We start from the raw sequence: 135,000 nt of genomic DNA on the forward strand, positions 1-135,000 counted from the left end.
GTCGTTGGCCGACACGTTCAGGATGATCTTCCTGGGCGGGGGCCGCCGGGCCGCTCCCCCCATGTTCATCATCTGGGAGAGAGGTAGAGAGAGAGAAGGAGGGAGGGGGAGAGGGTAGAGAGAGAGAGAAGGAGGGAGGGGGGGTGGGGGTGGAGGGAGTAGAGAGGGGGGAGGGAGGGAGAGGGTAGAGAGATAGACAGAGAGAAGGGAGGGAGAGGGGGGAGGGGGTAGAGGGGGGAGGGAGGGAGAGGAAGGGGTAGAGAGGGGGGAGGGAGGGAGAGGGTAGAGAGATAGAGAGGGGGGAGGGAGGGAGAGGGTAGAGAGATAGAGAGTGAGGGAGGGAGGGGGTAGAGAGGGGGAGGGAGGGAGAAGGGAGAGGGAGGGAGAGAGGGAGAAGAGGGTAGGGAGAGAGAAAGAGTGAGAGAGCAAGTAAGATTGAGAGAGAGAGAGTGAGAGACACACAAACAAACAAACACATACCCACATCAACATCTGCATGGCATCCCTTCCCGCAAAGGCCCAAAAAAATCCCTGAATCTCCTCAAATTAGAGCTTTGATTTGACGATTTTTCATTCTCTTTTAGATTTAATCTATGCCCTTTTAAAATGTGGCCGACACCAAAAAACCACAACTTCTCCTCACGGCACGACCGCACGTTCACCATCACTTATCTCCCCGGTCGGAACCCAAGAATGTCTTTTCTTTCTTGTTTTTCTCTATTTTTTAAAAATTGATTTACTACAACATCAGAAGGCTGAGATTCAACAGAGAGAGAGAGAGAGAGAGAGAGAGAGAGAGAGAGAGAGAGAGAGAGAGAAAGAAGGGAAAGATATAGAAAAAAATAAAGATAAAGTATAATTACATGAGCGTGGATGTGTGCGTGACTCACGGCGGCGCCGCGGCCTCCGACCAGCTGCCTGCCGCCAAAGTCTGCGAAGGCCGGGGTGAAGTCGGGACCCCGAGAGATCACCCTGGAGTCCACGGACCCCCGCACCGGCACCTTGTTCTGGTTTATCTGGGGGGGGAGAGAGGGGGAGGGAGGGAGGGAGGGAGGGAGGGAGAGGGAGAGAGGGAGGGAGAGAGGGAGGGAGAGAAGGAGAGAGAGGGAGGGAGGGGGGGAGGGAGGGAGAGAGACAGAGAGACACAATGAACAGGCCAGCAGGGGGAGCAGTGAGAAGACAGCAGTGAACCTCTACTCTGAGCCGGGGGGGGGGGGGCGGGACCGGCCAGACCCTCCCCTTCCTCCCCCCTCCTCATCCTCCTCAACCCCCTCCCCCCCTCTCATTAGGATCTAACCCACTGGTGCTCTAAACGCTAACATGTCATACACATTAGATACTGTAAATAAACTACCTCACTGTACTCATAACTGTATGTGTGTGTGTATAGACAAACTCATTACTCTGGAGGGGCTGCTGAGAAAAAATCTATCTACATTTTTATTGACTGAATAAGCCAGACTCATGGAGTAGTTTGCTCCTTACAAACAAAGAGTTCCCCTCTGAGGGAGGAAGAAGACAGCTTCCATTGCTCCCATATTCCACATGTCTCAGTTTTTAGAGCTCAATATTGACTGAGCCATATTGGTAGAGGGTTCAGGGCCTTCCTCACTGCTCTGGCTGACATACAAACACACACACTGTCTAAAACACACTCACATATACACACACACAGACACACACACACACACACACACACACCTTGTCTAGCACTACGTCACTGATCTGAGGCAGTCCCTCTGGCTTCTGCACGCAGGCGGGCGTGAACTGGAAGCCCAGCAGGAAGTCCCGGTTGTACTGGCGCTTCCCATTGGCCTCGGCCAGATCTAGACCAATCAGGGAGTGAGGGAGAGGGAGAGGGAGAGAGAGAGAGAGAGAGAGAGAGAGAGAGAGAGAGAGAGAGAGAGAGAGAGAGAGAGGGAGAGAGAGGGGGAGAGGGAGACAGAGAGAGGGAGAGGGCAAGAGGGAGAGAAAGAGAGGGAGAGAGATAGGGAGAAAAAGAAGGAGAGGTGAGGTGAGGAAAACTAGTTAGGTACAGAATGATAGAAGTCTAACTCTAAATTAAGACATTCATTCAAATCAGTACAAACAAAACAATTCCACAACCTTCACAGTGATCAAGGTCATGTGGAAACAGTAGGGGAGGGGCGAGGAGTTTACGCTCATGCCAATAGCTGTATAATCTGTATAATTAACCCGTCTCATTAACCCTTTTAGACCTAATTATATATTCATATTTTCATATCTGCATTTGATTGGCTATTATTAAATGATAGCATAATGTATCACAACGGCCAACATCACAATTACAATCTGACAAACAACAATTTCAGGCTGTCCACTTAAAATTGTACAATACTGTTCCTATAGACCATCTTAAAAGTCATACTACTAAAACTATTAAAACAACCTCTCGACTAAGACTCCATTAAAAAGAACTTTCAACAACCCTTCCCTCCCTCCTTCCCTCCTCCCTCCTTCCCTCCCTCCCTCCATCCCTCCCTCCCTCCATCCACCCATCCCTCACTCCCTCCACCCCTCCTTCCCTCCATCCTCCCATCCATCCCTCCTTCCCTCCCTCCCTCCCTCCCTCCCTCCATACCTGTAGTGGGACTCTTCCTGGAGAGGCTGTGTGTCTGGAGCTCGGGGGGGCTCTTGCCCTCGGTTGAGACGGGCGCCTCCGGCCCCGCTCTGAGGGGGGCCTCTTTAGTGTCTGAGGGCCCTGCTGTAGCACTTTCCTTAGATATACAATCCAGAGCTGTGATTTGCTTCTGCAGGTCTGCAGACAAACGCTCAACGTCCTGCTTGGAGGAGTCAAGTTCAGCAGAAAGAGACTGAGGGAAAAAAGTTGAAAGAAAAAGGGGAAAGGTGAAGTGAACACAACCAAAAATGAAGTAAAGCAAATGAACAAAAGTAATAAAATGCAACTGGAAGGGTTAAGCTGGTGCAAGCATAAACATTATGGGGGAAAAGATACCACAGCAGACACCACCCTGAACTTACAACAAATACATTGAAAACAGGGGTACAGCAATCAAACATTTTCAATTGAGAGTATGGGTTTGTGTGTGAATTATAATTGTGATGGCAACTCTTTTTAGGTCTATGTTAGTGATTTCTCAAGGACCAAAGTGTCTACTTTTCCATTACTTACATTTTGCATGTACGTAAAACAGGATAAACTGACTAAACCAGGAGAGCAGTTCATGGGTTGAAATATCAATTAGCCTTTTCATATGGCATAATGCATACTGCATCCAAAACACTATGCTAAATGATCAGAGCAGTTCCATTCAATCAATCAAGATTCTTAAGAAGTTGAGGTACAATTACAAAACAAACTCACAAGTCACACATACGTTTATCAAACTCCATCTATAAGAGCAAGGTGGTAAACTAAAACCACCACCAAGCATCAGTTTATAGTACCCCTGCTTTCAAAGTAGCCCATTAAAAAAAAAAACATAGCCACACAGAAAATGCTGAAATGAAGATGAATATTAGGACCATAATTTGCTGGTTGTTAATTGTAACATAAACATGAACATTTATGATTACGGTACTGCTAGGGCATTTGAAGGGACGAGCTGGGTTCCAACATTCATAAACATTTTCTCACACCCATCCTGACCAAAGGCACATTTTCTTACACACATCCAAAATATGTAGTAGAAGGAAGCAGGGTGAGCAACCTTAATAAAATATGTGCAATGACATTTGTAGTATAAAGTGTATATACAGTGCCTATAGAAAGGCTACACCCTCTTTGAACATTTTCATCTTTTTTTGCCCCAGCGGCTGGAATCGAAATACATTAAATTAGGATTTCTTTCACACTGATCTACACAGCCTACTGGACACTTACAAAGTGAAGTAAAGACCTGTTTGCAAAGGTCTACACCCCCCTTGCTGTGGCGCTCCTAAAATTAGCTAAAATGCAAACATTTATTCAACAATTTATTCAGATGAATTGAGTCCATCTGAGTGCAAGGATAATAGTTCATGTGATATCGGAATGAATATCATTGTCCTTGTAGGGTCCCCGATTTTAATAGAAAACAATTACACACTGTGTAGATTAGGATGTCACTACCAACTCAGCAAATTTCTCAACTTTCTCTTGACCCCTGATCAAGTGACAAGCACACCCATAACATGATGCAGCTACCACTATTCTTCACATGGGACAAGGTGCACCAGTGTGCTGGGTTTGCAATAAACGTAATGCTTTGTAGTAAAGCCAAAGAAACACATTTCTAGCATCACTTGAATTCATTGTTGCAAACACAATTATTGATTTGCATTTGAGCCACAGCGAGGGGGGTCTTTTACAAACAGGTATTTTTTTAATTTTATTTTATAAATTACTACTACAAATATTTAGAATTTGTATTTCTGTATTGCTGTCTAGATCAGTGAAACAAAGACAATAAAATCAGATTCCAGGCTCTGAGGCAACAACATGTGAACATCCTGTATGTCTATAGCCACTACATGTGGGAATCACAGTTTGCATTACAACAATCAAACATTACTTAACAGCACAAAACATGGCCATTGCAGTGTTTCCTCGAGGATTTTTCATATTAGTGGCGGAGCTCTAATTTTTCGCTCGCGGTGCGCACTGGCGCTCAAAACAAAGACGTAATTTCACCAAAAACTAGAGGGTGGCAACAATTATAATTTCTTAAATAGCGGTTAAGTCATTAAAGCCGAGCAGGTGATTTTATATAGAAGGTGATCAAATACCAATATATCCTACAGCTGCAGCGGAACATGCGGAAGGCGCATTACACACACACACACATAGAGAAAGATCAATACGAACAGGGGCGGCGCTAAGGGGTGGCTACTTGGGCTCAAGCCCCGGATGTTTTCTGAAAAGCCCCGAATGTTTTACTTAAAAAAAAAAAAAAAAAAACTCTCGTGAGTAACGTGCAGTACCGGAGTCCAACAGAGAGGCAGCAGCTGCGCGACATTAGCCTGCGTACTGCGTAGCCTGCCCTGCCCTGAAGAAGAAGTGATCTCAATCAGTTTTCAATTGTAAGGATGGATATCCGAAAGTTTTTTTCAACAAAACAAGCGCCAAGAACTGTTGCAGCAGCAGTATCAGCAGCTGACTACAATGACATCACCAGCAGTGATGACATAGATGATGTTTCAGGTTTGTGAATCTTATTAGAAAGGTGACTGACTCACTGACACTACTTTTCCGGTTTGCTAATGCTAGCTGGCTATCATAACATAACGTTATGTTATAATGAAAATGAAACATAGCAAGGTACTGTTACGGTACATGGTAAGAAATCAAACAAAGGATAATACTTATACAAATAAAGTGAATAACAGGCTGATAGTCTTTGATATCTGCACTCTGGTTGACTGAGTAACAAGTGAAAAAGAATGATGTAACGTTAATGTTACAGCTAGTAAACATGGAGTAACCACATTAAGTATGCCCTTATGGTAGTATGTATGTATACAGAACATGACTCAAATCTATCCTAAGATGTAACGCTAACTAACTAAGTTTGTTTAATGTCCCAGGGGGGATTTTATTTCACAGTACTATACACAGGCCAACAATACATGTAATATATCGTCATATAACACAGGACAAGACTCTAAATACAATATAAGTGGTGAGCACAGAGTCTGCCCTGATATACATACTGTAACATAACTAGCCTCAGCCCATCAATTCTGTAATTCTATACAAATATAAATGATGGTGACTGACGTGTGTGTGTGTGTGTGTGTGTGTGTGTGTGTGTGTGTGTGTGTGTGTTTACTGTCTATTTTGTAATACAGCCTTTTGTCCGCTTTAAGGTGGTGGTAAGTTGAAGGTTGAAGGCAAATTTTTCCGGCGCGCTCCGCGCGCACATTATATTCTCCCTCTGGGCTAAGCCCCGGATCTCCTACAATCCTAAATCCGCCTCTGAATACGAAGTAGGCCTACATGAGAGTACACGCACAAAACCGGCTAACGTTACTCATTAACTGTTTACACAAGTAAAATCACAGTGTGACAGTCAGATGGAGCATTCGGTAAACAACAACAGCAAGGTAATGCTATCAGTTGAGTTAAAGAAAACCAACTCTTACCTTTGAGGAAGCCCTGCTTACCCTGCTTACCCGTACCTCCGCCGTTCTGTTCGTGGTGATTTTAGAGGCAATAGATTATTTTTGCCCCGCGCATATTGCTATGAATAGTTCGAAGCTAGGTGCTTGCACGTTAGGTGCGAGAATGCTCGGTTAACACATTAGCGGGAACATTATTTGTTTCACAAAATAGGCTGATTTAGTTGACCATGAACATCAGAGACATACATTACGAATGTTCATTTAAAATACTCTATACTGAGCACTGGTATAAGAACATGAACCAGAGAACAGCAGTAAATGCAATAACCCACAGTCGTCGCTGATGATGTTGCATTTTCGATTAGGATACGGGATTAAAGGCACCGGCGACGGGCTAAAAGAGAAATCCAAATGTCCCGCTAAATTCGGACCAATCACAAAACTGTTTTGAAAGCGCGTCGCCTCGCGCCGCGCGCCTGTTGAGAGCGATTCAGTCTCGATTGCAGTGCGAACACAAACGACGAGGTTAATTGCAACATTGTAACATATTGTAACTAACTACGCCCTAAATCGTAACGAAATGTAGGTCTGGAAGCGGCCTAAATCTAGCTTCAATCTGCTTTTTTTCTGTTCTCCGGTCATAATAACTCGCTGCCTTTCTGCGCAGCCTGAATCAAAGTGGACTGTCTGAATCAATTAGTGGCGGAGGAAATTCATTCGGCCCGCCACGAATAAATGCATATAGAGGAAACACTGCATTGGTGGATATTTGGTACTAAAAGGCAGCACCTCCACAGAATCTGTGATTCTAATACACTGGAGACAAACAATATGATGCTATGATAAGTTGGTGCTTACCCGGGCCTTCTCCTTATAAGATTGCAAGTCAGATACCAGCCTCTCCAGCTCCTGGGTTTTCTCCCTGGAGATGCTCAGTTCCTGCCTCGCCTTGTTAGCCTGACCCTGAAGCTCCTGTGCATGGCACTCTGAGGCCTCAGACAGGGCCTTCTCCCGAGAGGCCTCAAGCTCCTTGGCCTGGGTCTCACACTGCTGCACATGCTTTTCCTATACAATGCATAAGAAGAGAGACATTTTAACTAATTACATCACCAATTGTTAGGAAAGGGACAGGTAGGGAGAGAATGATCAGGAAAAGGTCTGGTCAAGTCCCTATAATTTATGTGTTATAGGTTAATATGTGGCAGCACTCAAGAAAAGGCATTTCTAATAACATTCAAAGCCATTTCGGTAGTCTTCACCAACCTCTTATTGTCCCTGACTTTCAATGTTTTATCCAGATCATCACTCACCAGGTCAACAATTTTCTTCTGCAGGCTGTTTAGCTGACCCTGATGTTTGTCTGTGATCTCCTTCAGCTCCTGGTCCTTCTGGCCCAGTTCCTGCTGTTGTTGCTCTTCAGAACGTGCCATCCGTTCCTTCTCCTCTGCCAGTTGGGTCTGTAACTCCTCTAACTGCCTAGGAAAAGGAGGGGGAGAGGGGGATAACTAAACTACTACTACAAACTAGAGGCTCATTCTATGGAACAGTTTTAAAGAATGATAGACTGAATATTGATCATATCGATGGCCGAAACGCAAAACCTCCTATCTGCAAAATGTTCTGATTTGCGGTTTTCACTTTAAATTAAAGTAAAGGCCGATTTAAAGTTCTGCGTCGAATTTACGTGCGTAGCTTACGTAATCTACGTAAGGGGTCTCGCACTTTACACTTCTGCGTAGGCCGCGCTGCAATTACACCGTCACATCGCTAGGTGGCAGTGTGTTTTCTATGCCCCTGTGCTGTGCATCTTCCGGTTAGGAACTCAACGGAGCTCAAAGCTCAAAGCGGCATAATAGCGATCTTTTTGTTGTTATGCTTGTTGTAAATAAAAGTTCTATGATGCATTGAAATGACACTAAACTAAGATAATACGATGGTTATCATAATTTTTCAAATCTTTATTAATGAGTAATTACAGAAAAAGTAAATGACATTTCTGTCATGGCTTCCGCATTTTGGCCGACGAGAGAGTCGGAATCATGTGCTACCAAGCGGACCAATCACAGAGCTTATGGTTGCGTAGAAACTGACGCGTTCTTACATTTTTGGAGATGTGCGCGTCAAGCCTCTCCGTAGGCAAGGCGGGCCCACGCGGGCCGACGCAAGGCTACGGCGTCGATTTTACGCAGAAGTTTAAATCGGCCTTCAGGCTGCACATGATAAGTCTGTCTGTGAAAAAGTGAATTTTGCAGATAGGAGGTCTGAAGTGTTGAAAAACCCACTCAATATAACAAATAACAGTTTTAGAATCACTAAATACTTATAATTTGTGAATTGGATTCACTGTATCGCCAGCCGTCCTGTTCCTAGGCTACTGGGTTAGAGATACATGGCTTTTAAACAAACATGTTTTAAAATGTTCATGTTCAAAAGCAAGGACTGTGTGATCATCTAATTATGTGTAGTTATGTTGATGTTCTATCAGCGTGTTCTGATGTGCTAAACATGCAGTTACATGTCAGTATAGCGATGTTTTCTTTTTAGCTGCTAGGTAGCTCAACGAGATGATACCAACATTCAAATAAGCAAATCTTCTTCAACTATTTTTCAATGTATGACACATCCTTTGAAAGCTTACAATCTGCACTTTCATAATCTCTGAACTGAAAAATTACCTTGCCCTACTTGGGGACTTTTTCACCAGACCATGTCACATATGGAGACAAAATTAACCTCAGTAAGACCTGATAAACCAAGATAGAAATATGGTGAGACCTACTTTAATATAGCAACTATCACATGCTTTATGAGCAACATCTTACTATTTGAGATGAGCATTAAAACTACAGTACAAGTACAAGATGAGTAATTTGTGAATATTTTGTATTCTGTTCAGCAAGCAATGTAAAGACACTTCAACATCACCCAAGATTATACAACTGTAATTTCTTAAATAACACTAAAGGCAAGTCAGGTATCAACATTTGTAAGATAAAAATTAACGTTTCATTGTTCTACAACAGAGCAAATAACATTTGGATTGGCATGTTTGAGGACACACCTCTGCTGAAAATGCAATGTACGAGAGACTTCATCAGAAAATTTTTGGGCTGTTAAAGGCATGTACCTTTCTTTTTGAGTGAGGTCTTCATTCATTTTGGTGAGCTGTTCTGAGCGATCACCTGTTGACTTCATCATGTCTGAGATGTCACTTTTGAGTTGGGCCTTGTCCTTTGTGATCTGATCAAGTTTCTCATCCCCAGCCTTTAGCTTCCTCTCCAGGCCTGAATGTGAGAAACACAATTAAATCTACTAGTCAGTCCCTGAACAAGAACACACGCCGTTTTGTTACAACATACGCATATTTCCCACACAATGGACATGTCAGTAAAGACAACTTTCCCACACAATGGACATAAACACAACTTTATCACCAAGGAGAGCAATAATGGTGATATTTTGTGATTTTTTTTTATCATCACGTGTCCCCTTTTTAACCAGGCATATTCACACTTACACCGGTGTTTTATGGAATGAAAAATAACCCATAAGGAAGACAATTCATTGGAATTTACTCACACTTTACTCAACTAGAACAAAAAAACAATGTCACATAAATGGTGACTTGTACTGTGTGTGTGCTGTACGTTAAACACCACAATTCTGGCCAAAGCTCTGACCTGCAAGTTGGCTCCTTAGAGCCTCTGATTCATCGGAGAGAGATGTGCATTGCTCCTCCTTTTTGCCAAGCTTCTCAAGCAACTCTGAAAGAAGGAGTTGAATTCAGATTACTTCATGTATCTACAAGTAAGATCTGTCAAACAAAAAGGGTATGAAAGATCAACCCAAGTAAATACATTTACCTTGCATAGTTTGTGTTGATTTAATCTTCTCATCTGTGCTTTCTTCCAGTTTTTGTTTCTGAGGAAATAAAAAAAGTTATTAGTATGTGTGTGCATGCTGGAATGTGTTGTTCCAAGACACACCTCAAAATTACTCACAATTCATAATGAGACATCCAAGTTATGCTTATACTAAAGACTGAAATTATGGTTTATCCATGATGATATAATAAGTCAAAACCTCTATAGGCATCTAGCCTCTTGAAGAATCGTGTCACCACCATGTGATGAATCTTTGTAGCACAACATTGCATTCTTTGTAGCATTCACTAGCATGCTGATGATGCTATGCTCTTCCTTACCTGAGCTTACCTTAAGTCCTATCCCAACAGTCATGCCACGCATGCCCAACCCCTGGCTCCTCACCACCCTTCTGTAGGCCCCATAACTCACCAGCTCCTGCTCCAAGGAGCTCTTTTCCTGCTGAACAGAGGTCAGGCTGTGCTGCACAGAGAGAAGCTTCTGCTGCTGTCCTTCCAACTCAGAGCTTAACTCGTTGAACTATAGCACAGGCCAGATGGTGACACCATGCATGGACATGGAGGACATTTTGAAGAAAACAAAATGACAATAAGTAAACAAAATAAATATGGAGGAAAGGGTAATAATGAATAAAAATAAATTCAAGTAAGGAATTTGATGAAAGGGATAAGCTATAACAGATAGTATCATACAGATGTATTCCATGATCAATTGGCAAATGTGTTAGTTATAACATATGGGATTGGATATACATTTGGAGATTGAAATGGTGATTGACAATGGGAAGATGGATGTAGGCCCACCTTGACGCCCTGTGAGCGGGCCTGGCTCTGGGCCTCCTCCAGCGGGGTCCTCAGGCTCTGGAGCTCTAAGTTACCTTGAGGTTCTTGGGAATTCAGGGCCTCCATAGCTGCCACCTGCTCTTGGGCCTCTCTGGCTCTGTCCTGGACCTGCTGGACTAACTTTGCTTCGTTGTCTTCCAGCTCCTTTACCTTCATCTCAGCAGCATGCAGTTTGCCCAGCACATCCTCCATCTCCACCAGGTGCTGCTCCTCAGCACTCTCCACACTGGTCCGCAGAGACTCATCCAGATGCTCCTTCTCTTCTGACACAATCAGCAGCTGTGATTTTAGCTCCTCTGTCTCCTGTGCCAAGACTGCAGCCCCTGCCCTGTGCCTGGCCCCTGCCTCCTCCAGCGCTAACTTGTGGTCCACCTTCAGCCTCTCCAAGGCACTCTTGGTCTCTACTAGCTCTGTCGCCTGGGCACCTTCCCCTTTGCTGAAGGACACCTTCAACCCCTCCATTGCTTGTTGGTGAGAGGCAATGGCAGATTCCAGCTTAGAGCGCCACAACTCTATGATGTCTGCATTTTCCTTCCCACCTTGGCTCAGGCGCATTCGCAACTGCTCGTTGTCACCGGAGAGCCTCCCGGATGAAGCCTGAAGCTGGGCCAGTGCTTCACGGTGGGCTTTCTCTTCAGCCCCCATCCTCTCCTTTAGCTCAGTCAGCTCACCCTGTTGATTGGCTTCCTGAGAGGCCAGCTGAGCTCTTAGTGTGATCACCTCCTCAAGAAGAGGTGAGGCAGTGGAGTCAGCACCCTCAGAGACCTGTTGGGACTCCAGACGCAACCGCAAGTCGGCCACTTCCCTTGTCCGCAGAGAGAGGTCCCTCTCCAGCTCCATGATGCGGGACTTCTCGGACACCGTGGCAACCTATAGGACAGGACAACTCTGGCTCAAAAAGAGTGTGTTCTGTATACACTTGCAAGACAAGGTAACTGCTAAATATCCCTGGCATCGCGCAAGTCTTTGAGGAAGGGTCTGTATTGAGTTTAAATAGGGCCCTATACAAACACGTGGCAGAGAGGTCCATCATAGCAGTAGTATAAGTACATCAAATGACACTCTAATCCCACATTTGTAATAGGATGCCTGTTCCTAATGTATTGTGCTGCCCTCTAGTGGATATAGTTTGGTGGTACCAAAGTTCAAAACACCAGAGGTGTGCTGTGTGAGAACTGATATTATCAGTTCTCACACAGCACACCTCTGGTGTTTTGAACTTCACCCCCCAGGAGCTGCAGTGTCTCCTGGTTTTCATACTTCGAATTAGATCTGGAAACCCAGACGTGTACACTCTCAGTGATTCATTACATCAATTGAAAAAAGAAAACCAGCAGAGACTGTGGCCCTTAAGGATTGCAGTTGAATGCCCTTACCATATTGGTTGTGATACACCTAAGGGAGGAACACATTGGCTAGGAATAGGAGCAGGAGAAAGACTTGCAAGAGATGGGGAACCCCAGATAAGCAGGCTGGGAGGGTCAGGTGTCTGAGACACAGGATAACTGGGAACAAGGGGGGGTTGGGGATAGGGAAACTGACTGGCTACTCAGCAGCACCAGCATCAGGGCTTAAAGTGGGGGAAAATGCTGCGCCTGAAACTTTTTCTTGGGGAGGGGGGTCACAGTTTGAGATATTGGGAGAGCGGGTACAGAAGACAGCTTCTTGTCTCAATGTTTAAATGCATTAATACTATTTTATAGTCAATACAAAATATATGTCTCAATGTTAAAATGCATTAATACTGTTTTATACTCAATACAAAATAAACGTAATGCTTTGTACTACTAACATACATACACCTAGACTAGAGACTGTCATCATTCTCTCCTAGTGGGAGATCTTACCTCACAGATGAGGACAGTGGGTGAGTCTTCGTCTGGTTGACCGAGGTCTGGGTTTCCCACAGGGTGGGTCAGGACACACGCCTCAGTCACTGGCAGATCCTCCACGGTCAGGACTAGTAATATCAAACATGATTATATTTATTGGTAGGGTTTCTAGAATGTTCTACAGGCTATATAGGTGGTTCACAACAACACACACGTGTAATAATTTCTGAACTAATAAATGCACTCTATTATAGTGGGTTGATGTTATGTACTGTAATGTGATTTGTAAAATTCGAGCCATGCTTGCCGTAGCTAAATTACCGTCCAACTTTGTCCACTCGGTGGACTAGAAGGAATAATGACATTGACATTTCATGAGCTTAGAATGATAAGGTTCTATCCAGTGGCGTACCGAAAATCCCGGGGGCCCCCCGCAAGGTGGCGGCGGGGGCCCTTTCGCAACGGAGGTTTAAAAAAAACGTGCGTTTTTTAGAGTCCGATGCGTTATTGACGTTGTGAAATTTCGCAATATGCACTCTACATTCTAAATGCTTGACTTAGCAAAAGGTACAAGTGAGAGCAATAGCCTATGACTAAAACCAAATGGTAGACCACATCAGTATCATAACATAAGTATCATCATCAGTAACATCAGTAGCTGAATGATGTACCTGTATGATGCACTGGCAGTCTGTGACTGTGAACCTGGCCGGACCCTGCCCTTCTGCCTGAGTTTGAGTATGATGCTGCCCAAATAAATGTTATTGTTTAGTGCTGTACGCTTTCGTGGTATTATATTGTGTGAATTATCATCTGTATGTTGTTTTTAGAGAATCTACCACCACCTAAAGAATGCTTATTGTACTTGTATCCATGTTGAGAGTGAATGACACAGGGACAGACAATCAGGCAGCAAGGTGCACCGAAGCGAACTGACGCTGAACCCCTCATATAGGGCTTTCACACCGGCAAAGAACCGTGCCGGTTCGCGTTCGCATGCCAGCTGCAGTAACACTGGCCTCCACAGTGGTGCTGCTAGCAACAGGTGCATCAACGACGTTTGTCCCTGACCCAGTGCAAATCGCATCCCTACCCGTTAGTCTCAGAAGCTGCATTGGGTAAAAGAAAAGATGACATTTTTCGAAGTTTAAAAAAAAAACAAAAAAAAACATTTTTCGAAGTTTCGAAAAAAAATAACTTACCTTCCTCCTCAGTGATAACAGGGGCCTCTTGAGAGCCCCAGGTCTTACAGATGTAGTAGGAGCCAGCAGCGGCTCCTACCAGGCCAGCCGCGATGACAAATTCGCGTCTTCTCAGCTGGTTTAGAACAAAACTCATCTTTTAATTAATCGTCTCTTGTCTAGCTACTTCTTACATCTCCTACTGTCAGAAGGCTACTGAAGTGAAAGACTGTCTGAAACGGCTTTGCTATATGTCACCTATGATGTCACAATGTACAGATCTATGTTAGAATTATAAGGTTCTATCTCCATTTTTGGTCATTATTTTTATTTTTTTACATAATCTGATCCATTAGGTGTTTATTAATGCCTGTGTGGTGTTATTTTTAAAATGTTTATTTTTTTGGGTTAGTAATTAATAAAATACAAAGGTTCCATCTCACAAAACATAAACCGACTTGGAGTTATAAGGTTCTATCTCCAGTAGATTCAGTAGTGTTTGACAGCTCTCTCTCTAAGAGAAACTAAATCATACATCTTTGGGGGTCGCTAATAATACATTACCACAACCATTATTTGATCAAAAATGTCAATGTAATGAGTATTATTTATATTTATTTATATGATAAATATTCTAAAATAAACACGTTATCCAAAACAACGACTTGCACCATTAATCTCCTGTGAATGACAGTAGGCCTGTAAGGGTCTCTCTCTCTCTCTCTCTCTCTCTCTCTCTCTCTCTCTCTCTCTCTCTCTCTCTCTCTCTCTCTCTCTCTCTCTCTCTCTCTCTCTCTCTCTCTCTCTCTCTCTCTCTCTCTCTCTCTCTCTCTCTCTCTCTCTCTCTCTCTCTCTCTCACACTGCGTCTCCGTGCGGCTAGGTGGTGGGCCGAATGCGTTTATCGCGAAGTTTATCTTTTTCCATCTACAGAGTAAACGATCTCTTACATATGATATTAAGTAATTGATTTATTTGTTTGCAGCTGATTTTCACAAACTTATTTTTTAATAGTCTGTCTGCTCAGGCACATCGCTGGTCGCTCTAGTTGATAAACCAATCAGAATTCGAGTACGGCTTCATTAGGACCCCGAAATGTAAACACTGGCTGTTAACCCTAGCAACTGACTGGATGTTAACCCTAGCAACCGCGGGGAAATAAAGAGATGTGATGAATTATGGAGTGTTGTATGCATTTCACAAACCGAACGGACAATATTATTATTATTATTATTATTATTATTATTATTATTATTATTATTTGTACATTGTTCTCTACAGTGGGTGATTCTTCACACTGCAGAAAGCCAAATTACCAAGTTACATTCCAGATGTGCCAGCTAATATTGGCTACCATAGACATAATAATAATAATAATAATAATAACTTTATTTGTATAGCGCTTTTCCTGCAAACGTTGCAGCTCAAAGTGCTTTAATCATTATATAATCTTAATTTAATTATTTTGTAACTTAAATGCAATATTAAAAGCATGGGTTTTTATAATCTTAATTTAATGATTTAGTAAAGATGGGTTTTTAGTCTTGACTTGAACATATTATCTGAGGTTGCATCCCTAATGTATATGCAGTATGCCAACATACGAAACATTGAAAGAGCCCACAAGAGAAGGGAAAAATCAGTACAGGAGGCTGCAGGTTTTTTATAGCAATATAAGTTATTTATAAGAACAAGATGATATAAACAAGCTAAGATATGACGTGAACATTATTAACAATATGATATAAACAAGCTAAGATATGACATGAACAAGATGTGAACAAGGCATCAATGGGTCAGGTTCAGCCCTGCCAGGTCAGGTCCAGAAGATGTGCAGTGCAGTCCAGGGCTGAGCATCTGGGGTTACCTGGGTAAACAGATTAGGAGAGTTTTAAATAAACTAGGCTATAACTTTGGAAGCATTACTACTTTTACTATTGTTGTGGGAACAGTGAGGAAGATAGACATTGGGGAAATGCTGGTCTACAGTCTGGGACCCTTTCCTGCAGCAATTGCGAACATAGATGGCTCTCTTGTGAAAACTGACAAAGCCAAATTAATGCACTTTCTAGAAGGATCAGTAAATCCACCAGCCACAGTTGAAATCCCTGATGGCTCAACCTGGGTGTGGGATGCAATGGCACTAGTACAGGCTATGAAACCTCAAGATACATTTGGAAGATTTGCCAACAGTGCACTAATGTACCTGATCAACACAGCCAAAGTGAGTAAATCTAAAGTGGTGCATTTTGTCCCTGACACCTACAAAACACTGAGTATAAAGAACGCAGAACGATGTCCTCAGAACCCTTTCATTCACTGTCACGCTGTCATACATTCAAACTGTCCTCTTTTCTGTCAAATTATTTGCTCTATCTCTGTCTCTTTCCTTCTTTCTCTCCCTCTCCCTGCCACCTTCACCCATCTACAGATATGTCTGCCCTGATCTCCCTGAGGAAGAGAGCCCAAGGAGAGAAACCTCTGGCTGGGGCTAAGATAGTGGGTTGCACCCACATCACAGCTCAGACAGCAGTACGTCTTCTTGCTCTTGCTACTTATAAACCCTTTATAAAGAACAGAAAGGCAACCTTATTCTAAAGTGTTACAGAGGATCAGGATGTCAGTCAGTCTGTATGTATGTGTATGTGTGTCGCCATGTGCATCTCTTTATAACTGTGTGTGTGTGTGTGTGTGTGTGTGTATTGTTTCCCTCAGGTCCTGATTGAGACTCTGGTAGCTCTGGGTGCCCAGTGCCGTTGGACTGCCTGTAACATCTATTCCACTCAGAATGAGGTGGCTGCGGCCCTGGCAGAGATCGGTGAGACCCCAGAAATGCCATAGTCTTTAATGGACATTAAGTACACATCCTCTCTCTCTCTCTCTCTCTCTCTCTCTCTCTCTCTCTCTCTCTCTCTCTCTCTCTCTCTCTCTCTCTCTCTCTCTCTCTCTCTCTCTCAGTAAGTGTAAGCATCATTATTTTGCTTCGGCCCACAGGAGTGTCTGTGTTTGCATGGAAGGGCGAGTCGGAGGATGACTTCTGGTGGTGCATCGACCGCTGTGTCAACACTGAGGGCTGGCAGGCTAACATGGTAGACAACCTCTTAATGCACTTGGACACTCATCATGTAGTAATACTCCATTGAGGAGGTTCATTTTGATGCTGCCCAAAACTATGTGTGCTGGGTGGTGTTTCCACTAGATACTGGATGATGGAGGGGACCTGACCCACTGGGTGTACAAGAAGTACCCCAGTGTCTTTAAGAAGACTCAAGGCATCGTGGAAGAGAGCGTCACTGGAGTGCACAGGTTAGATGAGTGGAGCTAGGTGACGGAGATACAGGTCACAGGAACTGTCCAAGTAAAACCCTCAGGGGAGGCAATTACCTAGTCTAAAGAGGTGCCAATTAGCCTGGGACGTTAGATCTCACATAATAATTACTTTTTTCCCCTCAATATTATTGGAATGCTATGCTATGCTAATACCAATCCTACAGAGCTCAGTGGTATGAGTCGTCCTCTCAGGTTGTACCAGTTATCCAAGGCTGGCAAGTTGTGTGTCCCTGCCATGAATGTGAATGACTCTGTCACCAAGCAGAAGTTTGACAACCTCTACTGCTGCCGCGAGTCCATCCTGGACGGGTGAGGGCGAGTTCTGATTAGCCATGATGTAACACAATACTTATGTTGAGTGTATTACATACATTAATAATGTTTCGGATGTTGATCATGCCTTCTTCCCATGTCTGCTTTAGATTGAAGAGGACCACTGATGTGATGTTTGGCGGAAAACAAGTTGTGGTGTGTGGTTACGGCGAGGTGAGTCCTAGGTTCTATACAGTTTATGAATAGCATTTGGAAATGCAGTGCCCAGCATAAGTAAAGGGCAGTGGGGGGCCGGCTAGCAATCGGAAGGTCGCTGGTTCGATCCCTGCCTCAGGAGGGAGCTGCATGTGAGTTGGTGATTGGAGGGTTGCTGGCATCATATCTAAGGTGCCTACCACTGCCGTTGTGCCAATGAGCAAGGCACTTAACCCCTAATTGCTCCAGGGGCGCCGACTATGGCTGACCCTGTGCCTAGAGCAAAAAATACTACATTCCAACAATTGATTGACAAGTTGATTGCATGGTAAATAAAACATTTATTTCTTTATTATTTTTATGTGAAGCATTTCTTCTTTTGTCTGTAAGTGACTATCGTCTTTGAGGATGACCAGTGGTTTGCACCTTGCAATGAAGCATTTGTAGTTTGGCTGGGGATGTATTCTGCGGATGGTAGTCTCAGGCATATTCACGCCTATCTCCTGGAGAGTGTTCCTGATCAGTGGGACAGTTGTTATGTGTTTTTCCTAATTATGGTGAGCATTCTTCGGTCACCCACTGTAGCAGTCTGCCTTGGCCTAACAGGCCGTTTACGATTGCCGAGGTCACCTTTTTTTCCCTTCTTTTTATTGATGTTCCAAACTGTTGTTTTGGCTATGTTTCAGATTTTTCAGCCTAATAAAGGCTTCATTGACACTGGTTTGGTCCTCATGTTGACCGACACCAATAGCAGGCAAACACAAAATCTAGAATCAATACTAAACATTGACAGCCATCTTATGCTTGCACAAATGATGGAACGGAACACACTTGACTTACCAGAAACAGCTGTGAAGCCAATTGTGCCATTACTTTTGGGTATCCTGAAATAGGGGGACTATTCATAAAATGTGTTGACATTTCTGAATGGGGAAACCTATATGTACACAAATATCATAAAATAAAACCTGAGAATCTCTACTTTAACCTCAACATGATTGTTTGATTTAAAATCCAAACTTTTGGAGTGTAGAGCCAAACGAACAGAAAATGTTTAACTGTAGGGCACTGTATATTATCTTATTGTGGTAGGTACATAGTTCTGTGGGATCAGTTTTAGTTCCTGTTGAGTGTACTGGGGTCTCCTCTGTACATGTAGGTGGGGAAGGGTTGCTGCACCGCTCTGAAGGCCTTGGGAGCCATTGTGTGCATCACAGAGATCGACCCCATTTGTGCCCTGCAGGGCTGGTGAGTGGCTGTCCATTCAAATGTAATGTCAGTGTAATGTATTGTTTTATTTTATTTTATTTATTTATCATATTTACCTACTAAAGCTCACCATGTTGTGTCCATACAGCATGGATGGGTTCAGAGTGGTCAAGCTGAATGAGGTCATTCGCCAAATGGACTTGGTGATAACTTGCACTGGTAAGCTATTGTACATTGTTATATGCAGTCCCACCCTTATTATTTAACTTTGCTAACCATACAATTTAAGCATGAAATGTATTTAAATATCCCACCAGACCTTGTTTATGATTCAGATTTATTCACTAGGCACCAAGCTAAGGGTCACTTGTTTCAACCAGTACTTGTGACTCTTTAGTTGGTGAATCAGTTACTCTATTCTTAGCTTTGCGGATAATTTTGATATTCAACTACATGTTAATGGGATCTCTACTTAGATGAATGAGGAATCGCTGTATTGTGTTTTCCCGATTCTACTCAGGTAATAAAAACGTTGTGTCCAGAGAACAGCTGGACCGTATGAAGAATGGCTGCATAGTGTGCAATATGGGTCACTCCAATACAGAGATTGATGTGGTGAGTTGTTTTAGGAATTTTTTTAGGAGGTTTACACATGAACTGTATGTAGGGTTTATATGTGGATGTGTTTTAGTGGTACAGTATTTCACTGGCACTGCTCATGTGGTCTTGGTTCTGTCTCCAGGCGAGTATGCGGAGCCCTGAGCTCACCTGGGAGAGGGTGCGTTCTCAGGTGGACCACGTCATCTGGCCTGATGGCAAGAGGGTTGTACTGCTGGCGGAGGTACTTAGCTTCCACCCCGTCTTTGTCTTTGTACAGACAGTCTTTGTAATTGTAGGCACTCCTAAACTATGTGGTGTATCCTTGTAACAGGAGGTTTTGTTCCCCTACTGTTTACTCCTGTTGCATGCTCAGTGGTCTTCTTTCATAGCTTAGCATGGTATTCTTGAATGTTATTAGTATCACAACTATTTCTGTAATTTTATGTTACTCTGTTACAAATTATGACCAATAACTGATCAGTTGACTGATTTCCTGTGTGTGTTGATTTATAGGGTCGTCTTTTGAATCTGAGCTGTTCCACAGTACCTACATTTGTACTGTCAATCACTGCCACAACTCAGGTAGCGTAGCAGAACAATGATGTCCCCCGAATGTCCTGTTGTTCAGATGTTACCTGAGCCTTGTGAGAATGTAATTAGTTGGCAGCGTCTTTACACTGTGGTCTGTGTGTCTCTTCAGGCCCTGGCCTTGATTGAGTTGTTCAATGCTCCGGAGGGACGCTACAAACAGGATGTTTACCTGTTGCCCAAGAAAATGGGTAAGATGGACAACATCAATACTGTTAAACAGTACACAATGTACATTAAGATCTAATTTGCTCTATTACTTGGTTCATTTCATTAGATTGAATGTTTCCAAATTTTGCTCAGTTGCACATGTCTCATTACTGCCACCTAGTGATTTTACAATAATACTGCATTTTCCAAACACAGGTGAAGAAGCGACATAATACAAATAAATCTATGTCTTTACAACATACATAATCTATACGATATAAACAGTATACACCCTCTTTCTCGTAGATGAATATGTGGCCACCTTGCACCTGCCCAACTTTGACGCCCACCTGACAGAGTTGTCTGATGAGCAGGCCAAGTACATGGGCCTGAACAAGAACGGCCCCTTCAAACCCAACTACTACAGGTACACAAAGCACTGAGAGATTCTACTATATGGGTCTCTAGTACACATTTTCTATTAATCTATTCATTTTCATTATCATATGTCATCCTCTAGTGCAGGGGTTCCCAACCCCATTTTACTTTATTAAATTTGCATCCCTCAATTGAAGAAAAATACTGTCACTGTCTCAAGGTTTTTGGTCTCCTGGTATCATTTTGTTCAGCTTTGCACATCATTAGCCTGTTTTATTTATTTATTTATTTCTCTGTAAATAACACACTCTGGCCAGGTCCTGGAATAATAATGTACCGTAGTTATTTGTTGAATATATGCATTTTTTGTATAATGCTTCAAATCTATTAAGGCCTCACGCACCCTCTAGTGGCAAACTAGATATTATGCACCACTATCCTGTTCTGATAATAATGTTCTAATGTGTGTGATTCCATTACATTATTGTTCTAATTAAATAATATCTACTGTCTATGTTCAAAGGTATTAATGGGAGTGGATGATGCTCTGACCTGCAACAGACAACGCATGGGATAGACAGAGATATCTCTATGTTATTTAGCAAGTTGTTACAAAAGGGAATAACCTATGCTGAACGTAACTCTTTATTATTAGCACATATCAGGCATTGAAATAACAACATCCTAATTGTCTGTTAGATACAATGATTGATACACAACAAACTAATGAGAACAGTGACCAAGTAACTATCACAATGTCTGTCACTAATTTAAAGAAAAAAGTCGTCTTGCATGCTTTCATCTCTATGTATGTATTTAGTTGCTAATTCTAATGTTACTAAATCATGATTTTGTCTGTCAAGTCTATTTGCTATAAAGAAAATCATATAGGGTGCCGAGGGTAATCATTAAGGCCACATGACTGAAGAGGATATATTTCTGTTTGGTTTCATATAAAGTACATTCCATGAACCAGGACTCGGTCTGACCCAAAATGGACTATTTTTATGTGTGATAGTTTGATAAGTGTTTCATAAATCATGTAAAGTATTGATAATACACATGGACTGGTTGCTGCATACTTACCATTAGGGTTATGGTATGAATGTGCCTTCTGAGCCACTTGCTTTTCAGTCACCCTCAATATTCAGTTAATTATTGGGTATATCTTGTATACCCAGGTTTAGAATCCTAGGAGCATTGTGGTTTGTCCTTGATCTATCTGTACAGTACTGCTTTACACTTTCCTCTGCTTTTATTATATTGAGGTTAAAGCCATATGTTAGGCTATCATATGAGATTTCTTGTTTGCTAATTTGTCATTTAATTTTCTTACTTCTATGCTATGAGATCAACTTCATGAGTTATACCTTGCTTGTGATTAAAATAGGCTACATATGTGTCTGTCTATGTTAATAAATGTATATACCAGCAATAAACTCATCCCAATTAATAAAAACAAATATGGAATTGATTTGGTTAGAGTTAGTGTGTGTGTGTATATGTATGTGTGTGTGTGTGCATGTGTGCATCTTCCTGAATCCCCGGCACTGTTCATTTCAGCGTGTACCCCCATGCCGCAAATTCATATATATACAGTATATATATATATATAAGTGTTGGTGCCAGACGGGTATGAGTATTTCAGAAAGTGCTGATCTACAGGGATTTTCCCGCACAACCATCTTTATGGGTAACAGAGAATGGTAAGAAAAACAGAAAATATCCAGTGATCGGCAGTTCTCTGGGCGAAAATGGTGGTGGTTGTGTAATGGTGTGGGGGATATTTTCTTGGCACAAATCATCAGCAACTGCGTAATATTATAATGTCAACATGGACCAAAATCTCGAAGGAATGTTTCCAGCACCTTGTTGAATCTATGCCACAAAGAATTAAGACAGTTCTGAAGGCAAAAGAGGGGGTCCAACCCAGTACTAGCAAGGCCTAATAAAGTGGCCGGTGAGTGTATACGTCCACTTGTTTGAATTAATCAAGATTATCAATGTGGAAAAGAGGCCTCATGGTCAAATTAAAATGGGCAATCTTTTTTTATGTGTATATTGTACATTGTCTTTACCTCCTGGTACAGACAATGCTCCCAGGTACAGACAATATTCCTCTAGGAATAATCAAGATCTTCAGCAAAGGGAGTTGTAATATTTAACACACGACACAATCGTAGCATCAACTCAACATGCATTTACTTTTTTCAAATCAATTGACAGAACAGAGCAATATATCACACATCATCGCTTAGGCCTAACACCACAATAGCAGAACAATCGAACAGTCATATTGGAACTCTGATACATCACTGCTAACCCAGTGTGCAGACATAACATCTCCCCCCCCGGGCAGGAGTTCAAACATGAAATGTTGAGACAAAGTCCTCTAGGTGGCCAGGGCGTGAACGTGTGCGAGCATGAATGTGAAACCAAACAGAACTTCAAACTAAAGAACATTAAGCATGCAGTAATGCTGAAATTAGGCACAAATCACAAATTCAAACTCCTCTTTGAAACAAAACTACGCCCACACCCATGGGACTCAGTGGCTGAAGCTGTCGACCAGGTGTTTGGAGTCCCAGGGTCCTGCGCCATTGGAGAGGAACTGGTGTTTGACAACCATCTTGGCATTCTGATAGAGACTGGCTTCCAACTGAAACAAGAAGGAACACATCACACAAAATTCACATTCATGCTGTCAACACAATCTTGGCCAGATGATATTCGGTAGCACATGATATGGCTACGATGTCGCCTATATGCAGTGCAGACAAATACAGGTCCAAGGGTGCCAGGATATCTACTGATTCATGGCTCAACAACTCACCTTGGCACTGTGATAGGTTTGGAGGTTTGGAGGTTCAGTAGAGAACATTGCCCACTCAGCTTTGCAATTTTGCAGAAGTAACAGTAGAGGGCTCTCTTGCACAGTCTGCTGGAGAAGCCAGGCCCACTCACAGCTGGGGAGCTAAGGGGCCAGAGAGAGCATTACGCCTACATAGAAAGCTCCCTCCACAATGAAATTATACATTTACATAATTTGTTTTTAAATGTTTGACATTTACCAGACGCTTTTATCCAAAGCAACTTACAAACGTGTCTAACAAGTAAGTGAATCACATCAGTCATCATAAGAACAAATCTATGCTAGGAGCAGGTGCTATTGGCAGTCACAATGCTAGAAGAAGGAAGGATCTTTTTTATATATACAGTAGAGCAGGGGTGCTCACACTTTTTAGGCTTGTGAGCTACTTTTCAAATGACCAGCTCAACAAGATCTACCAACCAAATAAAACATATTGCCATTGCTGCGAACACAAAAATGTACTGTAATAATAACAAATTAAGGCCACGCTACACTGTTTCAAAACCAAAGAAGAGATTTATTAAACTATATAACAAATATTCACACTGGTAGTCCATTAACATTAACATTAACTCAGGAGCTCTGAGTGGTTTACACCAGACTGGCCAGTGCCAAGCCAGGTGCCATCGACGTCTCCGGGCGGCGGAGTGTGTGTGTGTGTGTGTGTGTGTGTGTGTGTGTCTGTCTGTCTGTCTGTCTGTCTGTCTGTCTGTGTGTGTGTGTGTGTGTCTGTCTGTCTGTCTGTCTGTGTGTGCATGTGTGTGTGTGTGTGTGTGTGTGCGTTGTGAGGCGGCGCGGGGCTGAGTGACGCCCTCTCCTGTGTGGTCCAGATGGGAGGAGTCCCCGGCTACTTAAAAAAAAAACAAAAACAAAATGTGACAAAAAACAACTTTTTTTTTCCTTTTTTTTTTTCAATGCCGTGTGATCTACCCACACTACCTTCGCGATCGACGTAATGAGCACCCCTGCAGTAGAGGAACTGTACAGGGTAGTGGGGAGTGAAGAGGTCTTTACAGTCAAGATGGACAGGCAAGATGTAGTCTGAAGAGATGGGTCTTCAGTACCCATCAGACTTCATTGTAATGGTAGTATACCAAGTACGGTAAGTATGAAAGTAGTCATCGAGATCATCTATGTTTCATCAAAAATACTTAAATTGTTCCCATGTTACGAGCATCGTCTACCAGTAGCACCATTGACTTACCCATCGACAACAAAGCCTGTTGTGCTGTCCAGCACCTCGATGCTCAGGTCCCCGAGGCACCAGTTGATGCTGAGGTCTTTGCTTTGTTGAGGCGCCACCCCGTCACAACCGAGGAAGAATATCCTCTGTTTCCTAAAGGGTGGGACCAGCTGCTCCTCCCAGTCATCCCCCAGGCGATTGTTGATTGCGTCCGACACGTTGTCCAAGTTATAGCTGGAGTCACCTGAACGGACCAGTAAACCAGAACCAAGTTCTCAAAATTCCTTCTTAACCAGTTAAGGCCCCAATACAATTCTAGAACACTGCTGTAGATTGCTGAGAATTGTCAAGATAAAGATAAAATATTAGAACAAGCCTGAGAAAAGTATCACACACCAGTATTACACAGCACATTATTCAGGGAAAACAGACTAGATTGAGAAAGATTCGGTGACTATTTCAAAATGTACCAAAAGTCAGCATTAAGATTCTGGTTGTTGTGTTTGTATTATGGTTTGAAAACCAAAGCCGTCAACGGCTACTTACCGTAGAACATAGAACAGCCATTCCTGGCCGGGGGACGGGGGGGACTAGAGGCTTAATACCTCCCAGTGTCACTGGGGCACTGTCCGTCAGTCCTACAAGGGAGGGCGGCCTATGCTACTGTGATTGTAATGCATCCTTGGTTACTTACCTAGGACCACATTGATGATGTAGAGTGGCTCAATGAAGTGGCTCAGCAGCGCCCCCTGGACCCCGGTGACGGCCCAGCGGCAAAGTTTGTCACTGTCGGACATGCAGCAGACCCGGGCGCCCCACACACCCGGATGGAGGAGAGACACAGGGATCAGAGAGCCCTTAGCATGGTACTGCAGCATCAGGGAACTGTAGAGATTCTGGGACTTCCTATGGGGACAGAGGATGCACACAATCACTCTCACTGGGTCACTCAATTAGATCACTAAATTAGTGAAAAGTAAACTGCCCCAAAATGTAATTCCCATCCAATTCTTACACTTCTGAGTGGATGCAAGCAATTAAGATTTCCGCATTGGACACTCAAGCGCAGCCAGTATGAAAATGCACACACTCACTAGGGATGCTCCGATCTGGATTTTTGGGGCCGATACCGATCACCGATTTTTTTCCTCAAGATCAACCGATACCGATTTTTTTTAAATACATAACTGTAGGCCTACTGACTGGATAGCCTACATATTTTTTGCTTTTTAGACAAAAGTTTTGATCCATTAGGCACCAAGCAAACGCAGACCCATTTTTATGGCATAGTAAAAGTCTGGCCTATCACCCAGTTAGGGCCTGAAGCCCAAGTCAGTGATATGGCTGTATAAAAGACATCATAAACGTGGCCTTCATGGTTTACATACTGTTACATTCCCTAGGAAAAAAAAAAAAAAACGTTTTTTGCGATCGGCCATTTTTGCCGATCACTGATCGAGTCATTTGGAGTGAAATCGGCCGATTTAAATCAGTGGCCGATAAATCGGAGCATCCCTAACACTCACATGTAACCGCACTGTGCTGCCCCTCTTGGGGTCTGGTTGGTGTAGAGGTGAAGGTAGGTTTTGGGCTTGAGCTGGAGCAGGTGGCTGTCTGAGTTTCCCTCATAGATGGAGCGCTCCTTGCACTTTGGGTCATGGCTGAAGAACAGCAGAAGCTGCTTGTACAAGAACCTGAATAGAAATACAGGATCGGACACATCATTTGCTAGTCTCCAGTATTAATAGCTAAACAAACCAAACAAGTGAGTGAAGTGAGTAAGTAAGTCCAGACGATCCAACAAAACTCCTGTCAGGCTGATGTACCTTTGGAGAGCCCGTTTGGCGATGACCATGGCATGGCAGTCATGCACCATGGTGCCACTGAAGCAGAGCCAGTCACTGCAGCTTGACTCGCCTGTGCCCAACGCCACAACGTTGTAGCGCACATAGGACTGGCCCCAAGTGTCACACAGCTCTGGAGAGGGAATAATGTGGGAGAATCACATCCATAAACTATTCACAATCTATAGACACATATATATATATATATATATATAACACATGGACGACACATAAACTGTGTGTGCGTACATTAGACATGCTCATCAAAAATAGGTGTCATTTACAGTCGTTAACATATTTTTGTAGTGTATTATTATTGAATAGATTCCAGGGACGGAGTTGAAAAGGTGAGAAGGTCAACGAGAGTTGTGGAAACAGACCTTCTTGGGGGGTTCGGATGCATACAAATAAAAAAAGACGTGATTTTGGATTAAAAATGGAAAAGGTGACTAGTTTGCATCCCTGAGATTCCCCAGTGAGCAGAGAGAAGACCTCACCTCTCTCCAGGACGAAGGCAGCCAGGCTGCTCTTGCAGCTGTGGAACTGGGCACACTCCCCCAGGAGGTCGTCAAACACGTTACTGGACACTGCTGCCATCCGATGCATGTGCCAGTCAGTGTAACCCACTAGAAAAGCAGATGCTTTCAGAGTCAGAAGAAGAGATGTACTAACCCTGACTCTTGGCAGATCATGCAGTATGTAGGCTACAGTATGGAAGACTATTCAATCAAACTGTTAGAAAAGGCAAACAGGTTTATGCCCCATGTTATAATCCTCAAGCCTAGCTGTGAATGTTTCCACTGACTTCCATCACAAAATAACCTGTTCCCTTCTAAATACACTCACAAGTTGTTTAATATGAATTCAATATCAGTTTGATCATCAAGTGAGAGCACCTGGCCCCTAACCTTCACTCTTGGGGCTGCTCTGCAGGTTGTTTGACTGGTCCTGGAGCCCCAATTTCAGGAAGCTGTTGTCCAACTTGGGTGGGGATGTGCCAAGGAGGGAGAGGCCATCACTGTCGTCATCATCAGAGTCGTCCTCCTTCTCCTTCTCCTTCTCCTTCTCCTCCAGCATTGGGTCAGGCAGTATAAGGCTATGCAGGGGTTTGGCGAGGGAAGACCTCATGGGCCTATAGTCCTCTGGTAGAAGAGCCCCAAAAACGTCTGGGTTACTGGAATCAGTGTCACCACTTACACAGAAATGTCCTCCAAAAGCGCCGCTGCTGCTGCCCCTGTGCATAAGAGAGGCCGCCGTTCTAGGCAGCCGGCTACTTACAACATCTTCGTCCACCATGATTAGTACCTGCAGTGAAAACAGAACACATGGGAATTCATTTAACACATGCATCAGTTGTTAGAAAGAGATGCCATTCGTAAACTAAAGTAAAGGCTAAAGGATACATCTGAACGGTAGGCCATTGTGATGGTAGTCCGTGTTAAGACCTAGCATTGTAGTACCACTGCACTGGACTGGCATCTTATGAGATGCTTTCGTGGATTTTTTCATAAAAACATGTTCTGATACAACAACACTAGAACCGTGTGTATGATTATCTGCAAATGTCTCCCTCACATTAAAATGCTGCTGGCATCCCGAACGACATCTGTGGTTGAAGTATGGTGGAAGAAAAAAAAAAAGCGCACGTGCAGTTTTGGCTAAACTAATTAGCTATAGGTAGCTAGCAGGTGGCGCGGTGCAGACTCAATTACTGTATGAGTTAAGTTCATTCATTTACTGTATGAGTGAAGTTACGGAGCTAATATATAGCATTACTCTGTGTTGTAAGAATGATCTCTGTGAGAGATATTTATCGTTTTATCTTACCTGGCTTGTTGATACCGGGCTCATGATATGACAACGCAGGGATAGATGTGACTGAACATAAGTTATACTGCACATACAGGGGCGCCGCTAGGGGGTGGTAAGTTAGGACGATTCTAAGCGCCCAGCACTGACAGGGGCGCATGATAATCATTTTTTAAAAATACATTATATTTATAAATAATAATATTATTATTATTATCATAAGGACGTTAATGTAGCCGACTTCAAATTATAATTCTATGTATTAAAAAAACTCACAAAAGAAACAAACTGGAGTTTTGTTTCTCTGTTTAACAAAATTGAGCCTTATTATTTACCCCTCTATTTATTCATTGCATGGTTCAGTCCACCGCGCGCGAGCTGCTACCAGCACACCTGATTCAACTAAACCATAATTGCTTTGTACTTGATTAGTTGAATCAGGTGTGCTGGTGGTGGAACAGATCAAATATATGGTGCGGCTGGGGTGCCCCGAGGAGAGGGTTGGGAAACGTTACCGCAAATAGTCTGACAAGGAGAGAGAGGATGTCGTGAAAGCCAAAGCCAAAGTCAGGGTCTCAAAAGAGAAAAGTAAAAGTAAAGAACGAGGAGAGTGACAAAAAAGGGCGACAGCTAGTCACAAAGTAAAAAAAAGAAGAAGAAGGGTATTCATTCACAGACCTTCTTTTGGGGCCCATAACATGTAGGCTATCAAGACCAGTGTTTCTCAACCCTCTCCTCGGGGCGCCCCAGCCGCTCCACATATTTGATCTGTTCCACCACCAGCACACCTGATTCAACTAATCAAGTCCAAATCATAATTGCTTTGGACTTGATTAGTTGAATCAGGTGTGCTGGTGGTGGAACAGATCAAATATGTGGAGCGGCTGGGGCGCCCCGAGGAGAGGGTTGAGAAACACTGATCTAGACAACAGTGGTTTAGTGATCTAATCACTGCGTGGATGATCTAGTTAGCTCGCTATAGCTATATATATATATATATATATATATATATATATATATATATATATATATATATATATAGCTATAGCTTCAAGTAAAGTTAACTTACAGTGCACTGTGTGAACACGACGGGACATTATTTTGTCACATACGAACCGACAGAGAATACCGGTAAGTAAATTACAGTGTGGGGAGCATGGCGCGTTCTGGCCTGCAGAGGGAGCCAGACTGCGGTTGTGGGGGGAATAATGAGCCGATTACGGACAGGTGTCAGTGATCAGACTCGTTATCCCACTGGTCTATTTAACCTGTGTGTGTTTGTTCCCTCGGGAGATGAGGGGGCAGGAAGTACCTGCCGCACGGAGACGCACTGTGGGAGACAGAGAGAGAGAGAGAGAGAGAGCCGGGGCGAGGACGCACGAGATCCCGAAAGGGGGTGTGGTGCGGGGAACCGGGCGAACGGAGCGGGTCCCGAAAGGGAAGCAGCGGGGAGAGAACGAGGGCTCGGCCGGGGAGCGAACGGGTCCCGAGAGGGAAGCAGAGGGGGGAAAGACTCGCTCAGCTGTGCGGGACTTAAATAAATACCTATTCTGCACCTGTTCCTCTGTGTCGACCTCCCTCTGTGCATAGAGACCCTTACATACAGACAATTATACAATCGGGCCTATACAATTGAACATGTTAATAAATGAGGCGTACTGTCTAAAACAGGGTGGTTGCCCAAAGAAGAAAACATTATGATGCATTTGTCCTGCTTAGATTGCAATTGTGCTACTTAGTTTTAGGATGACTGGGATGCATTTATCGAATTTCATTCAATGTGCGCATGAAAGGAATGCAAACTGGTGGGAGGAGGGATAGGGTTATCTTTCCTTCTACAACTTTATCACACTGGGTCTTTTATAATTTCAGCCTCAAAACCTAAGGAACAACCATAAACAAATAGTTTGTTAACATACACCTGGAATGTGGTAGGTATGCAGATAGTGTTTATTTATTTTACCATTGTGTTATTGTTATTAGGTAATTGATCCTAACTGACTTGAATGAAACATTCAGAATTAGTTTTGAGCCTTACTCAATCATGAGAAATCAGGCAATCATGAGAGATCAGTCAAAAATACTTTGAACATACAGGTTGAACATTTTCAATTTCTTATTTCCATACCTTGTGACTCTTGCTGTGAAATTTCTGAGGCTCTGAATAATCTCTCTCAATTGTGCTTGCTAATTTGCATTCTCTGATGAAGCTTCCACTCTGATGAAACTTCCACTGCACTGCACTGAACATTTACATGAGTCCTCTGAACCAACCAAAATCCCTTTTAAAATACCTCATCAGCGTTTAACCATGGCAGGTATTGTACAATTTTGACATGACAATTGTATAATATATACTGTATTGTGTATATATGTTACGGTACATGTGGGAATACGGTACATGTGGGAAAAATAGGGTTATGGTTAGGTGCTACGTCGACTTAGTACATGCTGGCATGTCTAACCCTAATCCTACCCCTACCCCTAACCCTAACTCTAGCACCCTAGCACCTAACCCTAGTTTTCCCACATGTACCGTACCATATATACTGTATTGTTTCACGTAGTATTGCTATAAATCATGATCATGATTTAGATGTTGATTAACATGTGTTGATTCAAAACAAAAAAGACAAAACAAGACAAAAAAGAACACAATTAATACTTCCAACATTTATTCAACACATCTACCAAACATAAAACACAGAGTGAATAGTACAGTATCAAAAAAGTTTTGTTCTTTTAACTTCAAACTAAATCTTCAGACTTTTCTGTTTTTATTTTGCACATTATTGAACATGAACATGAATGTGAAACCAAACAGAACTTCAAACTAAAGAACATTAAGCATGCAGTAATGCTGAAATTAGGCACAAATCACAAATTCAAACTCCTCTTTGAAACAAAACTACGCCCACACCCATGGGACTCAGTGGCTGAAGCTGTCGACCAGGTGTTTGGAGTCCCAGGGTCCTGCGCCATTGGAGAGGAACTGGTGTTTGACAACCATCTTGGCATTCTGATAGAGACTGGCTTCCAACTGAAACAAGAAGGAACACATCACACAAAATTCACATTCATGCTGTCAACACAATCTTGGCCAGATGATATTCAGTAGCACATGATATGGCTACGATGTCGCCTATATGCAGTGCAGACAAATACAGGTCCACGGGTGCCAGGATATCTACTGATTCATGGCTCAACAACTCACCTTGGCACTGTGATAGGTTTGGAGGTTCAGTAGAGAACTTTGCCCACTCAGCTTTGCAATTTTGCAGAAGTAACAGTAGAGGGCTCTCTTGCACAGTCTGCTGGAGAAGCCAGGCCCACTCACAGTTGGGGAGCTAAGGGGCCGGAGAGAGCATTACGCCTACATAGAAAGCTCCCTCCACAATGAAATTATACATTTACATAATTTGTTTTTAAATGTTTGACATTTACCAGACGCTTTTATCCAAAGCAACTTACAAACGTGTCTAAAGTGAATCACATCAGTCATCATAAGAACAAATCTATGCTAGGAGCAGGTGCTATTGGCAGTCACAATGCTAGAAGGAAGGATCTTTTTTATATATACAGTAGAGGAACTGTACAGGGTAGTGGGGAGTGAAGAGGTCTTTACAGTCAAGATGGACAGGCAAGATGTAGTCTGAAGAGATGGGTCTTCAGTACCCATCAGACTTCATTGTAATGGTAGTATACCAAGTACGGTAAGTATGAAAGTAGTCATCGAGATCATCTATGTTTCATCAAAAATACTTAAATTGTTCCCATGTTACGAGCATCGTCTACCAGTAGCACCATTGACTTACCCATCGACAACAAAGCCTGTTGTGCTGTCCAGCACCTCGATGCTCAGGTCCCCGAGGCACCAGTTGATGCTGAGGTCTTTGCCGTGGCGAGAGCTGTGTTGAGGCGCCACCCCGTCACAACCGAGGAAGAATATCCTCTGTTTCCTAAAGGGTGGGACCAGCTGCTCCTCCCAGTCATCCCCCAGGCGATTGTTGATTGCGTCCGACACGTTGTCCAAGTTATAGCTGGAGTCACCTGAACGGACCAGTAAACCAGAACCAAGTTCTCAAAATTCCTTCTTAACCAGTTAAGGCCCCAATACAATTCTAGAACACTGCTGTAGATTGCTGAGAATTGTCAAGATAAAGATAAAATATTAGAACAAGCCTGAGAAAAGTATCACACACCAGTATTACACAGCACATTATTCAGGGAAAACAGACTAGATTGAGAAAGATTCGGTGACTATTTCAAAATGTACCAAAAGTCAGCATTAAGAAGATTCTGGTTGTTGTGTTTGTATTATGGTTTGAAAACCAAAGCCGTCAACGGCTACTTACCGTAGAACATAGAACAGCCATTCCTGGCCGGGGGACGGGGGGGACTAGAGGCTTAATACCTCCCAGTGTCACTGGGGCACTGTCCGTCAGTCCTACAAGGGAGGGCGGCCTATGCTACTGTGATTGTAATGCATCCTTGGTTACTTACCTAGGACCACATTGATGATGTAGAGTGGCTCAATGAAGTGGCTCAGCAGCGCCCCCTGGACCCCGGTGACGGCCCAGCGGCAAAGTTTGTCACTGTCGGACATGCAGCAGACCCGGGCGCCCCACACACCCGGATGGAGGAGAGACACAGGGATCAGAGAGCCCTTAGCATGGTAATGCAGCATCAGGGAACTGTAGAGATTCTGGGACTTCCTATGGGGACAGAGGATGCACACAATCACTCTCACTGGGTCACTCAATTAGATCACTAAATTAGTGAAATGTAAACTGCCCCAAAATGTAATTCCCATCCAATTCTTACACTTCTGAGTGGATGCAAGCAATTAAGATTTCCGAATTGGACACTCAAGCGCAGCCAGTATGAAAATGCACACACTCACTAGGGATGCTCCGATCTGGATTTTTGGGGCCGATACCGATCACCGATTTTTTTCCTCAAGATCAACCGATACCGATTTTTTTTAAATACATAACTGTAGGCCTACTGACTGGATAGCCTACATATTTTTTGCTTTTTAGACAAAAGTTTTGATCCATTAGGCACCAAGCAAACGCAGACCCATTTTTATGGCATAGTAAAAGTCTGGCCTATCACCCAGTTAGGGCCTGAAGCCCAAGTCAGTGATATGGCTGTATAAAAGACATCATAAACGTGGCCTTCATGGTTTACATACTGTTACATCCTCCTATGTTTTCTGTTCAGTTATCTGTCTTCCCCAGGGGAAAAAAATAAAAAAAAACAAAAAAAAAACGGTTTTTGCGATCGGCCATTTGGAGTGAAATCGGCCGATTTAAATCGGTGGCCGATAAATCGGAGCATCCCTAACACTCACATGTAACCGCACTGTGCTGCCCCTCTTGGGGTCTGGTTGGTGTAGAGGTGAAGGTAGGTTTTGGGCTTGAGCTGGAGCAGGTGGCTGTCTGAGTTTCCCTCATAGATGGAGCGCTCCTTGCACTTTGGGTCATGGCTGAAGAACAGCAGAAGCTGCTTGTACAAGAACCTGAATAGAAATACAGGATCGGACATCATTTGCTAGTCTCCAGTATTAATAGCTAAACAAACCAAACAAGTGAGTGAAGTGAGTAAGTAAGTCCAGACGATCCAACAAAACTCCTGTCAGGCTGATGTACCTTTGGAGAGCCCGTTTGGCGATGACCATGGCATGGCAGTCATGCACCATGGTGCCACTGAAGCAGAGCCAGTCACTGCAGCTTGACTCGCCCGTGCCCAACGCCACAACGTTGTAGCGCACATAGGACTGGCCCCAAGTGTCACACAGCTCTGGAGAGGGAATAATGTGGGAGAATCACATCCATAAACTATTCACAATCTATAGACACATATATATATATATATAACACACATGGACGACACATAAACTGTGTGTGCGTACATTAGACATGCTCATCAAAAATAGGTGTCATTTACAGTCGTTAACATATTTTTGTAGTGTATTATTATTGAATAGATTCCAGGGACGGAGTTGAAAAGGTGAGAAGGTCAACGAGAGTTGTGGAAACAGACCTTCTTGGGGGGTTCGGATGCATAAAAATAAAAAAAGACGTGATTTTGGATTAAAAATGGAAAAGGTGACTAGTTTGCATCCCTGAGATTCCCCAGTGAGCAGAGAGAAGACCTCACCTCTCTCCAGGACGAAGGCAGCCAGGCTGCTCTTGCAGCTGTGGAACTGGGCACACTCCCCCAGGAGGTCGTCAAACACGTTACTGGACACTGCTGCCATCCGATGCATGTGCCAGTCAGTGTAACCCACTAGAAAAGCAGATGCTTTCAGAGTCAGAAGAAGAGATGTACTAACCCTGACTCTTGGCAGATCATGCAGTATGTAGGCTACAGTATGGAAGACTATTCAATCAAACTGTTAGAAAAGGCAAACAGGTTTATGCCCCATGTTATAATCCTCAAGCCTAGCTGTGAATGTTTCCACTGACTTCCATCACAAAATAACCTGTTCCCTTCTAAATACACTCACAAGTTGTTTAATATGAATTCAATATCAGTTTGATCATCAAGTGAGAGCACCTGGCCCCTAACCTTCACTCTTGGGGCTGCTCTGCAGGTTGTTTGACTGGTCCTGGAGCCCCAATTTTAGGAAGCTGTTGTCCAACTTGGGTGGGGATGTGCCAAGGAGGGAGAGGCCATCACTGTCGTCGCTTTCACTGTCGTCATCATCAGAGTCGTCCTCCTTCTCCAGCATTGGGTCAGGCAGTATAAGGCTATGCAGGGGTTTGGCGAGGGAAGACCTCATGGGCCTATAGTCCTCTGGTAGCAGAGCCCCAAAAACGTCTGGGTTACTGGAATCAGGGTCACCACTTACACAGAAATGTCCTCCAAAAGCGCCGCTGCTGCTGCCCCTGTGCATAAGAGAGGCCGCCGTTCTAGGCAGCCGGCTACTTACAACATCTTCGTCCACCATGATTAGTGCCTGCAGTGAACACAGAACACATGGGAATTCATGTAACACATACATCAGTTGTTAGAAAGAGATGCCATTCGTAAACTAAAGTAAAGGCTAAAGGATACATCTGAACGGTAGGCCATTGTGATGGTAGTCCGTGTTAAGACCTAGCATTGTAGTACCACTGCACTGGACTGGCATCTTATGAGATGCTTTCGTGGATTTTTTCATAAAAACATTTTCTGATACAACAACACTAGAACCGTGTGTATGATTATCTGCAAATGTCTCCCTCACATTAAAATGCTGCTGGCATCCCGAACGACATCTGTGGTTGAAGTATGGTGGAAGAAGAAAAAAAAGCGCACGTGCCGTTTTGGCTAAACTAATTAGCTATAGGTAGCTAGCAGGTGGCGCTGTGCAGACTCAATTACTGTATGAGTTAAGTTCATTCATTTACTGTATGAGTGAAGTTAAGGAGCTAATATATAGCATTACTCTGTGTTGTAAGAATGATCTCTGTAAGAGATATTTATCGTTTTATCTTACCTGGCTTGTTGATACCGGGCTCATGATATGACAACGCAGGGATAGATGTGACTGAACATAAGTTATACTGCACATACAGGGGCGCCGCTAGGGGGTGGTAAGTTAGGACGATTCTAAGCGCCCAGCACTGACAGGGGCGCATGATAATCATTTTTAAAAAATACATTATATTTATAAATAATATTATTATTATTATAATAAGGACGTTAATGTAGCCGACTTCAAATTATAATTCTATGTATTAAAAAAACTCACAAAAGAAACAAACTGGAGTTTTGTTTCTCTATGTTTAACAAAATTGAGCCTTATTATTTACCCCTCTATTTATTCATTGCATGGTTCAGTCCACCGCGGGCGAGCTGCTACCAGCACACCTGATTCAACTAAACCATAATTGCTTTGTACTTGATTAGTTGAATCAGGTGTGCTGCAGTGGCGTGCAGTCAGGTGAGGCAGGGTAGGCAGTGCCTCACCCAGGCATTTAAGAAAGAAAAAGAATATCAGTCTTTTTAAAATATTTTTTTATTATTTTTTTATCTCAAAATTATATTTTTAATTTATTTTACTCATTATTCTTAACTTTAATGTGTTAATATGTTGTTAAAATAAAAATAAATGATGTAAAATGTGTTGTTATAAAAATATAATGCATGCCCTGGCACCAGGAGAGTTTGCTCCCAGAGGCTGAGGCAGACTGTGCTTGTGCTTCTGTGCTATGCGAAGTGACAGACCAACGGTTTCGTAGGTTTGCGCATGCGTAGTCTGTTCTCACATTGTCTTCATTGGAGGACGTTGAGGCACTGTGCCACGCTGCTTCTGACAGCATGATTGACAGTTTGCGTTTGGCTTGCCGTAGCGGCATCCTCTGCTGTTCGCGCCGCGGTTCTAGGTGAATGTTGGCAATGCCATACAGGCTGTTGCGCTACGCTATGTGTAGTTATGAGATAACAATACATTTGACATTTTTGACCAGCTATTTGATAGTATAGTATATATGGGCTATGTGATTGACTTTAGTATAGTATATTAGCCTACATTACAGTCATTTAGCCGACGCTTTTATTCAAAGCGACTTACAATAATTGCATTTAACGTAGGAGTGTACTGCTTTTTTAAGGCAAAATGAAGAATAGCAAACTAAAAATACAGTATAGCAATATAGCAATAGCAATAGCATAGAGAAGAATAGCAAACTAACAATACAATAGGTGCAGGGAGGATTCTGGTAGTAGACCTACTTCTTGAAGAAGTGAGTTTTGAGCCTGCGTTAAAAGATATAAGGGCTATTGATTGCCTTTATAGTATGCGCTATGCCATTTGAAGTCTGGCTGCTGCGTTAATCGCATGATTTTTTTTTAATAGCTCACTGCCTACCCAGCCAATGACCTCACTGCACGTTACTGGTGTGCTGGTGGTGGAACAGATCAAATATGTGGTGCGGCTGGGGTGCCCCGAGGAGAGGGTTGGGAAACGTTACCGCAAATAGTCTGACAAGGAGAGAGACGATGTCGTGAAAGCCAAAGCCAAAGTCAGGGTCTCAAAAGAGAAAAGTCAAAGTAAAGAACGAGGAGAGTGACAAAAAAGGGCGACAGCTAGTCACAAAGTAAAAAAAAGAAGAAGAAGGGTATTCATTCACAGACCTTCTTTTGGGGCCCATAACATGTAGGCTATCTAGACAACAGTGGTTTAGTGATCTAATCACTGCGTGGATGATCTAGTTAGCTCGCTATAGCTAATTAACATTAACTTCAAGTAAAGTTAACTTACAGTGCACTGTGTGAACACGACGGGACATTATTTTGTCACATACGAACCGACAGAGAATACCGGTAAGTAAATTACAGTGTGGGGAGCATGGCGCGTTGTGGCCTGCAGAGGGAGCCAGACTGCAGTTGTGGGGGGAATAATGAACCGATTACGGACAGGTGTCAGTGATCAGACTCGTTATCCCACTGGTCTATTTAACCTGTGTGTGTTTGTTCCCTCGGGAGATGAGAGGGGCAGGAAGTACCTGCCGCACGGAGACGCACTGTGGGAGACAGAGAGAGAGAGAGCCGCGGCGAGGACGCACGAGATCCCGAAAGGGGGTGTGGTGCGGGGAACCGGGCGAACGGAGCGGGTCCCGAAAGGGAAGCAGCGGGGAGAGAGCGAGGGCTCGGCCGGGGAGCGAACGGGTCCCGAGAGGGAAGCAGAGGGGGGAAAGACTCGCTCAGCTGTGCGGGACTTAAATAAATACCTATTCTGCACCTGTTCCTCTGTGTCGACCTCCCTCTGTGCATAGAGACCCTTACATACAGACAATTATACAATCGGGCCTATACAATTGAACATGTTAATAAATGAGGCGTACTAAACATAAACAACTGTCTAAAACAGGGTGGTTGCCCAAAGAAGAAAACATTATGATGCATTTGTCCTGCTTAGATTGCAATTGTGCTACTTAGTTTTAGGATGACTGGGATGAATTTATCGAATTTCATTCAATGTGCGTATGAAAGGAATGCAAACTGGTGGGAGGAGGGATAGGGTTATCTTTCCTTCTACAACTTTATCACACTGGGTCTTTTATAATTTCAGCCTCAAAACCTCAGGAACAACCATAAACAAATAGTTTGTTAACATACACCTGGAATGTGGTAGGTATGCAGATAGTGTTTATTTATTTTACCATTGTGTTATTGTTATTATTAGGTAATTGATCCTAACTGACTTGAATGAAACATTCAGAATTAGTTTTGAGCCTTACTCAATCATGAGAAATCAGGCAATCATGAGAGATCAGTCAAAAATACTTTGAACATACAGGTTGAACATTTTCAATTTCTTATTTCCATACCTTGTGACTCTTGCTGTGAAATTTCTGAGGCTCTGAATAATCTCTCTCAATTGTGCTTGCTAATTTGCATTCTCTGATGAAGCTTCCACTCTGATGAAACTTCCACTGCACTGCACTGAACATTTACATGAGTCCTCTGAACCAACCAAAATCCCTTTTAAAATACCTCATCAGCGTTTAACCATGGCAGGTATTGTACAATTTTGACATGACAATTGTATAATATATACTGTATTGTGTATATATGTTACGGTACATGTGGGAATACGGTACATGTGGGAAAAATAGGGTTATGGTTAGGTGCTACGTCGACTTAGTACATGCTGGCATGTCTAACCCTAATCCTACCCCTACCCCTAACCCTAACTCTAGCACCCTAGCACCTAACCCTAGTTTTCCCACATGTACCGTACCATATATACTGTATTGTTTCACGTAGTATTGCTATAAATCATGATCATGATTTAGATGTTGATTAACATGTGTTGATTCAAAACAAAAAAGACAAAAAAGAACACAATTAATACTTCCAACATTTATTCAACACATCTACCAAACATAAAACACAGAGTGAATAGTACAGTATCAAAAAAGTTTTGTTCTTTTAACTTCAAACTAAATCTTCAGACTTTTCTGTTTTTATTTTGCACATTATTGAACATGAACATGAATGTGAAACCAAACAGAACTTCAAACTAAAGAACATTAAGCATGCCGTAATGCTGAAATTAGGCACAAATCACAAATTCAAACTCCTCTTTGAAACAAAACTACGCCCACACCCATGGGACTCAGTGGCTGAAGCTGTCGACCAGGTGTTTGGAGTCCCAGGGTCCTGCGCCATTGGAGAGGAACTGGTGGTTGACAACCATCTTGGCATTCTGATAGAGACTGGCTTCCAACTGAAACAAGAAGGAACACATCACACAAAATTCACATTCATGCTGTCAACACAATCTTGGCCAGATGATATTCGGTAGCACATGATATGGCTACGATGTCGCCTATATGCAGTGCAGACAAATACAGGTCCAAGGGTGCCAGGATATCTACTGATTCATGGCTCAACAACTCACCTTGGCACTGTGATAGGTTTGGAGGTTCAGTAGAGAACTTTGCCCACTCAGCTTTGCAATTTTGCAGAAGTAACAGTAGAGGGCTCTCTTGCACAGTCTGCTGGAGAAGCCAGGCCCACTCACAGTTGGGGAGCTAAGGGGCCGGAGAGAGCATTACGCCTACATAGAAAGCTCCCTCCACAATGAAATTATACATTTACATAATTTGTTTTTAAATGTTTGACATTTACCAGACGCTTTTATCCAAAGCAACTTACAAACGTGTCTAACAAGTAAGTGAATCACATCAGTCATCATAAGAACAAATCTATGCTAGGAGCAGGTGCTATTGGCAGTCACAATGCTAGAAGAAGGAAGGATCTTTTTTATATATACAGTAGAGGAACTGTACAGGGTAGTGGGGAGTGAAGAGGTCTTTACAGTCAAGATGGACAGGCAAGATGTAGTCTGAAGAGATGGGTCTTCAGTACCCATCAGACTTCATTGTAATGGTAGTATACCAAGTACGGTAAGTATGAAAGTAGTCATCGAGATCATCTATGTTTCATCAAAAATACTTAAATTGTTCCCATGTTACGAGCATCGTCTACCAGTAGCACCATTGACTTACCCATCGACAACAAAGCCTGTTGTGCTGTCCAGCACCTCGATGCTCAGGTCCCCGAGGCACCAGTTGATGCTGAGGTCTTTGCCGTGGCGAGAGCTGTGTTGAGGCGCCACCCCGTCACAACCGAGGAAGAATATCCTCTGTTTCCTAAAGGGTGGGACCAGCTGCTCCTCCCAGTCATCCCCCAGGCGATTGTTGATTGCGTCCGACACGTTGTCCAAGTTATAGCTGGAGTCACCTGAACGGACCAGTAAACCAGAACCAAGTTCTCAAAATTCCTTCTTAACCAGTTAAGGCCCCAATACAATTCTAGAACACTGCTGTAGATTGCTGAGAATTGTCAAGATAAAGATAAAATATTAGAACAAGCCTGAGAAAAGTATCACACACCAGTATTACACAGCACATTATTCAGGGAAAACAGACTAGATTGAGAAAGATTCGGTGACTATTTCAAAATGTACCAAAAGTCAGCATTAAGATTCTGGTTGTTGTGTTTGTATTATGGTTTGAAAACCAAAGCCGTCAACGGCTACTTACCGTAGAACATAGAACAGCCATTCCTGGCCGGGGGACGGGGGGGACTAGAGGCTTAATACCTCCCAGTGTCACTGGGGCACTGTCCGTCAGTCCTACAAGGGAGGGCGGCCTATGCTACTGTGATTGTAATGCATCCTTGGTTACTTACCTAGGACCACATTGATGATGTAGAGTGGCTCAATGAAGTGGCTCAGCAGCGCCCCCTGGACCCCGGTGACGGCCCAGCGGCAAAGTTTGTCACTGTCGGACATGCAGCAGACCCGGGCGCCCCACACACCCGGATGGAGGAGAGACACAGGGATCAGAGAGCCCTTAGCATGGTACTGCAGCATCAGGGAACTGGGATTCAGGGAGTTCCTATGGGGACAGAGGGTGCACACAATCACTCTCACTGGGTCACTCAATTAGATCACTAAATTAGTGAAATGTAAACTGCCCCAAAATGTAATTCCCATCCAATTCTTACACTTCTGAGTGGATGCAAGCAATTAAGATTTCCGCATTGGACACTCAAGCGCAGCCAGTATGAAAATGCACACACTCACATGGAACCGCACTGTGCTGCCCCTCTTGGGGTCTGGTTGGTGTAGAGGTGAAGGTAGGTTTTGGGCTTGAGCTGGAGCAGGTGGCTGTCTGAGTTTCCCTCATAGATGGAGCGCTCCTTGCACTTTGGGTCATGGCTGAAGAACAGCAGAAGCTGCTTGTACAAGAACCTGAATAGAAATACAGGATCGGACACATCATTTGCTAGTCTCCAGTATTAATAGCTAAACAAACCAAACAAGTGAGTGAAGTGAGTAAGTAAGTCCAGACGATCCAACAAAACTTCTGTCAGTCTGATGTACCTTTGGAGAGCCCGTTTGGCGATGACCATGGCATGGCAGTCATGCACCATGGTGCCACTGAAGCAGAGCCAGTCACTGCAGCTTGACTCGCCCGTGCCCAACGCCACAACGTTGTAGCGCACATAGGACTGGCCCCAAGTGTCACACAGCTCTGGAGAGGGAATAATGTGTAATCACATCCATAAACTATTCACAATCTATAGACACATATATATATATATATATATATATAACACACATGGACGACACATAAACTGTGTGTGCGTACATTAGACATGCTCATCAAAAATAGGTGTCATTTACAGTCGTTAACATATTTTTGTAGTGTATTATTATTGAATAGATTCCAGGGACGGAGTTGAAAAGGTGAGAAGGTCAACGAGAGTTGTGAAAACAGACCTTCTTGGGGGGTTCGGATGCATAAAAATAAAGAAAAGACGTGATTTTGGATTAAAAATGGAAAAGGTGACTAGTTTGCATCCCTGAGATTCCCCAGTGAGCAGAGAGAAGACCTCACCTCTCTCCAGGACGAAGGCAGCCAGGCTGCTCTTGCAGCTGTGGAACTGGGCACACTCCCCCAGGAGGTCGTCAAACACGTTACTGGACACTGCTGCCATCCGATGCATGTGCCAGTCTTTGATTGATTGATTGAAAACTTTATTAGAAGATTTGCAGAAGTAGGTACATGAAAGTACATATTACATACAAGGTCAACTAACAGGATAAAAACCCAAGAAAGCCACTGGCTTATTTCAATTGGGGTCCTTGATTCTCAATTCATCGTTACATGTAAGACAGACAAAAAAAAACTAGTACTATCTACAAGATAATACAGACAAATAACTAGTACTATCTACAAGATAAATATACATCCATCATGGGAAGAACAATACAACAAAACATTAGGTATGTACAGCGGGTAGGACAGTTGGGGACATACACCACAGGTGGGGGCGGGGGACAAAACACAAAGTATGTACAGTGGGTAGTTCGGGTCTTTTAATCTGATTTTTGATTTAGAGGGTCCAGTTACGGATTGCAGCCTCCTGTAAATGTTTTTTGAGAGTGGTTTTGAAGGTGGGCAGTGTTTTGCACTCCTTTAAGATTATAGGAAGGGCGTTCCACATTTTTACTGCATAGTTTGCAAACGAGTTTAACCCCTTGTTTGTGGTGCAACGCGGTTGAACGTGGTTCGTGGAGCTTCCTCTGGTATTGTATGTGTGGACGTTGTTCACTTTTTGGAAGTATGTTGACAGGTACTTGGGTGTCTTTGTGGTGTAGCGTATCTTGAAGACCAGGCCCAGTGCAAGCTGCTGCACTCTGTCAACTACTCGTAGCCAATCAAGGCTAAAAAAATGAGCAGCGGTTAGATGTGTCCTAGGGTTGAGGCCTAGCAGAAGCCTAACCAGTTTATTTTGGGCTGTCTGGAGTCTTGTTTTATGGGCCTTTGTGGTTCTATAGTACCATGATGTTACGGCATAGTCGAAGTGACATTGAATGAGAGCTCCTGATAGGGTCCTCAGTGTGTTTTTACTGACAAGTGAGGATATCCTGTACAATAATCTAGTTCTATGGTTCACTTTTTTGATTACTTTTGCTGCCATTTTATCTCCGGAAAGATTTGCCTCTAAGATGGAGCCCAGGTATGTAATATCCTCTTTTCTTGTGATATTAATGTTACCCACTTTTATTTTAAAATGTTCAGCCTTTCTGAGTTTAGATGGGGATCCGTATAGGATGGTTTCAGTTTTACCTAGGTGTATTGATAGTTTATTGTCAGCTAGCCAGATGCAGATTCTACTCAGTTCAGTGCTTAGCGCTTTTTCCACCTGCAATATGTCCCTGTCAGAGACCAGCAGAGCCGAGTCATCCGCGAACAGGAACAAATTGCAATCACATGCTGATGACATGTCATTCACATATATTAGGAACAGTAAAGGTCCCAATATGCTTCCTTGTGGAACGCCGCAGGTCACTGGGAGGGGACGACGACAGTGTTCCGTTCACACTAACCACCTGTTCCCTCCCCTCTAAGTAGGATTGCATCCAGCTCACCGATGTTCTATCGAACCCAATTGCTTTCAGTTTATCTAACAATATGTGGTGATCTACTGTGTCGAAGGCCTTCTGGAGGTCCAGCATGACCATGCCGCAGTACTTGCCCGAGTCCACCTCATGGTTGATGTGGTCGTTCAAATAGAGAAGGCATGTGTCAGTGGAATGGGATGTTCTGAATCCTGATTGAAATTCATACATCAGATTTTTTTCGGTAAGGTACCTATCAACCTGTTCATAAACTATTTTTTCCATAAGTTTCGAGATGGAATTAAGAATAGAAACAGGTCGGTAGTTGCCTGGGTCTAATTTGCTTCCTTTTTTATACAGTGGGGTTACCCTTGCTATTTTAAAGTCAAGGGGGACGTGTCCCTGTTTGATGGAGAGGTTTATTATGTGGGTGATGATTGGGGTAATGGAGGCAGCTGAGTCTTTTAGAAATCTGGCTGGAATATTGTCATGGCCCGTGGCCTTTTCTGAGTGTAGAGCGCCCAGCTTTTTAAATACCTCATCGTTTGACACCATGGAGAGTTTAAAATCATCTTTGCGTACACCCAGTTTATTGTAGAACGCACGGATGTGCTCTACACCATAACGCCCTGAGTGGGGTGGTAGATTGTTAACTAATTTAGTGGCTATGGTTGTAAAGAAAGTGTTTAAGCACTTAGCCACATCCAGCTTGTCTGTAAAGAGAGAATCTCCAGATTTTATGCTGATGTTTGTAGACCTGGTTTTGAGTTTTTGACTGCAACCTAGTTGGCTATTAAGTAGCTTCCAAAGGTCACGTGGTTTGTTTAAGTTTTCTTCGATTTTGTTATCGAGGTATTTTTTCTTAGCAGATTTGGTCATGGTAATTACCTGATTGCATAGTTTGTTGCATTGTTTTTTAATTTTCTCAAAGTGGGTTTTGAGATCTTCGTTTAAGTGTTTCACAAATTTTGATTTGCATTTTTGAACTTCAGAGCATTTTAGGTCTCTGACTTTCATAGCATTTAGAATGTCCGAATTCATCCATGATTCCGATCGGGCTTTAACCCTGGTGGTTCTCATGGGGGCTATACTGTCAATAATATTTAGGAATTTGGTTTTGAAACCTAGCCATGCCTCCTCAACCTGTGTGCTTTTTAGTTCATCTAACCAGTCTTGATTCTCCAGTTTATGGTTTAAGGCCTCACTAGAATAGGATTTAAGGGATCTAGTGGTTACAGTTTTATGACCGCCAGCCTTGGGTTTATGTTTTTTACGAGTGCAAAAGATCATGTAATGATCACTTAGCCCACATACAATAACCCCACTCTTGGAGATTTTGGACTCATCCGATGTTAGAATGAGATCTATGGTGGTTTGAGTAGAAATACACACCCTAGTGGGTTTGGTAATTTGTTGGCGGAGTCCGTGTAATTCAGAAAACCTAGTGAAGGATTTGAAGACGGATGCTTCATTTCTGAGCATGTCCGTGTTCCAATCCCCAATAAGAATCTTTTCCACACAGTCAACGTCATCCAAGCACCCCTCAAGAATATCATAGAAATCATTCTGATCGGGAGGTCTGTAGATAGTACCAACCAGCACCGGTTTTGCTTTGTTAAAGATAATTTCAACCCAAACAGATTCTAATTTGTCACGATTCAGGTCATACCGGGTGTTAAAGATAATATCAGGTCGTCGCCGGGTGGGGGAGGGAGGGGGGAATGTTGTTAGCATAGCTACCCTTTGTTTTGATAGCCTCGTCTGAATCCAGGAAGACCGCTGCTGGTTTGACGACGATGGCGTCGCTAGCAACATTTGCCTGGGAAAGGCACAGCTGCTCTCTGGCCAAACGTGTAGTCTGCCTGGTTGAAACTGGGCCGGGATTCAGCTGAATGTCTCCCGAGAGAAGTAGATAGAGACAGATCATGGTCCTACGGTCCATTCTACCTGCCGGGGGCTTGTTCTTCCGCGTCAGGTCAGCAGTCAGCGTTGTGTGAATAGTCGCAGTTCCGAAGTTTAAATACTTCTTTGCGGCGTGGAGATAAAAGTCGCTATGGGTCTCATTTTTTCCAATAAAGTTTGTCTCCTTCTCCATAAGATGTAAGTTCTGTGGTGATTTAATGTATAAATCCGTAATCCACAGAAGGAACAGGAGAAAGTGTGGAATAATCCTCGCCGTTGCGTTGTTGATGCGACTGCTCATGTTGACTGCTGGTCAGGTTCCAGTCAGTGTAACCCACTAGAAAAGCAGATGCTTTCAGAGTCAGAAGAAGAGATGTACTAACCCTGACTCTTGGCAGATCATGCAGTATGTAGGCTACAGTATGGAAGACTATTCAATCAAACTGTTAGAAAAGGCAAACAGGTTTATGCCCCATGTTATAATCCTCAAGCCTAGCTGTGAATGTTTCCACTGACTTCCATCACAAAACAACCTGTTCCCTTCTAAATACACTCACAAGTTGTTTAATATGAATTCAATATCAGTTTGATCATCAAGTGAGAGCACCTGGCCCCTAACCTTCACTCTTGGGGCTGCTCTGCAGGTTGTTTGACTGGTCCTGGAGCCCCAATTTTAGGAAGCTGTTGTCCAACTTGGGTGGGGATGTGCCAAGGAGGGAGAGGCCATCACTGTCGTCATCATCAGAGTCGTCCTCCTCCTCCTCCTCCAGCATTGGGTCAGGCAGTATAAGGCTATGCAGGGGTTTGGCGAGGGAAGACCTCATGGGCCTATAGTCCTCTGGTAGCAGAGCCCCAAAAACGTCTGGGTTACTGGAATCAGTGTCACCACTTACACAGAGAGCCCCAAAAACGTCTGGGTTACTGGAATCAGTGTCACCACTTACACAGAAATCTCGTCCAAAAGCGCCGCTGCTGCTGCCCCTGTGCATAAGAGAGGCCGCCTTTCTAGGCAGCCGGCTACGTACAACATCTTCGTCGGGGTCATCCCTATGTTTCCCGGGTCCTATGTTCCCCGGGTCCTATGTTCCCCGATTTCACACCAAAAAAGGGTTCTATGTTCCCCGCTTCCGAAAAAAGGTTCTATGTTCCCCGCTTCCGTGATTATTATTATTTTTTTTGTTATTTAAAAAACAACATACACAAATACATAATCATATATATTTTTTTTTTTACAACATACACAAATACATAATCATACTGTGGATTACTAATTGATAGACATTTACAGGAAATTGCAGGAACTATTATACATAGGAACAAAATTATTATGTGTACAACATTATTATTATTAACAAAATGATTATATGAACAAAACCTTTTGTAGGTAGGACACTATTGGACCTCGGCCCAAATCTAGTACTGAAGCTGACCCCCCATGCTAAACCATTTGGAAGTACAGTATACTAGGACTCCAATTCAGACACACTGGGGTCTGTCACAAATCTACTAACTCTAATCAGCCTGGTCTCACACGGCAGACGGCAGAATTCGACGTTTATGGACAAACGTCGAATTCTGACGTGAGATTGCATCCAAACGTCGAATTCCGACGTGACATTTGCATCCAAACGTCGAATTCCGACGTGACATTGGGGTAGCTCGTTCTGATAGCGCAGGGGTGCGCCTGTTATGTGCGCCTGTCTGGGCTTCTCTCGGGATTATTCCATTTTGAATTGGAAACCCTATGGTTACCCTAACCCTAACCCTAACCTTAACCCTAACCCTTACCCTAACCTTAACCTTAACCCTAACCCTAACCCTAACCCTAACCCTAAATGTGGCCTAACTAATTAATGCAAGTGCAATTCAAAATGGAATAATCCCGAGAGAAGCCCCGACAGGCGCACATAACAGGTGCACCCCTGCGCTATCAGAACGAGATACCCCAATGTCACTGCAAATGTCACGTCGGAATTCAACATTTGGATGCGATCTCACGTCAGAATTCGACATTTGTCCATAAACGTCGAATTCTGACGTCTGCCGTGTGAGACCAGGTTGCTCTAATTATTTAAAATACAAATAAATAAACAAGAATGTGTTGTGTAACAACTCCCCCAAGATTCCCCTCCATCACAGAGAGACTAAACTGTCCTTCTGAAAGAGACTACACTGACATCCTCCATCCCAGACAGACTACAATGACCACCATCACAGTGTGACATGGGAGAGTTACTCCATATGAGAGTGGAGAAACGTATTCTCCAGGTAGCATGTGTTCCTGATGTTGTGGACTACTCTTTTATCAACAATTTCACAGTATTGCCCATTGGTGGCAGTTGAATTCATACCTATCCCAACAAGTTGGCGTGGTTCCCAAAAACATTTATGATGTAGGAACAGGAGGGTGTCAGTGATGGCTGAGGGTGGGAAGAGAAGCTTTGCTCCCTCCTTGTACTCTTCACAGCCTGTCAGGGGATCTTCTCTGTGGAGTGGCAGGAACACGGTCCCTTCAAACAGGAGCTGTGGATTCTCTGAAAATAAAAGACATCAAGTATTAAGGTAGGCTATAGATTCCCATCAATATTTTTTATACAAGGTCTTTCAGTAAGACTATTCTACCTGACATGGTAGCCCATATGCCTGTGATTTTCACCGGTGGCCTGTGGTTCCTGTCTTCACCAAGTAGGGTTGGGTTGAGTTGGGTTGGGGTTGTCTCCACAAATGACCCAACTCTGATAGTCTTTATATCAAATCTGAGAATGAAATTCAGTATGCTAATTATAAAAGGGGTATGCTATTGATAATAGCATATCATTTAGATTGTTTTTAATTTATTATTTTAGATAATTCATTATTTTAAAATATTATTTTCTTTAGATAAACAACTAAAATAAAAAATCTAAATTAGATGCTATTGATACTGCATAGAAACACATTGATATAATATACTTGTATGTTTCAGGGGACAATGTTGCACTCTGATATTTAGTGTGTCTCTGTGCTGCTTGAGGCCCGTCTACTGAGGCTGAAAGGACAGTATATGCAGGGCCTCAGAGATCTGGCTTCGTACTGGAGGGCTGTCAGTCGTAGCGTCCGTATGGGCTAGATCTTTTTGATTTTTTCATTTTTCCACATTTATTTTGATAGCACTTTGGCCTATGTTGTTGTTATTATTATTGTTATTGGCCTAATTTTGTTATTGTTATTATGATTATGATTATTGTTATTGTTATTATTATGTTATTGTTATTGGCCTAAATATTGTTATTATGTATGCACAAACATAGTCTATTTTTTGGGGTTGGTTGCAATAAAAGCCTATATTTTGGATTGATATCTCTACTGTATTTATTTGATTCCGTTTGACAAAAATATAGAAAAAATATTTAATAATGTGTATATATATATATGTATATATCACATGTGTTCTTTTAGGAATATAAGATTTTCAATTCCATCTCGAAAATGATCTATCTAGGGAGTTATATAAAATGCTGAGACAATACTATGACATTGATTATTACATAATATATATTATGTATATTGATACATATGATTATGTATTTGTGTATGTTGTTTTTTAAATTTCAGATTTCAGATTCAGATTCATTTATTTATTCAAGGGACAGTGCATATTAATAAAACAAAAATAAATTGTAAATACGCCAGAGTTAGCCCGAAAGCTAGTTTTCATCCGCAGTCCCTATGCCATGATGTTGTATACGGCTCCCTGGAGGAAAAAAGTACATTTAAAAGATAAAATATAGGTAGACCTAGGCACAAAAAAGTAGACAGGACAAGCATTTAGCTTAAGGGCATAACATAGGGGGTTAAAAGAGCATACATTAATCAGAGGCGGTTAAAAGGAGGGTACATATAAGCAGAGGGTTAAAAGAGCATACATTAATCATAGGCGGTTGAAGGGAGGGTACATATTCGGTAAGCAGACTAAAAGCAAGCAACATATACGCACGGTAAGCAGACTAAAAACAAGCACACAGACTGTACAGGTAAGACATGTTAGGCGGTACACAGACAGGCGGTACACATGACATACAGGTATAGGACAGGACATTTCAATGTTGGCAGGTGTGTGTGTGTGTTGATCATCCACTGTTTTAGGTGCTTTCTAAATGATTTAAAGGTGCCTAATTCTTTAAGGTGCCCTGGAATCAGGTTCCATTCACGTGCCCCTCTAACTGACCAGGCAGACTGACTAAAGGCACTCCTCCTAAATGGAATGGTGCAGTCCCCTCTGGTGACACCCCTTGTGGTGCGTGCTGTACTTCCTGGTCGTGAGATGAAGGTGTTAAGTGGTGGTGGGGCTAAATTGTGGATAGTTTTATAGACAAGGCAGAGGTTTGTGTAGGTTTTCAGATTGTCCCAGCTTAGAATGTTGTGTTTCTTCAGTATTGTGCAGTGGTGAAAGTGTCTTGGCTAGTGTCTTGTCTAGTGTTTTGATTGTTTGTTTGTATAGTGACTCGAGTGCTTTGCAGGTTGTGGGATTTGCTTGTGACCAGCTTGTTATGCAGTAGTTGATGTGTGTGAAGATCATGGCGTGGACATACATGGTAGCTGCCTCTGTTGACATGTAGTCCCTTATAAAGCGGAAGTTGGACAGATTGAACTTGACAATTTTACAGACCTTTTTGATATGTGCCTTAAAAGTGAGGTTGGAATCTAACAGCACCCCAAGATATTTGAACTCGTTCACAACTTGTAGTTGTTCCCCTGAGATAATGACATATGCTTCTTCAGCAGAACGGTTTGTTTTGGTAAAAAACATGCTGACCGTCTTGGAAACATTAAGTTGGAGACGACAGTGGTTCAACCATGTAGTCACCTGAGCCATAGATTTGGTAAGTACAGCAGCTACCTCCGTCTTGGTCTGACCATGTACAAATAGTACAGTGTCGTCAGCATACATTAGTGTATCAACCTCAGGACATTGATATTGATATTGACATTGATACATATGATTGACATTGATACATATGATTATGTATTTGTGTATGTATTTGTGTATGTTGTTTTTTAAATAAAAAAATAAAAAACACAGTATGATTATGTATTTGTGTATGTTGTTTTTTAAATATTTTTTTTTTTTAAAAAAACGGGGAACATAGAACCCTTTTTCGGAAGCGGGGAACCGGGGAACATAGAACCCGGGGAACATAGGACCCGGGGAACATAGGTACGCTCCCCCAAAGACCACATTAATGGAATATGAGCATGTCTACAAGTCAGTATGCTGAAAACAAACATGTTTCTTTTATTACATCCAATACCACCGGTCTTACACTAAATGTTGTTGCCCGTGGTTAACTGTACAAGTATCTTCAACGGTGTGAACATTTCAATCATCGTGAGGTTCTGTTTGCAGGTAAAAATTCCAACCAGAAAAAATAAATCTCAAGATTCCAAGGGGTTCAATGTGAACTATTTCAACAATAAAAGCGAACCATGTGACACAAAAATCCCATGTCCTGTTTCTAAATGGTATCCCCCATCAAATTTGATTAAAACAAATGAACAGATTGCCTCAAGTTGATCCATTCCGAGACACATGCGTGACTTATGCATTGACAACAAGGTTTCTGTTTTCTAAAAACGTTGATAAGTATGTTCATTAATCAAGTTCCAAATTGTTGTTTATCTGTAAAACATACACAAGTTACATGGTTTCATGTTATCTGTGCCTGCCAGTGTATACTCTGTCAAAGACTAGAGTGAAATGTGTGAATATTGAGTATACGTGTTACGTGTCATGTATCTGAGTGCATGTAAATGTGTATCACTTCATTATATCTTGACGTGGAAGGCTGTAGCCTGTGACTCAGTGGTGAACAGGGCCTTGAGGATGGTCTGGGGGTCCACCTCCGGCGTGGGCTGAGAGGAGGCGGGACGACCCCCGGGGCGAGACAAGGAGAGGGGCAGACCATCTTTACTTCCACTGCCACTGCCTGGCGTGTCACTGAGCCTCCTGTGGAACAAGTGGAAGAAATCCATGTGAGATTTCATGTGACATACAATATACAACCTGAGCAAATGTAAGGAAAAGCCGTTAAAATGAAGCACAGACACACTTACAAAAGAATCGGCTGGTCTGAAGTGATGACATTTCCTTGCATGTGGAGATTGCACTTCATAGGTTGGCCTAGGAAAGAGAAGGTTTTAGACACTCCATTTTAAGGGTGCAACGGTTCAGTTGCCCCACGGTTTGGTATGAACCTCGGTTTTTGGGTCATGGTTTCAGTGCGTGTTTTATTGCGTAAGGAGAAAGAAAATGGTACTATTTATATACAAACTGTTACTTAAATTTGTTACTTAAATAAACTTAAGTTACTTATGGAACTTTAACATTCAGACATTCCAGAATATGACTGGTATATCATAATATAAAGTATAATATAAAAAATATAAATATATATATATAAACAAAAAACACTTTCAAATGTAAAATAAATAAATAAACACTTTCAAATGTAAAAGTGGCTTTTAGGCTTGACAGGTTGACCAAATGCGCATTATGCGCATATACGACACGCATGGAGCAAAAACCAAAATGACCCCACAACGCAGATTTGTAGCAATCCGGGGCTTCCTCAAACTGTTGCCATGTTCTCAACTCCGCTCGCCATGAACAAGAAGCAACTGCACTCCAGACAAACTCGACCTCCAACTTTCAATGGAACGCAGCATAAACCGAAAAACTGACATTCATTAGTGCATATTGAACCGTGGACGGCGAACCGTACGGTTCAATATAAAACCGAGAACCGTTGCACCCCTACTCCATTTGCACTCAGAAAGTGCCCAAATTAACAGTTAATTGTTCTATATATAACTCCACTTAACAATACAAATCAAAAGAAAAGAAAACAATTTTCATTTGAAAGAAAAATAAAGGGAGAAAAAAAATGTTGCCCTCCAACATCCACCTCATCATCACTTGCATGCCTAATAGAGCTTAGTGCACAAAATAAACCCTATTACGGATAAATTATCTTTGCCCTTTCTGCAGGCAGGCCATTACCATTCAGGCAGCGGTTGTTGTATTTCCTGTAGGCGCTCACAGCGTCCTCCTTCTTTACAAACACCACCTCAGCCACCCCCACCTTCACCAGACGGGCTCGCTTCAAGGCACCGCACACACAGAACAGCTCCTGTGGACAGAAACACGCAAACACAAACAGAAAAAGGTCAGTTTGCAGAATGAATCACGCTTGCGTCATAAGTAAGACCGCATCTGGTCATGCAGAGATGTCTGAATCTAAAACGTAAGACAGGTGCAGTGTGTGTTTTGTATTTACGGATAGTGGTGGCCTAGTGGATAGTGAGTTGGACTGGTGATCAGAAGGTCATGACTTCAAATCCCACCCTTGAGTAAGGCACTTAGCCCTAAGTTACTCCAGGCAGACGGTCCCTGTAATCTCTAATTGTAAATCGCTTTGGATAAAAGCGTCTGCTAAATGGTTAATATGAATACTTTGTGTGTGGTACTCACCACTATGAACTCCTCAGTGACACGAGGATGCAGGTTGTTAACTGTTATTTTGGTTCCCTCCAGAGGACTAAATGTGGGCTGGAAAAGGGAGCATCAACACAATACATAATCACAGTACACACAAAGAATGCAAAATGAGACATCACAAAATGAGCCTACTATATACACACAAATGAAATAAGCCGTAAAAAGAAAGCCTAAAAGCAGTATTAAGCTTGTGCCCATTATCGCAATAAAGACTCAGTATTTGACTTGGTGAAGGGATGCGTGTAGACTCACCTGAGTTGGAGCAGGCGGTGGGTTGGCATCCCCCCCTGTGGGTCCTGACTGCTGGAGGGTCATGGACACAGGCTGTAATGTGGACGCTGAGGAGCGGGCAGGCCCTGCACTCGGGTTGGGTCTGGTGGGCGCCACGGGCACTGGTGGACGGGGTGCCGTGTACGCGTCGTTTTTTACCACTTTAGTGATGGGGCCCGACATGGAGAAAGAGGAACCCATAGTGCCAGGCTGTTGGGAACACAGGGAAGAAGAGTGATTGATGACGGGTGCTGGCAGTGAGCCACTGAGACAGTCAGTGCACGGAGAATCTGCATTTGGTCATAATCTGTGTCTAAGAAACTAGAGTTTGAATCAGAGAGTATAATATAGAGATGTAAGAGAGACGTAATAGAGTAAGTAACAGGGAAAGGGCAAGACAGAGTGATGTAGTCCAACATAAGACTATAGGATTGCCTGCTCACCCGTGACTGCAGCATATTGCTGCCAGTGGTCGTCTTCATCTGGTTACTAGGTATGTCATCGTCATCATCGTCGCCAAGTTGGCCGCCCCTGTTTGGCATGTTAATACGGATGCCACTTGACATCCCTACTGGCCTCTGCTGTTGAAGGAAATTATTGGGGTTTAGAGAAAGGTAAACATAACAGAAACATTTGATAAATGTTACTTAAATAAATAAATGTAGAGACTCATTATTAACTCAATTTGACCACTCCTGAATTAAATTGTACTTCTGATAAACCTTTCCATTAAACTACATCATATCCTGAAGCATAAGGGTCTAATTCAGCCATCAAACTCGTATTCAGCTAAGCCCAGATGCCGGACCTGTAGTGACTATCCATTTAAATTCAAAGCCAATTGCCAGCCTCATCTCACCTGGATGGTTTTAGTGATCTTCATAGGTGGTATGGCTCCTAGTCCCCCCAGTCCTCCCAGTTCTCCCATTCCTCCCATTCCTCCCATTCCTCCCATTCCTTGGGTCTGTGTGCCTCCGATGCTCCTCTTGAGGCTCAGCCTATCACGAGCATCCACCATCATCCTCTTGGGGATGCCCCCAAGCATAATGTTCAGTCCTTGTAGATTGGGGGTGAACTGCCTTGCATTCACACTGGAAATGTTGATGTTGGCGTGCACCTGTATCTGCTGCACGTGTGTCTGTAGGTGTGCCGCTGGTTGTTGCTGTATGGTCTGTGGGGCCACATTAAACAGATTATTATGTCCCTGTTTGCGAGAATTGATCATCTGGCGGGCGTCCTGGACCCCACCGGAAGCTGCCGCTGCTCCTCCTCCACGGATTTTGAAGCGAGCGTCCTTCTGGCCGATCTTCTCCCTGGCATCCATCCCCTGAAACGCTGTTGGGGGGGAAAAGAGAGCATGACTATGAGGGATTGTGATTATGAGGGATAATAGGTTGATAATAGATGTTCATAAGTAAAGGTTTGTGACTGTGGTAACAGTATCTAACAGTATAATATGCAACAGAAACAGAGGATGCTGCTGCAACGTTCTTTAAAGAGCAACCCATCCAGATATGCCTAAGCAATGGGTTTTTTCATGTCCTCCATTGACTTGACATGAAATCTGTCCATCAAGTAGTAATAATTTCAATATTAGGTTCTTCATATTCAAAAACTGTGCAACAGGCTTGATAGACCACATAGAAACTGTGTAACAGGTATTGAGAAACCAAGTCTTCTTGATTTTCTCAAGGCTTTGCGGAGCACTGTCTCAGAATATAAGATTGGGGAGTAGAGCTTTGCTGGTGTTCTCTCAGACAAAGAAAATGTGTTCCGCTCATTATATTGTACCACTCATTATATTGTATTGACACATGTGTCTTTCAAGAGTTTATCTTGACACCGCCTTGGGGTGGGGTGGTGTTTTCATGGGAGTACATTAGGAGAGCTGCGTTCAGCTCTCATTGTTTGTGTATTCAGCTGATGCATCTTGGGATTAAACAATTGTAACTTCACTCAGGTTTTTTTTTGTCTTTATTTAGTAAAAGGCTAACTTTTATCTTCTGTGAAACTTTTTTTTTTACTCTGCAATAAACCCATGAACCTCCAGTGCAGGTAGCCACACCACAAAGTCCTGGGTCAAAGCAAAACTGATCCAAGAGCTTGTGGCTTGCTCCAAAATTACAATGAAATAACCATGCAAACTTAGTTTCTCCCATTAACATCACATACATATGTACAGCTGTTTGAAATGCCATGTCTAATTTGCTTGTTACCTGTTCCAAGCCCACCAATTCCTCCACCACCAAGTCGCTGTCGGACATCAGTCATCCCAATTTTCTGTCGGGCATCAAACTTCCTCCCGACCCCTCCTGCACCCCTACCAAACATAGGCCTGAAAGAGAAGAGTGGAGTGGGGTAGTATTGGTTGTTCAGGGTATACATGTGTTCTCCCCAACGTAACAAACACAGAGCTGCCAAGTCTCATGCAATCGCCGTGAGACTCACGCATTTCAACCAGTTCTCACGCTCTCACGCCGCATCTCTATTTCTCACGGCGAGAAATAACAATTGTTTTATGGGACTTTTATTTTTGAAATTCCTTGAAAGAAAGCTACCGGACATGAGTTTCGTGGCATCTTTCTGCACGCGCAGTAACTTGAGTCTGCAATCGAAGCGGCAGGCGAGCGCTGATGGAAGAACCTGTGTTCACGCGAGCTGCAAGAACGTAGCAAGCAGTGTTGCCAGATTGGGCTACTTTTGGTACTGGACGGGTGGATTCGGCAGCTTTTAGACCGGTTGGGCTGGACATTGTCAATTCCGTCTGGCAACCGTGGTAGCAAAATATGTGCATACATTACAACATCGTATCTGGTAGCCTACTGGACTGGGTTGCACCAATATGGCGTAAGTCATTACTAAATGCAGGCATTTAGTAGTTACTAAACCCCTAGTTGTAACTAGCTAGTTTCAAACTAGTTGTTTACTAATTTCGGTTGCACCATGCAAATCTTTTGCCAATCTTAGCTAGTAAAGACTCAGTTTTGGTAACAGTTTTTTGTTTCTCTACTGTAACATAACCAGGTACATTAATAATAATAACAATAATTCATAATAATTACAATTTACAATACAAATACAACAATTGGGGGTCCCTCAAAAAAAATGTGGGCGATCAACCACCGAGCCCTCATCCTGACCCAGGAAAAACCCTGGTATGTACTGTATAACATGATAGCCATCTATGAGCAATGCACTGTATATAAGATGATGACCAAGGGTCTTTCTGCTGCTGACCAAGGGGCTGAGTCCTGTTGATGGGGCCCAATTTTCTTTTAGAGTCTGTAGGCTACTGTATTTTAGGGCTGTCCCAAACGACTATTTTTCTAACGATTAATCTAGCGATTATTTAGTCTAACGATTATTTTTTTTACTGTTCGATTAATGTATCACTTAATTTCCCCCAAAATAATGGCTGTATTGTCTCTCTGTTTAACAGTGTCTTTATAAAGCACTCTGGGTAATAGCTGCTGCTCTTATAAAACAAAGCAGCGTGTGACATGCAGATTACTCAGACGGCCGCCCCTTTAAATGAGCAGCTGATGTATGGGGGCTGTCTGTGGGCCTGCAATTAAACACAGACACCTTTAATTCGGCGACCTGCTACTACTACTACTACTGTAACTGCCTCTGTCAAACAGCCCCAGACACAGGCCCAATCACTGCTATGTTTAGCCAACTTGAATGCCAACATGGCCATCAGGGTTTTTCCTGGCTCAAAATGAGGCGGAGGTGGTACCAGTGGTGTTTGACATTGGGGGGGGGCCCATGAAGCAGGGCTGTCTGGGGGTCCTTAAACATCAAACACTTAATTTCTTGCATTCTGGTTAATTGATATGCACCAATTTGTGCCCTTTCTGCATCAATTTATGGTGGAAATGTCATTATTTATGTAAAGGAAAACACAATATTCAGGCACCAGATGACCATTCAAAATATAATATAATGCAATATAAGGCGCTCAGGCATTCTGTACTTTCAAATATGTATTCTCCTTGAGCAGTCAACATACTATCAGCTATTTCGCTAGCAAAAACGAAAGCTAACTTATTTGCGAAACAGCGCCCCCGCCACCACGTCGGCGCAGTGCCGCTATTGCAGTTAGAAATGCTGCTATGTTATGATTAGCTAAATTGATGCTAACGTAGCATGCGAGCTACGAGCTAGATAACGTAGGTGCGATCACCACAATGACAATAGGCTACCGTAGCTAGCCAGCTACATAGCTAACGTTACTAACACCAGAAGACAAGACATACAAACTGTGGTGAGCTACATTGCTTGTGTAACATTAGCTAGTAGCCTCCTCCATGACCACTGGTCGCAGCCATGTTGTTTATTTGCGATGCACCGACGCACATTACGCAAGTCGACGTATTGACGTAGTCAATTACGTCGCTGCGTCATCCCAGCCCTACTGTATTTGTTTATTAAGATTTCATAAATATGATATATTGTCTGAATTTGTTTATTGTTTTATAAAACGTTAATTATTTTCATTTCTTGTGCTGGTTTATTATGAACAACATGTAAAATTTCAGGAAACTAGCACAAATAATTGGGCGGGAGTTTTGGGTCACCGAAAACCACCGCCAAAAAATCTCACTCACTTTTGGTGAAACAGCCCTGGGAATATGTATTTTCTTGTTTGGTTCAATCTCACAGTTCGCACTCAAATACAGCATAAGCTTAATAGAATACACGGTAACTAAGATATTACTAATTGAATACCTTTGAACGGGTCCTTTTGTGTTAAAACCGCGTCGGCGTATCACTTCGTCCAAAGAAATGTCTTCCATCTTCTTGACTGACTAGCAAGACGTACGGTGGCCGACAAGGGCAAACGCTCTGCAAATATCGAAAGCATTTCGAAGTCAGAATTTCTGAGATAAAACGTCAGAATTTCTGAGATTAAAGTCAGAATTTCTGAGATAAAAAGTCAGAATGGAATGTTCCTACTGGTTAAAATGGATGACATGAATTCTCTTATCGAGTTATACTTTGGAATTGGCTTTAGTAATAAGGAAATTCTTTGTCTATTGGCACAAAATCACTGTATCATAACAAGTATTCGTACTTTGAATACCAAGACACCATGATTAGTACCTGCAGTGAACACAGAGTGCATGGGAATTCATTTAACACATGCATCAGTTGTTAGAAATAGATGCCATTCGTAAACTAAAGTAAAGGCTAAGGATACATCTGAACGGTCGGCCATTGTGATGGTAGTCCGTGTTAAGACCTAGCATTGTAGTTGGTACTGCACTGGACTGGCATCTTATGAGATGCTTTCGTGGATTTTTTCATAAAAACATTTTCTGATACAACAACACTAGAACCGTGTGTATGATGATCTGCAAATGTCTCCCTCACATTAAAATGCTGCTGGCATCCCGAACGACATCTGTGGTTGAAGTATGGTGGAAGAAAAAAAAAAAGCGCACGTGCAGTTTTGGCTAAACTAATTAGCTCGCTATCCTACTCAATAGGTAGCTAGCAGGTGGCGCTGTGCAGACTCAATTACTGTATGAGTTAAGTTCATTCATTTACTGTATGAGTGAAGTTAAGGAGCTAATATATAACATTACTCTGTGTTGTAAGAATGATCTCTGTGAGAGATATTTATCGTTTTATCTTACCTGGCTTGTTGATACCGGGCTCGTGATATGACAACGCAGGGATAGATGTGACTGAACATAAGTTATACTGCACATACAGGGGCGCCGCTAGGGGGTGGTAAGTTAGGACGATTCTAAGCGCCCAGCACTGACAGGGGCCCATGAGAATCTTTTTTTTAAAATACATTATATTTATAAATATTATTATTATTATTATTATCATAAGGACGTTAATGTAGCCTACTTCAAATGATAATTCTATGTATTAAAAAAAGTCACAAAAGAAACAAACTGGAGTTTTTTTCCTCTATGTTTAACAAAATTGAGCCTTATTATTTACCCCTCTATTTATTCATTGCATGGTTCAGTCCACCGCGCGCGAGCTGCTAGACTAGAGGAACGTTACCGCAAATAGTCTGACAAGGAGAGAGACGATGTTGTGAAAGCCAAAGCCAAAGTCAGGGTCTCAAAAGAGAAAAGTAAAAATAAAGAACGAGGAGAGTGACAAAAAAGTGCGACAGCTAGTCACAAAGTAAAAAAAAAAGAAGAAGAAGGGTATTCATTCACAGACCTTCTTTTGGGGCCCATAACATGTAGGCTATCTAGACAACAGTGGTTTAGTGATCTAATCACTGCGTGGATGATCTAGTTAGCTCGCTATAGCTAATTAACATTAACTTCAAGTAAAGTTAACTTACAGTGCACTGTCAGTATAATTTCAGTTAAATGTATGAGATGAGGGCAATTTTGGTCCAAATATAGATTATTAGAGCTCAGTGAATTTGTATCCAGCAGCTATGCACTCTTGCTATAGCTAGCTAGCTAACTAGTATAATGTTCCATGCTAATCACGTCATGCACAGATGCAGCTCCAGGATCAGGACTCCTTCCCTCAACCCACCTCCCAGTTGAAGGAGAAGGAAGTGAGCAGTAGGATTTTGGGGTTAACATTAAGATTTTGAATATTTTAATGTATGCTGCATTACCATGCAAGCATTGAATACAACTTTAGCTAATATTCATATTTAGTTAATAGTTCTTCCAGTAATTGCAATAACATTGACCACTGGCATCTTAATAATATTGTTAGCTAGCTAGATAACATTTAAGTTAGCTAATCTGGTGTAATGTATGTATTACTATGTTAATACTATTATAGGACATTATTAATTATGTACCTATGGATACTCCATGCCAGGGCCCTCTTCAAGCCAGGCAGCCAGAGAGGAGAGCAGAGGTAAAGAGGCAGAAGAAGAAGAGCAAGAAGTAACAAAGGACAATGACAGCAGCACAGCAAGTTGGCTTTATCACTAGATTTCAAGGATCTTATTAAAGATTTTGCTACTAAGAAGGCCCAGCGTTTAGATTTGATTTGATCTCTTTACTCCTATCTTGAATCGTTGTGCATTACTCTAGATATAGGTTTTAGCTCTCCAGGTATACTATTCCACAGTACTGCCGCAGTGTAAAAATGACATTTCTCCCATTTCACATTACATTTCGCTGGCACCATGTCTGTGTTGCTCCCTCTTGTATAAGACACAATTTTTTTCATTTTTTTAGACTTTACTTTTTGTGTGATTTATACTTTTATAATTGGGTTCAAATCTTCATTTAATTATACTTTAGTCCTTGTGTTGTTCAAGTCTTAATTTAATAAGTTAAAGAATGTTGAGATTTCTTTGCTGAATTGTTGATTCCTGTATTAGGTGTTTTTTATTGGTTTTTATAAAAACGCAACAACGTGTATACAATCAATTAATCAAACAATCAGACATTTAAGACATTTCATTCAACAACAACCAACATTAAACTAACTAAAGTGCTCAGTGTTCAGTGTATTGTCCAGTGTAGTGTAATGTTCAGTGTTCAGTGTTCAGTGTCCAGGTTCCAGTGTCGGTAGGAGGCAGGGGTAAAAAACCTGTTCGCTGTGCATCCGGGAAAAAAATTCCCCTGCAGCCCTCTAGTTGTAGAGCGACTACTATCCAGTTTGCCCACCAGTGCAAAGCCGTGGCTCCCCCACCTCCCTCCCACTCGACTCACCCGACCCGCCCCACCACCGGCGCATCCGGCCCAGCCCACCAGGCTCAGACTCCTGTAGCCCTTCACGAGGCTAGCCGGACCAGGCGCCCCAGCGGCGGAGCAGATCGAGCACGCAGGCCGACCGGAGGCCCCCGAGGAGAGGCCCAGAGAGCTCGGCGCATGGCAGGCAAGCAGAGGCGAAAAACCTGTACACAGCTTATCCAGGGAAAAAGCTCCCTGGCTCTTCTCAGCTTGTTCCGGGCTGGGGGTTGGGGGTTGGCGGGTAGGGGACTGGGCCTGTAGCTGGGGGCCTGGAGTTGGGGGGGGGGGCCCGGAACAGGGGGTTTGGGGTCGCTGAGTTGGAACCTGGGGTTGGTGCTGGGGTGACGTGGTGGTTCCCGCCGGTCTCTGCTCCTGGGTCTGGAAGCCTGGGTAGGTGTCAGAGCTGGATATGACATGTGCCTGAAAAGATACAGGAGTGAGAGAAGGGAGGTGTGCATGGTTTGTGTAGTGTGCATTTTGGTGTCAGGCGGGTGATCAGTACTTCCCTGTGACCCAGTGGTGTTGGTCATCCTGGTGCTGGTGGTGCTGGCAGAGACGGCTGGTTCGGCTGTGGGTTGTGTGTGTTGATATTCTGGTGAGGGTAGGAAGTGGGTCAGTGCTGTGTACATGTGTAGGTGGTGGAAGGTGCAGTAAACTTCCCTGTTGGTGTTGTGCGCTGCTCCTCTCCTGGTCCTTGTGATGGTGATACTGCTGACCAGGGCTTGTGCTGGAACGGTGGTGAAGGTGATAGTGCAGGAACTGGTGGTGTAGTGAGGTAGGCCCGGGGTGGGGGGGGGTTGGGCGATGCGGCGCGGCATGGGGGACGGTTTAGAGGATGACGTCCTTCCATCTCTCCACCCCCCACACCGCTCTTGCTTGATCCGGGTTATTTTTAAAGTCAACAATAGCATGGTCCCTGAGGAAGAGGGTGATTCTCCTCCTCAGGGTTGTCAGGTGGACGCTCTGTTTCTGATAGACCCTGATGTTCCTCGTCTCCCAGAGTACCTGCTTGACGGCGCTGATGATCCTCCACTGTTGTTGTAGTTGGGGGGTTGTGCACCCCCCGGGAGGACCATACAGGATGTTCTCGCCCGTCAAGCGGGGCAGGGTCAGCAGGCTGTTTAGGGAGACAGAGGGAACAAACAGGGCCCAGACCCGCCTGGCCACGGAGCACTCACAGAACAGGTGGTTAATGTGTTCTGTGTCCGTGCATCCGTGGGGGCATTTCTCAGTCGTTGCGATGTGCCGCCTATGCAAGAATTCCCTAGTGGGGAGACAACCATGAGCAGCCATCCAGGCAATGTCTTTTTGTTTATTGTTAGTACATTTATGATTAATGTTTTTCCATACCTGTTTGGAGTCCACGGCTGTGCTGGCCTTGGGGTGAGTAATGGTTTCCTTCGACCTTATGAAGGTCATAATGTCTTTGTATTTCCATGAGGCCAGCCCAGCCGCGGACAATCCTGTATTGAAGGCAAAGTCCCTCCATATCTTGTAGACTGGAGGGGGGTCCCAGCTGTAGGGCACAGTGTGATTTATTGATGCGGTCACCCTGAGTGTCCGGAGGATGGGTGTGGCATAGTATATTTCAAAGAACCTGGCTTTCCTATCTTTGTTGTTGATGTTGTTGATGAGGTTGGAGAGTCCCTGTGCCCTAATGATGTTTAGGATGTCTGGGACCCCTTTCCCCCCATTCTCCACTGTTTTGTACAGGGTGGTGCGTTTTAGTTTTTCCATCTGGCTCCCCCAGACAAAGGTAAACATGATCCTTTCGATGGTTTTGGATACTGCTCTGTCTGGGGGAAACACCCTGCCCAGGTAAAGGAGAATGGGAAGAACAATAGCCTTCAGGACCAGGATCTTGCCTGTCATTGTGAGAGGCCGTGCACTCCACTCACAGATCTTCTTTTGGACCTGGCGGATGGTCTCCTTCCAGCTGCCGGAGGCTCCTCCATCTTTCTGGTAGGTGATCCCCAGCAGCTTAATGTTTTCCGTCTTTACAGGGAAGGAGGTTGCCAGGTTCTCCTGCCAGTGCTGCGACAGAAACAGCTCACACTTACCCCTATTGATCAGGGCGCCAGTGGCTGCACAGTAGTCCTCCACCACTTTCGTTGCTGTGGAAATGGAGCGACTATCTGTGCCGACGATGGTAATGTCGTCCATGTACGCCACCACCTTGAGCCTCTCCCCCCGGGCCCCTGGTAGAGGGTAGCCCATGATGTTGGGGGAGCTCCTGATCTTCCGTAGGAACGGCTCCAGGTAGATGACGTACAGTAGAGGGGCCAAGGGGCATCCCTGCCGTACTCCAGCTTTGATGGGGAAGGGGTCTGTCAACTGGTTGTTGATCCGAACTCTGCTCGTGATGTTGTTGTAGCAGAGTTCGGTCCAGTTGAGCAGGTGCTGGGGGAAGTTCATGCCTCTCAGCACCCTCCGCAGGAAACCATGGCTAACCCTGTCAAAGGCCTTCTCCTGATCCAGGCTGAGAAGGCCTAAAGGGGACCTCCGCTCCTGGGAGTGCAGGATGAGGTCTCTCACCAGGAGCAGGTTGTCGTTGATGGACCTACCGGGGACGCTACAGGTTTGGTCAGGGGCTATAACTGAGGGGAGGAGGGTTTGAAACCGTTGGGTGAGGGCTTTTGTCATGATTTTATAGTCCACTGGGAGGAGATTAATGGGGCGCCAGTTCCGGAGGTCCTTGAGGTCCCCTTTCTTGGGGATCAGTGTGACCGTACTCTGTCTCATTGACTCTCCAAGCCTCCCTTCCCTGTAGACGGCTTTGAAGACCTCCGCCAAGTCCTCCTTGAGGAGATCCCAGAGAGTCTTGTAGAACTCTGCTGGGATCCCATCCGGTCCAGGGGCCTTGTGTGTATTCAAGGAGTGCACGGCCCGGGTGAGCTCCTCCGTGGTCAGCTCTGGGTTCTCACTCTCACCACCCTCGGGGACCCGGTCCAGACCATCCAGGAAGGTGGCCATGAGAGTCTCGTCGGTTGTCTTGATGTTGTAGAGACTCTCGTAGAACTCTCTTGCCACCCCCGGGATGTTGCCTCTGTCTGACACGGTGTCCCCATTGGTGTCGTATAGGGACAGGATAGGCTTGTGTTTTGACCGTGCCTTGCGGAAGAAGTGGCGTGTGCATTTCTCCTCCTCCTCCAGGCCCTGGAGTTTTTCCCTGAACTGTTTCTTTTGTTGTTGCTCCCGGTAGAGGGTGGCAAGGTGTTGTTTGGTCTCGGCCAGTTCTCGGGCCACATCCAGACCACCCAGCTGTAGGAGACTCAGGCGTTGGAGGGCCGCGTTGTGGTGTTGAAACCTGGCCCTCTGTTCTGCCGCTTTCCTCCTTCCGACTGACCCGAAGTAGCCCTTTGTCCTGGCCTTAACCATCTCCCACCACTCTATCGGGGAGTCGAACAGTTCTTTTAGGGTCCTCCACTCCAGGTAGCGCCTGGAGAAGGAATGCACCACTGTTGGGTCCTGAAGGATCGATGTATTCATCCTCCAGGTACCCCTACCCGCTCTTGTTTGGCCGTCCCATTCCAGGGACACTGTCAACATCCTGTGGTCCGAGAAGTGGGCCGCCTGGCTGGTCAGGGTTCCCATCCTCAGACCTGGCGAGAGCAAGAACATGTCTATCCTGGAGGAAGAATTCCCGGAGGAACTCACCCTTGTGTGTGTCGGCGGGGAGGTGCCACCGGCGTCTACCAGTTGGAAGTCGTCTATGATGGACTGAAGTTCTGTAGTGGATCGGTCTCTCCTGGGCCTGCTGCGGTCCTCATCCCGGAGGGCACAGTTGAAATCTCCCCCCACTAGGACTGGTGTGGGGATGAGGAGGAGAGACCGAAGTTTCTTGAAAAGGGAGACTCTCTTGGCCACGTTGGTTGGGCCGTACACATTGATGACCCTCAGCGGCGAACCCTGGATCTCTAGGTCCAGAACCAGGATTCGCCCGCTCTCTACAACCTCCCCCTTTTTGGTCTGCAGAAAAGGGTTGGCCACCAAAATGCCGACCCCATCAGCTCTATCGATGTTTGAGCCTGACCAGAGAGAGTCCCCCCGTGTCCATTCCTCCTCCAGGGTGGCGTCCATCTCCTTGAATGGGATGGCGCACTCCTGGAGGATATACATGTCTGACTGATGTTGGGTGATGTACTGGTAGACGACCTCCCGTTTGTCTGGTTGCCGGAGGCTTCTGGTGTTGAGAGATGAGATTGTTATCCTCATGGTTCTTGGATTTGGTTTTTTCCAATTTTTGCTAAGCTATTGCACATGAGGTTGAGGCCCTCCAATGGGTCGTTGGGGGCCAGATAGTGTGGCACCTCCCCTTGGCTGCTCATGGTGTGGGGGTTGTCTCCCCTCTGACTGCCTGGTGGCCCCCTCATCTGTGTTGTTGATGAGGTGATTTTCGGTGGCCCGTACGGTCCGGTGAGCCTGGACTGGGGGTGGCTGGTGGGCTGTGCAGGGTGAGGAGCATGTGATGACTGGAGAGAGGAAGAGGGTGGGGAGGAGGGTTTGGGGGGGGGAGCCGGCTTACCTGTATGGCGTTGGGGTTTGGGTTCTGGAGTAGTCTTTTTGTCTGTTTTTTTCCGGATTGCCTTTTTTTGTGGTCTTTTCCGTTTTGGTTGAGCCAAGCTCCAGTCATTTTCACTGTCTGATTGGGAGGGGAGGTGGATCTGCAGTGTGTTGCTGGTGGCTATTTCAATAGAGGCCGGCTCCCCCTTCATGGTGTTTTTGCAGGGGGTGGAGGTGGCAATGGGGTTTAGGAGGGGGTGGGTGTTGAGGTTGTCTGTAGGGGGTGCTGGGACGGTTGGTTCCTCTCCTTCTCCTTCTCCGTCGCTCGAGCTCTGATCGTCCCCCCCATCGCTCGAGCGCCGGTCCTCCTCCGTCTCTCCCTTCTCTTCCTCCATGTTGGGTGTGGGTTGGGGTGTGGGTTGGGGTGGGGGTTGGGGTGTGGGTTGGGGTGGGGGTGGGGGTGTGGGTTGGGGTGTGGGTTGGGGTGGGGGTGGGGGTGTGGGTTGGGGTGGGGGTGGGGGTTGGGGTGGTGGTTGGTTGGATTTATAGCCCCGGGCTCTACTTGCATAGGAACTTGGGCAGTCACGGTAAAGATGCCCCTGTCCCCCGCACAGGTTGCAAGGTCTGGTCGTGGTGCACTCCGACGTCGGGTGGTCTTGGCGGCAGATTTTACATACCACGGCCTTGCAGGCCGCTGCCAGATGGCCCAATTGGCCGCAGTTCCTGCAGAGCTTCGGCATACCGTAGTAGTAGACCGAAGCTCTGCAGGAACTGCGGCCAGTTGATTCCTGTATTAACTGTAATTTTAAATTACATTTACAAAAGATGTCCATCATTGGATTTCTTGCAGTGCATCAATAGTTCATCAACTTCAACTGGGTTTAGGTTGATGGGTGGGTTAGGTGGGGGGGGCCCAAAATGATATTCTGTCATGGGGCCCAGAATCTCTAGCCCCCTCAAGTTAGTCACGTACTGGTGCAGAGACTTGCTGGGAAGCTGATGTCGCTGTCTGAACAGAAATCGCCGCAGGTGAGCACTCTCTGGGGCAGAGAAGTGGCTGTTCAAAAGACCTACGGCTGTGTCAAAGGTGATCTTGGTGGTGTTCCCTAACGTCCTGAGCACACACTGACCCTCCGTTCCCAAGCAACAGTGTGTTGCAACAGTGCCTTCATCCGAGCGGCGGTCACGTTGGTTAGCCCGAAAGCTATGAATTAAGTTTTGAAGTATTGTAACCAGCGAGTTCAAGGTATCGGAGGCTCGCCTGACAATGCGAGGAACAAGGGAGGTGGTGGGAGAGCCATCCTCGTTGCCAAATCCTACACACAATCATAGCATCAACTCAACGTGTGTTTAACTTACAGAACAGAGCAATACATCACATCTGTCAAAAATGACTGACCCAAAACATCTACCAGGCACTGAGAACAAAAGTGTACTGAGAGAGTGGGCAGAGTTGTGACTTACTTATGGGCCCCTGTTCTTGAGGGAACTCAGGGTGTCTACAGAATGGCTATTGACAACTGTATTATTGTCTCTCTTCAAGATGTTATGCATCATATGTACACTAGATGGCAATCCTAAATAAACAAACGACAGTGGAAGGGTAGGTCACCATGGTAAGATAAATGCAAGCTATTGCTGGGATATTATGATTTACCTGTTGCAGCAGGCCCCACTAAGTCTCTTCTCTAAACACTAAACAGAAAAGCTAGAAAAGCTTTGGAAATTGAATTTGAGTTTCAAAACACTTCCTGAATTGATGGAATTGAATAGGAATTTGGCCCAACCCTGACAAACATAGCTCGTAAATTCAAGGGGTCAGTGTGTTGTGGAGACATTTTTGTCCCATCTGGCAACAGTTCAAATAACTTAGACATCCCTAAATACCAATTCTGGTGGGTGCAAGATGTGGTGTGAACACATAGCCACTCACAAGTTGTGAGGGGAAAGGTGCAGACAATGCTGCTTTTAGATGTGCTTATCACAGAGAAGTACTATATTTCATATAAGAACTTTCTGCATACTGTATTCCTAAATGTAACAAATGAGTGTGATTTTGATCATGGTGTTTTCATATATCTACTATAATTACATTTCGTTATCAATATATATATATATATATATATTTAAGTTAAACATTTCACGATGAGGCTAAGTACACATAGTATCCCTTATATCTTAAAATTGTCATGATACGATTTTGATGATTAGACCTATTATATCAAAATAACACTATATGGGCATACTAGAGATGCAAGGTGCTGAAATATGTTTACATGGGTGTCAATAATGTTATTATGTTATTTAAAACAAGGATATTTTAAGCGTTTCTAAATTATGTAACGTTAGTTCAATCAATCACATTCTAAAAGGAGTGGGGGCTAGTTTACAAAATATTCTGAATCCGCGTAGGCTATAAGGAGTTAATTTATAAGGGCTGTTGCACGCCTGGTTGTGTCGTCTGACTATGAGAAGGGAGGATACTTCTGGAGAAGCAACAGATCCTCTGCTGAAAAACAACCTCATCCTCCCAGCCTCGGTGGCAGCTGTCGACATTGACAATAAATGAAATATTTCGATGAACGCGTGGCGCGCATTTAATCGTTTGGATGATTGTAGGGTTAACTTTCATCTTGAAAGAAAAACTTATTTCATTTTGTTCACATGGATTTTGTCTGTGCAAATGTCGAATATAGGTAATACAAGAAAAACGTGAGGACTGGGGGTTTTCCATTTTAAACTCAAATATTTTGGGGGGAATCCACCTGGAAGATAGATGTTCTTTTGAGACTTACATTTTGTAGAGTCAATCTGGGCAACCGCACACACGTTAATTCATAATCGAAAACTATTGCTGAAGGTCGCGAAGTATCCCTGACAAGGCGAACTACACCAACTGTTGAATCTTGAAGTCTCTTTATTTGCGGGAAAACTAGGCTACTTTTTCGCATTTCGCAGTTATATTAGATCTAGTCTCATAAATCAACATATATTTTTCAAATAGGCCTAGGGATTTTGTCATTTCACCATAGACTGGAGAAACTGCGGGGTTCTTTAACAGGTGGTTTTATTCAAGGCAAGCCTTTCGCACATTGGACTTGCTGAAACAACTATCTTTGGACCATCTTTGGTCGCATCATACTAAGGTCTGACATGCGGGTAAACTCCCCACCGAATTTTTGATTTTGCATAAGGGAATCATATTACTGTAAACACAACCAGGAATAACCTCTCCATCGACAGCCTCTCCATCGAAATCTATGATCAGCTCGGTGTGTGTTTCGTCTTATCGTGGGCGCAAGGCAGGGAATAAACCTCCGACTAAAACATGTCTGAAGGAAGAGATGACCAGGGGGGAAGACTCAGAAAAAATTGTCATCAATGTTGGTGGCACACGACACGAAACCTACAAGAGCACCCTTAGGACTTTGCCGGGCACTCGCCTGGCATGGTTAGCCGACCCAGACACGCAGCAGGTCAACCTGGACTCGGAACCACCTGTACCGACGTCTACGAACGAGTTATTTTTTGACAGACACCCAGGCATTTTCTCCTATGTGTTGAACTATTACAGGACTGGTAAGCTTCATTGCCCTGCTGATGTTTGCGGGCCCCTTTTCGAGGAGGAGTTGGCGTTTTGGGGAATAGATGAGACAGACGTGGAGCCGTGTTGTTGGATGACGTACCGCCAGCACAGGGACGCAGAGGAAGCACTGGACATCTTCGAGCCACCAGACCCAGACGACACTGACGATGACAGAGAATTACCAAGACGGTTCGGCATCGACGACTGCCCGGACAGGTCGAGAGGCTGCTGCGAAGTTTGGCAACCCAAGATATGGGCTCTTTTTGAGGACCCATATTCATCCAGGGCTGCTAGAGTAAGTTGATATATTTTGTCACCACGACAATGTATTGGAATTAATACCTTGCCACAAGCATTCTCGTTGAGCGTTTTGTCGAACCCCTTCAAACAACAAGGTGGCCTCACGCGTGCCATAATTCGCGCGCAATCGCGCACAGGCGGCCGCGCCACCCGCACCAACAGGTGTCTTCTCACTCACTTAAATGAGGCCTACATTTGACTATTACATTTACAGGCAATGTCGACTGTGACTAAATAAGAGTTATATTATGCTGCTGGACATTGCGGCCTTACCACAAGCTACCATGATGCACGATGGTTTCTAATAGGGCATATACATTAGAGAATGATAATTCTAGGAACGAAATATTGGCTTAATACAGCAAAATAAAATTAATAATAGCTGAATACTAAATCGTATGACCAAGTTCATATAATTGACAGCCAGTGACAGCATGACAGGTGATATCTTTCAGTGGGTTATGCAATTGGTTTGTCTCCCATGGTCCTACACTAAAATAGACTCCCAAAAGTGTAGCTGGGGAATTTGTTGATTTTACTATAAATATTATATTAGCTATGGATTAGACCTTTACCAATGTTACTAGTGTATATCAGATATGCCACGACCATAAGAACACCATGAAAGGGGCATGAGATTACTATACTTATGGATCTGTGCAATTCATGTACATTTCCTATGGACATTTCAATAAAAAAAGAGGTGTTTGTTATCAGGAAGCAGCACCCCAGGATGTGGTTGGAAGCAATTATGAAGCTTTTCACTACTAATGGTCATGTCCATGCTCAACAAAAGCAACAGAGCTTATTGAGGCACATATGAAGGCAGGTATCAGGTTACATTACACCGCAGCAGCTGTCCAATAAATGTGAGGCAATGCAAGGTTGTTTTGTGATCCAGTGCATTCATTCAGTTGTTATTCCTAGGACTACATTGAATGTAGGAAGAATGCACTAGGCCATTGCACTTATCTCTTGTCTATTGACATGATTAAAGCGGTGTTGTCAATTGTTCCTATCACATTTGGCCTACTCACAGTGTATCAAATTGGTAATGTCCATAGATTGTACAATACGTATGATCACATGGTTTGCCCCACTAGTCATCTCTGTATTCAAACAAGAGATTATTTTCACTTTCACAATTCAACATGCCATGCCCTGTGGCACTAGCAGGCTGTCACATTGAAGAGCAGTAGACATCACTCGTGATTCAGTCACAGCTGAGCCACTGTCATTGTCTTTATGCCACCTAAAGCTGACCAACCGAGTGCCTGCCAGTTAATCACTTTTATCCTTCACACGCTGAATGTTGTGTCTTGCCCTGATTAATTAAGATGGACGCTTGGTGAATTGGTTTGACAGACAGGAGATCAGGAGGAGTGGGGTCTTCTTGGGGTAAGGTCATGTTTAGTATAGGTGGGCCAGGCCTATACACTTGTTCAGTGGTGGAGAGCATTATAGGGTTATTTTTCGAAATAATGTTTTTGTTTTTTCCTTTCATCTCATTCATGAATGAATGAATGAATGGTCTTTATTGTCATTAATATAGTACAGGTACCATACAACGACATTTGTGAGGGGGAGCTCCCCTGGTGCTAGGAAAAAAATACTAAAAACAAGAAGGGAAAAGAGCTGGTTTACATAAATAAAGGCTATATACACTATCCACTATCAAGAGTCAAGAGTCAAGAGTCACTTTATTGTCCCATCACTGGGAAATTTGTATTGGGCTTACACCCCACAGCAGCCAACAAAGAGCAACAGACAATACAGAATATTAGCACACAAACAGAAGGCGGACCTGATTAAAACAAGAGTGGAAATAAAATGATAAGCAAGATGAGTTACATTCATCTGGTGCAGTTTAAAAGTTTAACAGAAACGGGAATAAAATAATTTTTAAATCGATTTAATCTAGCGCGGGGGACTCTGAACCTCCTCCCAGAGGGCAGCAGTTCATACTCTGCATGTAGGACATGGGAGGGATTCATGAGAATTCTATTAGCCTGACTGAGAGTAGCCTGTTCAAAAATAGACTGCAGGGATGAGTGGTCTTTCACCCCTATGATCTTCCATGCAGTCTGTATCAGTCGGACCAGTTTGGACCTTAGTTTTACAGATAGGTTACCAAACCAAGATGTAATGCCGTATCTGATGAGACTCTCTAAGACAGACTGGTAGAAAAGTAGCATACATTTTGGGTCAACACCATGAACTCTAAGTTCTAAGTTCACTATACTATACTATACAAATAAAACACTGTGCTGTACTCTATGCTATGCTATAAATATCCTAACATTTCCTATCTCTGAACCTTCATGTATGCATGCTAACTGTATATGATGGAAACATCATAGGACTCACATTACCTTTATGGCCTCTGAGCCCATCCCAGGTAATGTGATTCTAAAAAGCCAAGAGAAAATCAATCAGTCCATCACAGGAGCCATAAATTCCCAGCACTTCCATAACAGCTGAGAGCATAGCTAGTATAGCTAGTATTGCACGGAAAGCACTAGCGCTGGAGGTGGCCTCCAGTCACAGATCTAGGATTAGATTATCCAATCCTAACCTTAATAAATCATTAGGGCTAGGCTAAGGCTTAGAAGCCAGAGCTAGGATGTCCATCCATCCATGAGATTAGTAGACACCAGGTCATCAAGCATTGGCTGAGATTAGGAAGTACGATCACTTATCACAAAGCACCATGAAACAGAAACAGAACTTTGTGACTTATTTGTGACAGAAAGTGTCTGAGCTAGCATTAACATTTACTGGTAAGTAAGTAAGTAAGTAAGTAAGTAAGTAAGTAGCCTTGAGAACCAATGAGAACCAATTATTCAAGCCTAACTCTTGTTTCCGTAGCGTGAGGCTGCTTGATGTACAAGTACACCCCCTGGACATGACACTGGTATGTCGGAGGGTCTTATCTGCGATCCAACTCTTAATGCTGAGTGCCAAGCAGGGAGGCATCGGGTACAACTTTTTAGTCTTTGGTATGACTTGGCCGGGGATCGAACTCACAACCTCCCAATCTCAGGGTGGACACTCTAACCGCAAGGCCACTGAGCTGGTCAACAACTCGTTACTGGTAGTAAAGTGTATTTTAATTGTGCAAGGCCAGACATACATCTTAGAACCTCTGCAAAGCTCCAATATGTCATTATTTCATTAAAACCGTGGTCTGGCAATAATTAATCACCTTCCTGGTTATTGGTTGAGGAAGACGTTAATCGCTTGATACTCCCATACCAAGACACAGTATGAGAAGAGCAAGGTGTTTGCTCCGAGACAGAGTAAAGAATGAAGCTACCGCTGGTAACGTTAAAGCTATTTAAGATTTGTCATTTTAGAGTGCAGGCAGCTTCAAAGACAAAATTGCAGTATTGATTTTAACCTTAGAATTGTATCCCACATTGTTTTTAATGTGAGTAGCAGCAATGGTAAGATTACATTCGCCTGTCAAATACAAAATGCAGTGCACCTATTCTTGTGTTTTTGACTAAGAATTAGTAGTTTAAATCCTATGAATCACTTGTTGATGATAAAGCTCCCTTTATTCAAATGAACTTCAATTGCATCCCAGTCTAAGCCCTTCTCTTTGATGTGTTGGATTGATTTTCCTCCGCCTCAAACTGAAATAATTGGCAGGGCCTGTTTGAGCCCCCCCACTGATAGAACACAGGCATACATCCTTCTGCCTGGCACTCACAGTGCTGCCACCTCTCTACTAGGTAAATGCCATGAAAGCTGGCACTTTCAGATTTTCCCTCATTTCATCAATCACTCGATCGTCCACCCCCACCTAAAGGGATATTTAGATCGATAATCCTGTGTGATTATGTTTGCTGTTTATTTTCCGATGCTCTAAGCTGTTTGCTGACTGGGAGAGTAAATAGGCACTCTTGCTGTGAAATAATTTGAGGCATCAGAGCAGGGATGAATCAAGTCTGAGACTACGCACTGTGAATCTGACAGACAAGTCTGGAATTACCCACAGAAAAACACCTCTCAGGCAGCCTTCAAGCAGGTGTGGCAGAGAGATAGATTTTTCAGATGCAAGCTATTCTGCTTCAAGAAAGAGCATACTGTGGGTGTAAGGCAAAACATCAATCGACTTATTTTACAGACAATATGAACTTAGATTACACTAACCACAGGCCTCTGAAATATCATCTGTGCTGCTGTTCTCCGAGCTGCACATTATTGCCTTATTTTCAGTGATATTGAAAGATCCTCTGTTCCTTAGTGTCTGGAGGACAAACCTCTGGCCCCGGACTAACACAGACAGGATCTTTGATCTTCCCAGATCGAATGTTGAGTGTGTTATGGAACATTGTAATGAGCCAAGCCTCTAGCAACTTTTTCACAAGCGGGAACAGCCTAACCCTGGACAAGGCAGGCAGGCTTTCTGGCTCTCTGCAGTTGTCCTTTGTTATTGTACGGTTATGTCATATGAACTGTTTTATCAGCTTTGGAGTCTATTGGACAAGCTGAGTTCTATACAAATATGAAGGGAATGGATATTGAATATGTATGTTCTTGCTACTTTTCATGAGATTCTTTGGACTTGGAGCACTCAGAGCATTCCTCCCAGCAGTTGGTCTTCTTCATTACTGCTTCAGTGATTGTCTGGTCCCATGGTTAATACTAGGCCAGGTAATGCTGTAAACAGAGCTTACTTTACCCACCCAGGGAAGGAGATAAGCACCACTCTAATGCAGGAGAGAGATCATTTGAGCAACTGGGATGCAATGTCATAGTTACCACTACCTGTATCCCCACAAAGACATGATCAAATTTGACACAAATTCAGACAACTTAGAGGCAAAATCAGCAGTGACTTCTCTTATTAAGTTTGCAGCTGATGGTAACTGAATGTATGCCCGGTGCTGTGTAGGAATCAGTGTCACTGCAATTGTAACAGAGTATGATGTTGAGCAGCTGGAGATGATGCCTCCGAGAGGACGCTCCAGGTGCTGCGCCCGGCTGTCCTGCTCTCTGTCTGCCAGCCTGGCCATGTCACCTGACACCTCTGGAGGCCTCTGGCCTACCCTGCGGGCAGACTGGCACTCACTGTCCTCTGGGGTGCTTTTATCGACACAGCTGGGCTAATGTTTGATATCACTTTGGAGTTCTGATCCTTGCGCTCTGCACAAACAAAGATGGAAACCTGCAAACTAATACCAAAAGTACTGAGATAATGTGCTTGTGGATCAGATATTGTGGTCTCTATAGGCCTTCACACTGCTTATAACTGTGATTGATTCTGCAGACCAGCATGGCAGTGCACCTTGGAAAAAGACACCCTGGTAATGGTTCAAACATTGTGACAGTGTTTAAATTCTCTGATACTAAATAGTAAATACAATATCATGGTAGCCCTTGGTGTCAAACTATATACAGATATACACACAATAGACACACACATTTGGATGTAGCTAGGTTGGCTGGCAAAGACAAACACTCACGTATGGTCACATGCTTTTTCACTTTTACACCACACACACACACACACACACACACACACACACACACACACACACACACACACACACACACACACACACACACACAGGTGCAGGCAGAGCATGTTTTATTAGGACTTAAGGCTGAGCCTTTTATGACCAGAGTGCTTCGTCCTCTACTGTTCTTCAGACCTACACCACCTCCATTCCCAAAGAGCCATGGAAAAGATTCTGTGCAGATTGCCAGCTCTGTTTAGCTCTGGGGTAAACCGTTTGGCATTTAAATAAACCAAATGCCTGTTCTGCTCTCCTCTGACATCAGAAAGCTGAAGCGTTTTTATGAAGCGTTTTTATTTGGTGCTACTGGTCAACTGTCAAACTGGAATTGTTTTAATGCAGAGACCTTGATGTCATATTATGCTACTGTATGAGAACCAACCCTCTTTTGCAGTCGCGTTTAATTGATTCTACAGTACCATTCTGTTAAATATGATGCTTGGTGGTCTGAGCCTGATCAAATTTGTTTATGTGGGTGACTTAATTCACTAATGGGGAATACATTATTTCCTCAAATCTGTTAAAATGATTATTTATTATTACTTTATTATATACTGCACAGTGACTATTTACAAAAATACTGCCCAACTGTAGGTCATATTGAGAGGCCAATTTAATTGGACAAAAACATTAAAAAATACTTTATTGAGTCATTCAGACTATTCATCCATAGAAAGTGCCATTTCCAGACACAGCTTCAAGTGGAATGTGCTCTCAGTTGTTATTACCATGACAAACTATTCCATTTATACCCTTTCAGGGCTCCGCTTTCCTATTGTGTCACATTTCATGCCTCAATAGATGGCATGATTAAGGAGATGAGATTATGCATACAGTAATTCAAAAGGCCTTACCTTTTTGATCACAATCTCACAAGGTATACAACAAGAGGGGATATAGTAGAAAAGTGAGATGTATTGAGGTGCAATTCATCAAAGAAATTGGTTATTCTATAGCTCATTGAACTTTGGCTAAAACAGATTACAGCCAAAAGATTGCCAGTAATGTTAATGTTTATGTTACTGACTCTCCCACCTGCCCATTGGGATCACGAGACTACTGTCACAATAGCAATCTATAGATAACCTTATGTTTCATGTGAATTCCATCTAGGAAAGCTTAAGCTATGACTAAAAGCATGATTGTGCCACAATGCACTATACAGTACCTCCATGCTTGAACAAGTCTATTATCTGCCATTCTTCGTCTCCTAGAAAGAGGCAGCCCAGTGCTTGTTTATGCTAAGCTACGCCAGCCGGAGCATTTGGTGAGTAACAGCAGGTCACTGGGTGCACGCATGCAACTGATCAACAACCTACAGGTGCTTCTGAGGCTGTGGGAGACGGGACATTGTGACAGCTTCTACCACAGGTGTCTGACTGGCATAGGGAATTGGTGTGATGAGCAGTGAGGGAGGTCTGACTGTCTCCAACTGCCTTTACCAGGTATTGACAGCTGCAACACTAGTGACTCAATAACCATGTAAACAGCTGGCTTTTGTTTCAGAAATAAAGCCTGGAGCTCTAAAACTAACCCTTGACGTGTCAAGCCATTGGTCTATGCAACTAGAGAAATTCTCTGTGTCTCTCTGGGGGCAGTCACGCAGGCTGGCCTCGTCCTCTGGCTGGGCTCATGTCTGAGCCTCCACAGCTCCCTGGAGTACTGCTTTGCGCCACTCTATGGGGCATACGAGGACCCAGAGAGCAGCATTCAGGAGATATGGAGATCGCACAAACTGATAATGTTGTTATGATAGAGTAGCTTAGCAGCAGACTGTATTGTATATACAGTGGGGGAAATAAGTGTTGTCCTCCTGAGACATCTACTGCCCCCCAGCACTGTCTCCTGAAGACACCCGCTTTTCCCCTCTACTGTGTCCCCTAAAAACATCTATTTGCCCCCCTTGTACTGTTTCTCTGTTTCTCCAGGGTCTAAAGAAGAAGAAAAAAAGTTAGGTTTAGAAGAAGGTGATAGAAGAATGTATTTCCAATGAGCCTATTCAAGTGAAATTTGCACCAGACTTTGGTATTACGGTACCTCAAACAATCCAGACCAAAAAATTAAACATTAAAGTCCATATGTAAATAAAGTTATGTGTAATAAAGTAGATTTTTTTGTCTGGATTGTTTGAGTTAACACCAAGGTCTGGTGCAAATTTCACATGAATAGGCTCATTGGAAATACATTTACTGGACAAAATGTTGATGTGTTCAATAATTATTTCCCCCACTGTATATTTGATTAAAGACCTCTTCATCCCCACTACCCCCCTGCACAGTTTCTTTACTGTAAATAATTAAGAAAAATAATAATAATAAAAAATGTAACCTTTCCTAGCATTGTGACTGCCAATGGCCCCTGGTCCTAGAATATATTTGTTTTTCTACTGATGACTGATGTATAGATGATTAACTTACTTTAGACAAATGTACTTGCTGTAAGTTGCTTTGGATAAAGGCATCTGCTAAATGTCTAAAATGTAAATGTAAATTATTATATTACAGATATGACTCGTCAAAATATCATACTCGTATGCACATTAACAAACAGTTGTTGGTTAAACTGTTATCTGTTCAAAGGCAGATTTTTGGTGAAGGACCATATAATTGTTAGTATCAAAAATCAATAGGTCAAAACTATGGTCATTTCCTATGCCCTTATATAGCCTGTATTTTAGGGTTCCTGATGATTTCTGAATTAGTGAATGTCTCTATTAAGAGCATTGAAGCTAGACCCCTTAATTATTTGCAAAGCATACATCCAAACACTGCAGAGCTGATTGATTTGCAGGAGGTCTGAATATAGAAAATGGCTGATAAGTGCATGCATGGCACAGGTACATATTTATACAGCTGGGAGATGAGCAGGAGTAGAGATGTAACACAATCTGTCCAGGCCATAGTAAACACTTGTGATGGATCATCTGTTACGATGCTAACACAAACACAGACATGGTCATTGTGTGAGATGAGCAGGAAATCAGGTGGCTTTCACTTATGAAACCAGTCTATGGGTGAAAGCAATATGGAGGTATACATAAACTGAACATGAACTCTATGGTTTAAACAACTGCTATTATACTCTTTAGAGAGTAACACTTACGTGCATTTGTTTAAAATGTATCAACCACTCAATTAATAAATGTTTTTATCATTTTAGAGGTTAATCTGCAATTTTAATCTGCAAGCAGGGATCAGATCACACATATACTGTATAATTCACCCAAAATGTTTTGTAGCATTTTAGTTACATCATACATGTTTCCCAAGCCCCGTGGTGATGAGCCTATAAGGCTTCTCCCTCCTGCTACTCCATACCACATCTACTGGTGAGCTACATGAATGATCATGCTATGGTTGTCATGGCCACTTCTCCTGTCCTCCCATCCCCCTGGCTAGGAGCTCATGTGTTGTCTGGCAGGTACAGTAGCTGGTGGTTGCATGGAGTTCCTCATAGCAGTGGAAGCCTATACAGATAGGTAGGTTAAGATTTTCCCAGCACTAAACTCAGAATCAGAAGAGTACAATTCTTTGACTTTGGTTCCTCAACGTTAACATTGCAGCATCAAGATACAAGATCACAATATTAAAGTAAAGTAACAATAAGTAATATAGTAAGTATTGGCTGGTTAGCATTTTAAGACAGAGCTCTTTCCAAATGCAAAAATTTCTCTGTGTCTTCTTTGCCTCCCTTTATGAGTCAGTGAACACTGTTGGTGCCATGAAATGTCCCCCTGCTGTCTCTGAATGGCAAGGGCCATGATGGTGTAAACTAATAGAATCAAATTTTTCTCACTGTGTTATTCAATCTGTGTGTGCATAGCTGTAATTGATTTGAAATGGGGCTATTTTCTCAGAGAGCTTTGTCTAGGGTAAATTGTTTGCTGATGTGCAAACAACATCATCAGTCAGTAATCTTGAAATGAGAGCTGTAAGGAACAATCATAACATTCTCCTTCTTTCCAACAATATCCTCTATATAGGTTCAACGAAGGAAGGAACATTGTTTGTATTGTTGTTTATATTCCTCCTCTCTCCTCTCTCTCAGTTTTCTGCTTTGTCTTTTTCAGGGCATTGCCTTTGCTTCTCTCTTTTTCATCCTGGTCTCCATCACTACGTTCTGCCTGGAGACCCATGAGGCCTTCAACGACCTTCAGAACCGAACAGAGCAGGTGGTGTTGGGCAACACGACAGAGAAGGTGAGCACCGTAGAGGTGGTGACCAAGCCCGTGCTCACGCTGGTGGAGGGCATCTGCGTGGTCTGGTTCACCTTTGAGTTCTTCGTACGCATCATCTGCTGCCCAGACAAGGTGCTCTTCATCAAAAACATGCTGAACGTCATTGACTTTGTGGCTATCCTGCCCTTCTACCTGGAGATGGGCCTGAGTGGCCTCGACTCCAAGGCGGCCTCAGACGTGCTGGGCTTCCTCAGGGTGGTGAGGTTTGTCCGGATTCTCCGGATCTTCAAGCTGACGAGGCACTTTGTGGGTCTCCGTGTGCTGGGCCACACCCTGAGGGCCAGCGTCAATGAGTTCTGCCTGCTCATCATCTTCCTGGCTCTAGGCGTGCTAATCTTCGCCACCATGATCTACTACGCTGAGCGTATCGGGGCTGATCCCGCTGACCCTCGCGGCTCTAACCACACCCACTTCAAAAATATCCCAATCAGCTTCTGGTGGGCGGTGGTCACCATGACGACGCTGGGCTATGGGGACATGTACCCTAAGACCTGGCTGGGCATGATTGTTGGGGCGCTGTGCGCACTGGCAGGGGTGCTAACCATTGCCATGCCTGTGCCTGTCATCGTGAACAATTTTGGGATGTACTACTCACTGGCCATGGCCAAGCAGAAGCTGCCCAAGAAGAAGAAGAAGCACAACCCCAACCCGGATGTGCCCACAGACTCAGTCTCTTTAGGGAAGTCAGAGACGAACTCTCTCAGAGACAGCACCCAGAGTGACACGTGCCCCCTGGCAGCTGAGGAAACCATTGGGAGAAACCGCTCAGGTGAGACACCGTCCACTCCTCTTTCCCTGCACATGGATGTTTTTGATGTACTGTATAATATTGGAGGAGGCATTTTGTCTTCATTTAGCACTATACTCCAACCGTTTGGATTTGAAACAATTACTATGAAGTTCTCAGTATACTATTAAGTATTCTCAGCTTTAATTCAATGTTTTCGTTTTTCAGATTGATTTGACCATTTAGAAATGTCAACCCTTCTTATACATAGTCCCCCTATTTCAGGGCAGCAAAAGTAATGTACTTACTTTACAATTTAAAGTAAGTAAATTGGCTTGACAGATGTTTCTGGTTAGTCAGGTGTGTTCTGTCACATCATTTCTGCAGACATAAGAGAGCTGTCTATATCTAGTATTTATTCTAGGCTTTGCATTTGCCTTTGGAATCTGCTATTGATGTCTGTCAACAGGAGGACTACAGAGATGTCAAGTCAAGGAAGCCATTATGATTCCGAAATATCAGAAAAATCTATCAGAAGCTCAGCCAAGACCTTAGACTTACCAAAATCAACAGTCAAACTACAGAGTGAGGTGCAAACTAGCCTACTAGTTGTCCTCAAAAAGGATGGTCAGGTTCTAGTTTGCTAAAAAGTACCCCAAAAGCCTCCAGAGATCTGGAAAACGGTCTTGTGGACAGTACAAATATGATCATGTACCAGAGTGATTGCAAGAGAAAAGTTTGAAGAAAAAGGGATCTGCCAAAGATTTACAGCTGTTGGAGTATAGAGCTAAAAGAAGACGAAATGCTTCCTCTTTCCAATATTTATGGAGGGCATTGTACATGAAGCAGATGTGCAGATATAAGTGAATTTCCCTTTATTAAGCCTTCTGATGCCACATGAGAAATGGATTTATGACCAAACTCACTCATTCAATCCATAGAGAGCTCAGTACTGTCATTGTTTTGAACGAAACCTAATTATTATCATTGTACAATTGTTAAGAATAGATTAATGAGTTATATGCAATTACATTTGTAATGTTGTTTCACAAATTGCAAACACCGAAATGCACAGACTTTTTAATAATGTAGCTTCAGTGCTTCTGTTTTCCTTGATAAAAGAGGTTTATCTTCACAAAGACAGTAACACGACGTGATACAATTACCTTCCAAGATCTGGCCCAGGGAGCCGCTGAGTAAAAGCTTTGGCATTTACACTGTCTGTGTGTCTTTTGTCCTCCTGTGCTGTCAGACTCCAGGCAGAACGGGGACGCCAAGGTGGCCCTGTCGGAGGAGGAGGGCTGCAGCCTGACCCAGCCTCTGTCCCCCAGCGACAAGTGGTCCCTGCGGCGCTCCCAAGCACGTGACACAACGAAAAAGGAGGCAACCTGCTTCCTGCTGACCTCTGGAGACTTCTCCTGCTCTGGAGAGCCCACCATCCACACTGGTAGGTGAACCAGTGAGAAACAGATGCACAGGATAACCTTCTATAGACTGAACACAACCACCAAGGCTGAGGGCTAGAGGTCAATAGGTTGGGAGGAAACCTCAAAGCAAGTATGCTTTGTATTGTCCATTCTCAAACCTTTTATCAACCTCATTACACCCCCCCACTGAATAGGGGAAGTTATTTAGTAATGTTGCACCCAAAGGTTAAAGGAGAAATCAATTGAAGAGCTTTGTAGGACTAATTGCATAATCTATCTGTTTTCTGTGCTTTCTGGGAATTGGCTGTAGATGAATAATACAAAAGAAATGTCACTGAGTACTCCCAAGTGTGATAACAGTCAGGCACAGTACAGCATCCTATTTCTGTTGGCAAGTAAACCTGCCTGCAATGCTACCCATCCTTGATGTCTCTGTTTAGATTTGAGCATATCAAGCATATCAGCATTATTGTGTGCTTAACAATATAATAATCTAAAACCATTTAGCGGAGCATACAGTACAAGACAAGAGTTTATTTTTTCAAGTATCAAATGTGACTCTTTTAGTACCTGGATCAGTATAATGTGTATGAACGTAACATCTTTTTTTTCAATCAGGGTAGAATATCTAACATTTGAGACAGTATACATCTTCTATTAAACACTAACAACACAATTACTCTGATGGCTATAACACAGTGTTTTATAGTTTAGAATCGTTATTAAAACTTCGATGTGAAACAGTGAACTTGGAGGCATTGAAGGAAATAAAGCAATACACACAGAACCTCAGTTCACATCAGAACCTCCTCCTAACATATTTAATTCGCAGATGCTGTCAGCTTTTGATACATTTTTGCTTGAATGGCGCACTAAACCTCAGATCTCAGCTCCCAAATTTCCCAAAAAGTTTTTTTATTTGGAAATAATGGATTAATTTATCACACCCTAAGCAAACATCACACCCCTTAACACCCTGAGTCTTATCTGCAGCTGGCCTAACTCAAATGAAGCTGTTTAGCGATGATATTGTCTTGAGATAAGACAACTCATTAGTACACCAGTGTCAAGAAAAGCCAACAGATAACTGACTCACTTAGCTCAACCCTGATGAGAATTGCTGTTTTTACACACCCTTTTACACCTTTAAAGGAAATACATCCCATCATGTTGATTAAAACCATGTCAGGCATAACATGTGTTTAGTGTTTCAAATGGTGGGATGAGTGATGAAAGGGATTTAATAACATACCATTGTTTGCAGATAAAATCCACATTCATGCTAGAGTCAATCAAGGGGGTGAGATGGGATGTGTGTGGACATGTTGTGACGGGAGATTCCGGTTAGGGGTGAGAGGCTGCCAGCATGGAGTTAGATCCTTGTTGCGATCAATAAAAGGATGGTTAGTCCAGGCGTGGAAAAATTAACTGTGATTAAAGACCAGGATCTTGGTGCAAATCCATCATTAGGACACAGCCCCCCTCCCCTCCCCCAATAACAGCATGTTGAAACATTGCAGGACTAATGATACAGGTCATTCATGGAATTGCCAGCCCTCTCTAGATCTCTGAGGCAGTGTAGTAAAAGCATATAGGAACCACATGAGACCACATGTTCATATGTTCATAGCGATGTTCCTTACTAGCTTGTTAGCTACTAGCAGCTGTTTTGTGTGTGTTTTGATTAGGGATGGGAATCGAGAACCAATTGAGAACCGGTAACACATTTTTCGATTGCATCGGTCTCAATAACAACCGAGGTTAGCGATTCTCTTATTGATGACGGCATGTTTTGCACATGCACTGTCAGAGCATCTGAACCATAGATATCAAATAAAACGGCGGTCCTCCAGTAGGACAACGATCCAACATATTGCAAAGGATACTCTCAATCGGTTCAAGAGGAATAAAATAAAGGTGTTGGACCGGCCTTGTCAATTAGACAGTGTTACAATTTCTTTAGCTGTGTAGTTTTGTTGAGTTAATATCAATGTCTGGTCTAAATTTCATGTGAATATACAGTATATATATACATAGAGAGAGCCAGAGAGAGAGCCAGAGAGCCAGAGAGAGAGTAAGTAATTCAATCAGCTTCTCTGTTTCTGGTGAGTATGTGGATAATGACATCTCAGCCTATTACAGGAGAATATCACACTGAGAGTATCACACATACACTCATATTTTAGTGCACATTAGCTGCAGGGAATGGGTTGTGATATGCACCGATGCATAATAACAATATAAAATCAATTAATTCGATCAGAATTCACTGCTACCACAATACACATGCAATATGGAAGTGGCTGGATGCCATAGTTAAGATAATGAATTTAATCCCTGCAACTGGATTATGGCCTTAGCTCTGAGTAATGTAACTATAATTTCCATAGTGGAGAGGGCTGAGCTTATTCCAGAATTACATAGGATGCAGTGTTTGTCAAGGGAGCAATTATGATAGGAAGATAAAGTTCAGATACTGTAGCTATGCAGGTCTGCAAATGCATAGCTGGATATAAAGGCTGGCAAAGTGCTCCTACTCTTTTGTAACACTGGAATACTCCAGATTAAGTCAAAAAGTGAGTCTGTCTGTCATGCTTTGCATCCACCATGACGCTCCCCACGTTTAAAGCTCATTGGCTTGATGATCTGACAACCTCCCTCTTATTTCCTGGAGAGTAGTGTATAACGATGTGGCAAAAACCATTTAAGATCCTCGCCTCTTAGATGAAGCAACCGCCACAGAGACTGGCTTCTGAGATAGAATGAGCTTTTACTTCCAAATGACTTCTCAAGTTAATTTCCACTAATAGGCTTCCATTAGAAGCATGGTCATGGCCCAATGCTTCCGGCCGGATTCTATGATCCGCAGTGAGCTTCCTTTGGCCTGAGGCCCTAAGCCCTATTCGCATGGGACTAGTATTATCTGGGGACCTCATATGATTTAGAAATTACACCCCCCCCACATCTGTGTTTCGTGTGGCGCATTCGCACGGGATAAGCAAAGTCTGTATTTTACTCTTACTCTAACCCTCATTTACTGACATTATCCCTCGGATGTGATGTCAAGGCTCTGTGTAACATAGATATGCAACAAGATATCTATGTAACAAGATATACATTTATATAGATATATATAACAAGATTACATAGATGTAACAAGCGATGCATGTCACCAATCTCATTTAGCTCTGGATTTGAGCTTGCTCTTTCTGCGAAGGGGTCTTCATGCTGTTTAGCGATCCCCCCAAAAAAGCGATCCAAATTTAAAATGCTGTCAAAACGTAATCATTTTGACCGCAGCAGAAAAACCACGAAGAAAAAAGGCGTGGAGAAAGCAAAAATGTACCCCAAATCGCAGAGATGCTGATTCGCACAGGATTTTACAGGACCTCTGTGTTGGGCGAAATATGGTAGGTAATCTGCAAATGTTTACTTTACAAATTACGGACATGGCAGATTCGCACAGGATTAAGATCACAGATGACCTCCGTAATTATTACAAATTACTAGAGGTCCCCAGATAATACTAGTCCCTTGATATGAGTCATCATAAGCCCTATTCGCACAAGACTAGTATTACCTGGGGACCTCTAGTAATTTGTAATAATTGCGAAGGTCGTCTGTGATCTTAAACCTGTGCGAATCTACCATGTCCGTAATTTGGAACGTAAAAATTCCAGAGGTCATGTGATAATATTAGTCCTGTGTGAATCAGCATCTCAGTGATTTGGGGTCATTTGCAATGTTTTCTCCATGCCTTTTTTCTGCTTTATTTGTTCTGCTTTATTTTCACTCTTTCTCTAACTGGGAATGTTAGTATTGGCATGCTAGAAGAAGTACTCAAAACGTTTTTCTAAAGTAAAACTATTAACTATCAATAGTAAAACTATTAATACCACACAATAAAAAAAGCCTACTGAAAAAATAAAAGTTCTGTATTCAAATGTTTACTTAAAAGTGAACAGTGAAAGAGTGAAAGAGAGGTGGGTCTTACTCTAACTAAAATTTACTTAACATCTGTTCAAGGTGGAGCTTTTAATTATAACTATTTTATATAATGTTGGAAACTGTATCGGATGTTACACAGAGCCTTGACATCATATGCAGGGGATAATGTCAGTATATTCAAGTAAAATACAAACATGGAACGGTAATTTCTATATCACATGAGGTCCTCAGGTAATACTAGTCCCATGCAAATAGGGCTCCAAGTATAATTTGTTTGTTCAGTTATCCTGAGGATTGTTAGGGACCTGCTGATTTGTATGGACATGCAAGAAATATTTTGCCCTGCATGCACTTATAGTTGTTTGTCTCTTATTTTCAACCCCTGTGTTTCTCTAATACAGAGAGCTGTAAAGATGTCATCACCGCAACAGGAAATTATGCCCAAGCTGAAGTGACCACTCTGACCTGAAGCTGGTTATTGAAGTGGGCATGAACAAGGGTGGAACATGGAAGGAAGGGGTGGAGTTTCAGTGCCTAGACCCCTCCCTCTCTCACTGAATTGAAGGGCGGATACTTTTCACCAGGAGAAGAACACTTTCTGTCAAGTACACACCCAAGCTCTCTGTGGTAGAATATCTGATGCTTTAGAAGGCATAATTATGTGCTTAATAATTATCTGTCTATTTCAAAGAATGTATTGCATGATCTAGCACTATATAATGTTCCTTGAAAGAAAATAACATCAGTATATTTAATCGGGTTAGGGTTCAGGTTGGGGTTAGGGTCACATCTAAACTTGATATCTTAAGTGACTTCACTGATATTATTAACATTGTTAATACTTTCTCTTGAGTTGCACTTACGCAGCAATATTTCCAATATTGCTACCTGCTACCATACATTTGTGAACAATTATGTTTTAAGGTGTGCAATACAGTATATGATCAGTTCAAAGTCCTTTTAATAATTCTGATTCAAAATGTGTGAGGTTTCGGATAAAAAGCAGCCTTTCATCCATTCAATTGTGGTAAATGTTGACTGAAATACTACAAAATGTGTGGATATTGCATTGTAAAAAAGTGACTGTGAACTAGGACTAGAAATAGAACTTGAAAGCATTGTTCCAAATTGACTCCCGACAAAAAGGATCCAAGTCCAGCTTTGTTTTGATTCAAACATAACAGTAAAACCAGGTTGGCCTCTGCCTTCTGTCATGCCAGGACTGTTTATGGCAGCCCAGTGAGACTACATGCAGACATTAGTCAAGCAGCAGCAACCGGCAACAAAACACAATATCTGCAAATCCTTGTACAAAAAAAGAAAGAAGAAGAAGAAAAACATGATAAATGCTTTTTTATTTCTATTACATTAGCTGTATACCATTTATACATTTCTGATTGAGGGGGGACCAAATGTGGGCCATATTACATTATACAGTGGATTTGTCATGACCATCATTAGTAAATGCATCATAGATACATACTGATACCGTTCCAGTTGTGCCTAATGTCAAGTAATGGAGCTTAAATGTGTGGAGTAATGTAATATTAGATATGTTCCAAAACACTTTTTACTTGGTTGTTTGAGATCTGGATATCCCTTGCATATGTTGTTGCTAAGGAATCTTAATGTGTTACTCATGGTCTACCATAGTTGCCTTATTTTTAATAAACAAATGTAAAGTTAATTTTATTTTATTTAGATATCAACCCCATGTGTACTCTGATGTCTTTATATAAGATACACACAGTTGTATGTAGCACACTATAGTGAACGATTCCCAAGTAATATAACCCTATATAGAATACATGATCTGCTCAGTTATAGAAATGCAATTATTAGATTATAAAATAACATTATTTTTATAATTGAATTCTATCTATCTGTTCAACCTCATTTTCCACTTTTACTGTTTGTGTTTGTGTTTTAATGGGGGAGAAGCTCATTATGGGTTGTGTTTGGAACAGTGGTAATTTTGGAATGAAACCGAGTGAAATTGTCAGATGTTGTGTGTCTAAAACAATGCAGTTGATTATCTTGTGTAGGCATGTGTTTCTATGCAGGAATACAAATAAAATCAATTTTCCCTATGTGAAAAGCCAAGTGCGGAACTGTCTTTTATGAGCTGATACCATACGATACATGTACTTTGTTGTGTTGTTATTCACTGTTCTAAGGTTTGTTTGTCATCCACAATGAAGTATTAGCCCTATAATATAATAGCTTCTATACTGATCCATTGTTTGTACAGTGTGTGACCCTTGCTGTACTGCACTTTGTTAACAGCTTCTATTTTTATCAGGTATAGCACCAAACGGTACTCTCTGTTATTGTGGTAATGTGTGTAAAACGATGTAGCCTAATGAAAGTCATGCCCATGCCTCCTATCCCCCTGTGCCTGGCTGATTACATGCTGAAGGTGTAGATGAAACACAGAAGCATCTCCATGGAGATTTGGGATGACAGGCAACACTAATTACTGTTCAGCTGCTTCCATCCCCCTCCCCTCTCTCGGTTTCTCACACCTATGCTTGCTAACAAACTGACGCATGCACAGTACACACATGCACGCACACATGAGTCACAGACAGCATGTATCAATATGAAATCAGGGGGCTCATTTATAGAAAGTACTTTGATCTTACCCGTGTCGTACGTAGTCGTTGATTTTGACCGTTTTTATTTCATGGGGGATGCCATCCCCCCTCAACTTGAGTGCTGCTTATACTGTAATAATATAATGGTCTTATTATTATCATGTGAAAAGAATAATCCAGTATAATTTAGCGGGCAACTAGGATAACTGTGCTGTTACATAATAATTGCGCTTGAGATCTTCTGTTGACAGGAAAGAGGACCTGGGTGCTGATGGGGCACTGATAGCTGTCAGTGGCACCTGGACCAGTACCAGGACCGGCACCAGGCTGTACCAGGACCGACACCAGGTTGTATTGTTGTTATTGTTGTTTTGTTGTTGCATCATTAAGGCACAAACCACAAACACCCACTGCAGTATCCTGTATTCTTGTTCCTATAAGCTTTTATGATAAAAGACTACTTTTGAATATCAACGTCACTTGTCTTGAGAGTGATATTATAATTCTTTACCATTTAGATTGGATGGGGGATTGAGGTTCAGTTATTCAGAGCATACTCTTTCATGATGGAACAACACCTCTCTTGCCATTTTCTATATATTTACCACATCTACTGTACTGTATGCCCAGAGAGTTTACTTATTCGACAATCACAACCATTTACAGTTCAAACTCATTGCACTTCTGCTTGAATGAAAGTTAGTCACCAGTGTCCTTTAAACAGGCGTAATACTTCCTAACTGTATCTAAAGTACTCAACAGAGTAGCAGATGATACTGCAGTATACTGGAATACTTCCCTAACTGCCTAGCTTGAGACCAGAAATATACCCCAGTGACTCACAGATGTGGTGGGTTGTGACTCGTGAAAAAAGATCAGAGCTTGGCAGTTTGGGTGGTGTCTATCAGAGGCTCTGCTGTCATCCTGGATTACTCCCTTCATAGGTTCTTGTCATTTGTTGTTGTATTTTTACCATAAAAAAGGGGTTGTCGTGGTAATATCAAACACGTTTCCATGGCTTCCAGGGCACATTCACAGCCCCAGCCAGGCCACAGAGTAGCCAGTTGGTATTGTTCACCCCTGGAGGGTGGCCATATTGACATCTCATGGGGGTACATTAAACTCACTCTGCATCTTAGACCTTTTTTCACTTCTCAGGACAACTGACCCATTGCTTCACCTTCACTCACGCACGCACACACGCACGCACGCACGCACACATGCACGCACGCACACAGTCTTAATATAAAAATTAACACTTGCTGCTAAAAAGTATTCAGATCTCGAAAAGGGCAGCAGCAGGACACTGTCATAAGCAATGTGGTCGCTACAATATACCAGCACGAGATACAATTATTGATAAGAATTCTCATAGCTGATAAATAGTAATGGGAGAAAACCATGCTTTACAGCAGGGTTATCACAAAAGGTCTGAAAAGCCCTTGAGAGCCTTGAGAGAGACACACAGTGGGTTGGATCCCCTGGTAGCCCTTGTTGTCACTTTCTGTCCAACTGGGCACTAAGGCACTCTGACAGAGAGTTTACCCTTTCCTGTATCAAGCTTGACAGACCATGTGGACAATTTTCTCAGCTATTTGCGAAATATGGTTTCTTTTATAATAGAAAAACAGCTGTAAGAGGGATCCATCTCGCATGTTGTGGTCATCTGTTTGTTGAGTAAATAAATGTACATAACAGATACTTCAGAAACCTTACTTTTTTTACGTCATCCATGTGTCTTTTATCATCAAAAGAATATGCCTGTCTCCACCACATGTCAGAATCCACATGTCTAATTGGTTCTGCCCGGTCCTATCAGTATTCTGATGCTCTCCTCTCCATGCCACCCTTATTCCACAAATTCTTCACCTCCCCGGCACAAACCAAAGGAGAAGAAACAGAGCCACAAAATGGTTGCCATGGTGACGCAGCTTCAGGGCATTGTTGATTTATTCTTTTCCAGTCCAAAGCATCATCCCCTTTTCGAGAGCCAACCCCCATTAGCCTCTATATCCTGAGTGGAGCTGCGACTATGATGAGCCTTAACACTGACGCTCACTATCACAGCACTATTTTCTATACTATACATACTTAAAGTAATTTAGTCACATAAGCTACTTTTACTGTTTTATCAGCTCATAGGAGTGTCAATCAATCTGTCTAACTGCTTGTAGAAGAAGTCACTATGGAGTCAGGTGTCTATCCTTTCAATGGTTTCATCTCTAAAGACTGAACACTAGCTACATACAATCAAGATCGGTCTTCTTGATTATCTAATGCACCAACGGCAGCCATAATACACTTGAAGAGTTTAGAGCAATAACTGTCCACACTATTTTTTAATCAACTCACTTTAGAAGCTGCAAATATATACAATGTTATTGTCATTCATGTCCAACACTTTTAATTCATGGCTGGTCTGTGAGACTCTGTGCCCTCTTAAGGTAAAACAGGATGGAAAAATAATGATTCATGAAGAGCAGAATAAGTAGGGGGTCAACACCTAAACAGCATACTGGCTATTACAGCATTTAGTGTTCAACAGGAGAGTCGTCTCTGTGGAGTCTCTAATTGACATCACTCTTTGTTCTGCCCCCCTCCCCCATTTGTGACTTCTCTAGGCACTCTGTGGTGGGGAGAGAGAGAGAGAGAGAGAGAGAGAGAGAGAGAGAGAGAGAGAGAGAGAGAGAGAGAGAGAGAGAGAGAGAGAGAGAGAGAGAGAGAGAGAGAGAGGGTCAGAGAGAGAGCACTTATTGGCCTTTGTGTTCCATCAGTGCAGTTCCCCAGAGCGTTCAGTACACCACAACACAACACCACCCATCACCACCACTCTTGTCCTCACCAACTTGATCCCACCAATCACCCTGCCAACTCACAGCATCAACAGAAAGACGGAGGAGAAAGGAAGAAAACCAGTCAGGGTTTGTCAATAGCAGCAGACACCCAAAGATACCAGCAATGGTGAGTCTCTGAACAAATTGACGCTATCCAATATAATACTAGTGCAGGAGTTTATTAGATTATCTTATATAATGTTGATGAGATTAAGTATTACCATGGCCTTACATCATTTGATGTGCTCTATGGTCAACAGCCCTCCTGTGGAGTGGATGAGTGTGAAACTAGAGTGAGGTTCCAGGTGCACACTAATGAGACAGGGGAAACTGTGATTCCTGAGTGGCCACAGTCTTTATACAACAGAATTAATGAAACCAGAGGCCATGCACACTTACTCATCGCGACATGTGAGTCAGCATGCAGCAGTCTGGTTGCTGATGCATGAGGCTGATCATTATGCTAGCCTGTAATTGGCGCTATATGTCATTACAATATCTAATGAAAATGTAGGCAGAATATTGTCCAGTATTTGCAGTTGTCTCTGTAATACTTCAGATAAAAATGCCATCTTCTATACATACAGTATATTGCAAGTGCAATATAATAGATAATGGTAGCCATAGTCACTGTACAGAGCCCAAAATAGAGATACACGTGTGTTAAAATGAGATCCATACAGTATATGTCCACAATCCAATGTTTGAAAGATGTTTTCTTTTGTTGTGTTGGTTTTATCCAAATCCCAGCATGGTCAGAAATGGCCCACCTAATGTTCTAGTGACCAGTCTGGGAGCCTCAGGTGTTAAACACAGACATTTTAATAAGCAGTAAAGCCGGACCATATGAACAGCAGGAAAGCCAGGGAAACAGAAACAGCAGGAGAACCAACCAACAGAACAACACCTAATCAGCCCATTTAGTTGAGGGTGGGGGGGGGGGGGGGGGCTATGTCTATTCTTGGGTATTACCAGAGCAGTGGTATTACCGCTGAACATGTCACACAGCTGAGTTTTACAGTATATCTATAGCAATTACCAAAATGTTCAGCCATTTTCAATTGAGAGTGAAAGAAGTAAAAGAAGTTCCTGAAACATAGGCATTGTACAGATATCATTTAAACTAAAGAAATAAAATCTCTGCCATGTTTATAACATTGTTGTTTTGTGAGAGAGCTTGGCCATTATCTCTTAAACTTAACATCCCATTAGTACATGCATTTGCTTTCATGCTCAAGCTGTTAAGATGTTGTGTCCATTTAGACATATCCAAGTACTGAGTCATTGAAAGGAAATAAAAGACACAGATTGAAGGAAGACTCATTGAGAGCCCACTCTACATATGGTTAATTGGATTTCATGAATATTAATCAGCTTTTTTGCTAAATTTTGCTAAAAGCCATACTGTGCAGTACATTACCTCTTTAATACTGCATGTAATAAATGTATTAGTGTTCCTACTACTATGTAGTAGTAGGAACAGTATTGTTATTGGTGGTATACTTCTTATTATTCTTTTCCTGGCTTTGGTCAAATAGCTCAAAAAGTCCTTGACCAAAAATACTATGTGCATGCCACAACTAGAGAGCATCAGTAACTATGGCAGAAAGAATTACCATGATTAGACCATAGGTGGCACTATAATAACCAAAAGTAATAATTAACTTCAGAATGCTGGCATTTCGACCGCATTGTATGAAAATGTGCACATATGTGTCTTTCCTCATGGGGAACATATTTGCCTCAAGAACCCATAAAGTCTGCCATGATGGATTTTTCTATAGGTGGAAAATTTGCCCAAACTTTAGTGAAAAACATTTCACTTAAAATCAACTGTAAGTCAGATTGGTCCGAAATTGTATATGAACATGCATGGTGCAGGTCTCTCTATAGGGTGTTAAAGGATAAGAGATCCATTTAAAGATCTGAGAAAAATTGGCCCCGAATCTTCTAATGCTCTGAGAATTTGCCCTGCTGCATCAATATGTATGGCAGTCAACAGGCTGATAGAGGGCACTACACTGTGTTACCATGTTGAAGCATTTCCAGATATCTAAAAAAACAGGCCTTTGAAATTTTACCATTTTGGCTAAAAGCTAAGGCTAATGCTAATATAGCACTTTAAAACTCATCTTCTCATGACCGCTTTACCTGATTCGGTCAGATTGAGGTGGCATACTATGCTAGGCTTGCAGAATATAGTGTAAGCACATTATAAGTAATGAAATGCTTGACATAAACTATACAACATGGTCATTAACTGGGGAAGGTTAATCCACAATGCATTTACGTATTTACGCTTAGTGTATATTATCTTCTATACTAACTTCTTCATAATATAATATCTTAGTATATCATGAGTTCAACTTGGCCCATATTAGGTGAGTGGTCTACCCCCCTGTCTGTAGGTCTACCCCGTGTCTGTCTATCTCACCCCATTTATGGTTATGGGGGCATATCTGTAGGAACACGGCGGTTGCGGTTATATTTTGATCATGTTATTGTAACTCATTAATCCCCTACATATAGAAAAAAGTCCCCCCCACCTCTTAAATAAATGAGGTAGAGAGCATGAGAGTATTTCTTATCTATCTAATGAATGAATGAATGAATGAATGAATGAATGAATGGTCTTTATTGTCATTGCTATAGTACAGGTACCAAACAACGAAATTTAGGAGGGGGAGATAGCCCTCTCCTCCTATCAGCAGCCATCAATACAGACATGAATGAATGAATGAATGAATGAATGAATGAATGAATGAATGAGGCATCAGAGCGGCACTCCAACAATATTGTATGACTTGAATGATTGCAATCATCCCTCTTTGGCTCTCTGGCTACACCCCACATTAAGTGGCTGATGCATTAGTGATGAGGCGATCCCCAGGTGGGTGGAGGAATCATTAGAGGTTATATGTAAATCATCAAAGAATAATTGAGCTGCCCTTGTCTTTGGAAAAACAATGGGAAACGGTTAAATGTTTGATTTGAACCTGACTGCGCTCCAATGGAATAAATCCTGTTGTGATTAGCTGTTCTGGGGTTGTGAGGACATTGTGTGGAGAGCTTAATCTTAAGACAGTTTCATGAATGTTGTGATACATGGTTGCAGCTCTGGAAAAAAGTTAACTGTTTGTCAAATTAAACAACAATCCTGACAATTTGAGGTTGTACTGAGACAATGCCTAGTGAACCTTTGATGGGCTTTGTATAACTTGCCCATTATGCCACCTGTCTTGATTCGAATTCGGTTCTCCCACTCGCCAAACACCCACCATAGCCCGCTAAGCTAGGCAAGCTATTGCAAGTGTTCAGGTATCAAGGAAGGTCAACCATCATGTGAGCATGATGTCCAAACCATCTTTGCTACATCTACACACACACACACACACACACACACACACACACACACACACACACACACACACACACACACACACACACTCATAACGTATCTGTTGTATGTACAGTCATGTCTAAAACTCTTCCTCTTAGATCTGTACTACTGTGTTGGTAGGTTGATGCATGTTCAGGCCCCCACACTACTCTTACTACCCTTTAAGGCCCACCTCTCTCAGACCAAAGAATGTCACACAAATTAAACTGAAATGAGAAAAGCAACAATGGCCACAATTCTTAAGCACTCTGAAAACCCTATCTATACAGTATCTACCCATCAGTGTGTGGCTGAAAACTATTTTCCTTGACAAATGTGAAAGCAGTTAGTGAAACTGGGAACAAGTTGGCAGCCAATGTTCTGACTTTTATTCCGAAAAATGTAAATAAAAATGTCAACGTTGATGAAAATCAATGACACACTCGCTAGTCAACTAACACAACTTGTTTTGTGAGTCTGCTAACAATGTAAAGTAGTGTTATAGTTAACTAGGTAGTAGTGGGGATTGCTCACCGAATCCATTGCATTGCAATATTATTTTTGGCTTGACTAGCGAGTGCATCATTAATTTTCAACAACGTTGGCATTTATTTAAAATGTTCTGAATAAAAGTCAGAACAATTTGATTGGTTTCCGACTTGTTCACTGTTTCACCAGCTGCTGTCACAATTCCCATCTCCACCCTCAAGACTCCATTGCCTTCGTAAGCTTCTCATAAGCCAGTGCTTGCTTGTGTAAAGCTACTGTATGATGGAAACTAAATCTCATTGTCCTGTTTTGACAGTGGTTGTGTTCCTGCCTTCTTGATTCCAAAGGGCAAAGGGGTACTGTTTGTCTCTGGACTTGTTTGTTTATCTAAAAAAGGACAGAATCCAGTAACCTCTGCTCTCTCCTTAACCTTCCTGGTGCTTTTCAAACTCCTTCCTGTTTACCTGTGACCCTTAAAGTGAAAGATGAAGGGAATAACATTGTGGCTAACTTTTGAATTTGTGTGTGTGTGTGTGTGTGTGTGTGTGTGTGTGTGTGTGTGTGTGTGTGTGTGTGTGTGAGTGTGTGCGTGTGCGTGTGCGTGTGTGTGTATGTGTATGTGTGTGTGTGTGTGTCCATGACTTCACAGACAAAAATAGGAGTGAAAATATTTGTCCTGTGCTGGTATATTCTCTTTGCTATTCTGTTGTATTATGTTATATTGCTGTCTTTAGAATATGTCTTTAAAGGAAACCTATTATGCTTTTTTCCCACAAGTTAATGGGGTCCCCAGAGAAATGTCATTGTCAAGTTTTTTGTTAAAAAAACCACTCAGATTTGAAACTAAAGGCATCCTAGCATGACTCTATACCCCTCTGTTCCAGTTCCATATTTTAGGCCTACTCGCAGATGACTTGGATGAGGCGTAGACTCGCGAGCGTACCTTTCTCTAACATATATTCATCACAGTATTTTGATTATGGATATCTATGGAACAGTAAATGTCTTACTATACCAGAATACAAGACAATAATTCTTTCTCAGCAATTGCCCCAGTTCTTGTTTATCTCTCCAACAAAACATACTGATAGTACTGCCGTGGGCGGAGATACTCAGATGGGGGGCGATATGAGACTCTCTCAGCTTACGTAGGCAGGGGCAGCCCATCTGAATGGCTTGTTGAATCGCATGTTTTCGGAAATACGCAGCCCACGAAGAATGGACTGAATTGCTTTATTTCACAGTTTCTGTGTTAGTATGGTCTTCAGAGACCCAATGTATAGCTCAAGCACTGAGAAAGTGCATTTTTCATACTATGGGACCTTTAAGACTTAAATAATTTGTACTTTTCATTCCAATCAATCACATATCATACACTGCGTCAATTTTCCACTCACATTGGACCCCTTGGGATGAGTCATTTGGTCAATGTCAAAATCAATGGACAATTCTGGTTCAAACACTTTAAATAGTTTCAGGGGGATTGTAAAAGCCATAAAGTAAAGTAGTAGGCTACTGTAATGAGACAATCATTTGGTGCATTCATCAGGCCACACCCTACTGCACAGTGTAATGATCTATCCTTAGTGAATTGACTCTGTTAGCAATGCGGATTGTGCACTCACTGAATTCGATTCCCACCAGTCACAATCTACAGTATACCCCCTATTTGCTGCAATAGCAAACATTATAGTGAGCAATATGAAATACACATAAAACTGAAATGTCAAATCCCGCCTCTACCGAACTGACACCTCACCAGATTATTTGCCCCTCAGGGTTCAGGCAGTAAAGTAACCTCCCCATCATCCTTTGCTTTCTCACTCTAGAACGTAGAGAAAGAGAAAGTCATGCGAAGCTTCCTTCATCAAAACACAGCTGGAGCAACAGCAACAGTCCATCTCCACCTGTTCCTCGCCAATGGTGTCTCTCACTGGTCAATATGGCTCTGTCCTCATCACTATATTTCATACTATTTGAGTTGAGCTCAACATGGCAAACTTCACTGATTATACATACATACATGAAAGCATTCCTCCAAATTCTGGACAAAAGCGAAATAGTGATATATATATGAGTATATATATGAGTATAACCCTAACCCTAACCCTAACCCTAAACTTATGATTTAATATATTATATATTTGTGAATAATTAGATAGTAACCACTTCTAAAAATGTGAATTCTGTTTAAAGTCAGGGGTGTTCAATGAGAATAGGGCCTTATAATTTCTTGACGCTTGAATGGCTAAACCTTTCTAGAGCATGCCTTCCTGAAGACCGGCTAGACACTGGTCTGGAGGGTGAAGGTTGAGGAGTTGAAACAGCCATGTGAGAATATGATTTAGAGATTTCCACCCCTTCCTGCCAGGAAAGAAACGCTCAAAGTGTGAAAAATGTGTGTTGCTGAAAGCTTCTTCCTAAATCAGGTGGCCAGCCAGTGGGAAAAAGGGAAACGGCCTCTTGGCATGCACTTCTGCCAGATACACATCTGGAAGGGAACCGGCACGCCGGCACATCGTCCTGCGTAATTAGCTGTGAAGATGGGAATCCCATTAGCTGTGTGTGTGTGTGTGTGTCAGTGTGTGTGTGTGTGTGTGTGTGTGTGTTTGTGTGTGTGTGCGTGTGTGCGTATGTGTGTGTGTGTTTATGTGTGTGTTTATGTGTGTGTTTATGTGTGTGTGTTTCAATCATTGGGAAAAGGAGGTGTGGGGGGGGGGGTTACTTTTGTTTACAGGATACTCAAAAGAGAGATGCTGTTCAAAGAACACAGGACACAGGGGTTAAAAATGGAAGTGTGACGCAGCCAGTGAAGGAAAATAGTGTTGACATTTACGCACGCTGCCTGTCTGCCAAGTCAACAGTGTCAGTATCAGTTCCTGCTCTAGCGGAACTCTTAAGTACATTCTGCGCAATCAACTTTAAAAAACCCTGTTGTGGACTGATATTTAGCTTGAGGGCATGAGGCATTGCTTTGTAACTTCAGTTTAACAACAGAGGAACAGGTTTCCACCAATCTGACAGTTTCAGTTCATGTTTGTGTTATTCTGCTGTTTTTGTATATCATCCTGAGACTAGTTCATATCATTTTACTGTGACAGGGCTTGTGTAAATGACCATCCACTTAGCACCACAGAGGACACAGCAGGAGATTGGATTCAACATTTTAAAAGGTTGTTGATGCCTCCCTGTCAACAGCCTATAATTATCCTGCTTTGCGATGGATGTATGACTGTGTGTCCAGCCCTGACTCTTGCAGGATAATTTGTGTCAGTGATGATATATCGGACCGTGCTAATGCTTGGCTCCATGCTACGCTCTTGAACTGAATGGCTGTATAGTATGACTATAATGGCCAAACCTGCCATTTCCAGAGAGTTCGCTACAATGGGATGTGTGTGTGTGTGTGTGTGTGTGTGGGGGGGGGGGGGCAAAGTGCCTTGACTGAGTGCCAAGGAGAGAAGCTGGACACCGCTGTCCAATTGCCTTGATTTGTTTGGCTGCTCTGTCACTGCAGTCCAACCCTGACTGACTGGAGGCCAGCTTAAACAGGGGGTCAAAGAGAACACAGCCATAGAGGAACAGAGTGGAACATCATTATGAAAACTGTAAAAAGGGCCAGAGTTCCTGTTTCTGTGTCAAGCTAATGTATCCCCACAGCCTTTCACACAGTAAGGGGAGAGACTGAGAGTAGATTCAAAGTGGGCATTATCACTGACCTTGAAGCCAGCACGATCCTCTCCACACGCTCCTTGGCTCTCTGAAACCCTACAAGCTTGTAGAATAGAGCTCCGGGCAAACGGCCTCCCTGATGACCTAAACCCTTATCTCTCTCCTCCTGAACTACACCTCCTCTGCATCAGCTGCTAAAGTGTCCGACTACCGCAAAAAATACAATCCTCTGCCTCTAACCCTAGGAAATTGTTCTCCACAAAAAAAAAAATCCACACTCCTCTTACAGTTCTCCCTCTGTACCAAGTCTCTTGGCTCTGTATTTTCCTCACATGGTTTCTCCTACCACTGATATCCAGATGACACTCAGCTGTTCCTGTCTTTTCCCCCCTTCTGACAACACGTGCCTCTGCTTCTGCTTGGATGTCAGCTCACCACCTCAAGCTCAACCTTAACAAGACTGAGCTACTCCGTCTGAGCTGACTTTTCTTTCAAAAAATGTGAATACATTTTCGCGTTGTTGAAAATCAATGACACATCATTAGTCAACTAACACAGCTTGTTTTGTGAGCCTGCTAACAATTTAATAAATTTAGTAGTGTTATAGTTAACTAGGTAGCAGTGGGGATTACTCACTGAATACATTCCGTTGAATATTTTCTCAAACATGCAGTAGCTTGATGCACGCAAGGTTGTAGTAAGTACTGTATCATGGAAATAGAAACAGTCTGTTATCATTTCTGGTACCGAATTCCTGATAAATTTCTTTCTGCTGTTCATACCATTATTTTCTGTGTAGCCTGTGTATGTCTGTTTTAACAGTTTTAGGATCAGTAAATACTTATAATTTGTGAATTGGATTCACTGTATAGTCTGCTGTAGGCTACTGGGTAAGTGATACATGGCTTGTAAACAAACTTGAGTTTTAGGATGTGTGCAAAAGCAAGGACTTTGTGATCGTCTAATTATCTGTAGTTACGTGTTTTTAGCATTTTGATGTAATATCAGCAAGTTGTGATGTGCTAAACATAATAATAATAATAATAATAATGCATTAGACTTATATAGCGCTGTTCTAGACACTCAAAGACGCTTTACAAACTGAAAAGATTGAGTAGTAATAATAAAAAGAAACAAAAAAAAGAAAGAAAGAAAAGAAAGTACCGGTATAGGGGCCTAATTAAGGTAGTGCTGGGGACACATGGGAAGGGGAGGGGGAGAGGATTAACTGGGGAAGGCAAGCTTGAAGAGTTGGGTTTTGAGGGCCTGTTTAAATGTTGCCAGGGTGTTGGCCTGTCTGATGTGGTTGGGGATGGGGTTCCAGAGGGACGGGGCTGCAGCTGAAAAGGCCCTATCACCCCAGGTCCGGAGCTTGGTCCTGGTGGTCTTGAGGGTGGTTTGGTCGGCAGACATGAGGCAACGGGAGGGGGTGTGGAGGGGGACACGGTTGGCAAGGTAGGAGGGGGCCAGATTGTTGATGGCTTTGTAAGTGGTGAGTAGGATTTTGAATTGGATCCTGTATTTGACCGGGAGCCAGTGTAGGTTTTGGAGGACAGGGGTGATGTGGTCACGGCGGCGAGTGGAGGTGAGCAGACAGACAGCAGAGTTCTGGACGCATTGGAATTTGTTTAGGATGTTATTAGCGGAAAAGGACAGGGTCGGATGCGGGCAATGTTCCTGAGGTGGAAAAATGCAGATTTAGTGACCTGGTTGGCATGGGGAAGGAACGAGAGGGTGGGGTCAAAGATGATGCGGAGGTTGCGGACGTGGTTGGAGGGGGTTACGGTGAAGCCATCGATGTTGAGTGAGAATGTCTGGGTGGAACAGGTGAGGGACTTTGGGCTGTTGATGAGGATTTCAGATTTATTGCAGTTGAGTTTCAGAAAATTCAGTTGCATCCATGAATTTATGTCGCTGAGGCAGGTAGTGAGGGTGGAGTGGGTGTTAGGGGAGATGGTTTTGGAGGAGAGGTAGAGTTGAGTGTCATCGGCATAGCAATGGAAGCGGAGGCCGTGGCGGCGGAGGACCTGTCCAAGGGGAAGGATGTACAGGATGAAGAGGAGGGGGCCTAGCACTGAACCCTGGGGGACACCGTGGGTGACTGGAGCAGTGGATGATTTACAGTTATTTATTGAGATGTATTGATGTCTGTCTGAGAGATAGGACTTGAACCAGGAGAGGGCGGTGCCGGTTATGCCAATGTGTTGGAGACGGGTGAGGAGGATGAGGAATGGTTGATGGTGTCAAAGGTGGCGCTGAGGTTCGAGGAGGATGAGGATGGTGGAGTCAGCAGAGAGGAGTATGTCATTGGTGATTTTTAGTAGTGCTGTTTCAGTGCTGTGTTTGGAACGGAAGCCAGATTGGAATGGTTCATACAGGATATTGGAGTCAAGGTGAAATTTGAGTTGGGCAGCAACAACTTTCTCGAATGAGTTAGAGATAGTTCATGGGCTGGAGAAGTTTGTTGATGGTGGAGAAGAGTGTTTTGGGGTTGTTACGGCCAGAATCGATGATGGAGGAATAGTAAGAGGAGCGTGCACTGTTGAGGCCCTTGTTATTTAGGGATCAGGTGTTAAAATGTGCAATCTTGAGTTGAGTTTGTATCTGGATGGGGTTGCTTTGGTCAGGGCACGTAGGGAGGTGGAAGGATGCACACGTTTGTTGTTGTTATTGTGATACGTAGTGAGCACGTTTGACCATAGGGAGTGGATGGGTTGATGTAGTGAAGTTGCAGCCAGATCCCGTTGTGTTCGTAGGTGGAATAAGTGATGGTCATTATATCCAGTGGAAGGGTTAGCCAAGTCTCGCCGGACCCTAGTAGAACAAAGACAACCGGTAGCCTAGCCCAGTGATTTTCAACCAGTGTGCCGCGGCACACTAGTGTGCCGTGAGAGATCATCAGGTGTGCCGTGGGAAATTATCTAATATCACCTAATTAACCATTGTCGGGTGTCTGTGCTGTAATAAAGTGTGGCAGATAATGTAATACTCTTCTATTTCAGTGGGTGGCAGCAGAGGGCAGCAGAGGGCTCTGAGTAAAGTTTAACTTTCCGACGTAAACACCAATCATTGGCCGTGATGTAATAATGTTTCAAACTAAAGGGTTGAGTGATTGGCTGAACGCAACGTGAAAGAGTAGCGTTACGCACGTTTATTACAGAAAAAAAAACGGCGCCAGTGAGAGTGATGGAGAAGTTTTTGAGAAGGGAAAATGCAAATGCTGAACAGGGCCCTGGACAAAATTCTGACCCAGATGAAGGCTCTAGTATGAGTGGTCGACAAAAGAAAAAAGAAAAGACGGTGAGCTCGAGGCAATACAGCGAAAGCTATCTTTCATTTGGATTTACTTTCACCGGGGATGCAACGGCACCGACTCCGCTGTGCTTGGTGTGTGGTGAGAAGCTATCCAATAGCGCCATGGTGCCAAGCAAGCTTAAACGCCATCTCCAAACGAAACACCCTTCCGTTCAAAACAAGCCGATGGACTATTTTGTACGCTTACGTACAAACAGGCAACTTTTTTGAGAAAAACCACAAAGGTTAACGAGAAAGCCCTCAGAGCTAGCTACCTTGTTGCTGAACTCGTAGCTAAATCAAAAAAGTCCCACACTGTGGCAGAAACATTAATACTGCCAGCTTGTAAAGCCATTGTAAATGAGATGCTCGGCCCTGACGCGGCCAAAGAGATCGCTAAAGTGCCTCTCTCAGATAACACAATTGCCAGACGTATCGATGACATGTCTGTGGATATCGAAACTAATGTTTTAGAAAAGATGCGCATCAGTACGAAATTTGCCTTGCAACTTGATGAGTCGACGGATATTAGTGGACATTGTCAGCTCTTGGCCTGCGTTTTGTGGATGGAGAAAGCATTAAAGAAAACTTCCTATTTTGCAAGGCACTGCCAGGACAATCAACAGGAGAGGAAATATTTCGGGTCACGTCGGAATATCTCGACAAAAGCGGGCTTACATGGGAAAACTGCACAGGTGTCTGCACTGACGGAGCCGCAGCCATGGTCGGGCGCATCAAAGGCTTCGTAAGTAGGGTCAAAGAAAAAAACCCAAATGTTATTACTACGCACTGTTTTTTGCACGGTGAGGCCTTCGTTGCAAAGACCTTACCATCAGATCTAGCTCCTGTGTTGGATGATGTTGTGCGCATAGTGAACTATGTGAAGACGCGACCTTTGAAATGTCGCTTATTTGCGTCTTTGTGTGAGGAAATGGGAGCGGAACATAAAGTTTTATTGCTCCACACGGAGGTCCGGTGGCTGTCGCGCGGCAAAGTGCTGGCCCGTGTGTATGAGCTGCGAGAGGAACTTAAAGTTTTTCTGACAAACGAGAGGTCCGATTACTCAAAGCTGCTTGCAAGTGATGAGTGGTGTGCAAAGCTGGCATACCTGGCTGATATATTTCATCATCTGAATGAACTGAACACACGGATGCAAGGCCGAAATGAAAACCTGCTTACAAGCACTGATAAAATGAACGGATTCCGTTTAAAGGTGCAGCTCTGGCAACAACATGTGCAGCGTGGCAACCTTGAGATGTTCCCACTCACCGAGAAACTGCATGATGGCAACACTGCTGCAATGTGCGAGGTGATTGGCACACATTTGAAAACTCTTGAGGAGAAGTTGTCATTTTATTTCTATTCAGCCTTCACAGAATGCCTTGACTGGGTTAGGGACCCATACAGCTCAGCATCCGTTGCTGGAAAGGATATGACTTTAAAGGAGCAAGAGGAACTCATTGAACTGAAACAAGATCGTGGTTTAAAGCTAAAGTTTGCTGATCTTCCTTTGGACAGTTTTTGGTTATCTGTTGCCAAGGAGTTCCCCATTCTGGCCAACAAAGCTATTTTGACATTGCTCCCGTTTTCAACCACATATCTGTGTGAGCTGAGCTTCTCAAGCTTGACTGCGATAAAAACTAAAAACAGAGAGAGACTGAGATCTGTTGAGGAAGAGCTTTGTGTGTGTCTTTCTACCATTACTGCCAGGATATCCATTTTGTGTTCATCGAAACAGGCCCAGGTTTCACACTAAGTGAGTATAAATACATTTAAAAACTATATGTATTATATGTACTGTGTTAGAGTGTCATTTTGTGTCATTTTGGTTGGTGGTGTGCCCCAGGATTTTGTAAATGTAAAAAATGTGCCGCGGCTCAAAAAAAGTTGAAAATCACTGGCCTAGCCACACAGTGAGATGCTCTGAAACCGGTAGGTTAGCGTTGCTAGCGGGTGGTCGTAGGCAGGGCTCCCGCTAGCTGGCTGTGATGGCTAGCACTGGTCGTAAACAAACTTTCCTCACTGAGAGGTAGCGGTCTCAGCGACAAAGGCTAACCGCAAAATACCTCTCAGAGAGTTCGATGTGAAGGATCCGTGGATGGGTGGATCTTCTCTCAATCGTGGTGTGGTCGAGTCCCACTCCCGGCAGTGTTGTTGGAGTCAGCTATTCTCAGCTGACAGCCATCAGTCAGCAACGTTTGGCGGTAGCAGGTAGGTATCGCAGAGGCAAGAGTGCCGAAACCACAGCAGAAAATTCGGAATCCCCAGCGATACTTAATAATAGCGGTAATCTAATACTAAATCTAAATCTAAGTGTCTTTGTAGGACAATCTACTTTGTATTTTGCAATTACACCTTGAAAAGTCCGAGATCCAGCCCCTGCTCATCGACGGAGAGAGCGTGGAGAGAGTCTCAACCCTCCGATTCCTGGGGGTGCACATGCAGGATGACCTGTCCTGGAAAGACAACACAAAAGCCACCATCAAGAAGGCACAACAGCGGCTATACATCCTGAGAGTCCTCAGGAAGGAACACAGCAAGCAGGAGATACTGGTGACCTTCTACCGCGGCGCAGTGGAGAGCATCCTCACCTACGGCATCTGCAACTGGTTCTCCAGCTGCACAACCGCGGAGAGAAATGCGCTACAGAGAGTCGTGAGAACAGCCCAGAAGATCACCGGTGCCCCCCTCCCCTCTCTGGAAGAGCTGTACAACACACGCTGTCTCAGGAAGGCCTCCAAGATCTCCAGGGACCCAACCCACCCTGGGTACGAACACTTTACCCGGCTGCCCTCGAAAAGGCGGTTCAGGACCATGGCCGCAAGGACAAACAGACTGAAGAACAGCTTCTACCCCAATATGTACATTTCAAGCCTGCAAACTGCGACACTTTAAATAAATGTGCAATAACACTATGTGCAATATGACAACCCTAGTCGTCTATCTGTACAGTATAGTATAGTGGATAGTGTACATAGCCTTTATTTATGTAAACCAGCTCCTTCCCTTCTTGTTTTTTTTTTAAAGTTTTTTTTTCTTTCCTAACACCAGGGGAGCCACCCCTCCTAAATTTCGTTGTTTGGTACCTGTACTATAGCAATGACAATAAAGACCATTCATTCATTCATTCATTTCAGGCAGAGAAGCGGCGAACAAAACGCCAGCGTCCTCTCTCAGCCAGAAGGTCATGTGTACTGAGTTAAAGTTAGATGTTCATAGCGATGTTCCTTGCTAGCTTGCTAGCAACTAGCAGCTATTTTGCGTGTGTTTTGATTCAGAGCAAGTTTCTCCGGTATTTGGTTTGAAGGGTACCAACATTCAAATAAGTTCTTCATATACTGTATATGTATTTGTAATATATGTTCTTCAACTATTTTCTAATATATGACACATCATTTGAAAGCTTACATTCTGCACTTTCATAATCGGGAAGAAACCTGAAGAATTACATTGCCCTACATGAGGACTTTTTCACCAGACCCTGACACATTTTAGTTCAGAATATTTCAAGAGAAAAAGGTACCATTTATTTTAATTCAGGGGAATTTAGGAACAAAGATACAAGAGAATTCAGTTATGTTTACAAAATCAGCTATCACATTGATAGAGATATACATACACCAAAAACAGATATGAAAATAGGAACAATCACATAGTGTTGCCTTTATTGGTATGTTATAGTGAAACTAAATAATTCATTTTCACCTCTCCCCAATACATACAGTAGACAGTTAAACACTGTACAGTTGCAATGACATAAAACTATGCAATTACATAGCTTTTTCTATTAAGGGGCAAAGAGATATAATCTAGATTATAATGAGAAGTTAGATGTGGTAAGGAGCTCCAACATTATTGATAACCAGGCAGACGAACACATTCAGACTGTAAAAACACCAACAGAATAGTGCCAGAGTGGCAAGTGGAGCATCAGTGCCTGATGCCCAATTACTGGCATCCTCAAGTCACTCTGCTAGCAGCCAATGTCCAAAGGGAATATCAGTCCCCTACAAGATAGATTCTGCAAAATATTGATTTGACACAGGCAGATACAGTGTAGAAAACTATTTTATGTATTGTGTATGCTGTGTGAAGACAGAGCTTCGACAACATCTTCTTGCAGTGGCAAGAGGTATTAGGTCAGGCCACTTCAAGACAGGTGTACTGTAAGAAAGATTCAGGATGAAAACAAAAGTATGTCTTTGGGGTAAAATAAAAGTGCATTGACATTAATTTGCTATACCAAAATAAAAAGCACTTTCCATGCACAGTGTTACGTTTTTTGTGTGTTTACTTTTATTCAACATTTCCCTAAATTGTGGTCTTTTTTTCTTTCTTTTTTTAAGACAGTGAGAGGTTCAGGTTTTTTCTGGAAGCAGCTGAAGAAACACAGATTGCTTTCAGAAGTGGTCCCAAGTTTGATTATGTAAGGTGTACACAACACTAAAGGTGGAAAAAAGAAGCACACATTTTTACATCAACTTTAAAGCACACACAAACAGACATACAGTACGTGTACACTCACTCGCACACACACACCAAACACACTCAATCCGATTGTGAACAGCAACCCCACAATAATGGCTTTACATTATACATTTGTTCAACACAATAGCACATTACTTACAAAAATCTGTAATATTTCCAAAAAATACAATTATTATTTACAGCTCAAGTATTCACCCTGTCACTCTTACTACATATATATTCATTGTGAACTTGACAGAATGTACATCAACATATACAGAATAAATATACTATATACTATAAACATAGTTTAAACATAGTATTGATCAATCACAGAAAGCCTCTATAACCACTATGATTACATACAGTACACTATTGAAGAAATATAGTTATTCTAAACAGGATTCATTTGTTGTACTTATACAAGACACAATGACAGAATGACAAGGTAGAGCCCCTGGAGTTGCAATTATCATAACTCTTTTTTGTTCATTTAACTTATTACAGGCAATCCACAGAAAGGCCTGTTTCAAGTTGCCATGGCTTGGTCCATTGGGTGCAAGGAGAAATTGTTCCATCTTTCACCAGTGCTCTCCCGATTGTCTAGCTGCCTTAAGAGCAAAGCTTTAAGACAAAGAGCAGACGGCTCCATGTGCGTGCCAGCCCCAGAGAACCATTGGCTAAAGGTGACATGGTTTAAAGAGGGTGTATGATGGCTATCTTTATGACTGACATCATTCCATTGTGCTCTCTCTATGCACCCAGAATGCCCCCCCCCCTCCCCAACCTAACCCCATGAATAATAGGTCATGTGATCTAGCTTTCTAATGATAAACCATACTAGTCTCCAATATCCATTAACCATTGGGTTGCATTACTCAGTCACTGTAATGCTGTGAGCCAGCTGTTTAAAAAGTGCAGTGAAATCCATAACAGTGCAGTCTGATGGTAGAGCTTGGCATCCTCTCAGGGTTACAATTACCATAACTATAATTCTATGACAGTAAGTCCCTGCTGACTGTAGATACATGTGAATGAACTGTAAGTTACCTGTGTGCTTGTCACCATCTGTCTTCCAACATAAACATTTAGGCCATAATGACCTGTGATCCACCAGCCGAAACCATGCTATGAATCATTAGTGCTGTAATTCAGTTAACGTGTACTGTGTAAAACATTTTTTAAACCAGTTAAAAGGCAATACCTCCTGACATCCTGCTTTGTGCCTCCACTTGTGCTTCCACTGTGCTTTGCCACTCGTATGCTGTTGTGTGCTATCTATCTATCTATCTCTCTCTCTCTCTCTCTTTCTCTCTCTCTCTCTCTCTCTCTCTCTCTCTCTCTCTCTCTTTCTCTATCTCTCTATCTACCGGTATCTATCTATCTATCTATCTATCTATCTATCTATCTATCTATCTCTCTCTCTATCTCTCTATCTACCGGTATCTATCTATCTATCTATCTATCTATCTATCTATCTATCTATCTATCTATCTATCTATCAATCAATCAATCAATCAATCAATCAATCAATCAATCAGTCCATATATGTTCATTAATCTATTAACAGTGCTGTTATGACTGGTGCTAGTGTGGCTCAGGAGGTAGAGCCGCCGTCTAATGATCGCAAGGTCGGCAGATCGGCGGTTCGAGCCCCAGCTGGCCACATTTCGAAGTGTCCTTGGGCAAGACACTGAACCCCAAATTGCTCCCAATGAGCGGGCCGGCGCCTTGCATGGTAGCTTGGCTGCCATTGGTGTGTGAATGTGTGTGTGAATGGGTGAATGAGAGGCCGTTGTAAAGCGCTTTGGATAAAGGCGCTATATAAGTCAGTCCATTTACCATTTTGTGCTAGAGACAAAACATGCTCTGTGGTATTCTTGTTGATCTGTGCTTGATGAACAACTCCAGGGTCTCTACCCGTTATAAAGTGCTCAAGTGACTTGGACTAGACATAAATACAGGAGGTAAAAACTCTATACAATACTAGAGAAGATCTAAACAAAGAGGACTAAGCCATAAGGCTGACAGACACAGAGACAATGTTCAGGCACCAACAATAAGACAGTGCTTCACACCTCAGATCTACTCAGTTTCACTGCTATCTGTCTCATGGAGGGGCAGGAGACAGAGATACTCTTGTCTGTCACATGCTCTTCCCATGGCCAGCAGTGACACTAAGTGGTCAAACTTTGCTAATGCAGCAACAAAGCCATAATCATCTTCCACCTGATATATAAATCACACATTATCATAGATACATCAACAATAACAACGAAAACCCATTTTTTCTTGATATATATAATTAAGATAATTACACCTATGTTAGTACCATTAATCAAGAGTGCAGCTTAATAGTTGTCATATTTAGAGGAATGTACAAAACTAACCCTTGAATGGCCATCAATCCATTTTGGAATCATTGTAAGTAAACAACCATCTTTAGGGAGTGGCTTAGCTTGTTTAAAGCCCCCTGCTTCCAAATTGTTGTCACTACGTTAAGCTTTCATTGCCATAACGTTGCCCGGGCTCCCAACTCCACAAAAAAAACGGTGTACATGTCTATGGGGGCAGGGGGTGCTCCTCGACGGCATCACAAGAGAATTCATCTCCATGGTGCGTCGCTGTCTCCTACGCAGCTTCCCCTGGGTAACGTGCCTCTATTTTTAAACACTGGGTGTCACAGGGGCTGATTGAGGAGAACAGAAAGACACACACACACACACACACACACACACCGAGCTGCCTGATGATCAAATGCTAGCTGGTGCTTGGCTTATCGTTGCTCAGATGAAGCTTCCCCTGTCTTCTAAGGGCTTGATTAAAATGTGGAGCCTTTGTCTGAGCCTCTAACTGAAGTAGGATAGATGTGGAACGCCATGGGCAGTAGCTGTAGTTTGATGCCTTATTTGTTTTGGAGATGGGAGATGGTTGTCTTACAACTAATAAAAGTCCTACTCTGTGTTAAGGCTCGGGGAAAGGCAGGCGGGCCGTGCTTCTGAGACTCAAGGGAGAACAGAAGAGCTCAAGAACACAATCTCTTCATGAATAATACCTCTTATGCCAAACATACAGTATGTACAATATTCTATGTCGCTAATAACATAGAGATAGAAGGAGATCCACAATTAATGTTTACGGACACATACAGAATTAGAGGTGCCACCTCCATGTACTTTGATAGTGTTGATTGATATGATTCTTATCTTGGAAAGACATAAGTAGTGGACCCAGTTCTACTTAATACTGCATTGACCATATCATGCAAATATATTGGAACATACTGTTGATACTATTGATTTTCTGTTATCATTGTGTATACTTGATAAAGATACCTTCCTTTTCTAAGTTACAAAACTTAGTAGCCTACATTACTTTTAAAGATGATTTATCCATTAAGATTGAAGCCATATATCCATTAATAGGGCCAATGGAGATGTTCCATTTCATGAAGTGAAATTAAAAACTGATGCTGTAGAAGTGAAAAGGGCAATGTGCTTCTTTCTGAGTCTCCTTCTACCCTCCATGTTCTTTTTTTCCGATTACTATTCCTCAAAAAAGCTTTGAGGTAAAAACACACCAACCATGACCCCCAAAAAAAACTCACAAAAAACACAGTTTTCATATTGCAGCACTAGTGACACCTAGACCTGAAAAATACCTTATTGTGGAGTTTGAGTGCAGCCCTCTACACAAAATGAGCAAATAATGGGAAAGTCCCAGCTCATACAATGTAGAGACTCAAGGAAGGCCAAATGACAGAGCTTTGGACTGTATCCCTCAGTCACTGTTGCCTACCTACTCAACATCATTAACCCCATTCCCTAGGGCAGATAACAATGGAAGTCCTCACCTATATCTGGTCGGACTCATTTCCCATCATCCATCATGGTTGGGACAGACAGTCAGTCGCATGGATCCAGTGTGGAGGAGTGACGGAGTGGAGCTCTGGAAGATGAAGAAGCATACTGCTCTGCTCCGGTCCGGAGTGGAGGTGGTGGTTAAGGTGTGATGAACGCTGCAACATCCCCAGGCAGCGTTCTCTCTCTCTCTCTCTCTCTCTCTCTCTCTCTCTCTCTCTCTCTCTCTCTCTCTCTCTCTCTCTCTCTCTCTCTCTCTCTCTCTCTCTCTCTCTCTCTCTTCCTCTCTCTCTCTCTCTCTCTCTCTCTCTTTCTCACTCTTTTTTTCTCACTGCCTCCCTGGAAGGGGGGTTGGTGGCAGGCCCGGCCCTAGGACTTTGGTGGCGCTAAACAAGATTTTGATTGGGGCCCCCCTTCAACGTTTCATCGACGGGGGTGGGGGTGGGTAGCGGAGTTTCTGATTGACGGTTGTTTCGTCGACGGTGGGGTGGGGGGGGGGATGTTAGCAGAGTTTTGGATTGATGGGTGGTAGCTTGCGCTAAATCAACAGCGCAAGTGTGGCCCCCTGTAGCGGTTGTGGCCCTAAACAACCGCATAGAGTGTTTATGACAGTGGACGGCCCTGGGTTGTGGGATCATAGTTCAGACTCTGGGGAGGTGATGTTCTGGTAGCCACTCTTGGTGCCGATGCCTGTGCCATAGCCAGTGCTGGTCATCTCTTGGATGCCCCCAGGACCAAGGTAGGTGCGATGCCCCGGCATGGGGGAGGGCGCTTCGCTGGGGTTCTTGCTGAGGATGAAGCGTGACTCATCGACCTCCTCTAGGTTGGAGATGTCCTTCATCATGCCTTTGCGGTAGGACACGGATAACTTGTTGGAGCCATCCGACAGCAAGTTGAAGTGGCGGATGATGAAGACAATGGGTAGGGGCAGCATGGCCACGATGATGAGGGCATAGCACATGGTTAAGGCCCAGGGCGGGTAGCTCAGGAACTGCTCTGAGGCCTGCCATGACGGGGGGAGAGGAGAAGAGAATGACTCAACCAATTGCAGAGAACCATATTTAAAGGTGCAGGGTGTAACATTCAAGCTTTCTAATGGTTCTAAATGACTATGGTTAATCGATTAATATAAGCGATCAGGGAATGAGATCCCATTAAATAAATATTTCATTGACTAATGCTGTTTTGGTCCTGAAAAGTGCTTTCTAAAACCGAGACACAGGTTTATGTACAATTGGCCAGGAGTGTTCTAGGAGAGAGGCCTCAATTGATTTCCATTACAACAACAAAAACATCACTAAAGTTATGCTTGCATACAAATCTAAATGGTCGATAGCCACACGTTACCTGGTTGGACAACATGTTTTATGATAAAACAATTAAATGTAAATAAAAGGATTCTCGTTCTGTCAAACTGTAAATGGGCAGCAGAAACTCTGCATTATCTCACTTGTATCACTAGCTCTGAACAGACTAAGCTTACTAGCATGCACGCAGATTTCCAACAGACTATGCCCTGCATCTTTAAAAGGGCAAACACATGCACGTATGAGTATGAAGACGCCCTGAGGATAAACATGGGTTTGATTAATCATTGAGCTCACACACACACACACACACACACACACACACACACACACACGGACGCACACACAAAACTATCATAAAAGAGGTGATGTCACTGACCAGTTCCTCCACCCAGGCGTTGTAGCCTGCAGGACTGACAACCATCTCTATAACAGTGGCAATGATGAGTACCGTCAGACACAGAGGAGACACATACTTCCACATGTAGAAGTAAAATGAGTAGGGCCTGAAACCCAGCATGTCCTCTAGGTCCTGCATGAACCTGAGAGAGAGATGAGGTGAAAAGAAAGAGGGAGATACAAAGGTTGGGGTGGACAGATAGAAAAGTTAACCAAGATTTGAAAACAAAATCTTCATCACCAATCTAGGTTGAAATACAAGGCATTTCTCCTTTCTCTTCACAGTGTCTGCGCTAAACAGACGAGTCCAGTACCTCTTAGTGCCGTAGATCCAGGTCACAGAGATGTTCTCCAGAAAGACCACCACAGTTAGAGGCAGGCCTGCTGAGTAGTCATCAAACATGGTGACAAAGTAGTTCCCTGAGCGCTGGACGAACAGCAGGCCTAAGAAGAAGGCCACGATGCAACAGCCAACTGAGGAGGAGAGGAGGGAATGTTGTCAAAAATGTCATCTGAGAACATTGAGTTAGATTAGATTCAACTTTTTTGTCATTGCACAACAACATTTATTTTTTGCTCTAGGTACAGGGTCAGCCATAGTCAGCGCCCCTGGAGAAATTAGGGGTTAAGTGCCTTGCTCAATGGCAGTGGTAGGCACCTAAGATATGATCCCAGCAACCCTCCAATCACCAGCTCACATGCAGCTCCCTCCTGAGCTGGGGATCGAACCAGTGACCTTCTGATTGCTAGCCGGCCTCTCTAACCTTTAGGCTACCACCCCTTACTCCCCTATTGTATTCTCACAACATGTAACATACCACTATGTATGTTATGTATGTATGCATCTATAAAATGTTTGTTAATTGATTGAATGTACTGTATGCATATTCTAGTACCAGTGGCGGCTGGCCAATAGAGGGCGCTAGGGCGCCGCCCCCACCTTCCAACGCGCCCCCACTTCCTAGCTCCTACTTGTAAAAGTTTTTTTAAATAAACATTGTTTACTCATAAAATGCGGCTGATATTCTGTCGGCGCCTATCAGCATTCATTAAAAATCCTCCAATACAGCCCCGCGGTAGGGTAGCGGTCTAAGCACTAGCCACTAGTGCAAGCTGCCCACCGGGGACTGGGATCGAATCCCGGTCTCGCCAGACCCGGATATGGCCGAGGCACACAGGGAGCGGCATATTGAGCGGCCGCTCCAGAGGGCGGTATAGGACTATTTCCGGACAAGGATCCGTCGCGCAACAGCGCCCCCGGGGTGCCGGAATAACGGTGCTGGGCTCGAGGAGCCAGACAGCTAGTCTGCCTGGCGATCTCCTCTGGGGCTGCCGGCCACGGGGTCGTGCGGCGGATCCTACGCAATAGGCAGGGGATAATTGGATGCTAGGTTGGGTTCAATTGGATACCAAATTGGGTGAAAAAGGGATAAAATCTGAAAAAAAAAAAAAAATTTATATATATATATAAAATCCTCCAATACAATAAAAATCTGTGTGAAATTCACGGTGAAAATACATATACACTGTATATATATATACAAGGGTAGGGAGTCGGGACGCCGGCCGAATGGGATCCTATGGCAGTAATAATACTTTTGGCTAACACGTGAGCTGTAGCAGCGCTCCAATTGGCTGTCTCCTATTTCCCGGTCGGGGCGCACAAAAGTGCGCCCTGAGCATGCGCGGATTAACGCATTGGCTTACCTAGGCTGCAGCCTAGGGCCACTACCACTAGGGGGCCACGGCGGCCACCTAACATTGTATACAAAAAATTTAAATAACTAAAATTAAAATAAAATTAAAAATCCCGAGGCCCCCCCACAAAACAGCGAGGCAGTTTTAATTGATTCCTGAGGCAACTTTATTCCCGCGGAATCCAGGTTTTCATCTCACCAGTTTACGTTACTGAGTCACGCAGGACGTAGGCTACGAATAGCCTAGGCTAAATTCGTAAGAGAAAGCTGCAAAAATGAAGCGGACGCACATTAGTGGGCTGTTGAAATGCATGTGTCTCACGCCCAATGCGTGAGACTTGAGAGCCCTGATATAGCTAAGTAAAAAAAAAGGGAGTAATGCAAATAATGCAGCTGCGACGACCAATGTTGTTGAGAGTGAGAGCCACACGAAGCAGTTAGCACTGGGTCGGGTGTCGCTAGCAGCACTGAGGCAAACATGGGGGACAGCAACAGAGAGACAGACAACAGGAGAGGAGAGCAACAGAGAGACAGACAACAGGAGAGGAGAGCAACAGAGAGACAGACAACAGGAGAGGAGAGCAACAGAGAGACAGACAACAGGAGAGGACAGCAACAGAGAGACAGACAACAGGACAGCAACAGAGAGACAGACAACAGGACAGCAACAGAGAGACAGACAACAGGACAGCAACAGAGAGACAGACAACAGGAGAGGAGAGCAATAGAGACAGAACTGAGGTGAGGTGAGCAACAGAGATAGTTCAGGATGATAACAAACAGTTCAGTATGACAGAGACAACTAATAGAAAGACAACTGTATGATTATAGAGTTTACATGTTCAAGGAAATATTGTATGATAATAGAAAGGTACACTTTAATTTAATTTAATTTTCGTTCATGTTAAAGAAAAGATGACCAGCAGCTCAGGCAGTATACTTTACTTTAATTTAATTAATTGATTCATGTTAAAGGAAAAATATTATGAATATAAAAAAATGAATACCGTAGTCTTTCTTTCTTTCCCTAAAAAAGAACCCATTAAGGTTTGACATGGCATTCTCTCTCTCTCTTTCTTTCTCTCTCTCTCTCTCTCTGCTGAGGGACCACTTGCTATTCAAGTATAGCCTACTCCTAAGTTTTTTCTGTTGTCCTCACAGAACGGCCTTGCTTTTTCTTCATGTGCTTTATGCCAATAACATACTCCATTGGGATATGTGTGTTTCTGGTCATAGGTTCTGGTTGGTGTAGTTGTAGCTTATCATTTTTGGTGTAGGTAGGAGCCCGAACAATGACTCAAGCCCAGGGGCCCCCACCCCGCCACTCTTCTGTTAACATTAGGTGTACTCTGCTAACAAAGACTATTCCAGTTGATTTGTCAGTTGTTGTGCATCATATTTTTGTTGTGTTTGCAGTTTGCCCTTTAATACAAGTTATATATATATTCTCATGCTAAAATCGACTGTAAATCCAGATTTTAAAGTTGATATTCTTCCCCGTGGAGCATGCCCCCATAACCTGTGCCCCACCCAACATTTGTATCACCAGCCGCCACTGTCTAGTACTATCTAGTATTATCAGTATGTAGCACCGTTACTATGACACTGAGCCCTGACCTGTGAGGATCTCCTTGCGGATCTTGAAGGTGTCCAGTATGGGCGTGGTGATGCCAGTCATGGTGCCAATCATGCTGCCCAGCCCCAGGTTGATGAGCATGAAGAAGAACATGACGGACCAGACTGGAGACCATGGAAAATGGGTCATGGCCTCTGTGAAGGCTATGAAGGCCAGACCGGTTCCCTGGACCGCCTTGACGAGGGAAGAAAAGGAGAAAAAGAGAGAAAGGAGAAAAATAGATGTCATTTTCAATCTGCCTTAATTTCACTTCACATTATGAGGTGACCTTTGGTTATCTGAAAGTAGTAGTAAATCATGTTAGATATACTGTGTGCTGATAAAAAATGTAAAGTAAATTGCAAAAGCAAGGGACCTTGTTGAGTTCGTCCTCCAATAAACAGGGCCCCAGCCCCAGCTGATCGAAGCTGTCCTCCTTTATGGTCTTGATGACTCCATACATCTCAGTGTAGTCTGAGGACGACAGGTGGGAGAAGTTGACGTGGGGAGGGATGAGCTCTCGGCTCAGTACACCAGTGTTCAGGTAGCCCAGGATCTTTTCTGCATTCCTGGACAGTATCAGGGGGAACAGAGGAGTGGAAGTGATTGCAGAGAGATACTACTACAATAACATTTGGAAGCCAATGTTTGGTTGAAAATAAATTATTTGTGACACAGTCTGATCATTTGATAATTTCAGCGTTGTTGAAAATCAATTAAATCAATGATTGCATAGTTATCTATCACTGCCATTCTTTCATTTATATCATGTTCTTATATCACTATTTGCCCATTTGATTGGATGCTAAACTGCATTTTGTTGTATAGTACTTGTACTCTGCGATGACAATAAAGTTACATTTATCTAATCTAATTTAATCTAATCTAATCTAATTAGCTATTTTATTTCATGAACATAGTAGTAATTCGTAAAAATGTTGTGTTGGTAACAGTGGGCAATCATTTTAAATGTACTGTGTTCTATTTTTATTACAGCTTTGATGCCCAGATGGGATGGGATGGGACCACTACATGCATTATGGACTATAATGATAAATGCATACACACAGACAGATTGTTTCAGATTGCAATGTATGACACATCATTTGAAAGCTTAAATGCTAAATTTACAACGGCCTCTCATTCACTCATTCACCCATTCATACACACATTCATACACCAATGGCGGCAAGCTACCATTCAAGGCGCCGGCCCGCTCACTGGGAGCAATTAGGGGTTCAGTGTCTTGCCCAAGGACACTTCGACATGTGGCTAGCCAGGGCTCGAACCGCTGATCTGCCAACCTTGCGATCATTAGACGGCGGCTCTACCTCCTGCGCCACAGCCGCCCCCAGCTTACAACCTTCCCTCCAATCTGAAACTGAAAAATTACCTTGCCCTATTTGGGGACTTTTTCATCAGACCCTGTCACATATTTGATAAAGCCTAAATCAAGAGAATTTAATGATTATTTAAGTTCTTCAATATGGCAACAAAACCAATGAAGGCTGTGTGTAGGCCTACTGGCTGAGTGTACAGCAGATGTACTCACTCTACAACACATTTCTCATTCATGATGTTGGCCTTGAAGCCCAGCACAGCAAACACCACCAGTGTGGCCAGGATGGAGGTGATGAAGTTGATGATGGAGACCAGTGCCGCATCAAAGTGGCAGTTGTTGTCACGCTTGTTGTAGCTGGAGAAGGCGATGACACCTCCGAAGCCAAGGCCCAGGGCGAAGAAGACCTGGGTGGCTGCCTCCCTCCACACCTGGGGCTCCAGCATCTTTTCCAACTGGACAGGAAAGGTATATATCAGGGCTATACTCACACTATCGCAAATTCTTGCTCTGGGATAAACCCTTGACTTTGATTACTGTAGGAACTGTCAACTGCTTTGTATACTTATGTGATAATAACCTAAATGAAATAGAGCATGATACATAGTGATTTCAATTAAGATACAAGATCAAATTAACTAATCACTTCTATTCTGACAATTGCACATACTTCATACTGCACATACCCTTGCATTTCCATTTACCATAGGAATCTTTAGTTGTATTACCCAGTGGAAAGACACACTCTAGCATGTACCCCAGTCAGCCATGAGATGGAGACAATAACCACACTTTCAATCTAATAATAACAGTCTTATACACTTTTGTCCCACAATTGTGCTGCACAAAGGTCTAAAATGAACGATTCAGCACTGAGGTTCTGAATTCATTAAACAGTTAAGTGTATGTTTGAGTGTATGTCATAGACAACATATATCACAACTGTATCTATCCACCTATCCATGGATGAGGATCAAAACAAGTTTGGTAGCCTGCCTGACTGTCTGATTGTAAGCATAATGAGATACAGTCTGAGATCAAATATTTTTGGCTGGGCTCCTCTCACCTTGGGGGTGAACATGTGAGCGATTCCATCCACGGCACCTTTGAGGAGCAGGCCACGCACCAGGAAACAGAAGAGCACCACATAAGGGAAGAGGGAACTGAAGTACATCACCTGAAAGGAGGGAGAGAACAGTTACCATGGACACCGCAGGGCTGCAGCTTTGCAAGGGAGAAGGACCACACTGTACTGTAATCCCTCAAACACACACACACACACGCGCATGCATGCACGCAGGCGTACGCACTACGCAGGCATGCAGACACACACGCACATGCACACACACACACACACACACACACACACACACACACACACACACAGAAAGATCAATTGCAAAACAAAGCCATGTTACAAATGTGGAGGGGAATCTTTTATGTTTGGAGAGCGGATAAGGAATCTCTTCCTCAGGCATTTCTGTGAATTGCTTTAGTATTGCTACCATAATTGGATTACTAAATTCCATGTTTAAAAGTGTGTCAGAGCTTGGAAATCTCTCTTATGCATTTGCTATTGAAAAATGTGGGTTGAATGTGTTGCGCTCCATGACTCACTATTTGGATGGAGATGAAAGGACATTGTCATAGTTATGGCCAGTCAACACATTTTTCATCTAAATGGTGCCTTGAATGTGAAAATATAACCATATCCATTGTCCATGCTTCTTTTCCCCATAACATAAGACATGAATAGTCAAGAAACACTAGTAGGGAAACCTGACCTTTTACACCATAATGTAACAGCAGCTGGTGAAAGCGGGAACAAGTCGGCAACGAATTGAAAATCAATGACACACTTTCTAGTCAAGCCAAAACATTGCAATGCAATGGATTTGGTGAGTAATCCCTACTACTCTACACTCACTAGGTAGTAGTGGGGATTACTCACCGAATCCATTGCATTGCAATATTTTGGCTTGACTAGCGAGTGTGTCATTGATTTTCAGATTATTTTTTTTAAGTTGAAATGTATTTACATTTTTCTGAATAAAAGTCTGAACATTTCATTGGTTGCCGACTTGTTCCCGTTTTCACCAGCTGCTGTCACATATGACCCATTAGTAGTTATAAAAAAATTCAGAGAAAATGAAATGAACATGACATGAGAGGATGTGCATTAGTTGTAGAAACATACTTGGGAAGTCTGTCTGGCTATGTTGTGTCTGTTGTGGAGGTTAAATACACTTTTATTTTTATCCTAGAAATTGACAATAAAGCTTTTGAACTTGAACTGTCTCGAACTGTCTTGAACTGTCTTGAACTGTCTCTTTGCCCAGGAGACTCCTCACTTTGCCAGAGGACTGGATGCCCCTGATGACAGCCAGACAGACGATGAACCAGGCAGCAAACAGGGATATGGTCATCTTCCAGTTGAGACCACCAGTATCATCGATGCTGCTGGTGATGTTGAGGGTCTGGCGATACCAGAAATATGTTGTGGCCGAGCTCTTATCACACTCTGGCTCCACAACTAAGAGAAGAGAAAAGAGAAAATAAAATACACGGAATAAATAAACAAAGTTGCTAGCACACATGTGTGGTTTATTTGTGGGATAGAAAAGGCCTGACCACACCAAGTGAAAAACTGAGCAAATGATTTAATACAATTTGAGCTAAATCCAATTGCATTCCTGACCGCATTCACGATCAGTGGGCAGTGGGAGAAACTAAATGCTAACGTGAGATGAGGCCACTGTGATCGGTTTGATCTGGTATGTGCCGCTGTCAATTACTGAGGCTGCTGCCAGCTGCAGGGCATTCTGGAACTGGAACAGCACTGCCACGGTCATACCTTCTGACAGCAGGCACTATCAGAGCTGCCCCCTCTGATAAGGCAGAGGGCTATCCCAGCACTGCAGTCAGCAGAAAGCCAGCTGTTTACTATAGGAGATAGCACAGGCTGACCAACTGTTCTGGACTACACAGGCACCAAGAAGAAGGATGTTTAGGAGGAGGGGGTATTATACTGTACCACTGTACTGCACCATGCTATAATTTGCTTTGCTGTGTGTGTTTATGCGTGTGTTTATGTGTGTTTTGCACTCACTGGCTTCGGTTCCATTCCTCCTGATGGGGCATTCAGCCCAGGGCAGAGGGTACTGAAACGACTGGAAGAAGTAGAAGATGCTCCAGCCGATGATAACGTTGTAGTAAAGGCCCACAAAACCACAAACCTGGAAGGGAAAAGAGACAGTTGTTTATTCTTCGGAATACTACCTACCTTTCTAACACAGACACGGACACACACAGACACAGACACCTTTCTAAACACAGACACTAAGCCACAAAGGTTACTCAAGTCGTAGTTCTGAAGGCCCTCTTGTCTGCGTTTGCTTAGACGTTGAGCACACAGCTGACTGAGGGTCGATGAATTATTGAAGTGAGTTCTTTCAGCGAGAAGCCTGTGTCAGGCCTCTCTCTGTAGGCGTATTTATAGCTGCTGAGCAGAGCTCCCTTTACTGTGCCACTTCTAGCCTGCCTCACGCCTCACTGCTTCAGGCTGGGGCTCAGACTGAATACTGCTGACGGCAGACACACTGCTGCTCTCAGTCACTGCTGCTGCTGGACAGGACAGGACATGGGCCAGAGGGGGTAGTGACAGTGTTGTGACGTGACAGATGCTAGTGGCTGGTGCTAACCTTTTCATGAATCTGCATTTGAACTGTGTTATAGGCAGGCCTTGGGAATTAAGGAGTACCGACCATAGGCTTTGAACATGTCTCCCAGATAACATGTGATGGTGAGAGAATCGTAGATCTGTACTGTGTAAGAGCTTGTGTACAGGTAGATGTTGTACTCACCATCAGACTGGACACCCCGATGCCCCCTAGCTGTGGGTAGACGTAGTTCCAAACCCCAATGCTCCCACGCCGGATCCTCTGGCCCACTGCCAGCTCAAGGAAGAAGAGAGGAATGCCGATGAGGATAAGGAGGATGGAGTATGGGACCAGGTACGCACCTGAGGTAGGGGGAGGGGAAGGGGAAGTGGGTGAGGCAAAGAGAGGCAAATAAAAGTCAACAACAGCTCCTTTAGATGAAAGGAATATTTACATGCTGGTTGTACAATATGAAACAGTCATCTTACATGGAATCAATTCATCATTCACTGTACAATGCGAATTCAACACCAATTTCTTGGAAACTTCTAATCCCAGTTTCTATTGCAGTTCACTGTATCCTGTCTCTCTGTCATCCACTTTGTCCAAATTGCACTGCGCACCCCCTAGCTACCTTTTAGCGCTATTGACTGAACGCAACAAGAGCATCATCATGCTCTCAGACACAACAAGGCACACGGTTGACACTGCAACATGACGTCAGGATGAGGCACCATGGTGACAGGAGGAGATTTCAGCCGGACAGGACCAGTTCACCAGACGGCCAACTCGCACCTGCTGCTATTTCCAGGCAGAGAATAAATCACTCTAATAACACATCTGGGAGGCCTGGTGGGCGGATCAAAAAACTGTGAATGTCCCTTAGGTTGCTCTTCGGGCTGAGGTACACAAGCAATACACTTTACACTACAAAGGAACACAATGATCTTGATTTAGGGCTTATCATATGGAGGTCTTTGGTGTCAGACCGAGCACTATAATGAGAACTGTAATACTGTGAAGCCTTTGTTCCATGTAATTTCTGCTGGCCTTTGATTAGAAGAAAATTGCATCTAGTTGAATAGGACAGTAAAGAGAAAGAGGATGTTGGGAGAGAGAAAGAGAGGGAGAGAGAGAGAGAGAGAAAGAGAGAGAGAGAAAGGAGAGAGAGAGAGAGAGAGAGAGAGAGAGAGAGAGAGAGAGAGAGAGAGAGAGAGAGAGAGAGAGAGAGAGAGAGAGAGAGAGAGAGAGAGAGAGAGAGAGAGAGAGAGACGGCTGGGTTATCAATGATAATCAAACTGCATCACTAGATCAAATCTGGACTTGAGGCTATGGGCCACCATGGTGTCAGGTTTCACACCCACCAGTGCATGCACTCGCTCACTCATGCACACAGACATGCTCATGTGAAGGAGTACAGACACACACACACACACACACACACACACACACACACACACACACACACACACACACAAACACACCACCTGTGGTGTTTCATTTATCCACCTAGTATTTTCATCTGAGTATATTACATTACCTTCACACAGAGAAACCCACACCTCCCACGCAATGTAAACTGACAGTCAGTGTTTTGAGAACACACACAACCAGAGCTATTTAATTTCCTATATTTGATTAACAACATTTAAGCCAACCCTGGGGGAGTGCAGCGCATCAGCGCAAATATCAGGGCGGTAAGCCAGATAAAAGAGAGAGAGACAGACACAGAAATAAAAAGTAAGATAGAAGCTCACAATCCGTGAACCACCGTGTGATGCTGTTGATGGCACAGGCAGTCAATGTACTGTAGGTAGAGACATACAGACAGATAGCAGCACTCCAGCGCCCATGATCACCTGAGTTATTATGTTATAGAACCTGTCATCACTTATCATTATCATATTACGGTATGTAGCAAAATGAAATGAAACACTTCTTACCGATAATGGAAAATAAACTAATAAGATGTGCTACGTTATACTCATGCATCACAATTTGACTTGAGTCTGAATTTCTGTGTTTTCAACTCACTTTATGATGCTGGCAGGCAACATAAGGTTAGATGAGAAATGGTGGGATGATGGGAATGATGGTAAATTTCTAGATTGTGGAGACATTGTTCTGGCAGACTGTATGAAGGTTAAATTGCAGGTGTCTATATGCTGTCCTCTTGTGTGGCACGCTGTGGCTGGGGGATATCCGTAGGTGAGCCTTGTTTACATGTTGTTAGGGACAATGTGGAGAAGCAAAATACATGTCCATTTGATCTCAATGGTATACACATGGGACTGTGTTGGCATTCTCATATTAAATTGGATATACTGCAGTTACTTCTACAGTAATCTACTAAGATTGTCCCAGAAATTTAAAAAAAAAGGGCACATTTTCATTCAGGAAATGGTGGCTAAACGAACTTGAGTGGCAGATTAATTTCCTTGTAATGGGATGGAAATGCAATTTGCTTAGACAATGAAGCTGTTGACAGGCTGGCTGGCCAAGAACAACAGCCAACAATTTCAACCTCGAACCACACAGCAACTGCAAAAACAGTTCAATTTGGCCCCTACAATCTAGAAATTCACTCTCCCTGTTCCTCTCCAAACCCCCAAGAGACCTACCTCCTCCGTTCTTCTGACACAGGTAGGGGAACCTCCACACGTTGCCCAGGCCTACAGAGAAGCCCACCTGTGCCAGGATGTACTGCAGCTTGCTGTTCCAGGCGGGGCGCCCCTCCTCGTCTGGGTCCGGGGAGGGCAGTAGGCCCTTGCCCTTGGGGGGCACAGGGCCCCCAGGGCTCAGGCTCATGCTCATCTGACTGGTCTTATAGTCCAGAGGCTCCTCCAGAGCCAGCAGATCGGCCACAGATTCAGTGACGGGCTCATTGCTGTGCTCCCGCTGGGTCACCTTGCTGTTCTTAGGCATTGTTGGGACTCTCTAACAGCAGTGGGGGAATGCAAGAAGGGGCAGTGCCAGAAGGGGTGACGGGCTATAGTAAGGGGTGGGAGGAAGAAAGGAGCTGGAGGGAGATTAAGGGTCTAAGAGTCTATAGACCTGTGAAGGGGAAAGTGGCCTTTGACCTGAGCCTGTGAAGAGAAAGATTAAGAGATTGTTTGAGATTGTTCACAAAAGGCCTGTGAGCTGTATATACAGTAAGATGCAGTATTGGTCTTAGATAGTTAATCAAAATATATGGTAAGAATCCAATGATGTCATGGTTCATGTTGAAGCTTGGTTGAGCTGGTTTGGATTAATGATTTTATGATTGGTCATGATTAATAGCCATGAGTATGAATGAATGAATGAATGAATGAATGGTCTTTATTTGTCATTGCTATAGTACAGGTACCAAACAACGAAATTTGGGAGATTGGGGTACAGTGGAAATTCTGATGTGGAAGGATTTGAAACCTTATTTATTCCCTCACTCACAACTTTGAAATCACATGATGAAAGATGACACATAAAAGCAGGCAGGCATAGGCAGGCCATTTTCCAGCTACATCTCAAGTAGTGTCAAGTACAGTCAACTGAGGCCAGGATATTCAGAGGTCTGAGGACAAGACAAACTCCAGTCGGTGTGTTACTCCTATCAAGCTAACATTATCTGGGAGCCCTAGATCAAAGTTTACATATTTCTGTAGGCCATTTTATCACAGGAAAAGAGAGAATTATATGATATTATAAGGCACATTACAAACTGAGCACTATGGAAATGTGATTTCTGGGTTTCTTTGTGTAGTAACTGGCCTTGGAGGAAAAAAGTCTCTGGGTGTAGTCAAATCTAATGTTATAGTAAAAAAAAATCCATACTACAATAAGCTCAGCAGCAACGATACAAACTCACTGTCTACACTCCAGCTTCTGCTTTTTCTGTGTCATCCAAATGTATTGACTCACAGCTGAGTGCTTTTGCATTTATTGGCTGTATTATGCCTGCCTCATGGTAATAAGGAGATTTGTCAGGGAATGTCTGACTCTTCCACTACTTCAATCACCTCCCTGTGTAACTGTGTATGAGTGCACATTTATGGAGGGAGGCTTTCTGCAAAGTCCTCTAATCCTGCGAGCTGATCAGTAGCCCCTTCCTCAGAGGGCTGTTGGTTTAGCCCTAACAGAGAGAGGCTGTGCTAGGCACTACAAAATATGAACAGCAGCTAGGCTGCTGCTCTACTGCCCACACCAAAACACAGCTGACTTCAACATCAGAAACAAATAGTGAAATGTACAGTATATGTATGTGAAAGCAATAGCACCACTAGTGTAACCTGTCTTGTCTTACCTGTACTATTGCTACCTTATCTTGTACTATGCCTATTCTTTTTTGTCACTCCTGTACGACTGACACTTTTTTATTTTGAATTATGCTTGAATTATTATGCCCTATGTCTTGTGCTGCAATGCAATGTCAGGATCCGAAGCCTAAGAATTTTACTCTGTTACACTTGCGTAATATATCGTAACAATAAACTTGAAACTTGCTACGAAATGAAGAGTGAAGTCAATCTGCTGCTTGCGCATGGGGCATGTTGTAAGTAAAATATTACTTTGAAATTAACTTTCTGGGAGCACTTCGTAGCGTTGCACACTAAGGCGTCAGCCATGTAATCGCAGGGTCCGATTGCAGGGTTCGATTCCGGCTGTCGACATATCCTGCATGTCATCCCTCCTCCTTTTCACCCATCCTTCCTGTCAATCTCTGCTGTCTCTATCCCGTTATAGCAGATTTAATTAAATAATAATAATAATAATAACTTTCTGAGCTCTTGTAGTGGCTGGCTAAAGATGTGACTTTGGATAACGGATAAAGCTAAGTAGAAGCCAAAGCTGTGAGGGTCAAAAGACGAGTTGGAAAGCTGAGATCCCATGTGTGGTGACTTCTTAAGAAAGCGCCTGGCCAGCTCCCACCCAGAAGCCACCCCAACTGCACGAACATCACATTCCTCAGTAACGACAATCTCCTACAGTCACGACATCATGAAACCAACCTTAGCCAGCAGCTCTCACAGACCCAGTTCTCAATAACACCTCCATCACAGCACCTCACACCTCTAAACAGTGAGTCAACATCACCATACCCTAACTGTTGTAATTGATGTTTTAAACAAAATACAGCCACTGTGCCTCATATAAATACAGCCACTGAGCCTCATTTAAATGGTTAGAGTGGTGTGGCCTGGGGGGAAGAGAACACCTAACTTTATTTGTGGCCTACTTTTGGGGAACATAATGCAAATCATGTGTGATTCACTATTGTGCTCTAGGAAGTCTGAGACTGGAGACAGGGGAGACAGATAGCATCATGGGGCACTCAGACGACTGTCTGTCACTATAATGTTGATCTTTTATTAGTAATTAACCTCTTATCCTCCAATACATCACTACTGGTGCTTTTTACATGACGCGGAAGTTATTGAATTCATGTCAATGCTACACATCACCAATATTCCATCCCTCCCAAGAGAAGTTGCTGTGGATAAAATTACTGTCCAGGTTTTCCCTTGATGATATGCTTCAGTTTTATCTAGTGAGGTTGCTAGGCAATGGTTCCCCCTGCTAAATTGAAATCATATGCCTGCAGCATCAGTGGTACCCTACCTCTCCACCTCAAATAGACTGACATCCACTCAAATAAAATAATAACATGGAGTTGTATTGATGTTGAGGTGCACCAAAGACACATTATATCGTAGTGTAGCAAAGGTGTAGACTCAAGATCACATGCAATCCGCAAGCATTGTATTACATTGTAATATGAACAATTTGAAATATACAGGTCTAAAATATATGATTCATGATACTAGGCTATTCCAGAAGCAATATGTAAGGCCTAGGCATTATTGCTTCCAACAGAACAAGCCATATGCGTGGATGAAGCCTGTCTTGTCACGAATCGTTGTCAAGGTCAAAGAAAGCAATTCAGAGAAGACACCCAACATATCGCCAATTAAAGACAGAGCATTGTATTTCCCTGGGACGCTCGATACGTGACAAAGGTTTGACATGAAAGACGCCGGCGCGCATCGTAATAGAATCAACCTCCGAGTCCGAACCCCCTGCACCGTTGACCGCTGTCAACGCAGATTCTGGTGGTAACCTATAGCCAACACGTTTTATTGACAGGTGACACGGTGAGAATTGACGCTCAATCTTCAAGAATAAAAACAATTATCAGATTAATTCTGTAGATAGGCTATGTCATAAACCATGCTATCGCGTAAATTCCTGTATGGAAACATTGATGATTGGTATGATTTCATACTAACATAATGCTATAAATTAGAATGCATTCTTACCTTATCGGAGATAAAGACAGTATAACAGCAAATGGCTTTATTTAAAAACGCAAACCCCGCACATTAGTAAGGCAAATCTATCTTCATTCAGGCACTAAGCTTCGAACACAGCATCTCTGCGCACCGGAGATGCGAAATCACCCACTCGGTTGAAACTGAAGTGGTGTGAGTGTTGTGAAGTCCGACGCAAGACGTCGACGGTTGGAATTGGCAGCTTTTATCACCGATTAACGCGAACTTTTACTGACATACGAAACTCGTTTCTCAATTGAACACTGATATTTTCTATACGCTCTGACGTCGCATTGGCCCGGGTTTTCCACGTGGTTATGGTTTGGGCATAACACTCCCCATACCATGCAAAATGTACTATGGTTAAATCACGAAGCATGGCGCAAGTTTGAGTCACCCACCCTTACTCACGTCAGCAGATGTTGTTAATTTAGCCTATTTTAAAGCATCTGCAGAATTTGACGGGAAATAGTAGGCCTACAGGTGCGTATTGCTTGTTTAGTCCCATAAGGTTTTGGTTTGTTTAGCTGTTGCGCAGCTGGGTGAAGTGGGGCAAAAGGTGAATGACAGGTAGGCACATTGTGGGATTATGCACCTGTCCGATGTGTTTAACAAACCTTTCCAAATAGATGTTCCATTACATCTGCTTATGCTCCAAAAACAACTGATTCAACAATAATTATCATCCTTATTACACAGGTCATGCATACTGAGAGACTTACAAAAACATACATCGCTTGATTTGCTTGATATCAAAGGCTACCTTCCAGACCATTTGTGGCACAATATTTTTTGTCTGTGACATCAGGGATTTTTTTCTGTCCTTGGTTCTATTGAATCCTTCTGGAAAACAACAAACAGGATATCCAAGATGTGCAGACTGCTGAAACAGAGCATGTTGAGTAAAAAAACCTGCTTGTTAGATTATAGCTGAAAAGACTGAGGTAATTTGCTAATATTTGAGCTGTTTAATGAAATCCTACAGAAATAAGATTGGGCTACACACTGTTGTTGAATGCTCTTCAACGTTGTGTTATACCTGTGTAATTAGTACATGTAGTATTTTGTTTCTGAGCAGTATTAAACATGTTTTTCCTTATTCCCGATCAAATTGCCAAAATGTCTTTACCATTGGTGAAAATGACAATGGAACATCCATGTGGGGCTCCAACCCACACCATAGCCTCAGGCAAGGTAGCAACCTTAGTCGTCTTGTTCTCTCTGTTCATCACGAGGCAGCGTGTGGATGAACACACACACTCACACACACACACACACACACACACACACACACGCACACACACACACACACACACACACACACACACACACACACACACACACGCACACACACACACACACACACACACACACACACACACACACACACACACACACGCTCACTCATGCAGTGAAAGCTTGCTGCCTGCTTCCATTCCCTCATGTGACTCACTTTCCATTGGCTTACTGCTGGGAGCAGTTGCTATGGAAACCGTAGATCATATGATAGTTACTCACTCTAGCTTTTTCTTTTTTCTTTTTAGCACCTACTGGCTTTCTAGGCTTTTGCAGCAATGCTACCAATGAGATCTATGAGGTTAACCTGGTATCACACTAAGTGATGACTGAATGAAATCCCTGTCTGTTCCACGAATTGTGTAAAACACGATGATGTCGTAGGGTAATTGTCTTAATTATCACTGGACTTTACATATAGCAGAAAACAATAGGTTTATGACATGGAAACAAATCTGCTGCAGTATTGCTCACCCATATTAGCAGACCTTACCACTGTTTATTGATCTCAAAACAACAACAAGATGGATCATGTGAAGAAAAATAGCCTAAATGAGGAGCCCGAACACTGCAGAGATATTGTATCTTTCAAATATAATCAAAACCACGTCACATTTACTATATGCTATTATCTAATCGGACAAATGTTAACACAGAGGACATCAGATTGCTCAGATTTCTAATGAGCACCACTGATGTGATGACCAGTGATGGCCTGAGCCATATTGACCTTGAATGTGATGAATGCTGTTACTCGCCCCCAACCCCCACTCGCCCCCCCCCCCCCCCCCCACCAACCCCACCCCACCTCCCCTTACTGGATTGGTGCAGTCCTTACCCCGTCAATGCACACTGACACTCACAGGTTGTGACGCAGGAGTTGTAGATGGAGACTGGGGGGCGGGGGGGAGGGGGGGGGGATTCCATGTCTAGAGAGAATAGAGAGACTGCAGACCCAAGGGAAGATACCGGTACTGTATATAAACATGATTATGGCTAGAAGTTTTCCACACTCCCTTCCCAGAAGTCTCTCCCTCTCCTCTGCACACTCACAACCTTGTGAGATCAGTGATAAAGACTAGTGTAATGTTTCAGCTGGGATTAGTTATCCATGGTACATCTCCCCAACCTCAGTTATCTAAGATAAGTATCATTGTATTATAATAGTAATGCGGAGAGAAACCGCAGTGCCCTCAGTCAGTGAAGTATTTGGACTTCTTTCGACTCTACACTCCAAAAGATCTTATGCCCTGAAAAACTCTATATGTTTTGGATCATTGTTTTACTGTGTTGATGATGTAGCACCATCCAATGAATTTAGAGGCATTTGCTTGCACTCAAGCAGACGAGATGTTAGCTAGTGGCAGCTATGCCCAAACCTAACACCCTGCACAATGTTTCACAGTTGAGGTGATATGCTGTATTGGGCAGATCCTTTTTTCTTAAATGTTTCCTCTTGCAATCACTCTGGTTGATAATATTAATTGATTGGCAGATACTCCATGATAATATTCATCATATCTATCCGCAATACCTTTTTCCAGACCTCTGCAGGCTAGTACTTTTTAGCCAACTCTAACCTCACCATCCTTTTTGAGGATAACTAGGTTTGCACCTTGCAGTGTGCAAGCGTCTGTTGTTTGGCTGGTGACATACTCTGTGGATGGTTGTCTCTGCCATATTCACGCCTACCTCCTGGAGAGTGTTCCTGATCTACAGGACCGTTTTTTCTGAGCATTCTACAGTCATCCACTGTGCAAGTCTTCCTAGGCTTATCAGCCTGTTTGTGACTGCTGAGCTCACCAGTGTTTTTTTTTCTTTTTTAAGGATGTTCCAAACTGTTGGTTTTGGCTATGTTTCTGATAATAATGGCTTCCTTGACTTTCATTGACACCTGTTGAAGACAGACACCAATAGCAAACTCCAAAGGCAAATCCAAAGCCTATAATCAATTCTACACATTGACAGCCCTCTTATGCCTGCACAAGTGATGTGATGAAACACACCTGACTTACCAGAAACTCCTGTCAAGCTAATTGTTCCATTACTTGTGGGTACCCTAAAATAGAGGGACTATGCACTGTTTACTGTTGTAATTTCTGAATGGTGTATGAATCAATGTACACAAATGCCATCAAATAAAAGGTGTTGAGCCTAAATCCAAGGTGTTGAGCCAAAAGAAGAAATAATGCTTCACTCACATGCTGTGATATGAACAGTGTCAGGGAGAACCTCTAGCTAGTGTCAGGGAGGAGTTACGTAATACAGGGAGCAGGCAAGGATGGGTTGATGCTAAGGGAGGAAAGGGGAAGTGGACTGGTGCTATGCAGGAAGAGAGTATGGTTATACTACATCACTGACAATTCTGGAGGGGCACAAAGGGAATCTGTGAAGGAGAGAAATTATCAGCGAGAGAGACCTCACAAACAGTACACACTACCAGACGAACTAAGCTATGCTTTATGGGTTTTGAGAGGTGGCAGTTTGTCCCTGACGCTAGAAGCAAAAATAGAATGTATTATATCCTGTCAGAGGATGACGTCATCTCATCACTCAGGATCTTAATACTAATTTTGTCACAGTGCTACAAAAGCCTTGGTGTGTGGATATTTCTATTCTTTTGATTTCTCATCCTTCTATCACTGACTTTTTAATATCCTCTATTAAAAAAGTGATTTTCCATGTAGATTAGAGAGAATTGTGGTGCATAGTGGTTTTGAAAATCTGTTTTACATTTTAACTGGACTTGCTTACTCATTGGTGCCAATGGAGAATACATATTGCACTGTAGACCTCTAGTGCCATATCCGTTATGTGCCCTGCATTATGTATGTGTGTGAGTGTGTGTGTGTGTGTGTGTGTGTGTGTGTGTGTGTGTGTGTGTTTGTGTGTTTGTGTGTGTGTGTGTGTGTGTGTGTGTGTGTGCGCGTGCGCGTGCGTGCGTGCGTGTGTGTGTGTGTGTGTGCGCGTGTGTGCGTGTGTGTGGGTGGAGGGAGGCCAGGGGTGGAACAGTTAATGTTTGTCTCAAGCATATCATGTAATTTCACTGGAATGACAACACCGTGTAAAGGCTGAGTAAATAAAATGGATTTGATAGCGTATTGATGGTCAGTGTTGTTGATTGATTGGTCAGTGTTGTTGATTGATTGGTCGGCCAACCAGTGTTGTTGACCAGCCATTTATTAATTCAGAATTTAGACTATTTGACCTTGCTTGTTTGTTTATGAATTGTGTCATGCCCCGAGGGAGGAAGCAATGGCTTGTGAAATTAGCCAATATTCTTGTTTCTCTGGTGCCGATAATTGATTCACATTACCAGCTACAGCCCAATACTTTTTGCGAATTTCCTCCATGGATGCTTGGCTGCATTTCAAGGTCACAGTTATGAATGCAAAATGAACTGAAAGGGTTAAACTCCTACAGTGTTGCATGTGGGAGGTAGTTTTGTGGAAGCCAGTAAGTTGGCCTGTAGGCTTCACCAATGGACCAGATGGTTATTCAGAGCCCTGCTGAGGTTCATATACAGATATCTTTTGTATCTCCTGGGTTAAGAACCTTCTTGGTATGAGGGGTTGGGTAATGGTGCTTTATAGAGCTGTGTTTCACCTGCTCATCGTGTTATTTCAAACTCTATTTCCCGGTTAACCAGCCTTGTCCAGAGCAGATGTCTGTGCTAAGTGCTAGAGTGGGAAGGGGAATCGTTTCTTTGCAATAGAGGACTATTATCATTCTGTGCATTCAGAACAATGTTTTCAACAGTCTAAATACCACATGCCATTGCAAATCTATGTATTGCAAACACAGACTAATCTGACATTCCTATAAACCCTTCTCTCTTTACCTCTTTTTCTTTCCTTTTTCTCTCGAACAGCTGTGAGCAACTATGCACATAAATCCATGGATACCTAAATGCATTACAAGTGCACAATCCACAAATAGGAAAGAGGGATATGACTCATGCTTTAATTCCACACTTCTAATACTCAGGTGGACAGACTACACCTTCAGGGGGGTGAGTCCTCAGGATAGAACAGGTCTGTATTGATCAAGAAGACCAGGAGAACATCCTCAAGATCAACATCAGAGCTGCATAAGTGATTTAACACAATGGAAGCTGTATTTTCTGTGATTCATTATAATTCAGAGATATAGATTATAATCATATGAATCATTCAAACAACTGCTGTAATCAATAGCAAAATGTATATGTGTATATCTATATGACTAATTGCTTAATTTATTCATATTGATATTGATATTCAAATGATTTGTATGGACCTAAATTCTGTGAGGTTGCAGAATGAAGTGTGATATCTTAGTGTCCTCTAGTGGCAAAAATTGTAGTTGCACCTGACTAAATGCATTGGTTAATATAGTGAAACCCATTTAACACAGAAAAATTATTAGTATTTGAATGAAACTTGCATCAAAATGTGCGCATGTATGTGTATGTTGGCTGTAGAATGAGTGGTTATTCTGGGTTATTCTGTGGTGTCAAGCAGGCCTGGGCAAAATACATAATTTGTGTGTGTGTGGGGGGGGGGGACACTCCATGGAAGGCAAGCTAAATCAAGCACATCTCAAGTGTTGATGATGCTTAAAAGTAAATTCTATATGATGCAGTACATCAGAACATGAACACAATGCTCTATGGTAGATGCATATTTACTTACATCTTCCTATGTATAATTAGCAGCACAGCTAATCCTCTATCTTCCCTCCATCTTTCCCTGCTGTTGAGGCAGGCTTAAGTGTCTTGGTGAGATTTCTGTTAGAAAGAGATGACTTCACAGCCATCTGTACTGCAGCAAGGAGCTTCAGCCGACATGGCATTCACACAGAAAGCAATCCATGATCAAAACTCTGAAGACATAATGGGCAGATTAGTCTCCTACGCAATTTCACACATTGACTTTAAATGACTATTTCATCTTGTCATCTCTGACTTACTCATATGTGTTTGCATGCCGGTGACTGTCTGGTTTGAGGATTGTGTCAGTGCCTGTTTATATCTGCATGCCACCAAGCCTTAGCCACAGATGTGTTCATTGGTAACATGGCCAGCAGTCAGTGATAAATCCTACCTGGCGGTCTTTCAGCAGTGCCTGCACCAAACAGCTCTGTCTCTCTTTTTTTCTCTCACTCTCTCTCCCCACCCCCTCTCTCTTTCCTGTCATGGTGACAAAATGGTCCAGCCCTCACAGTCATAGCACTGTGGCCGTCATCGATTAACATGCTGTCTGTCTGTCTCTCTCTTTCTCTTTCTTGTTCTCTCTCTCTCTCTCTGTCCCTCCAGTCCTAGTGACAAACGACCCAGCCTGCTGTCATAGCACTGTAGCTGACATGCTCTCTCTCTTTATCTCTTTCTTACTGTATCTGTGTCTCTGTCTCTGTCTCTGTCTCTGTCTCTGTCTCTGTCTCTGTCTGTCTGTCTCTCCTTTTCCTTGATGGTTCTTTCCTTTCTTTGTCTATTTGCTCTTCACACCCAATTGCACTATTGATCTGAGAATGTGGGGTTGATGACGGCATGATGACTGTGTTGCACTGCTAATATCAACAGGTCCAGTGCCCTAGATACTTACCAGTCCTCTGTAGAAAGAAAGAGTACATAAACCCTTCTCAACTTAGACACTTCAAATGATTAGAAAGCAAATCAATGTCATTTCTGTCAGTCTTCATTAAAGGGACTAGACTTTGGGGGAGAAAGGCATCTTTTTTGTTACAATCAGCCACTAGGTCCATGAAAACTGGTCACAGCATGCCATTTCAACCATAAACAACTCCAGCTCCACTCGGCAGACTGAAGTGGCATGGGTCATAAAAGAAGTCGTGGTCTCTGGGTTTTGACATACAGTTCTGGGGTTCATAAAGGCTTAAGGCTGGCCATTAGAGGGAATCATTCCAGTCATATATTTCAGCACCAGCGCTCTCCTCTCGTCCATTGAAGTTGCACAGTAATAGCTAACTCCTGGGTCTTGCCCCTGACAGTAGAGAAAATAGATGATTATTATTCTAGGTTAAAGGTAATGGGCCATATTTCACATACTACAATACAGAGCCTCAGGTTGGAATCAAAGCTGTTTTCCATACATTGAGGGTTCCATGTATGGAAATCATTTGATTCGACTTACCAGATGAAATGTTACACTAAGGACTAACAGAGAATGCATAGCTGTACTGTAGCTGACTGCTGACCTAGAAGAAAGATGATTGTGAATATATTGTATTTTCCCCATTGGTTTTACACCAAGTCATAGATCGCTTGTTTAGAGATATTTCCGTGGTAACACGTCTTCCAGTCTGTGGCATCTGCTATCCCGCATGTGGTAGGTCAACCAGGTGATGAGACATTTATAGGATAGTTAGCGTCAATGGTCTGGCTGCTAAATGTAAGCAGACATTGACGTGACACCTTAATGTCACTGTCTGTAAATAGAGACATGGCTAGCCTCTGAGTTGTGATCACATGCATACAGGCAAAACCACAGCCCCACTGAATCCCCCTCTACAGAGAGGAGGTCCTGGTAATGGAACTGATGAGTGGAACCTTTTAGTAAACTGATCACATTCCATAGTAACACAATAGTATTTTGGGAATATACAGTATATAACACAGTAAAGCATTAGATGGTGTCACTTCAGTATTTTGGGGTAATTCTCAGGATGTCGATCTATATCCCCTATGCTGTCTATTGTTAGTGTCAAAACAAATGGATCGTTCAGGAAATGTAGTGTCATCAGAATGTTCAGGGATTTTTTTCTGAATCCAGCAGTGTGTAAAACAAAGATTATTCATTAGTTTGATGTTCAATAGATCTTACATTAACTGTAAATGATATATTATTTACTTTTCTATTTATATTCTATTTATATTATTATATATTATATTGTTTTTGCAGCTCTTCTGGAACACAGTGAAAATCCAGACACACCACAGTGCTGAGATTATTACTAATCCTGAAATTAATTCTCTCTGCATCTCCATTTACAGCCGGAAGCGAGTGTTTGTTTTGTCAAGGGTGTTTCAATACTAGAAAGCTCTAGTCATAATCTGGCAACCGTTGCAAATTAGATGTTGGAGAGGCAGACTCAACAAGCCATAACTGGGGCCATAGTCATAACTGGGGTCATAGGACTGAGTTGTGTCTGTCTATGCTGGTGATGGAGTTGGAGACTTGGATCACAAAGCTGTAGAGAAGTGTCAGGTAAGATACACACATACACACACACACAAACACACACACACACTCACGCATGCACGCACCGACACACACACACACACACAGACACACACACACACACACACACACACACACACACACACACATACTGTACACACTCACTCATGCAGTCTAAGCTTGCTGCCTGTTTCCATTCCCTCATGTGATATATAGTAGTATACAGTGTGCATATATGCATATATATACAGTATATAGACAAAGCTACTTCTCCCTCCAACAGGTCAAAG

General features: G+C 43.2%; 6 protein-coding genes and 1 pseudogene across 7 annotated transcripts; 2 read left to right on the forward strand and 5 right to left on the reverse strand.

Annotated features, from left to right (window-relative positions):
- Positions 1-16,254: 16,254 nt before the first annotated feature.
- On the forward strand, positions 16,255-20,609 carry LOC308160616 (S-adenosylhomocysteine hydrolase-like protein 1; the record flags this gene model as incomplete). Its single annotated transcript, XM_080534561.1, has 13 exons — positions 16,255-16,353; positions 16,537-16,639; positions 16,816-16,910; positions 17,021-17,127; positions 17,344-17,460; positions 17,574-17,637; positions 18,779-18,867; positions 18,977-19,047; positions 19,349-19,443; positions 19,571-19,669; positions 19,942-20,010; positions 20,129-20,207; positions 20,473-20,609. 13 exons carry the CDS (start codon positions 16,255-16,257, stop codon positions 20,607-20,609), a joined length of 1,224 nt encoding a protein of 407 aa, XP_080390687.1.
- Positions 20,610-23,092: 2,483 nt separating this feature from the next.
- Positions 23,093-28,294, reverse strand: LOC308160617 (adenosine deaminase domain-containing protein 2-like; annotated as a pseudogene). Its single transcript has 9 exons — positions 28,271-28,294; positions 27,352-27,748; positions 26,941-27,069; positions 26,426-26,576; positions 26,126-26,293; positions 25,294-25,505; positions 24,621-24,843; positions 23,378-23,518; positions 23,093-23,203 (listed from the first exon to the last, which is right to left on the reverse strand). The product of its transcript is annotated as an adenosine deaminase domain-containing protein 2-like (transcript).
- A 2,887-nt stretch (positions 28,295-31,181) lies between these two features.
- Positions 31,182-36,567, reverse strand: LOC308160618 (adenosine deaminase domain-containing protein 2-like; the record flags this gene model as incomplete). The annotated part of the gene is made up of 9 exons (XM_080534562.1): positions 31,182-31,292; positions 31,467-31,599; positions 32,068-32,302; positions 32,756-32,967; positions 33,609-33,776; positions 33,907-34,057; positions 34,418-34,546; positions 34,829-35,219; positions 36,514-36,567. The coding sequence occupies 9 exons, from the start codon at positions 36,565-36,567 to the stop codon at positions 31,182-31,184; spliced, it is 1,584 nt and encodes a 527-aa protein (XP_080390688.1).
- A 2,801-nt stretch (positions 36,568-39,368) lies between these two features.
- On the reverse strand, positions 39,369-46,617 carry LOC308160619 (adenosine deaminase domain-containing protein 2-like; the record flags this gene model as incomplete). Its single annotated transcript, XM_080534563.1, has 9 exons — positions 39,369-39,479; positions 39,654-39,786; positions 40,264-40,498; positions 40,949-41,157; positions 41,346-41,513; positions 41,646-41,796; positions 42,163-42,300; positions 46,192-46,442; positions 46,598-46,617. 9 exons carry the CDS (start codon positions 46,615-46,617, stop codon positions 39,369-39,371), a joined length of 1,416 nt encoding a protein of 471 aa, XP_080390689.1.
- Positions 46,618-51,377: 4,760 nt separating this feature from the next.
- LOC308160620 (polymerase delta-interacting protein 3-like) lies at positions 51,378-58,178 on the reverse strand (the record flags this gene model as incomplete). The annotated part of the gene is made up of 9 exons (XM_080534564.1): positions 51,378-51,558; positions 51,666-51,732; positions 52,612-52,741; positions 53,083-53,160; positions 53,362-53,589; positions 53,823-53,960; positions 54,239-54,714; positions 55,596-55,714; positions 58,111-58,178. The coding sequence occupies 9 exons, from the start codon at positions 58,176-58,178 to the stop codon at positions 51,378-51,380; spliced, it is 1,485 nt and encodes a 494-aa protein (XP_080390690.1).
- A 10,649-nt stretch (positions 58,179-68,827) lies between these two features.
- Positions 68,828-85,789, forward strand: kcnc4 (potassium voltage-gated channel, Shaw-related subfamily, member 4; the record flags this gene model as incomplete). The annotated part of the gene is made up of 4 exons (XM_080535198.1): positions 68,828-69,448; positions 79,051-79,987; positions 81,198-81,392; positions 85,722-85,789. The coding sequence occupies 4 exons, from the start codon at positions 68,828-68,830 to the stop codon at positions 85,787-85,789; spliced, it is 1,821 nt and encodes a 606-aa protein (XP_080391324.1).
- Positions 85,790-110,546: 24,757 nt separating this feature from the next.
- Positions 110,547-122,853, reverse strand: slc6a17 (solute carrier family 6 member 17; the record flags this gene model as incomplete). The annotated part of the gene is made up of 11 exons (XM_080535040.1): positions 110,547-110,915; positions 111,599-111,761; positions 111,933-112,092; positions 114,933-115,125; positions 115,307-115,499; positions 116,483-116,724; positions 117,336-117,446; positions 118,621-118,802; positions 119,379-119,505; positions 120,133-120,290; positions 122,550-122,853. 11 exons carry the CDS (start codon positions 122,851-122,853, stop codon positions 110,547-110,549), a joined length of 2,202 nt encoding a protein of 733 aa, XP_080391166.1.
- Between the last annotated feature and the right edge of the window lie 12,147 nt (positions 122,854-135,000).

Source organism: Nansenia antarctica (assembly GCF_963989245.1).
Source record: "Nansenia antarctica genome assembly, chromosome: 6".
Lineage (NCBI taxonomy): Eukaryota > Metazoa > Chordata > Actinopteri > Argentiniformes > Microstomatidae > Nansenia > Nansenia antarctica.